Raw genomic sequence first — 144,179 nt, forward strand, 5'->3', positions numbered from 1 at the left:
TCTCTCTCATTCCCTTGTGTCTTATGATTACTATTGCTGTGATCAAATACTATGATCAGGGCAACCTTTATAAAGAAAGCATTTAATAGAGGACTTACTCACAGTTTTGGAAGGTTAGTTGGTGATCAACATGGCAGGAAGCAAGGTAGCATGCTAGCAGGTGATGATGCTGGAGAAGAAGCTGAGAGCTTTACATTCTGATCCACAGGCAGCAGGCAGAGAGAGTGACACTGGGCTTGGTGTGGAGTTTTGAAATCTCATAGAGCACTCTGGTTAACACATCTCCAACAAGGCTACATCTCCTAGTCCTTTCCAAAATGTTCATCAACTGGAGACAAAGCATGCAAATATGAGTCTAGGAGGGTCATTTCCATCTAAGCCACCATGCCTTGGAACACCTCTTTCCGTCCACTTACTCTAAGGTGATGCCTATTATTTATGGTGAGGCGTGTTTCTTGGAAACAGCAAAATGATGAAATCTGTTTTCTAAACCAGCCCGTTAGTCTGTATCTTTTTATTGGGGGAATTTAATCCAGTAATATTAATATTGAGAATTATAGTTGAGTATTATTTATTCCTGCTATTTTGTGGTTGTGGTGGTCTTTCTTAGACTTCTTTTAACTGTTCTGAGATTATATATTCCTAGGCTCTCTTGGATAAGTTTAATGTTCTCTTTAGACCTAAGGTTTCCTTTTAATATCCTCTTTGGAACTGGATATTTTAGACATTAATTCCTTAAATCTGTTTTGATTATGAGTAATTTCTCTTTCTCCTTTAATTATGACATAGTTTTATTGAGTATAGTAGTTTGAGCTGTTATCTGTGGTCTATTAGAACTTGTCAAACATCAGCCTTTTTAGCTTCCAAAATTTCCATTAAAAGTTAGGTGTTATTCTGATAAGCCTGCCTTTGTGTGTGACTTGGTCTTTCTCACTGTCAATGTCCTTTCGAAAACTAAAAATAGAACTGTCGTATGATCCAGCTATACCACTCCTCGGTACATAACAAAAGGATTCCATCTCAGCACAGAGATGTACATCCATGTTTACTGAGGTACTCAGTAACTTAGTGATTCATAATAACTAAGAAATAGAACCATCTTCATGCCCATAAAAAGATGAATGGGGAAATAAAATGCAGTACACATACACAAAGATATTTTCTTCCATCATAAAGAAAAATGAAACCATGAAATTCTTCAGGACAATAGAAGGAACTGGGATTGTTATGTTAGGTGAAATAAGTCAAACTCAGAAAAATACTGAATATTTCTTCTCATTTGTAAAATCTCTCTCTCTCTCTCTCTCTCTCTCTCTCTCTCTCTCTGTGTGTGTGTGTGTGTGTGTGTGTAGATCATGAAAGTAGAAAGGGAACCATGAGGCCATGAAGGGATTTTAAAGGAGGATGGAGGACAATAAAGATAAAGTAATGGGATTCATGTGACATGAGGGTGAGGGGATACTGCCTAGGGGAAAAAAGGAGACCAGCCAGAGGGGGAATGGAGGTGGGTGAGAGCAGTGGGTGAGAAATCAGAACAAAAATAAAATGACTCACAGGTCTGAAAATGTTGAAATGAGACTCATTACTTTGTACAGTAGCTTATTTAAAGAAATAAATGAAAATTTCCCATGACCCTGCAACCAACATCAAATACACATGGGACCTGTCCTTTTAAGATTATTCCATATTTTTACATTAGAGCAAACCATCACAGAATTTCCTAAGCGCATAAGCAAAACAATAGACCCTGAAAGGAAAGTGCTACGTGAAAGAAAGCTATGGAGAGTTATTTATTTTATATCAGAAGTTTTTCTTTTTCTTTCTTTCTTTCTTTCTTTCTTTCTTTCTTTCTTTCTTTTTTTTTAGCAATATTGTAGAACATAGTTTGGGGAGAAAGTCAGTTATCTTAATAGTAGGGAAACCTTTGACCTGTAGTAGCTATGACAGGTTTCAGTGATGACTGGTTCCAATACTATTGGCTTTGTTTCCTCTAAGAATTGCCAGTCCACAGCATAGATGATAAAATTATTGGTTATGTGTCTCAATAAGCCAAATTATTAGCTGTGTTTCTGGAAGGTGAAAGTCCAATGAATAAGAGAAAGTTTCAGATGCACGTTTTCAAGACAGAATTGTTAGCAAATCTTTAACATCTGCTAAAGAATCATGAACTGCTATTTTACTGCTGACCTGTAGAATTTACCGTGTCTGTCTCCATTGCCATTTGAATTGACGAGAAGCCCTCCACCTCACACTTTAATGTGTATTTGTGGACAAATGTTCCATGTGTGATTTTGTGTGGTGGCTGCAAAGATAAGATGCACAGAGGTAACCAACCAGAGAGCCCAAGGTAGAAAGAGCCCTCTTAGATCCCTTAATGAGGGCTTCAATTCAAAAGAAAAGGTAGCCAGGTCAGTGGGAGGTAAGACAGAGGGCAAAGAGCAAGGCAGACATGGCTAGACGCCTGTGTTTAATCACATGGCTGGTGACAGGTTTGCACTAAGTCAATTTTTCACCCTGAGTCATGCATGTTGTTAGATGCTCTCTCTCTCTCTGTGTGTGTGTGTGTGTGTGTGTGTGTGTGTGTGCATGCATGTGTGTTAAGAGAGGGAGATTAGACATGTCTATGCTGACTCCAATTTAACTGGCAATGTGTTCTTGGTGGAAGAAATTAGTCTCAAAAAGCAAAGAGGGAAATAGGAAAACCACCTTGTGTTCACCCATTTAACAACAGTTTTGGATCCATATTTGAGAACAGCACTGCTGCCATGAGACACATCAGACGTCATTACTGAAAGCACCTAAATCCCCTCCCAATTATTGAGATGCTCACACCATATGTTTTTTTTTTCCTTGAGATCAAAATGTTTCACTTCAACTTTCTTGGGATCTCTGGGGCATCTGTAGAAATTAATTGCCTCTTCTGTTTGGATCCTTTGGGTTTGTCATTGTGGTTTTGGAAGGCAGATGCAACAGTGGGTCTCAATTAAGGATATATTTGCTGCAAATGCATAGATAGCTTCAGGGTTATCTGTTTGTTCTTTGGGAAGACTAATCCAGCTAGGGTCTGGGGTTTTGCTCTGATCAACTCATTATAGATTGTAGATACTGTAAGAAAGTGCATTTACTGTAGCTACTCTGTCTATTTTAGCAATATACTGTACTCCAGAATGTCACTTATTTTGTCATCATCAAGGACTGAACTCCTGAGCACTTTGAGAGAATATTGTGTCACAGATTGCAAGTCTGGGAAAGTTAAAAGTTTTTTTTTTCTTAACTGAATTCTTATCACTTAGCATCTCTGTGAATAGCTGAATACTTGTAAAGTCATGATGCATTAGGTTGTTTTCTGTACTAGAAAATGTCTCACACAATGTTAATGGCTTACTGAGATTTGCAAAACAAGCAAATATGAGGAAGACAGTGGTGATGAAAGCCTTTAATCCCAGTTCTCAGGAGGCAGAAACAGGCAGATCTCTGAGTTTAGAGTCAGCCTAGTCTATCGAGTTGATGTGGGATTCCCCTCTGTATGCAGTGAACAGCATTGGTTAATAAAGAAGCTGCTTTGGGCCTATTGAAGCACAAAATAGGGCAAGGCAGGAATTCCAAGCAGATAGAGAAGAGAGTAGGTGGAGTCAAAGAGAAGCCATGTAGCTGCTGCAGGAGACAGATGCTGGATGTTGGATAGAACCTTACCAGTAGGCCACAACCATGTGGTAATACACAGATTAATAGAAATGTGTTGATTTAAGATATAAGAGCTAGCCAATAAGAAAGCATGAGCTAATAGGCTAAGCAGTGTTGTAATAATACAGTTTCTGTGTGATTATTTCAGATCTTGGTGGCCAGAAAAATGAACGAGCAGCCTCCATCAACATAGAGTGAGTTCTAGGATAGATAGGGCTACACCAAGGGACCTGGATTGAGATCCAAGAACTTCTGGAAATGGGCCCTAAATGTTTTCCCATTTTTACTCTGAGCCCTTATAATCTACAGAAAAATTTTAACCTGAACTATGATCTAGAGAAAAGTTACTACCTTTTTATACGGGTCTTTCTCTCTAGTCCCAAGTCAGCACTGATCATATAGTGTCTCTTATTATCCATGCATTTAATATTTTATACACCATCTATCCCACATCTTATATACATGCATCCTGTATATTGTAATGCCAAGCAAAATAAATATTTGCTTGGACATTGTAGTTCTGTCAGGGGTTAGAGAAGAAATCTGGGTAGGTTGTAATGAGCGGTTACTGCCGTGAGGTGAAGGCCAATGCAAACAGAAAGAGGACTTCTGTCCTACTAGAAGTTACAAAATCATCAATATCTCTGAACAAGGCGGACAATGAAGGCTGATGAGAAGCCAAGGACAATGGCACTAGGTTTCGATCCTAATACATGAACTGGCTTTGTGGGAGCGTAGCCTGTTTGGATGCTCACCTTCCTGGACCTAGATAGAAGTGGGAGGACCTTGGTCTTCCTGTAGAGCAGGGAATTTGGACTGCTCTTCAGTATCGAGAGGGAGGGGGAGTGGACTAGGGGGAGGAGAAGTGGAGTGGGGATAGGGGGAGGGGAGCGGGGGGAGGGGGCAATATGTGGGAGGAGGGGGAGGGAAATGGGAAACGGGGAGCAGTTGGAAATTTTAAGTAAAAAAGAATAAAAAAAAATCATCAATATTTCCCTAAATTTATTACAACTGACCTTCAGACTAAAAGATAAAGTATTGGGTGAATTTGATCCTGCGCATATATCTTAAACAGAGAAGAAATTCAAACAAGAATACAGAATATAATATCCTTCTTGACACTATACATTGTCTTTTCTAGTTGTTATTTTATATTATTCTAAATTAAAAAATAAACACTTTAAATCATGAGCATGAACTCAAACATTCACATTTGTGCTGTGCTCTGACTCACAAGCAGTCGAATTACTCACTTTGAATGTTGTGGCCCATCCCTTTCAACAAGAGCCTCCCACCAGCCAAAAAACATCATAGGATGGTTAGAAGAGACAGATACCATCTCTGTGAGCATCTAGGCATAATGACAACAGGCCGGAGAGACAGATGCAAACTCCACGTACTTATACTGAAAGTGTTTGGAGGAGAATATAGACCTTCACAGGCTGTGACCAGGCTGCCACACAGGGAGGTTCTACTTTACACCAGTAGCCGAGATGCTGAATTGTGACTATGCTGGGATCAGATCTGGGGAAATCAAACCAGGCAGGTCCCATTCCCATGGGTTCTTGTCCCATCTCAATAGACAGGAGACCAGGAATCTTTAAGCCTCTACCTTATAGGTAGAATTGATGCATGGATCAGAAATCATGCCCCCCCCCCCGAAGGTGAGCACAAATGTCCTCACACAAATAAACTGAAACTGTCTGTGCCTTTCTCTATTGTGCTTGTCTAGGTGACATGACAAGAGGAGAGAGCTTGGTGACTCTCAGATCACTTGTTGAAAATTGCAGGAAAATGGACATAGTGGTTCCTATTATCCCAGTACTTAGAGGCCAAGGAAGGAGGCTCAACAGTGGTTCAAGGTCAGCTTTGCTCATAGCTACAGTTACACAGCGAATTCAAGGCTGTCCTGCACTATGGAACAGTCTCCGTCTAACAAAACTAAACAGTTACAGGAGACTAGGGGTTCAGTTATGAGGTGTTCAAATCAATGTGTGTTTTCAGCCACCTCCTCCTTTTTCCCTTGTCATAAATTATTTTCCTAGTATGGAAAAATAGAAATGAGAACTCAAAGATTTCAAACTATGAGTTGCTCTTGTCTAGACTAAAGCTTTGGTTTGGTTTTGGTTGCTCTTTTGTGGGGGAGGAGATGGGACAGGAAGGCATAGGAGGTTTTACTTGTCCTTGGAAAAGAAATATAAGAACTTCATTCAGGTTTGTGTGTCATTCGATCCTGCTAATGAACCTGTAGGAGTGTCTTTATTACTGTCCCTCCACCCTAGGGCAGAATATTGGAGTTAAGGACACTCAGATTATACCCTGACAGAGCCAGTTTAAGTCAGGGCTGCCTGTCTGCCAAGCTTCCGGTATCCTTGAGGGAAAGGATCTTGTTTCCTGTAGCAGGCTCTAGCTTTCCTCACTGGTCTCCATACTCAACAACACCTAAAGCAGTGGCTCTCAGCTTTCCCAGTGCTGTGAATCTTTACTACAGTATCTCACACTGTGCTGACCTCGACCATAAAATTCTTTTCCTTGCCACTTCATAACTGTAACTTTGCTACTGTTATGAATCATCATGTAAATATCTGATAGGTTGACTATCTGATATGTGACCCACAAGTTGAGAACCGCTGGCCTAAAGAGATGATTTACCCAACAGCCTGGCCACACCACGTGTAGAAACATCTTCTACCAGTGAAGCAAGTATAAAAGAGAACAGAAGAGAACAAGAAATGACTGTCTTTCCTGTGGGGAAGCCAGGAAGTTAAAAGTTCCTTGGTTGGGGAAGGAACCACTGCCCTCATCTTGGCCCCTTAATTGGTACTGTGAACCCAGATGAGTGAGAAAAAAGAGGCAGAAGACAGCCCACTTGGATTTGCTCTGCCTCGGTTTCTAATGCAGTTCTGTGCACATTGGGTTGGGAAGGATGGTTCCTTAATTCTAGAATGAATCTCTTGAAACTCAAAGGCAGAAGGGACCCTGCTGTTCTGACTGCAGTCCTCTGAGAATGCTGGTGGTATCCCTGAGTAACTGCATCTAAGATCCTCTTAGATGAGAGGCGCTTCTACTGTTCACTTCTTCCTTGCCCAGGGCCCTCCCCTCACCCTCCTAGTAATGAACCCATTTCCAGGATCAACCGTGCTCTCTTGAGTCATTTTTTCTGTTCCGTGTGGTTAACTTAGTGACTCAGAAAAGCTGAAGAGCCCTCTTTTCTCTGAATGATCTCAAGCTGATTTTACGAAGGGCTTCTTCCTGCCCCTTCATTGGAGAGTCATTTTGGGTAGCCCTGGGTTTTCCCCCTCTTCTTGAATTCTGGTTATGAACGGTTGCCATGAGAGCAAGTAATTTGACGGTCTCATGTATTGAGCTAGGGGCAAGAAGTCATGGAGACATCAGCTGCTGCCCGATGCTTGGAACCAGTCACACACACACACACACACACACACACACACACACACCTCCTCCACCTCCACCCTTTTGCTTCCGTCATCTGTAGCATCATGGTGCAATTTTTCTACCTATGCTTTTCAGAGTCAGAGAAGCCCAATTAGGGCCTTATAGATGCATGTGACACACACTCGCCATCTCAAACGGTGTCACTGGAGCCTAGTTCATTTAAAAACACCCCTTTTTTTTGTTTGATTGACAGTTTCATACATTTATATAAGCAATATTCCTCTCTCTCATCCCCTTTCCTCTCCCATGGGCATCCTTCTGACCAAGTCTCCCCCCTACTTTTCACATCTTCCTTTTGTGTGGAGCACTGTGAGGAATTATTTAGTCAATTTCTTAGTGACCATACCATTAGAGAAAGTGCCACCTCCCATGAGTTCTATTTTGGGCTTCCCTTCTTCCTAAGGCCTTGTCGCTGACTCAGAACATTTTGTCAGGGGACAGAGAAATAGTGGGTAGCAAATCTTAGCTGGGTCATGCGTAGACCCTGAGCCTGACCACAGGACTGTGATGATGGGGTCCGATGAGAAGACTATGCACACAGCCACCATAGGTCACTGTAAGAATTGGACAGCTGAAGGCTGGGCTGTAGCTCAGGGGTGGAGCTCATGTGTGAGAGGTGCTGGGTGCAATCTCTAGACCGAGAAAGAAACAAAAACTAGCTGAACAGAAAACTCTTCTTCTGGGCTCTAGTGGGGCAGCCAGAGGCATCTCTCTCTAAAAAGAAAGGAAAAGAAACTCCTGACTCCCTTAATTTTTGCCAGGTTTTGAAGTCACTGGTTATTAGTTCTTTGATCTTTAGAAAGTTATTTAAATTCCATACCTTAGTTTTTTTTACGGCTATAAATTGGAGACAATAATAATAATGATTCCCCTTACTGGTAGTTAGAGAAAATTGAGAAGGTTAACACACACACAAACACTTAGATCAGTGATTATTCCACAGTAAAACCTCTATAAATGATAGTGATTCATAATGTCTTTTTTTTTTCATAATGTCTTGACTAAACCTCTAGGTGAGACATTGATGAAAGGCAGATGAACAGGTACTGTCATAGCCTACCTGGGAAATGAAAACGTAGCCCTGGGAAAGCCCCATGAACAGGTCAGCACTGGGCATCACGTAAAGAACCATCACGAATCACCCAAACGCTGCTCCACTATAATGTTCTGGAGTCATAGATGCCCCCTGAAAGGATGTTTGTAAATCTGGGATATCATCATCCTTTCTTTGGGGCCTATTTTATTCTATTACAATGTGAGTCATGGTGTAGATGCTTGATGGAGTTGGCACTGATGGTCTTCCTTTTGAATCTTTACTAAGAAAATGCCACATCAAGGGGCTGAAGAGATGGCTCAGCAGTTAAGAGCACTTACTGCTTTTCCAGAGGACCTGGGTTCAATTCCCAGCACCCACATGGCAGCTCACAACTGTCTAAACATCCAGTTGCAGGGGATTTGACACCTTCACACCAATGCACATAAAATTAAAAATAAAGTTAAATAAACCTTTAAAAAATGCCACATCAATTTTTGAGAGGGTCTTGCTTTCTAAACTGTGCTAACTTCAAATTTATGATCTTCCTGCCTCTACTCCTAGAGTGCTGAGGTAACAGGTGTGTGCCAGCACATCCGGTTCTGGAAATGATGCTTTCTTTTGGCCATGCAGGCGTGGTTTCTATGTAGCATGGTGAGAACTGATTTCAGATATCCATAGTTCTAGTATCTCCATGCTTACCATGATCCAAATGTCCTAGCATGCATGAGGATTTTCTTGTTTGAACTATTTCTTTTTACTGATGACATTTGATTATTCCTGACAAGATACAGATAAACGTGTACTCACCCCAGACAGGGTACCAATGACAGACCAAAGCAATGATTCCACCATGCCAGGGGCAGGAAAACATGCACTCTGGCACCTGGAAAGTTAAATTTTTTTTTTGTCATTAGTCTGTTGGTGTTATGTATTATCTTTGCTGACATTTTAGAGGTTGAATTATTCTTAGATTCTACAATTCAACCATGCTTAGTGAAGATGCACCACTGTTTTTATATGATGTTATATTGGTTTGCAAGACTCTTCCTAAGGAGTTTGCAACTGCGGAATGACTGTTTTGGTGTCAGGGTAATTAATGTTGAACACAGAGTGAGTTATATCTCTCATTTATTTTGAAGAATGTGAGATAAGTTGATAGCAATCCTCCAAATGTTTTGTATAACTCTTCTTTGAAGCAATCTGATCGAAGATGTTTTTACTTGGGGGAAACTTTTATACTGACTCCATCTTGCTGATCCAATCTAGATAGATTGCATGTGCCTGGAAATTTATTAGTCTTGTTGAATTTGCTGACATACATTTGTATAATAATACTTTCTTTTTTTTAAATAGACATTTTGAAGAAGACTTAGATTCACAGGAAATTTTAGTAAATGAGACTTGGGTTTCCTATGTGTGGTCTGCCCTCAGCCATGCATACACAGCTTTCCCTAGTCCTCAAATCCCTCGGCTGTTGCAGTCCTCTCATTAGGAGAACACACCCGTAATATAGTGCTGGCTTACAGCCTTGAGTTATGGACCCAGAAGTGTATGTGCTCACTCATTGGGAAGGACTTTTGCCTTGTGGGTATTTATCACTATTGTCAACACATTTTGTCCCTGTTTCCCTCCATCAATGCCTTCCTTTGTGTTTAGTAGACTTTTTTTTTTGATGAATTTTGACTCTCTTCTCATTTCCTTGTGTGTGTATTTATTTAGTTTTAGTCAATTTTTTGCATTTACCTCCTTATCTGTTTGTGTATGTGTATGTGTGTAGGTGTGTGTACCTACAGCACACTTGTAGAAGTCAGTTCTCTCCTACTATGTAGATTCCCAGGCTCAAACTCATTTTATCAGGTTTGGTGGCAAGTACCTTTCCCCACTAAGCATCTCACCACTCCATCTGTGACTACAGTTTCTTTGTTTTTGCTGTGTATGTTTCAGATAGCATAGATTCTGTTAGTCACTGTTCTATTGCTATGAAAGAGACACCGTAACTACAGCAGCTCTTATAAAAGAAGCACTTAACTGGGGCTGGCTTATAGTTTCAAAGGCTTAGTCAATTTTCATGGTGGGGAGGATGACAGCACATAGTGCTGGAGAAGTAGCTGAGAGTTCTCCATCCAGATCCAAAGCAGTAGGAGGAGAGAAAGCCATCCGGCCTGGCTTGGACTTTTGAAACCTCAGAGCTAACCTGCAGTGACACTCTTCTTTCAATAAGGCCACTCCTATGCCAATAAGGCCACACTCCTAATCTCTCTCAAGTAATGCTACTCCCTAATGATCAAGCATTCAAATATATGAGTCTATGTGTGTGTGGGGGTCATTCTTATTCAAACCATTAGAGCATCTTACAGCTACAATGATCTATTTTAGGGTGACATCAACTCCATTTCAATCACCACTCCACTCCTATGTTGTTCTGCCCCCTCCACGATGTTAGTATCACAGATTATCTGGCCGTGTATTATATACCTATTATTGTGAATTTATAATTATTATTATGCACTATTAACACATGTAAAAATTAAAAGTAAAATTACAAACTCATATTTGCAAATACCAAGGCACTTGTTCAACTATGTTCATTGCAACTGAATTTATAATAGTCAAAATCTGGAAAAAACCTAGATGCCCTGTAACTGAAGAACGGATAAAGAAAATGTGGTACCTATACACAATGGAATATTACTCAACAATGACATCAGGAAATTTGAAAGCAAATAAATGTATGGAACTAGAAAAAAAGTCATCCTGAGGGAGGTAACCCAGACCCAGAAAGGCACACATGTATGTATTCACTCATAAGCGGACATTAACTGTAAAATAAAGAATGCTACAATCCACAGCCCTAAAGAGGTTTAGTCAAGGCACACAGGGTATGTATGCTGTTTATCCATTTTAATTCATTTCTAGGAAGTCTTTAATTTTTTTTCTTATTTCTATCTTGACCTCCTTTTTCATTCAGTAGTGAGTTGTGTAGTTTCCTAGAGTTTGTAAACGTTTTATTGTTTCTGTTGCTGTTGATATCCAGCTTTAATCCATGGTAGTGAGATACAATGCAGGGATTTATTTCAATAGTCTCATATTTGCTGAGGGTTGCTTTTGTCCAAGTATGTAGTAGATTTTGAAGAATTTCTATGAGGTATAGAGAAGAAGGTATATTATTTTGTGTTTTGGTGAAATGTTGTTTCCTGTGTTTTTGTGGGTGTAGTTAGCATTCTGGTACCTTCTGTAGAATTGGACTTGTAGATAGATATTCTTCAAATTTGACTTTGTCATGAAATAATCTTATTTTTTCCATCTATGGTTATTGAAAATTTTGCTGGATATAGTAGTCTGGGCTTGCATCTGTGGTCTATTAGAGTCTGCAAGACATTTGCTCACCCCCTTCTGGCTTTTAGAGTCTCTATTGAGAAGTCTTGTATAATTCTAATAGGTCTACGTTTATATATTACTTGGGTCTTCCCCCTGCAACTTTTAATATAGTCTATTACTATCAGTGTATGAGGGTCAATATGTGACTTAAACTTTTTTTTATGAGCTTTGGTGCCTTGTGCTTGGGACACAGATGATTAGAACTACCATGTCCTCTTGGAGGATATTTCCTTTGAGTATGTAATATCCTTCCATGTTTAGTTTTTGTTTGTAATCTATTTTTGCTAAATATTAAAATGTCTACATAGGCTTTCTTCTTTGGTTAATTTGCTTGTACTATCTTTTCCCCATCCTTTTACTCTGAGGTGAGGTTTATCTTCAATTTGTTTCTTGAATGCAGCAGAAAGATGGATCCTATTTTCCCATCCATTTTGTTAGCCTATTTATTTTTATTGGGGAACTTAGACCATTGATATTGAGAGATAATCATTATCTTTCTGCTCCTAAGATTCCTCTCATTAAATTTACTAATTCCATCCTGTCGTTATGTAAATCTACTAGTGAACCCGCATAGTAAATTCAATTCAATTGTCATTTTTTTTTACTCTAGAATTTCTGTTTGGTACTTTTTTACATAATTTTATTTCATATTCTTATTTTGTTCATATATCATTGTTCTGATTTTCTTTATTTCTTTGTCCATCTTTTGCTACCCCTTTGAACAAATTTAAGATATTTGTGTTTATTGTGGTAAAATGTGTATCACATACAACATTTATCTTTGTTTTTATGGTTCCACAGAGATAAGGGGCCATCCTAGCCTAGATACATGTCAGCAGCTGGCATAGTGGCTGGAACAATAAGCTGAGAGCTCACATTCTCATTGGCAAGTATAGAGCAGAAAGAATAACTGGGAATGGCAGCTATCTTTAAATACCCAAAGCCTACCTGCAGTGACACACTTTCTCCAATAAGATCACACCTCCTAAACCTGCACAAGGAGTGCCACCAACTGAGAACCAAGTATTCAAATGCCTGAGCCCATGGGTTTATACTCACTCAAGTCACCGTAGTCTGCTGTTGGCGTAGCTGCCCAGGCCTGAAATAACCACATAGAAACTACATTATTTGCAGTACTGTTTGGCCAATAGCTTAAGCATATTTCTGGCTCACTCTTATATTTTAAATTAACCCATTTCTATTCATCTGTGTATCGCCATGTGGCTGTGGCTTACTGGGCAAAGTTCCCTCCAGCATCTGTCTCTGGTGGGGCTACATGGCTTGTTGACTCTCCCTACTCTCTCCTCCTCTGTCTGCTTGGAACTCCCACCTTTCCCTATTCTGCTAAGCCACTGGCCAAAACAGATTTATTCATTAACCAATAAAAACAACACATAAGAGAAGGACTTCCCACACCACTCTGTGGATTTGTCTATCCCTGTTGCCTTCTATAAGTGGATTCGGCTTTGGCGTGTTCTCATTCTCTCCTCCTCCTTCTCTGTCTGTGCTGCAGATTGAAGCTAAAGCCTAGTGCATGAGAGACAGGCACTCCACCACTATACTATATCAACAGTGTTTGTCTTAATCCACTTAGGATAATATAACCAAGGCTTATCTACATTGCAGTCAGCAATTCCCTCCTTTGAAGCTGAATAATATTTATTATATGCATACACAGTGGTTGGCCTATTCTTGTACATTTGGGTTATGTCCACCTATTGTGAATAAATCTGCTACACATGCTCATGCATTTTCTTTGGAGTCTTTAAAAGAATACTATCTTGGAATATGTGCCCCAAAGTAGATTCCATGGTAATTCTATGATGTTGCTTTGTTTGAAGAGCTGCCCTGCTGCTTGGCACAATAGCTATGCCAATCTGCAATCTGCATCTCTTCCAAGATGTACAGAAGATTTCGACTTCTCCATATTCTCAACAATACACCATATTTGGATTTTGTTTGTTGTTTGTTTATTTCCAATCTAATGGATAGAAAATCACATTTAATTGTAGTTTTGCATTTCCTTAATGATTAGTAATGTTGAGCACTCACATACTTCCTCTGCTCTTCTCTCTCTCTGTCTCTGTCTCTCTGTCTCTCTATCTCTCTCTCTCTCTCTTGGTATTTCGAGACAGAGTTTCTCTGTAACTTTGGAACCTGTCCTGGCACTTGCTTTGTAGCCCAGACTGACCTTGAATTCACAGATCCGCCTGCCTCCAGAGTGCTGGGATTAAAGGCTTGCGCCACTACCGCCCAGCAAGACCCATCATTCTCTCTGCTCATTTCTAATGGGCACACATAAACATGAGAGAGAGATACAGGGAAAGAGTTTGTTGAACATTTCACCTGCTCTGAAGAATCTAATCGTAGTTTCCCAGAGCCTTAACAAGGCTGTTATACATTCTCCCCATCATTTCTTGCTCCAAGTTACTGTTGGTCTTCCTTCTCTCTTTAACTGTCATCGACAGGACACTGCTGCTCACTCTAAGGTCTAAGTTAGGAAGAACTAAAAGCAAACCTTCAGGGCTCCTTACTGTCAGCTAGAATGTTGCGGTCAGTAAGGCCTCCTCTGTGAGTAGCTGGGAGATGAATTAAACATTGAAATTCCCTACCATTTTGGATGTGGATTTTTCTTGATGGTGCATTTGACTAATTGCTGTTGTCCCTTGACTGGTTTTCTAGAACAAGCATAAAGTTATTTTAGGCAGTCTGTTGTTACTATTGTTTTGTGTTTGTGTTTCCATGGGGACGTGAGGGCTTGAAGTTTTTTTCATCTTCTATTTGTTCATCTCACTCATCAGTTCAGGATTCAGTCTGGGGGACTTAATGGAAACTGATTTTTTAAAACGCTCTCTCTACTGACTTTTTTTAAAAAAAGATTTATTTTGGGATTTCTGAAGTTTTTTAAATCATGAAAATAACAGGAAACTCTCCCTAGAAAGCGAAGAGAACTTGGATAATTATATTGGGAATTAGGGGAAAAATCATTCTTCTGTCTCCTACAAGAACACTACTCAATGGATCAATGTGTGATCTATGAGATCCCATGGGAGTTGTTTTCCTGACAGAGTTGATCATCCATAAATACACTCCAAAAGGAAGGACATGTATCAGGCCCATTTGCTTCATGAGAAAATAAATCTTAATAGATAAAAGTCTAGCTAGCACTCTTCTCCCTACTGGACCAAGCCATAGCACACCTTCTGTCCTCACTGGATATGGAAGGTGCCTTTGAAACACAAAGCACGATTTCTTTCTTGTTTACCACCCAGCCCCATGCTGCTAGAGTACTTCCTAAACGTGGTGGGTGTTCAGTAATAGCCATAGAATGAATGGAGGAGGCTGCTGCCTATAACATGAGGTGAAAAATTGTGACCGAGTCCACAGAGTAGATTTGTTTTATCTTGATCAAAGGTCAGGGAGTTCAGGCCTATTCTTGCCTCTTCAAGGTTGCAACTGGAGATTTGACTCAGGTGAGGCTACCTACAGGTTGTTTGGCCTTGGGTGTGGTTGCTTCATGTCCTGCCTAAACAATAGAATATTTTACTCAGGATGTTTCAGATACTGAAGAGGCAATTGCTCTGTTTGCCCTTTGTATCTTGGTAAAGCAGTCTTATGCCTCACCCATCCCCTTTTGGAATGGGGTATATGAAACATACGGAAAATAAATTGCAGGCAAATTCAGTATTCACTGGGTTGCCCTCCCGAGTCTATTCTGTATCTCTGTCTTTTTCTTTTGTATCTCTGGTTTTTTTCTGCCTAGTATTTCTAATCCACACATTCGTTCTCTGGAATGTACAAACCCATCAAGGCTGGACGCTGGCAAAAATGAGGACTTTGTCTTTTAAAACTCCTCAGCGAACTTTATAATGAAACAATATGCAGGATTAAAGGAAAATAATCATAATTATAGGTCTGCGAGTTTTGATCAAGTAAGAGTACCTATGTAACAGGATTCTACAGGCGGATGCAAGATTTTCAGGATTCTGGAAGCAGAAGTCTCATTTCATGCTTTCTCAATCACTACTCACTACCAAACCTCATCCTTCCCTCTAAAGGGCAGCCTCTGGCATGACTTCCCAAGTCTCTGGCTTTGTCTATTTCAAATTCCCCATGAGTTAAATAATATAATTTTTACTCTTATTTGTCCTTCCTGCTCAACATTTTGTGAGAAACATTCATAAGTGGAGTTTTAAAATTAAAAAAAAAAAATTCTCCTGACTTTAATCGATGCCAGGTAAAACCCCACATTTTAGAAATACAGCCTCCAACATAAGCCTTGTGTTCAGCTCCCAGTGGCAGCCATAACCCCAAGAACACAGAAGATACTTCCTCCTTTCACTGCTTTCTCGAGGAGTAGATGCCGTTGTTTCTACTTTATTTATAAACAAAGAGGAGTACCTTGCTAATAAACAATAAGTTTGAATTGATACAAAGTTCACTGGAACCCACATCCCTCTAAATACCACTCGACTCTGCTGGTCCTTTGTTGGACTCCTTTATTCTATTCTGAGTGGCCGTGCATACAGATGGTGCAGTGAAAAGGCGGAACCCATTTAGAGATGGCTGTCCTGTGACCATCTGTACCGCAGAATGAGAAAGTTTCCCAGAGTTTCTTTGCTGTCTGAAGTGCGTGCATAAAGACATCTCTGGACCCATTGCCGGAGGCTCATTCAGGGCTTCTGATCCTAGGAAAAGAGGACTTGGGCTGGCTGCTGAATAGCAGATGTGGGTCTCAGGGTAAATTCAGGAAGGACTAGCTCCAGCCATGACCAGTTTTCTCTGTGAGCCCTGAACGTCCTAGGGCACAGACCCAGCTCGGGGTCAGCTTCGCAGCAGCTGTTCTCAATTTCTTCCCTGGAGGTGGCGACCTTGCTTTTTGAATCACCCCCAGTTGAAAATGGATTCCTCTGGCAAACTGTGAGTTCAGTCTGCGGAACTTTTCTCCAGAGGAGAAACTCCCAGCCTGGGATTTACTGTTCCTGGCTGTTCTTCACACACCATTTAGAGGGAAGAGGGATTTTTATTTATACAGCTTTCTTGGAGCAGTTTTTGGGCTCCTTCACTTTTGTAGGTTTTACATATTCAAGGCTTGCATTGATTTACTGTCTCTTCCAGTTTTTACAAGAGTTACATGTAAGGACAGAAGCAGAGACTCCACACAAGGAACCGCTGGTCTCCCATTGTTCCTCCCTACTCTGTAGTAGTTTTCTCTTCCTCTTAGGTCTCTCTTTTTTCTCTCCTATTGCTGTTCTCTGAGAATGATTTTGGCTTGTTTTGGTTCAAATTCAGCCTCTGGTACCCGGAAGAGGCAAGTTCCTTTTGTCCTGGGCTTCCTGATAGGCCCAGTTGTACATCTAGCTAGTATGATCCTCACAACTAGCCTTAGGGAGACATGCTGCAGGCAGGAGATGAAGACATGTGTCACAGTGTACATACAGTGTGGTATATAATTCCAGCTGTTCAGGAGGCTGAGTCACAAGGATTGTGAGTTTAACTTGGGCTACAGAATGAGAACAGTGCTAGCCTGAGCAACTCAGCAATTTAGCCTGTTCAATACAGTCTGTAACACGAATTCTAATTGGTCTTAATAATAGAAACCCAGAGTCAGATATTAGGGGATGAAAGCTGAAATATCAGGGGAGCAGAGCAGCCAGCCACTTACTAGTCCTTACTAGTATGAAATCCCCAGAGCGAATGTAGTGTCCTGTCCTTACCAGCACTCAGACTGAATGCCTTGAGCTCCTGTCTCCTCCCACCTTATATTCCTCTTTCTGCTCAGCCATATCCCTTCCTGTCTCCACCTCCCTAATGTTGGATTAAAGCCATGTGACTCCCAGGTACTGGGATTAAAAATGTGAGCCGCCACCACCACCTGACTCTGTTTCCCTTTGAGGCTGGGTCAATCTAGTATAACCCAGGGTGACCTTGAACTCACAGGTATCTGTCTGCCTCTGCCTCCTGAGGGTGGGAATTAAAGGTCCATGCCACCACTGCCTGGCCTCTATGGTTAACTAGTGACTTGCTCCACACTCCGATCCTCAGGCAAGCTTTATTTTTATAGCACAAACTAAATATCACCACAATAGTCCTTGAAGTTCTAACTAGAACAATAAGACAATGAAAGGGGAGCAAGGGGATACAAATTGGAAAGGCAGAAATCAAAATGTAGCTATTTGCAGATGATAAGATATTAAACATTAGTGACTCCCAAAATTCTATCAGGGAATTCCTACAGCTGATAAACACCTGTAGTCAAGCGACTAGATACACTATTAACTAAAAATATAAGCAGCCTTCTTATATACAAATGATAAAAGGACTGAGAAAGAAATCAGGGAAATAATACCCTTCATAATCATCTAAAATAATATAAAATATCTTGTTATAATTCTAACCGAGCAAGTGAAAGACCTGTATAACAAAAACTTCAATTTTTGAAAAAAGAAACTAGAGGAGGTATCAGAAGATGGAAGGGATAGAGCTCATGGAAGGATAGTTAACGAAGAACGGCTCTTCTACCTAAAGCGATCTACAGATTCAATGCAATCCCTATTAAAATCCCAACACAATTCTTTACAGACCTTGACACAACAATACTCAATTTCATGTGGAAAAACAAAATAAAACAAAACAAAAAAAACTCAGGATAGCTAAAACAATCCTGTACAATAAAAGAAATTCTGGAGGTATCAGCATCCCTGATTTCAAGCTCTACTACAGACTATAGTACGAAATAAAAACTGCATGGTATTGGCATAAGAACAGACAGGTGGATCAATGGAATCAAATCAAAGACCCAGATATAAATCCATACATGTAAGAACACCTGATTTTTAACAAAGAAGTCATAATTATACAATGGAAAAAAGAAGGCATCTTCAACAAACGGTGCTGGCATAACTAGATGTTGCCATGTAGAATGCAAATAGATCATTATCTTTCACCCTGCATAAAACTCAAATACAAGTGAACAAAATACCTCAACACAATCCAGTTTCACTGACACTAACAGAAGAGAAAGTGGGGAATAATAGCCTTGAACACATTGGCACAGGTGGCCACTCCTGAGTAAACACAAGTAGCAGAGATGCTAAGATTGACAATTAATAAACGGGACCTCATGAAACTGAAAAGCTTCTGTAAGCCAAAGGCACTGTCAGTAGGACAAAATGGCAGCCTACAGAATGGGAGGTCTTCACCAACATCTTCTCATCTGACAGAGGACTGACCTCCAAGGTTTATAAAGAACTCAAGAGGCTAGACATAAAAAAAACAACACATAATCCAATTAAAAATTGGGTGCAGATCTAAACAGAGAATTCTCAACAGAGGAATATCAAATGGCCAAGAAACACTTAAAGAAATGTCCAACATCCTTCACCATCAGAGAAATGCAAATCAAAGTGACTCTGAGATTCTATCTTACACCTGTCATAATGGCTAAGACCAAAAACACAAGCGACAGTTCATGCTGGAGAGTATGTAGGGCAAGGGGAGCACTCTTCCACTGCTGGAGGAGCACAGCCAATTTGGAAATCCATATGGCAGTTTCTCAGAAAATTAGGTATTGATCTACTTCAAGACCCAGTTATACAATCCCTGGCTATATACTAAAAGGATGCTCAATCATACCACAAGGACACTTGCTCAATTATGTTCATCGAAGTTTTATATGTAATAGCCAGAACCTGGAAACAACATAGATGCCCCTAAACCAAAGAATGGATAAAAAATGTGGTACATTTACACAATGGAGTATTACTCAGATATTAAAAACAATGACATCTTGAAATTTGAAGGTAAATGGATGGAACTAGAAAAAAATCATTCTGATTTTTAAAATTCCTTTTTAGACTTACTTATTTTTTTGCTTTTGTTTTTGAGTGTATGTGTGCCATGTGCATTCATATCTGTGGAAGGTAGAAGAGGATGATGGATCACCTTGAGCTAGAGTTATAAATTCTTGTGAGCTGATATCTGAGTATTGAGGACCAAACTTGGGTCCTCTGTAAGAGCAGCAAGCATTCCTAACCTTTAATGCATCTCTCCAGCCCCAGCTCTGATTTTTAAATTCATTTATTTCTTCATTTGTTAATTTCTTATATCAGGTGTTGGGAACTAAACTACAAGAGCAGCGAGTACATAGGATAGGGCCATCTCTCAACCCCTCCCCCTTTTAAATACTCACTCACTGATAGAAATTTTCTTTTTAGAAATGTCTTAATGTATGCCAAAGGTTTTAGTAAATAATGTTCATTTCATTTCGTTCTGATTCTGGGAGTTTCAAATTTCCCTCCCTGATTTATTCAGTGATATACTTATCATTCAAGAATTATTGTTCGGTTTCTAACCATCTGTGTAGTTTCTCCCACTATCGATGTCTAGTTTTAGTCCACTGTGAGCTCATAAGATATGAGTTTTTATTCTAACCCTTTGGTACTGAGTAAAGTTGTTTTCTGGCCTTAAATACTTCAGAAGAAGTTCCATGGGCTGCTGAGAGGCTGTGTCTCCCTAGGGTGCTGGCAGTACCACAGCATCAGTGTGATCTACAGATGGGGAACATCTGTTTCCATAGCTTCACATCCCGCTAATGCTGATAGTAAGGCTGTCCTGGTATTGCACATCTGTGGACACCAAGGTCCACAAAGGCGTGCGGGTCCTCAAACTCCATAGCAAAGAATAGCAGTTCTACGGCTGCTTCAGCTGACCCACCTGCTCACCTCAGATCACCAGACTCTTGGTTGATGAAGTTGGCTTATGGTCCCTGATTTCAGGGCTGCCTTTTTCTGTGCACTTCACTGTCTGGGCTGAGTTTCATATCTGCTGCACCACTCAGCTTGTCTGTGACGAGCTCCCTGCTCTCCACAGTTGCCTCCCAGGGTTGTGCTACACCCAGGGCTACAGCAAGCAAGCTCCCTGGTTTTCCCTGTTCTCAGACCCCCAAAGTAGCTCAGTTTTATATAGTAGGTCCTCCATCAGTGCAGGCACTAACCACTGCTCTCTGAGTCATATAGAATGATTCTGTCACTCAAGAGTCACTATCTCACAATTGGATGTGAGTGTAGGGAAGCATTATAGGTTTGTTTTTAGGGCAAAGGTGACATGTCTTTATACCAGGGCATCTGGCTTTCAACCTGGCTTCCCTTTCCTGTCCCCTGCTGGAAAGCTATGTGGCTGGAGCTGGGTTAAGCTTGCTTTGATTGATGTGTCACCTCTTCTCCCCCGGACTTTCAGCTGCCTGGCCTTTGCTACTTTGAGTTTTTAGAAGCTCTTCTTTTCCTGTTTGGAATAGTCTCTCTTATTTTCCTGTTTTCCTTCCCACAGTCACTCGGACCATGCAGTAGCTTTCAGTGTGCCATTTTACCTGGCCCCGGTTTGAACTCTATTCAAATGTAAGGCTTGTGTTGGGGTCTCAACAGTCATCTGTTTCTGAATCTTCATGTATATTTGTGCATTTCCTTTCTCAAGGGAGGGCTATCTCTGAATCTTTGTAAAACTTCCTGGTTATCATGAATTCCTTCATTTTGTTTCATGTTGTAAGTTCATTGTTTCCTCCTCATTTCTCAAGATTTACCTAGTTATAGTATTCATGGTTGTAGGTAATTTCCTACCAGGACCTAGAAAGTACCATAGCATTGTGCCCTAGCTTGTACGGCTTCCTGGATAAATCTGTAGTTGATTTATGAGAAACAATTAAATGTGATAGTGATTTTCTCTTGTATATTTTATTTTCTTTCTCTGGCTTGTGCTCAAGCCATTTGGGTATAATACACTTGCTAAGCATGTTTCCTGCTTACTTCTGTTTAGAGGAATCTAAGCCTTCCATGCACATATGTCTGTAGTTTCCCCAAACTTAGCACCTTTATGGTATTTTATTGAATACATATATACATTTTACATGTCCTTAAACATTTCTTGATTTTAGGTCTTAAAATTTTTTATATTTATTTTTCATTTATGCTTACACAAATATCTTGAATTTAATCTTTTTTCTCCTTCTTCTTTTCCTGTCTTTCATATGTGTTTCTGGTTGGGATATTTCATATGACCTGTCTTCAAATTCTGATTGCTTGATTTAGTCTGCTATCATGACTTGTTAATTCATTTGTTACTCCCCCAGGCCCTCCCCCCACCTCTGTTCATCAGGAGAGAGTTCCATGCATGCCCACCTGCCCATGTAAAAGTCAGAGGACAACCTTGGGTCGGGCTCCTTACCTTCCTGCTGTGGAATAATCCTCTTGTACACTCTAAAGATTTGCCACTCATATTGTTTAATAAAACATTGATTGTCTGTTAGTCAGGAAAGAAGTATAGATGGGAAGAGAAAGGGTGGAGTCAGGAGATGCCAGCCAGACCCAAAGAGAGTAAGACGGGCATGCTGTACTGAGTAAAGGTACTGCCACATGGCAGAGCATAAGTAAGGAGTATGGTTAACTTAAAATGGAAGAACTAGTTAATAATAAGCCTGAGATATTGGTCAAGACTTTACAAGTAATGTTAAGCCTCTGCATGCTAATTTGGGAAGCGGCTGATGGGTATTTGGGACTAAGTGGCTCCAATACAGTAAACTTCCAGCTACACCTTCAACCTGTTTTTTATACAGGGTCTTTCTTGTGAATTGCTATGAAATCCCAGCTAGCTGGCCCACTAGAGTCTCTGCTTCCCATGTCCCACAGTAGACACAAGGATTCCAGATGCTTGCAGTATTGGATATGTCCTTTACCTGGGTTTTGGTGATATGAAGTCAGGTTACTAGACTTGCATGGCAAGCAATATTACCCCCTACTTAACCAAATCCTCATTCCTCCACCTTATTATTTGACTTATTGAGCTCTTTATTACTGTTGTTTTTTCAAAATGTCCATTTCTTTGCTGAGTTTCACATTCAAATCTTTCTTTGCCTTCCTAACTTATGCAAGTGTTTATCTGTATTCTCTTAGATTGCATCGGAATGTTTTATAACATTCCTTTTAAAGAAATCATTATACTTGTGTGCATGTGTGTGTCTATACATATTATGGCTTGAATTTAAATGCTAGTTCTATTCTTTCACCACAGGTTCCAGAGATTAAACTCATGGTGTATGATAAAAATTTCTACTTGCAGGCTCTTCCTAAAAAATTTTAGCAATATTTTGTCCATTTTTTGTCATTCATTGCTAGATAGTTGCAGTCTTCTTCTTCTTCTTCTTCTTCTTCTTCTTCTTCTTCTTCTTCTTCTTCTTCTTCTTCTTCTTCTTCTTCTTCCTCTTCCTCTTCCTCCTCCTTCTTCTTCTTCCTCCTCTTCTTTTTCTTCCTCCTCCTCCTCCTCCTCCTCTTTTCCTTCTCTTCTTCTTATTCTCATTCTCCTCCTCATCCTCCTCCATCTCCTCCTCTTTTCCTTCTCCTCCTCATCCTTCTTCTTCTTGGTTTTTTGAGACAGAGTTTTTCTATGTAGGATTGGCACTCATTCTTACTTCTGCAACAGGTGCATTCAAAACATGGGTAGGGAGGGGGTAGCAGAAACTAAGAGAGGTGGTAACAGGAACCACAGTCTTTCTCACTATATTTTATTGACAATGGCCTCCTGGAAGTGGGACCATGTAGTTGCTTGTTTGTTTCCTAACTGTCCAGACTCATTTCCTGGCTACCCAGACTCCCGAAATAATCACACAGAAATTATATTATTTGCAATACTGTTTAGCCAATAGCTTAAGGGTATTATTAGCTAGCTCTTACATCTCGAATTTACCCATTTCCATTATTTTATATTTTACCTTGAGGATAGTGACCTACCAGCAAGGTTCTGGCTGGTGGCTAGCATCTATCTCCTGTGGCGACTCCATGGCTTCTCCTTGACTCTGCCTTCTTTCTCCCAACATTTAGTTTAGTTTTCCCAGGTTAGCTCTGTTCTGCCCTGCTATAGGCTCAAAGTAGTTTCTTTATTAATTAACCAATAAAAGCAACACATATACAGAAGGACTTCCCACATCAGGACCAAGGCCAGAATCATACAAAGATGCCCTTCTTTGGGCATGCAAGACTCCAAAGCCTCCCCCAAGTAGCCCCATCTATTGGAGACCAATGGGTCAAACACAAGAACCTGTGGTGGCCACTTGTCCTTGTCACTCAAAGCATCATACTCAAGAAGGGAGCTAGGATCCTGTCCACTGGGACATCTACTAGTAGAGCTCTGAAGCTCATCACTGGAAAGAATCTTCTGGCATGAGGCAAAGGAGATGTTGACATGCAGTATCTTCTTAAGACTTACAAATATTCTACTTAATGTTCATATTCCTACCCGATCCTCACCATAGTTGTGATGGGTGCAGTGTGCTGATCTTTGAGACATGGTTCAATGACACTATTGAGTTAAATTCAAAGCCAGACATTGTCTCCAGCATTACACTTAAAGCTGCAGTCAAGACGCAACTGTGGGACTGAGAAGGTGTCTCGGTGGAGAAAAGGCATTTGCTCTTCTTGCAGATAACTTCAGTTCTGTTCCACAACAGAACATCACATGACAGGCCATAGACAGCTATAAATCCAGTGCTGGGGATGACACCCTCTTCTGCCCTCTGTAGGCACCGGACACACACCTGGTCCACACACATGCATGTAGGCAAAACATTTATAAACATAAAATGTGTTTTTTAAGGAGGTTGGGCATGGTGGTATACACCTTTAATCCCAACACCTGGGAGGCAGAGGTAGGAGGATCTCTTGAGTTTGAGGCTAACCTGGTCTACATAGTGAGCTCCAAGACAGCCAGGACTACATAGAGAGATCCTGTCTCAAATAACAGCAAATGGTGACTCTGACATGGGTTAAGGCAGTGGTTCTCAAACTTCCTAATGCTTCAACCCTTTAATATGTTCCACATGTTATAGTGACCCCCAACCATAAAATTATTTTTGTTGCTGCTTCGTAACTGTAATTTTGCTGCCGTTATGAATTGTAATGTAAATATTTTTTTGGAGATAAAGGTTTGCCAGCAGGGTTGTGACCCACACATGGAGAACTACTGGATTATAACACCACATTAACACACATTTCTTCTAAGCAAGGGATAAAAGCAAGGGGTTTTGCCTATGAATCCTCAATCCTGTGAATTCAACCCATCTGGATTCGCCCAGAGAGGGGAGAGGCAGCAAAGTGCTTTTCTGTAATTAGTAATTCACTCAGTACCTAAGTAGAACTCTTATTTCAGCTTGAATGAAGAATTGATTAGAGAGTGAAGTGTCAAATTGAGTAGATTAAGCATCATTGAAGTTGCAGAAAAGAGAAGCTGCCAAGGGCATGTTCGTCGCACGTGTCTGTTAGGAACAGCGACCCCTTTAAAGAAAAAGCCTGTTGCAGACAAGCGGAGAAATCTGTGAGAAATTACTTGGTAAAGAAGGGTATTTAGACAGGTGGCCTCAAATGTATCAGAACAAAAGAACCTTTGTTCTGAAGCCCACTGCTAAAACCGGAATAATGTAAATTACAGTTAATTCCTTTCTAAGTATTCTTTGTGTTCATTTTCTCCTGGAGGGAGGGAGGGATGTAAGCCGAAAGAACATGCCCCCCCTCCCCCCCCCCGGCCCGATGAGTGATAAAGTCAAGAAGCAAATGTTTCTTGGAACAGGGTCAGCCCTCTTCTTAGTTCTGGAAAGAAATGTTCCCGCACTATCCTGTTCTGACAGAATGCTCACCTCCAGATGGCTTTTAACCCAAAGCACCAATTTAGAGCTCCCGGGGACATGAGGGGCATGCGTCTTGCTGAAGCAAGTCACTTCACCTGCAGCGTGATTCCCCTGAGCAGATTAGGCAGGACTTGAAGCTAATGTAGAATTATCCAGTGTGGGAACTGTTGTTTTAAAGCAACTCAAGGCTCAGGGAGGCAGCAGGTTATACTTTAAGGGCTGCAGTTTTGCACAGGTTTGTTCTTGGCCGTTCTGGGAGAGGGAAGGGGCCAATAAAGCTCAGTGAATGCTGCTTCATCTGTCATATCCAGCTGTCTATCCATTGAAGTCCGCTGCAAGCTCAGCTGCTGGCCTGCCTGCAGCTCCTTTTCCAGTGTGCTGACAGCATGCCCAGCTTCTGAAGGTTGGTGGGTTGAAGGTGTGAGGGTGCGAGCAGAAAAAGCCTTTGTGGTTTGGGCTGTGTGATTGCTCCGTGACCTTGCAAAGGTGGGCAGTGGGAATTTGTGGAGGCTCAGGTAGATGATGGGCCACGAAAGGACTTAAGATAGAGTGTGCCTAGCGGATTGAACTTATGAACATTGATGGGCTGTTCTTCATGGCATGCTGACTTGGGGCAGTCCTGGAGGCAGCTGTCAGTGACCTGAAAGTTACCAGGGGCCAAAGTTTGCACCATTTGCATCAAATATGTCCCTAGGCCCATAGGAAAAAAAATCTGGAAGAGGAAATTTCTTTATTTTAGGCATGATGAGAATGATTGCCCTCTAATTTGGGAAAAGGTAGGCTACAAGACCCTTATAACTGCTAACCATGACCTGTGGATCTGGGAAGCATTGCAGCCAGAGTGCAGTGGTGTTGCAAATGGGCCTGGTTCACATGCAAAGGACAGATGTGGCTGAGGGCAGTGTTGCTTCAAGCTTCCAAAGCCACATGGGACAGGCCCATCTGGTACGGATCAAACAACTTCTCCTGCAGCAGACCCTTGGAGGCCTTGATAGCCAGGAAATGAAAATTTAAGAGTGGCCATGAATAAGCTGAGATTAGACTCAGACCAGGGCTTACGCTTGGGAATATGGATCAGCTGATGCCGTGAGCTAAAATGTCAACCTAGGATCAGCTGCTGGGATCATTCCATTCCTGGCTACCTGTCTATATTTGCAGAGGAAAGAGGCTGAAAGTGAGTAGAAAAGGGGGTGATGGGCAGATAGCCTGACTAAAGAACGAGCTTTGGGGTATTCATTTCGTTTTAGTTTAACATGTACAAGAACTGTGTGAAAAGTGTGAAAAATGTCTGGAAGATGACAAAACCCAGCTCTTCCCATTTTACCTCATTTGTGGAACAAAAACTTCGGAAACAGGGTACTTTGAGTGCATTAAATAAATATAAATTTTATTAAAAACACTCACATAGCATTATCAGGAATGATATAATAATAAACAGCTTTCAAATAGCCTGCATAACATTACAATACTTACAGTATTTATAACCACCCTCAGATTTTATAAACAAACCCAACATCTCATGAAGGAAACTAAGTTAAAAAAATAAACCATAGAAAAATGCACACAGAAGATCATCATCTTAGTGTCAAACTGCAAAAGATTTTCCTAACAAGTTAACAACTACCTTGTAAAGTGAACTAGACATCACTGTGCGTCAATCAAGATGAAAAATTCATTCAAGTAATGTTGACACCACGCAGAAGCACTTTCAAGTATGGCCCTGTGGTCAACCCATTCCTATAGAAGCAAATCTCTGATCTGCTTTCCATTTGATTTAACTGAGAGGTTGGATGTCATTTAATTGCTTCTCGTCCTACATGACCCATCCCCTCACAACCACACTTCCTGCTCCTGTTGGCCAGCAGTTTGACAAATGACAGTGGGTGACATGTAAAGCAAACATTCCTTATGGAGATTGGCTCAAGATGGCCAAACGCACCTACAAGAAGCCGATGTCGTGGAATCAACATCATGGTGTGGAAAACCATTAACCTTGGGGTTTTGTGTGCAAAGCAGACGTTCTGAAAGTTTTAATGACAAAATGTGACCAGTAAATCACAAAGGTCTCCTCCACTGATCATGGAGCCCTTTATTTGAAAAGCTGGTAAGCAACACTCTTTTTAGGCCACAGTGTAACAGAGTCCTATTGCCCGGCACACCACCAGATTCCAGGACTGTTTCGAGACACTCATGGATATGAACCTGTAGTCATTACTAGATCAAAAACCTTGGAGGATTTGGCCAACAGCCATGTGATCACCTTTGACTTCACAAGTTTCCCTTTATCAGGTCAGTGCATTCTATTTTAAGCTTTTTACTTTGTTAGAAATCATCAGAACTCTCCAGACCGTTAAAAAAATGCTTTTCTTTATAATTAAAAGTTGACAAATTTACAAAATCAGTTTCAGTTATCAGTACATGTACAAGCAAAATAGGAGGGATTCAAAATAAAAGAGTTAAATCCCTGAAAAAAATATATTAACTGACAACTTTACATAAACACAGATGGCATGTTGGCATAAGGAGAACAAGTTGAAATATCCCTGAATTTTTAGAACAAAAGGTTTGAAATTCAAGTTATACTTGCTAAGAAATCAAGTATTGAAAACGGTATGTTTTAATAATAATAAAAAAAGACTTTTAAAAAATGGTGGTATACAATGCTATAAGCTTTCGCTTAGTTTAATATCCCATTGCCAAACTAGTGTTGAGGTATATGACAAGTAGGAACATCACTCAAACTTTTAATCAATTCTAGCTCACATTAGCATCTATGTGTAGCAGTCTGAGTAGCACCATCGTGATGTGAATTTTGCTTTAATCTTATATATATATATATATATAATATATATATACACATATGTATATATTTAATTTTTTACAGTACTAAAATACTAAAGCATTGCATTAAAAAAGTTTTGTTTTACAATTTAATTTACTATACAACTCTTTTGTCTTTTTATACAAATTTATGATTTAAAATCACCACAGCAAACCAGCTGCCTATTTTGTTTAGGGTTTTTGCTTTGTTTTGTAGCCAACCGTTTCACATGGACTTAACCCTGTCTGCTCATCTTACCCAGGCATCAGTCCAATCCAGCTTCCTGGTAAGGAGGACACTTAAGCAAAGAGATGACATCGCAATGCATGAGGAACACGAAGGCAGCCTGCTGTCCTGGAGCACCTACAACTCCACGAGACAGCGTGGGCTGCAGTGGACAAGCTCTGCTGGGTCTGTAGCATGCAGCTAGTTATTGCCTGCATCCAACAGAGAATCAAGCAGCACACACAGAAGCCACGAGCTCGTCACACCGTTATTATAGCCAGTAAGATGAGCACCAGAAAGCACGTGTTCTGTGGAATAACACATCCACTCAGCTTCGGTTTGGACTTCACAGGCCGTGTCAGCAACGAGTACTGCTCATCAGCAGATACATGGCTAGAAGCAAATGTTTTAAAAGCTTTCCTTTAAAAAAAATAAACTTTTAATCCTAAGTGAAAGTAAACTTTTTTTTTTAAACGTCTCAGTACCTTAGCATTGTTCAAGTTGCCAAAGCTTAGGTAGGCAAAGTGCTTCTAAAACACCACTTAAAATATTTCAATATACATGTATTTGCACATATAAAAATGTGTGTATGTACACATTATGTTTATTGTCCTACAAGGACATCACTGGATGAGCACAATCCAGAGGCCTTTAAAATGTCCACGTTTAAAAAACTAAGCTGTATAAGAATAAGTAAGTAAGACAGAAATGTAAATGAAAGGTACCCCAGTTCTTAAGGGCACCAGACTGCACTGACGACAGCATGGTGAAAAAGGCATTTACTTTTCGGCTATTAAAGACACCATTTTTGTAGCACCATTTCATGTAACACCCAAACAAATTCAGTGTTTTGCCATTATTCACGTAAGCTTCCTGTAGCTTCTTTGATAAATAAGTTAATATTAAGATTACAGTAAAAACTGCGTGTTCAAAAGCCATAGTTCCAGTATTCAGCACACCATAGATCAGCACCAGGTGATTCCTGCAACTGTACTGCTACAGTACTGTGTCCCGTGACTATGCAAACTTGGTATTAGACGTGGTCATGTGTGTGGAGTGCTGGGGAAGCAGCTCACGCACATGACCTCAGCCAATAAGAGAACCAGTGGTTTCGAAACTATGAACTGTGGCGCACTCTCTTCCCACCTTCCCTTTGCATAGGATGCTTTGGTCTTTTTCCTGAATGCCACCAGGGACCGCTTGGGAAGTCAGTAGAGATTAAGTGCAATGGTAAAAATAATCCCTGTTTTGCTGGTGAGCTGACATCCCTCCCCCCAACAAACACATACAAACACACACACACACACACTGCATTTGTCATGGATGCTATGACCTGTCCCTGTTGCCCATGCTGCGAGAGCTATACCACTGACAGGTTGTTCTTGGTGTTCCGGCGTAAGGGACAGCATCATACATATCTGCTGTAAGGCCCCGTGACCTGAGTGAAGGCATATGGAGATGTAGTCACCGTGGAGTCTGTGGTCAGGGACCCTGTCTTCTCAACAAGAGACTGGATGAAGCGCAGGTAACTGGGCTCAGAAGGTTCCTGCAGCTCCATGGGCTCACGTTTTACCCTTTTGCCATGGCTTTTCTGAGACACGTGCTCTGGTCCATACTTTTCACACTCTTCCTCTTTCTCTCGGGCCTTTTCAGCCATTTTGGCTTCCCAGAGAGCCAAGCCATGCTTTGGCTCGTTCAGGTTCTTATGCTGGTAAAATACAAGGGAGATCCTGGTAGGATTGACCCGATCGGGAGTATTTATCCGTGTTGTGGCATGAAGCTCTCGCTTCGCACACTCGATGAGAAGCGAGCCATGAGTTGGAGCCACAGCCACCCCTCCAATGTCAGGATCAAGAAAGCTGTGCTCACTGTCTGACCAGACCTCGTCATTGTCTTCCACAGAAGAAGCCACACCCTGGCCTGCTGCCCCAGGTTGCTTCTCCTGACTGCTGTCAGTTAGATTGTGTAATAGACCTGGGGCAGAAGCTGTACTCTCATGATTCAGCCCTGGAAGCACCCTTGATAGCCCATTGGCTGTGTGGGAGAGCATGTCATTCTCCTTGCTGTGGAAGGCGTGATTGGAGCTGTTCGTCATGCCCGAAGCCGCTGTGGTGTAGCTGTGGATCGTCTGAGAAGGTGGATGGCGCTCGCTGTTTCTGTAGTCTGTGTGTGGATTGCTCATACTGTACGGTAATCTGGAGGCAGCTCCCATGAAATGGCCATCTATCTCGGGGGTGGGATAAGGAGAGAAGGTTGCGAGGTGGTGTACATTTGGTTTTATGGTACAGTTGCTGAAGGCCTCTCTCTGCATATTTTGGTTTCCATAACTTAAGTACTTAGAGGGACCGTCTCCAAACCTCTGTTGGTAAAATGTGTGGATGGGTGGTAGGTTCAGCTTGGTCAGATGCTCCTGGCTTGCATATCTGTACAGATCCCTGGGCTGAGACTGGGGGGAGTAAGAACCTAAGTAAGAAGAACAGTTGTCCACGGACACATTCCCATTGCACTGATACGCTCCGTATTGGTTATTCTGATTGAAAAGCCCAGGGTAAGGGTTCATGGGGTCAGAAGGACTCAAATACGATGCTGCAGTTTGAGATGAGGTGGGGTAACAGTTCATGTGGTTGGTATCTCCATAAATATCCAAAGTGTGTGAAGAGCCTGGATAAGGGCTAAGTGGATTGGGCCGTCTCATGTATGGGTTGGTGGAGTAAGAGCCGATGGACTCAGACTGAGAGTTATTCTGTAGGATCTGTTGCTGTGGCTGAGGTGGCTGTGCCTGCGGTGGCCGCTGTGCTTGATGAAGGTGCCTCTGGAGTGGCTGGGGCTGCTGGATGACAGATCCCGAAAGTCGCAATTGTTCTAAGGAGAGAGCAGGAATGAATACACTGGCTGTTATTCTAAGAACTCTAGTGGAGATTCTTAAATATATAAAACAGCACAGACAGTCTCCATGAGCAAGGGTGAAGGAAAGCCGGGGCTCTGAACACTGTCAAGCAGAACTTTTTGTGTCTGAAGTATTAGAATAAACACGCTGAGCTTTTAATGCTACATTTTGTAAGTAAGAAAAATGTGTGTCCACCAGTCATTCAAAACGCCTCTGCTCACTCTTCCTATCTCCCAGCCCTTCCTCAAATTAGCCCATGTCCTCAGCATCTACGCAAACAGTCTGAAAGGCAGTGACTGTACTATAATAGTGCCCCCTTACCTCTATTGTTCCTGGAGGAGGAAACATGTTTTATTTTATTTCTCAATTGTCTGGCATGTGACAGGACTTGTTATATAATGAGAACGATAAGAAGAATTGCATTTATCAATACCTAGAAAGGACCTTATACACTTGGTGAATCCTACTTCATAAGAACATTTCCCAGGAAGGAAATTTACACAGCTGCAGAGAGCGCCTTGTAGAAATGTAAGCTACAAACTGTTAAATGGATCTGCCATGGCACTTTTGAGACATATACAGTTTTCCATCACAGAAACCAGTAAGAAGGGGATTTTCATCTCTCAAAGCCAAGAGGCAGTAAGCTAAATGCAAAGAACATTCTTGTCATTGGTGGTGAAGACAATATACATCCTAAAAACCGGATTTCTTTTTAGTAGCTCCAACCGTAGATAAGGCAAGGGACTCTGGGGCCATTCTCTATGAGGACGACCACAGCCAGAAGCTCTTTTGATGAGTGTGGAACTTTAGCTAAACTGGACCAAACCTGTCTATGGAAAAATAAACTCAACTCACCCTCTATCCTGTCAATTGCATTTTCAAACTCATTTCAATATAGCTAATATAGCTAATATATCTATCAAAATAGGTAATATTTAATTATCTAGGCCTAAAGGCTTGGAGCAGTCCAAAGTTTTCTCCCTTCCCATCTATTCTTTGGCCAGTGTGGTCTGTTTTATATTCTGAGAGGCTTTACTTGCAGTTTCTTACATATTTAACTCAACGTCTTGTGCTCCCCTCTTGCCCCATTTTAGGTCCTGCATGATTCACATGACTTTTGACATATAAACGACCTGTTTATAAGTTTTGTTATTTCTTACATTTAGGACAACCCCAATGTCCCTCTAGTCTGAGATGCCAACTCTAACAATGCCAGTGAAGCCAGGACTTGGTCACTTGTGGGAAGATCGTGCTATGGACTCAGACCATGACTGTTAACGCCCCCAGGTGTCACCCAGCGCCGAAGGCCACAAGGGTCATGCGGAGTTTACCTGGCAGCTGTTTCATATGGCTTGCACTTTCCACCTGCTTTGTGCGCGAGGAAGACTTCTCCTTTTCATTCTTATTTGAGCCGTTCTCCAGGGAAGACAGCTTTTCAGCTGCAGCTTTCTTGGCCTCTAGTTTTCTTTGTCGGCAACTCTTGACTGGCTCTGCCAACATCCTCACCTTCCTCCGGAAAGAGTTCAGCACCTGAATGGACCCCTTCCGAATCTTCTCCTCCTGACCTTCGGTGCTCCCAAACTCATCCACAGGAGAGATTTTGTACATAGGTAATACGTGGAGCTGCTCATCCTTAGGCTGTCCTCCAATCTCTCGATTGTCTTCTCTAGTGAGGGTGCACACCTGATGGGGAGGGGAAATGGTCCAGGCTCAGTTGCAGGTTCAAAAGAAAGTGTATACAGGCTAAAGTTTCTCCCTCCTAGTATCCACATGTGTGTTGAAACAGGGACATGCGTAGTATCAAAACCAGATCTGCCTGTTATTAATAAAGACAATGTACAAACTGAAGACAGGGAGAAAAGACAAGCTCCCCTTGATACTTTCTCAAGTCTATCAGGAATCACTACAAAGTGACTGTTGTCATGCATGTCCAGCTAGATCTCAAGGACAAAGACGTACTTCTTCCAGATGAAATGATGCCATCTCCTGCTTTCCACATATTAAACACACATGACAGATCATTTCCTTCAAGAAGCTAGAGCCTGCTTCTAACCACGTGACCATCATATGCATGGGTGGGGCAGGGGGATAGCACGACACAGCTCGGCTGCCCTCAGACCTGACTCCTAACTATCCATGTTTAAAAAGTGTGCTGGAGAGATGGCTCATTGGTAAGAGTACTGTATATTCTTCCTGAGGACCTGGGTTCAATTCCCAGCACCCACATGACAGTTCACACCTCTCTGGAACGCCAGTTCCAGGGGATCAAGCATCCTCATATAAACATACGTGCAGGCAAAGCATCAGTACACATACAAAAATAAGCAAATTGTTTCAAAAATTTTGCTATGTTCAAGAAACTTTACAGTTGGGTACTGGTGGTACACTACTTTAATCCCAGAACTCAGGAGGCAGGTGGATCTCTGTGAGTTGAGGCCAGCATAATCTTCAGAGCAAGTTCTAATACTGGAAACTCTACACAGAGAAACCCTAACTTGAAGCCCCCTCCCACCACAAAAAAGGGAAAAATTAACAAGACACCAATTAAAATAAAAATGATCTGGTCCCAGATATAACTCATATATAGTTTCACGTGTCCTCTTTGCTTTAAGAGTTTAAAGGTAATTTTCTCTCCTTAGCTACAATTGTCATTTTGATAAAAGACTTTAATATTTACTCGATAAATGGAGAAAATAATATCTAAAGGACAAGTAGATATAAAAATGTGTGGGAGATATCCCCTAAAAGGAATATGATATTTCTAAATGACTAAGGAATTGTGAAGAATGTTTTCCAAATTCATGAATCTGAATACATTTCTCTTACATATTTATCATTGATCAGCTCTCATCTAGAGTGCCTTTCCATCTTGCCCTGTAGAACCTGTGATCATTCCAAGGCAGGTACTCTCAGTTCCCACTCCATAAAGAAGCTGCTTTGGACCTCTAGCTGGGCAGAATAGAGCAAGGCAGGAGTTCCAAACAAAGGTAGAAGAGAAAGTAGACAGAGTCAGTGAGACGCCATGTAGCCACCAGCAAAGGAGACAGATGTCCGGGACCTTTACTGGTAAACCACAAGCCTCATGGTGATGTACAGATAAACAGAAATGGGTTAACTTAAGTTATAAGAGCTAGCTAGAAAGACGCTTAAGCTATTGGCCAATGATTTAATTAATAGAGTTTCTGTGTAATTATTTCGGTCTGGGCGACTGGGAACGAGTGAGCAGTCTCTGTCAACATAATCACTTTGGTAGAATGAAGAACCGACTACATGACTGAGCTACTGCGTTTCTTCCATGTTCCAGACTATAGCACAGCCACCAATGGTCAGGGCTGACAGGGTTATGAGCAGTTTCCTTTCTTTGATGTAACTTCAACTAGGGCTGATAGCTCTGAATCACAGCCTATGTTATAACCAAAGATGTGTTAAACCATTGTGTCCACTGTGATGTGTAGGCATAATGAGCTCCTTTGGACTCGATGTGCATGTGTCATGAACATGACACTGGGTGTCAATTACTTCCCACCTTAGCTTTGGGGGACAGAGTCTCAAGTACACTGATTGGCTGGGTGATTGGATACCAAGCCTTAGAGATCCTTTTGTATCCACTTCCCCTATGCTGGGATTAAAGATGCCTGCTATAGCACTGGCTTTTACATAGGTAGAGGGGACTCAATTCAGTTCTTCGAGCTGGAGGCAAGTACTTTCCTGGCTGAACCACTTCCTCAGCTGCTGAATGGTCAAATTCTGCACATTACAAACTGTGACAGTGATAACATGCTTTTCATTTCTATTTCTCTACAAAGAGAATCAGAACCTTGTCTTGGGTATGGTAGTGTGTGTATGCATGTGTTTTCTTTTCCAAGCTGTGAGGTTATAATTCACTACATACCTAAAGCTGAAGTTTGATTTTTTTTTAAGAGAAGATTTTCAATTGTATGTATGGATGTGTTGTTTATGTGCACATGAATTACCATGACTACAGAAACCAGACCAGAATAATGTACCAAATCCCTTAGACCTGGAATTACAGGGGGTTGTCATGATATGTCATTTGTATTTTAATAAATAAAGCTTGATTGAAGACCAGAATACAAAATAGTCACCATAGTCAGTCACAGAGGCCAGGCAGTGGTGGCACACACCTTTAATCTCAGCAGCAACAGTAGTTAGCCATAGAGGTTGGGCGGTGGTGGTGTATGCCTATAATCCCAGCATTAGAGAGGAATATAAGGTGGGACGAGACAGGAACTCATTCTCTTTCATTCTGAAGATTTAATAGATGTAAGAGCTCTATAGTGACTTGGTTGCTTTGATTTTTCTGATCTTCAGGTTGAACCCTAATATCTGTCTCTGGGTTTTTATTATTCATGCTACATTTGATGCCAAGCATGGGGCTTGAACCCATGACCCTGCGATTAAGAGTCTCATGCTCTACCAACTGAGGGATAAAATCTGGCAGATGGATGTGCTCTATTGTGTAGAATTTAGAAAACTAAAATATGTACACCACACCATTGATACTCATTTAGGTTTTCAATGGGAAACTGCTTTGAGTTTGGAAAAGGCTGATTCAGTAATAACACATTTGATAGAGGTTATGGCAATCATGGGTATACTTGTACAAATAAAAACACACAATGCTCCAGCATATGTCTCTAAGAAAATGAAACAGTTTTTGCTTATTTTAATATAAAGCATATTACAAGTATACCACACTATCCTACAGGCCAGGCAGTTATAAAAAGATCAAATCAAACTCTAAAGGATAAATAAACAGAAAGGGATGATAAATACCTCCAAAATTGATTGTATCATGCTTTATTGACTTTGAATTTTCTAAGTGCTAATGAGAAAGAAACAACAGCTGTGGAGAGACACTGGATAGTAAAAAAAACTACAGAATTAAATCAGCCAATACACTTTAAAGATGTACTGACCTCAGAATGGAAAGGAAGATATGTGTTACATTGGGGAAGGGGTGTTGCTTTTATTTCCATAGGAGAAGAAAAGCTATGGGTACCATCAAATTGATAAAGATTTGATTTGAACAAAAGGCAACCTCTTAATTAGAAGAGATGATAGTTCATGAAACACCATGACCATTTAATATAAACTATCCTATAAAACTATCAAATGCTTTAACTTCATCAGCTATAACTTGCCATAAGAGAATCTCCTCAAAATTCAAGTTGGGGAAGGGTTTTCCATTTCATAAAAACTATCCTATAAAACTAACAAGTGCTTTTACTTCATCAGCTATAACTTTCCATAAGAGAATTTCCCAAAAATTTGAGTTATTTTGTTTTTTCAGGAGAATGAAGACATCCAGATAAGAACTGGACCACTGGACAAATGAGACATCTGAAGAAAAAGTACAAATCATCTAGGAAAAATGTCTCAAGAAAAAGAGTAAGTTGGCCTTTTGGTATATAACATTTCTAATGTGATAAAATTTCATAAATCTTTCCAAATGTTTGTTTCTGCTGTTCTCTACAGATACATAATGCAAATGGTCTTTTTGTAGTCCCAGTCCAATTAAAAATCAAAGCTGGCTTTGGAGTTGGTGTGTGGCTCTCTCATTTTCTAAACACATGTATGTTTATTAAAGTGAAATCCAAAATTTGTCTCATGTCAGAAGAGCCACCTGATACAGGGCAGAAGAAAAACAAATATTTAAGGACTATTATATTGCTACCAATCTCATGATCCTTTGGTTTATATTGACTATTTAATAACTTTTCTTGATATATAAGATTAATATAAATATTATAAGTATATATTATACAAATATATATTAAACTTTTTGTCATGATACTAATGGTTATATAGAGTATTAACTAATTCTAGAAAAAGGTTTCATCTACCTTCCTGTACATGATTTTGGGTTTGAGTATCAGTTTTCTGCAGTGAACCCTGGGCACACCTAACAGTAATCTTTGAAGTCTTCATAAGGATCATGGGGCCCAACAATGATGATTCCTTCAGGAATATGATAATACCACCAAGTTGAAAAATACCCCTACAGATTGGCTTTGGACTACAAACTGCTCAGAACAATTTTGAGGTGGCTAGCTGAGATGATCCAGCCGCACAGACTACTCTAGCCAGGACTTGAAATAAGTCCTGCACTTTCCCATTACGCAGAGACTGGACAACAAATGATACAGCTACATCTCCCAGGACTTGACAATTAACCTAAAATTTTCTTTTCAGGATTCCCTAATGCCATCACCCCCAGAGAGCAGGAAGCAAATTTAAGAATATGACTATCACTTTCCCAAGAGGTGGGGTGGGTGGCTTTTGGTCTTTCATTGGGTTATGAATATTTGTCATTGTTTAGGGAGACTGGTTACAAGCTGTTATTGGTAATGGTCAGGAAAAAAAAAGCTAAACAAAGGAAATTAAATTCAAGGTTCTTGTTTTGAATAGAAAAAAGGGGATACAGATATGATAGAGTAAAATGGTAAATTATTAAATCTACTCTGAAAAGAAAAAAAAGAAGATATAGATATGATAATATAAAAAGGTAGCTTATTGAATCTACTTTTAAAAAGAAATTACTAGTTTTAAATGTTATACATTGGATTGGACTTTTGTATATTGTATACAAATTTTATATATTGATACAAATTTGAGATTAATTTTGTTACAACATACTGTACATACATTTCTTCTTGTTCAAGGTGTTGTACCTATACAAATCATTTAATGATGTAAAGCAAATTCCTAGTCCTTGAAAATTATTATTACCAACTGTTAAGGATAATAAGAAATTGTAGGTTAGTAATTAATTACCTATTATAACTGAACTTGTAGTCACAGTAGGTATGGTTTCAAGGTCAAACAAAGATATATTTTAGATAGACAGGTCATCTTCAAACACTTCAGAGATTTATGGCATTTAAAGTGTCCTAATAACATAGTTTTTTAAAAAAAATGACAATGAGACATGTCTGCTATTGGCAACACTAATCTACTTCAAAGAAGATAACAGGCATCTAAGAAACTCCACATGGAGTTTACTTTCTTTGTGTCAAAAGTAAGCCACTAGGCAAGAAACTGCCCTTGTCTCGACTGCTGACAGTACGCTGTTCTAATTGGACAAGCAGGACACAAAAGAAAGTGACTGTCAAACATTGTCAAGACAAGGAGGGACAGCCCTTCAGAATAACCTGCTTCACAGAAAAGCCTGTCAGATATGCTAGGTCTGTAGACCAGACCAAAGACAGATGCCCCAACTTTGCAGGGGAACTTTGGGTGACTTTCCAGGCAGCCAGCTGTTTCTGTCAGTGCTTATATTTTTTGGAAGTCATTTGCTTACACTTCCTGCTTACTCAATTAATATTATTTTCTTCTTGGGTCTCTGAGGAAGTTGAAAATTAGATAATTATAGTTTTCATTGTTTATCAGATGCAGAAAGCAAGTTAATATAGAAAGCAAATTAGGTACAAGATTTTTGACTCATCAAGATAGGATAGAAATGGAGTTTTTTCTCTGAATTTGTCAAATGCAAATGAACTAGACATTGTTGATGCATTTATTGCTTTTATATATTGTATATAGTTATTGTACTTTTTGTATATAGTTTTACTTATATGAGGTATAACCCCCTTTTTTATTTTAGACAAAAAGGGGAAATATAGTGATATTTCATTTGTATTTTAATAAATAAATCTTGCCTGAAGACCAGAACACAAAACAACCACACTAGTCAGCCATACAGGCCAGGCAGTGGTAGCACACACCTTTTAAACCCAGCAGCCATACTAGTTAGCCATAGAGGTTGGGCGGTGGTGGTGCATGCCTTTAATTGCAGCACTATAGAGGACTATTTAAGGTAGGATGGGACAGAAACTTGCTTCTCTTTCAGTCTAAAGACTTAATAGAGGTAAGAGCTCCTAGTGTTTTGGTTGCTTAGATTTTCTGATCTTCAGGTTGAATTGACATCTGTCATGGGTTTTTATTATTTGTGCTACAGGTGGTTGTGAGCCATGGGTGCTGGCAATGATTGGGATTAGTACTAAGAATGCCCAAATTCTCATGTGGTTGTCAACCTTTCTACTAATATGCCTCTCTGTTACAAGAGTGTTTGCCATGCCCAGGAAGGTTACTTTGGAACACAATTGACATCTGTTCTGAGCCAGCAGCACACACCCTTTGCTTTTCACTGGCAGATGCTGCTAGGATCACGCTTTGCCACTTACCAATGTGCTGCCATTTGGCATGTTGTGCAGGTCCCTGTGGGCATGAGCACAGAAGTCCACACATGCAGTGACCCCTGAGAATGGTCGGCCTTCCTTCAGACCCAAACGGCACTCTGGAGCTCTGTGTTCATATTCAATCTGAGAAAAATACGTGTGTGAGTGGGGAGGTACTTCAGAATAGTTTGAGACTATTTTGCACTTTATATCTATAAAATAATGGAAGGACAAAAAATAGAGCACACACTTAACATAGCAAAGTTTCATTTGATAATACTATCGACGGAAATTTCATGTGTGTGTGTGATGCCTAGGGTCCCACTCAGGGCTTCATACATTGAAGTGGCACTCTACTCCTGACTTACCATGCCAGGTCCCAGATTTCTCCTTTCCCTCCAAACCCTCCTCGCTCTTTCAAATTCATGGTCTCGTTTCCCACTAATTGTTAGTGAAATATATACATATATGCACACAAGAACTGTTATTGCAGCATATATTCCTAAATGTAACCTGCCCATGAACTTGTTAGGTGGTATTTACAGAAGGCAGTCTAACTTTGATCTATGTATACCCACGTAACCACTGCTATAAACAAAGTCAGGCCCATAATCTTCGTTCCCTGAAGTTTCTGCCAGTATCCTGGGTTTTTTCACCACACAGACAAATGAGGACTGCATCACATGTAAAGTCTTTTACATGGTCAAGGGAACAACCCATGTTAAAAAAAAAAGTGTGAGATGGAAGAAAATCTGTGCAGAAGATACTTCTGTTTATAGTTACTACCCAAAATGTCTAAGATTTAAAGAAAAAATGAAAATAAAAATTCAGTCACTTTATCCTTTCCTAGTTCCAGTTCAAACTTGGTACATGAATGGCTCCCTGTAGGCTGATACCACATCTTTATCTTGTACCAGATACTCAGGACCAAACTCTGTGTACATCTGTTTCTAGATTTTATTATGTGGCAGTTGCTTTTGAATTTACTTCTAAACACACAGAAATCACAGTGCTCTCTTCATGCTTCTGTGTGGCTATAAACAGGTCTTCATTTGAGATCATTGGATGATTTTGTTATGGGATTAAATCTGGAGGAATTTCTGAACTTATCACTAACTAAGGAGTCTAGTACTTGCAAAATAAGCAAACACAATGATTTTGTATTTGACTTTCTTCATGAAGACAAAGTCTAACAAAACATCTGGACCCATGTATAATAAATGTAATAAGCATTTTATAGATACAGAGATAATCCTGTGAAAATAGACTGCATAGTGAGGGCCACGTGATTTAAATATATTCAACAAAATCTTTACATGAAGATAAATTAGTAGACAAAATATAAGTTAAGATTAAAAATAATTGTTTTTAAGGCAGAAAAGACCAAGAATATGCCTTTTAAATGACAAAATCCATACACTTTCTTCAAATAGTTTTAACAATTAAGAGAGAAAAGGAGGCTGCAGGGGGAGCTCAGCAGTGAAGAATACTCACTGTTCTTGCAGAGACCCTGCACCCACATAGTGACTTACAACTGTCTGTCTATAACTCTGTTCCAGAGGAGTCAACGCCGTGTGTGTGTGTGTGTGTGTGCGTACATGCAGGGTACACTCATATCCATGAAGAAAAGAAAAATGAAACTTAAAAAAGAAGGTAAGAAGATACTTCAGGAGTGGATAAGTTACAAATAATGAACAAGTAGTTTGAATCATCAATAATCACTTACACTTACCTGATTATTGTATGCATCAGGTGCAAATTTCTTGTATATTGGAGCAATTAGAGTAGACAGGTTTTGCAAATGAGATTCTAGTTTCTCTTCCTGTACAAAAAATGATCCAACAAATTCTAAATTAAAGATGAATATATAAACCTGTGTATACATTTAGACATGAGGCAGTCAGTTGTATTATTCCCAAGTGTATAGAGTTTTTCTTTATATATATTCTAAAATATGACTAGTTTTAGTATGAATGCGGCACAATCAGGAAGCTAGTTACTTGGGCTTGGGTAAGATGGACCGAATCTCTCCCCTCTGCTGGGGGTGTGGTGCTAAGTAAGCCAGATGGGTCCCAGGAACACACTTTCTTTCATTATGCAAATGTTCATTAAGGAAGATGAACACCTATGTTTGTCTAAAGACTGAACAGTTTACTTGAAAGGGAAACATTGTTATATTCTTAATACCCTATGCTCACATGGAAAAGGTTTCCAGAGAGACTTCTGAAGAGGCATGTGGTAGTAATTGGCTTGTAAATTTCCGCTGGTATATTCTCAGAAGACAGGATTTCTCTATGTAGTCCTGCCTGTCCTGCCACTTACTCTGTAGACCAGGCTGGCCTTGAACTCATAGAGGTACTCTGCCTCTGGGGTGCTGGGATTAAAGGGGTATACTACCACTCTCGGCCAGCACATTCCCATTTTAAAATTATACTGTTAAGCGATTTTGAGGGCTGAAGCGATAATCTCAGCAGTTAAGACACTTGCTGCTCTTCTAGAGGACCCAAACTTGGTTCCTCTCCCTCATGTCAGGGCAGCTCATAGCCACCACTTATACCTCAGTTCTAGGTGATCACATGCCTTCTTCTAGCTTCTAGGGGCACCTTCATGTATGTGGTGCACATACAAACACTCAGGCACACGCATACACATCAATAATTATGCTGCCTGCCACACGCCACATGTGAGTGCACACACAAATGCATGACACACATATCAGGAGATGCAAATGTTTAGTAGGTAAACAGATGGCTGTGCCATATTCCTGCCTGAGAAAATATCCTTCGAGAATATTTAAATCACTGATTTTTATTTAATATTATAGTCACAGATAACAGTACCCCTTTAGAGGAATATATTTAAGTTAATAACTGTGTGTCTTTAACTACACTCAAGAATCAATAGCTGCAGTGCAGGGAGTGAGACAGTACACAAGTGCCAAGTATATTGAGGTTTTGGTCATTTGGCAAACTTCCAAGCAGACTCAAATGCCCTTATGTCCCACAATTTACAAATATGTTTTTCAAAGAATTTGTATTTTAAGAGACAAAAAATTTGATGGCTTCAGTGAGAAATCAATGCTCATTTTACTTGAATGGGACACATATACTAAAACTGACCTGTTTTCATCGCTCAACTACATTCAGTCCAGTAACTTAAATCTTGTGACTGACTAGAAATAGGGTAAGCATGACTTTCATAATTCAGACTTGGATGAGAATGACATCATAAATCCTAATTTAGTTTTCTTTAAAATAAGTCTTTTTTGTTTTAAAAATAATATTTACACATTATCTACAAATCCACAATATTTTTGTCCTTGGTCGCAACATGATTCACATTGCCACAGTAAACCCCAATATCACAGACCTTCAAGCACGACCAGCTTTAGTATGCAAATAATTTTTACCTGGTCTAAGATATTATAGACTTGTTTTTGCCCAAATACTCCATGAAAAATTAATGTTAAGTGGGACCTTGTCCTTATATATATCAATAGTGTAAAGTAACACTGAGAAATCAGAATTTCATTAACATCAAGAGTCTATTGTCTGCCAGGTGACGGTGGTGCACACCTTTAATCCCAGCACTCAGGAGGCAGAAGCAGATAGATCTCTGTGAATCTGAGGTCAGTCTGGTTTAGAGTGAGTTCAAGGACAGCCAGAGATACACAGAAAAACCTTTTGCCTGTATTACTGACTTCCCTTTACACAGCCAACTCAACTCTTTAGTCCAGGCTAGCCTAACCTAATTTAGTTTTCCCATGGGTATTCTGTAAAGGCCCATGTGCTGGCTAGCTTTTGTCAACTTGACACAACCTAGAGCCATTCTGGAAGAGGCAACTTCAATTAAGAAAACTCCCCTATGGGCAAGCCTGTGGTGCATATTCTTGATTGATGATTGACAGGCGAGGGCCCAGCTCAATGTGGGCAATGCCATCTCTGGGCTGGTGGTCCAGGGTGCTGTAAGAAACTGACCCAATCAAGTCATAGGGAGTAAGCAAACAGCACTCATCCATGGCCTCTGCAATAGCTCTGTGCCTCCAGATTCCTGCTCTGATCTCCTTAGATGATGAATTACATTACAAGCTTTAAGGTGGAATAATTCTTTTTGTCCCCAAGAAGACATTGGTCATGGTGTTTTTAATCACAGCAGTAGTAACCTTAGCTAAGACAGCCCACAGGGAGGAATCATGTATGCTGCTATACATAGTCATGTTAAACTTATAAAATACTTTGTGCTTATGATTTAGTCAGAATTTGTAGGTTCATCTGAGATGAAATTCCTTCTGTTAATGAGAGTATGACAGGTCATCCATGCTCACTAATTCTATAAGAAAAATAGGTTATATATTAGGAAACAAACCAACCTCTTTTGGATCATCTCCAAGTAGCTTAAATTTCCTTGGGATCTTGCTTCTGGCATACTTACATCCATTATAGTACATGCTCCAAGAACAACCAAAAGAAAAGGAGGCACCACAGGTTTCTGGATCCAAGCCCTGACAAGCACAGGTTCTCCTGAGATCAAAGGACAAAATGCAAGATTATAGATATTACACTGTCTCTTCAGTGGGGGCATCTCCTAGCACCTTAGTCTCTGACAAACTCCACCATCTCACCTTTTGTGTTACTGAGCCATTCTCATGTCTTAAAGAGACAGAGATTATTTCTACCTCCAAATTTGTTTGAGTATTCTTAGATTTCATGTAATTGTATAATGTGTGTCAAAAATAATTGTTTCCATATATTGTTTGTGACAACTTTGGTCACTTCAATTTTCTCATTTTTGTGTTCTAAACTTGTTTTTTTATTATTTGTCATGTTCAATTAAAATGCACTTGGTGTACTGTTTATAAATGTATTTTTATATACACAAATTTTGATAAGGAAGGGGAAGGAATATTACCAAATTCATCCTACAATTTACCCTGACACCAAAAGTCAATAAAGACTCAATAAAACTATTGACCTAATTTCCCTGATGAACATGGATGGACAAATTTTGAAAAGCATATTTAAGAACACAATAAGATCATACACCTTGGTAGAGTTGGCTTCATGGCAACAATATATTGGTTCAACATACAAATAAGTACAGACATCACATGATCTTATCAACAGACATACAAAAAACTTTTGACAAAGTTCAACGTTTCTTCATGAGAAGTACTTAAAAAACAAAACAAAACAGGGATAGCAGGAATCTATGCCAAACACAATAAACGGCACATGGTAAAGCCAGAGTCAGCATATACTATATTAGGACCATTTTCTCTGAAATCAGGAATGAGGCAAGATTATTCATTATCACTGCTCTATTTTAGTTCAATGCTCAGTCTTTTCAGGAATGTAGAGAATACAAAAAAGATATTTAAAAAATCAGTAAATTTTGAAAATAGCATGTACAGATTTAGTTCCTAGAATCTACACTTGGTAGCTCACTATTGCCTTTAACTCTAGCTCCAACATCTCTGGCCTCTGTGGGTTCTGGGATTTACATGAACACACCCCAACAGATATTCATAATAAATAAATCAATAAATAAATGGTAGGAAAGAAATTTTCCCAGCTTTTCTATATGCCAATAATGAACTTGACAAGAAAGAAAGACTCCTATTCCAAGTTTTAAATAAAGTAAAATACAAGTGAATAAAATTAACCAAAGAGATGAAACAAATCTATATTGAAAATTTCAAGACAAGCAAGAAATTGGAGATATACTCATGAATTGGCATAATCAGTATTGTAAAATGATTGTATAAATGAAAATGACTATAGAGTCAAAGCTATCACCAAATCTCCAATTACATTCTTCATACCCTTAGAAAAATGATTCCCAAATCCATAGGGAAGAATGAAGTCCCAAATAGCCAAAATAATCCTCAACAGAAGAAAGCCATGATGTAGATATCATAATACTGAATCTCAAACTATACTACAGAGCCATAGCAACAAACTAGCATGGTACTCATACAAAAAGAGACATTTAGACCAATGGAATAAGAAGAGAGGACCCAGAAAAGAACTACAGCCACCTGATTTTTTTTTTGATAAAGGTATCAAAGTTCAAATTTGAGAAATAATGCCTGAATAAATGGTGCTGGGAAATGAATATCCACACGGTGTAGAACAAAATTCCTTTCAGTCTGGATAAAAGTTGGGCAGTAGAGAAGGAAAAAATATACCTGTAGATCATTTTCTCAGTTTTAGGGTTGGGCCCCAGCCAGGAAGGGTGTTGCCCACATTAGGGTGGGTCCACCTACCTCAATTAACCTATCTACAGAAAATCCCTCAGAACCAAGCCCAGAAATGTCTCCAAGGTGATTCCAGATCCTGTCAAACTGACAATCAATAAACCACCACCTGAGGTAATCTTTATGACAGTGAGATTATGTGGCTCAAGAAAGTTGTGTGGGGCAAAAATCTTTACCAAATAAACTGATAGGGATCAAATGCAGGATATTTAAAGAGTTGCAAAAACTAACTAAAACCAAACTCTCCAGTCAATAAGCAAACTAGTGAACTGAAGAGACAGAAATATAAATAGCCAACAAATACTGGAACCTATTAAAACACCAGGGAAATGCGCACTAAAGTTGCTCTGGGATTGCGTGTCTCTCGAGGTTTTCAAGGAAACACATGAAACAAAGCTGACAATGTGGGAAGGCGAGAATGTGAGCTTTTGTCTAAAAAGAAAAAGCAGAGCTATCATGTCATGACCATGCCTCTCTTGGTATGATGTTTTAGATTGTGGCTTAGTTTGCTTAACACAATCATCTTTAGTTCCATTCATTTTCCTGAAGATGATTTTTTTCTCTACGGTTATAAATCTATTATGTGCACGCATTACATTTTTGTTTAACCCTTTATCAGTAGGTGGGTATCTGTGTTAGTTGTATTTCCTGGCTACTAGGCGGAAAGCAACAGTAAGTGTGGATACACAAGTATCCTCCCTAAGTCATTTCACCAAGTTCTTCAGCAATTTAGACTCTGAAGCCACTGTTGTGTTGTAAGAACAGTAGTTCCTCAGCAAAAGTGTGCCCAATGTGCCTTCTCTCTTATTTATGATTAAATGTATATACACATATTTTTTTTTCTAAGAATGAACAAAATAATTTGATAGACAGGCTGGAAAGTATTTTGCATCTAGAGCAGTTTGACAGAAATTTACAAGTCATGTGCTAGGAAGTGAACCTTTTGAGCAATCTCTAGCAAACTGAGGGCAGTCAAACAAAGACCATGAGATGTATTTTGATCAAACCTCTCAAAATCAACTCTGTTTCAAATGGGAGGAATAACTTTCTTAAATCAGTTATGAATCAATGGTATAATACAACCAAGACTGAGCAACCATAATAAACAATTTGATTAGCAATGGGATTGGTAAACATGGGCATGTCTTTCTGTAGTCCCAAATTATTTTGTGTTAAGATTGTGTGGATTAAAGTGTAAAATTTAAATTATTTTTCAACCAACAGTGAGAAAATGTAGCAGGAGAGCCTTTCTGTATTTTAGCATCATGCAGAAATCCACAGTAGAGAAACAGAGAAAACCTCTGAGTGAGTGCATTGGCTTCATGCAGAGTGGACAAGGCTAAACCAGCAGATACACAACAGATACACAGCAGTAACGTCTGGAGCAGCATTGGGAAGGGAAGCACATTTGTACTACAGAAGTAATGAGCTAGATTAAATGGAAAAATGATTTCAATTTCTACAGAACTTTATCTTTGCTTGCTAAAGTGGTAGTCATATTGACAAGGTGTGTCAAATTATGGCATGAGAACTAAAAGAGAAATTATGGTAGAACTGAAGCCATGTGGGTGCAAACACCTAAATATTACTAGAAACTGCTGCTGAGCAATGACTTATGGTCTAAGTGGACAGAATATTCCTTAAAAACCCCATAAATTATTTATTTAAGAAAAATTTTCCCAGTCCAAATATGAAATAAATCAAATGACCCCCACTTTATCAGTAGACAAATTCAAGTCCTGCTTGAAACGAAACTATACCCCTGGAGGGTAGAAAGGGCTGTAGTTCCACTTACTCTTCATTCAGGGCACAACGACGATTAGTGTGGGCACCGTATTTACTCAGAGTCTCTTTAAGATCCGAGTAGAGCTGGTCAGCCAGAGTCCTTGGGATTCCTTCCCAGATCATGATGAGAATCACAATCACCGCAACATCACAGCTGTGGCCAGCTCGCTCTCGGACCAAACACAGTAGTTTCTCCTCAAGGTTCTCTCTTCGAATCACCTGTGGGTATCAATAGCCCACCCAAACAGCCCCGCCCCACCCCAAACAGAACAAAGGTCAATTGGGTCCAGAAAATATCCACTTGCAAATGCATACTTTTTTATGTCTGAATCAAAATTATCACCACCTGACCAGGTATACAGCAAGAACCTAATCAACTATCACAAAAGGAAATGGTGCAAAATTACTCCTCAGTGGCTAGCCTGGCACAGTGGGGCAGTTAAATCCTACTATTTTAGTAAGAACTACAGAAAAGACATGGAAGGTCTTGGTTGAGGTTTTCATTAAGTGGCATTATAAATATTAATCCGGTGCTTAAAGGGTTAAGGACTATTTCTTCACCATCTAAGGCCTATGCTTTAGACCAGTGGTTCTCAATCTTCCTAAGGCTGTGTCCCTTTAATACAGTTCTTCATGTTACGATGATCCTCTCCCAATCCTAAAATTATTTTTGTTGCTACTTCATAACTGTAATTTTGCTCATTATGAATCATACTGTAAATATCTATGTTTCCCGTTGATCTTAGGTGACCCCTGTAAAAGGGTTGTTTGACCCCCCAGGGCTCTTGACCTATGGGCTGAGAACCTCTGCTCTAGACCTCTCCTACTAAACTATGTCAATTTAATGGTTTGTCCATGATTTCAGAACTACTCCACCTTCAGAATACAAGATGACACAGAGGATACGTTCATTCCAACTCGCAATGCTCTGTGGCTTAAGAAAACCCATTCTTGTGGTGATGAATGAATCAAAACGATCAAGCAAAGAGCAGGGGCACCAACAAGTCACACTTACCCACTTAGCAATAGGACATCCCTGAGAACTTTTGCCTTCTTTACCAGTATAGATGACTTTCTCAATCCTAATAGCTTTACCCTTCTCTCCAAACCTTAAAGAAACACACACACACACACACAATTAGTAGACTACTTCAAGAAGCAATTAAATATTTGGACATGTAAGTGAAGTTTTATTCTATAACCACATCTTAAGAAATTAAAGGTTTAATTTATTCTTTATAAATTGGTGTAAGCCAAGTATAATGGGAAAGTCTTATCTTTTCTTCAGCATCCAAATATACCAAGAGTTATAATGAATTATTCTGTAGTTATATGTTGAATGAGAAATACTAGGAAAACTATCTTTATATACAAAGTACAAAATAAGTTAGTTTGCTAAATTCATATTTTGAAACCATATACTATTTGATTATTGTCCTATACTAAATTTATCTTCCAACTTGGAGAATTGTAAGTCTTTAGAAATCCTGGGTTTCTAAAGAAATCTGGCAAAAAGTTACTATCCAGCTATTTCGAAAAAGTCAGAACTCTAGAAATAGATTGTATTCCCTGCACGCCAAATGCTGTGCACTGCGAACAAAAGAAAGTGCTTAGAGAAATTCACAGCCTCAGCCAGGGTGGGGGACAATGTGGTGAATTTCTACATACTAGATTAGAAGGTCATAGTCCACAATTAAAGCGAGAATGACACCCTGCCCATATGTATGCAAATACGTTCTTATGACATGGCATACAACAGCTCAGAGCTTTATCTATAGGGAAGGCCTTCTGAGTCTTCAACATAAGCGAACTGAGGGTAGACACCTTGGCCAGACAGTTTGGGAAAGTAAATGGAGTCTCTTAGCTAACCTTCCGCACTTGCTTTCTTCTGTAAGGGAAAGGATCCATTCGCAAGCAAAGCTAAGATCGTAAATCAATGATCTTCCCTTGCACTGCTTCGTCCTTGTTATTTCTTAACACGTCACCAAACAGGAGAGAGCCAGGCTGAGGCCCCTCGGCCGCCTGTGCTAGCTCTCGCGTGCCCAGCAGGTTGGCTGGATGATTTTCGTTTGTGCCCGGGTTTTCAAGCATCCATTTCCAAGTGGGCAGCCTGTGCCAGCTAAGCAACTATTTGTCCTGTCAAATATTGTGACTCTGTAGTGAATAGCAGTGTGCAGGGCTGGCAACCCCGGAATAGCTAAGCCTACTGATAATTACTCGATTTACAATTGTTTACTGCTCTGTGTGGGGGAACTGGAAACATTGCTGTATACAAAGGATAATGTTAATCTGCCTGTGCCTTTGAGTTAATTACCTTTCTTCCATGATTGTTCTAATAGCTGCCACATTAGGACCAGCTCCTAGATGGGTATAAAAAGGACCTTCATCTTTTTCAATAACTTGTTCTGTTGAGATAATAGAAGATTATTATTTTAGACCTCAATTATACTAAGAATTAAGGCTACATCCAAAGATTATCCCCAGCTGCACATTAATGGCCCTAAGTAACTTCCATTCTTTTTTTTCCCTTTAGAGTACATTGGTGGCCTCATCTATTAGAAAAAATGTGCCAAGTAATACACACACACAATGGCTACTGGCAAATTATCACTACATTTCAGATATAGCATAAGACATTATTTTAAATCAAGTATTATTTTAAATCAAATAAAAATGAAGGGATTAAAATGTATGTAATAAACTGCAACACAGTTTTCTAAATAGAAAAAAAAAATCCAACAAGCATCATGCTTGTCATTTGAAACTTACGAAGTTTAAAGATAAATCTTGTCCTATTCCACTCCAGATAATTCGACTTGTGGAGTCCATTTATTCTATTTTCCCCCAACATTTGGTAAGAACTATTTTCACTGCACGTTGGAGCTAACTTGTGAGAGAATGCTACAGAGTCCAGTAAAGGGCCAGTTTTAAAGTACAGGTGAGAACTTGGTGCTATCCATGATACTGGCTACACATTAGCTCTGTGCGGCATGTTAGCCACACACAGGGCAGAAGGACCTCCTCCCACCAACCTACCAAGTGGATGACACAACACAGTGAGCACCACCATGGGATGGGTGGGACATTAGACAGTATGGTACCCTGTTCTTCTAATGTCTTCTGCTACACTTGTGGGGGGCAGCTACTATTGATATCTTCCAGCTGCACATCTATTATATAACACGAGCTTAACAAAAGGCATTGATTTAAGAAATACCATTTTTATATTAAAAAAAATAGAAAACAAAAGGGAACACAAACCAATACAGAGTATCAAGTGGGAAAGGACATACTCTCTAAGTGCTCCTAAGGGAGTTTTCACGAGTACTGTAAGGGCTACGTTTGTAAGTACTCGGAACCTTGGAACTAAGTACTCAGTACCTTGGTCCTGCAATTTTCCAACTTGAGATTAAAGATAGGAACTTCCTCAGTTCCCAGAAATCTTCTGATCTTTAACCCCAAACTTTAAACCTGGTTTTATGACACTGTTTTGTTTAAAAAGCTACATGGAGTTGGAGGAAGTAGTTGTTTTTTCACGGTAACTAATTTTCCTGCCTATATGCCTCCTCTAAGAGATAAGAGTTAAAATAAATAGATCCAGGCTGGGCATGGTGATGCACGCCTTTAATCCCAGCACTTGAGAGGCAGAGGCAGGGCAGTCTGATCTACATAGTGAGGGACAAGATGGACAGGGCTGGGAGACCCTGTCTCAAAAACCAAACCAAACCAAACAAAAGATGTAGGGCTGGAGAGATGGATCAAGCAGTTAGAAATCCCAGTACTGCCAGGGTGGCTCACAACTGTAGTCCCATGGGATCCAATGCCTTCTTCTCGCGTGCAGACATATATGTAGACAAAATTCCAATATGTACAAGCAAATCATTAAAAATGATATAAAATACATTTATACTTCAAGATCTGATTAGAGGGAAAAAAGAACACATTCAGTTGGTTTGGGGGGTGGACAGATGCAAACATAGTTTTCGTTTTTCATGGCATGAGTGTCTGTAATTTAAAGACAAAAGCAAGTTTTTATGAGCCTTCATAGTGGGCTCCCAGACTCCAGCTTTAAGAAGGAAGAAACTCTCAAATACAAAAACAATGAGCTAATTCTGGAAAGCATGATGGGCTTCAGGATGTTCCTGGCACTCACCTACACATCTGCACGATGGGAAATCATATTGAGTCTTGATAGGAGTATCCAATAAATTTCTTACAGGAAGATTTAGTAATTTGGAAGGTGAGTCTAAAAAATTGTTGAGTGCAGAGCCAGCTGTTCTTTTGGTTGGTGTCTTTTCTGCAGCTGGGGTGTGGCTCTCCGACTCTGCAGCATGGGTCTTTGTAGACACAACTGTGATGGGGCCAGATGTCTCCACTCTCATTTGCTTCTGTGACTTGAGAGTCAGAGCCAGGGACTTATGGTTAAAGAATGAGTTGAGCTGAAACTGCTTCAGATGCTGCTCCATGGTCTCAATGATGCTCTTAGGTTGCCCATCTTCACAGCTTAGTGGAGGAATCTCTTGCTTTATCTTTTTGGGCATTTTTTCTTGGGGTGCCAACATGGAGCGTTTACAGGAAGAGGGTTTGGATCCAGGCTCTGTCTTGACTGGCCTGTGTGTCTGATTATGACAAGAGTCAGCCTGGGATTGCTGTGTTTGCTGCTGCTCTTGCTTTTGTAGGAGGAGCCACCTTAGGGCAGCATGCTTCTGAATGTCCCTCTGAGGAGGGGTCTGTGTTTGAGTTCCTCCTGGCTTGGGCACAGGGAGTGCCTTTGCCTGATTATGCACCAAGTACCTTTGCTGAGCTACTTCAGCTAGTTTTGCTGCCTGCTGCCCAGAAAATGCATCCTGGCTTCTGCTTGTGAATTCCTGCAGAGCAGGAGCTGGTTGAGGCTTCTGTTCATGTTCTGGAAAGCACCTACGATGAATGTCCTGATTTGGCGTCACATCATTTGGGAAATATTGCATGTTTTGCAGGTGTGGGGTCTTATTTCCTGCAAAGAGTTCAGGGTGTAGAGTTTGCTCTCGATTCTCAGGAATGGGGTGTGTATCATCTGAACAGGGAACCTGTAATTTGTTTGTGTTTGATTTTAACATCTTACTACTCACATTCTGTACTTGCTCCAACCCCCCCTGGGTATTGTGAGCTTGGAAACTGCTTGATTTTGAATACTGGTTTTCACCACTATAGCATTCTTCCACCTTAATCTGGCCAGAGCAGGACCCTTCCCTTAGCTTATCATGGCTGCCTTGGAGATGAGAGAAAGTCTCAGGCATTTGTTCTTTATTCGTCCTCTGTGATTGCTGCTGCTGGCAGTTTTGAGGGAAACTTGAGTCCTGGGATGCTCGTATTGGTGCTCCCTGCTTATGAGGCTTATGCTGTAAAAAGTTTGAAAACGGTTCGGTCTCTGTGGCCTGTTGATTCAAGTGCTTATTAGTGGGGGGATTCACTGTCTGCTGGAAATGAAAATGAGGAGCACTTGGAACGTGAGCACCAGGAGCGGTGTCTGCCTTGGAGAGGCACTCCTGGTACGAAGTTTGCTGGAACTGTAGATGTTGGTCCCTCATACCAGCAGAGTGTCCTTGATTCGTCTCCGCTTGGTACATTTGTGACTTCTGCTCCGGCTGAGCTGTTTTCTGCATGTAGGGTAGCCTTTGGAATCCTCCCGGCATGTTCGTATTTCCAGTGCACTGTGTGGAGGGCATCTGATTGGAAGGGCCACCCTGATAGCGAAGGACCGACTGAAACATCGCATCCTTACATCTGGGCTGATGCTGTGCTTCCCGGAAACGAGAGGTCTTCAGTTCAATCCATCCAGGTTTTAGATAGTGCTGGGCCGCCAGCATTGAGTCTTGTGTTTGTTCCCTGTTTTCATCCTTCATCATCTCTTGTTCCCTGCGTCCCATCAGATGCAGGCTGTGCGCTTGTAAATCTCCACCGCAGCCATGATTTGGTGGGTAATACTTGAGATATTCAGACATGGTTCTGGTTTGTTCAGAGCACACGGAGATGCAGTTATTCTGATGCCCTTCCGGAAGCATCAGCGAGGGGTTGGATGTATGAACAGATGGATTCAGACTCTGGCCAGACGATGCCGCCTTAGGTTGATGTTCTATTTTCCCTTCCCCTAAGAGAGATGTGTTACCTAAGTGCTGTTGTTCTTCCAAAGCCCCATCACCCAGAGTGCTTTTTCCTTCTGAGGAAGGCTGAAGAACAGGAGGGGGAGAAAGAAGCAATTGTGATGGTGGAGTCATGGTAGTGGCAGAAATGGAATCTTTAGTGAACACTGAGCTTTGCCTGAAGTAAGCACCATTGATTTCCTTCTGCTTTGAATACTGTTCAGAGCTGCCATGGGAACCTTGTATGTCACTGCTAGAACCGGAACAGGATTCTTTAGCAAAGAGCTTCACGTTTCCCCGCGGGTTTACGTTTTCGGCAGGAGATGGGCATATCTCCGAAACTGTATTTTGTTGGTGTTTCTGGAAAGGACAGGTACCTAGCACTCCAGCTGCTTTGCTGGCATTATCAGCATCACAGGCCTCAGGCACCATGGCAGCTAGCTCGGGAGGCAGCCGGGAGCTTGAGGTCTGTGGGGAATTGATCTGCTCTGAGGTATGCGATGGTTGAGTGATCTCACAAGACAACTCATTAGTAGCCCGACTGTTCAGGTCGTTCACATGAGATGTGGTATTCTGTACTGCCATGGGAACGTGATCTGGGCAGCACAGAGATGGTGTGTTTTCCAGGAGTTCACCATGCGTGTTTTCCACGGAAGGGGCAGAAACTGTAGCACCATTAGGCATTAGCACAGCCTTGTTTGTAAGTAGTAAAACGTTCCTGCCATTTTCCCCTTCCTGCTCCTTGAGAGCCCGAAAATCTCTGTTGTCCAATCCATTGCAGTTATGAGTCGGAAAACCATCAATGGCTGCACCTGCTCTATCCTGGGTCAGAGAGGGCACAGCCTCTCTGTTCTCGCTCCGACTGGAGACATTTGGCTGACGGCTGCTTTCACCTGGGTGTCCTTCTCGGCTTTCCCCGAAGCAATTACCTTCTCCCTCAACTTTTTGGTCTAATTTTGATTTCTTGTTCAGATGGAGCCCAGAGAGAGATGGTTCACTGACTGTACGTTTTATCCCTCCGTTTTGCAAGCACCCGGAATACCCTCTGCCTTCGTGTATAAAGTCTGGACTCTCACGACTGCTCTGGCTGCCTTTCCTGTGGGGTATTCCATAATAGCTTTCGAAAGACTGCCACTTGGTGTCTCCATTCACTTCTTCTGGATGAAGTCTCTCTGCTAATGGGCTTCCATTCTGGAGTTGAGGTTCTGTCGGGCAGATGGGAGAAGGCGGTGGTATCAGGAATGGACTCAGTGTGCTGCCCTCAGAATGGGTGGTTCTGTCCTGTTCCATCAGGCTTGCTTCGGGGCCATCCACGAGGCTGCCCTTTGAATGAATCCTAAAGAATACAACACACAAATTTTTATTGCAGCAACACCAATACCTAGGTATAACAATCAGACACTCATTTTCATCTTTGGGCCAACAGCTACTCTTGTCTTCCTAGCATGGCGAAAAGGAATGATGGAATCCCAGCTGCTTTGAGAAGTTCATACCATCGAGTAGTATCAGAGAAAAATCACATTTTCTCCAGTACTTGTTTGTCTAATCGCTTACCGAACTGCCATCGCTGCTTCCTGTGCATTCCTTAAATTGTCCCCATTACAATTCACTCCGTTCTACTTTGTCTCACAGTCCCTGTCACAGCTCTTTGACATTGGGTCCTCCCTCGAGTTCTTCAAGGCTGCCTCCAATTTGTTATCAAAGGACCCAAAAGAATGTTCTAAAATCTGATCCTGGTACCTTTCCTCCTTATCATACCTGATTAGTTCTGCCTGGTCTGTGTCAGTGGTTTTCAAACTCTTTCATCTAACAGGGACCCCACATTGTGTTTCACCGTCATGGGTACACCATGCGGTGACGTGGAAGAAGGTGAGGCTTTAAAATAGCCATTTGGCTCGGGGCTCAAGTAAGCACAAGGCAGGTGAGAGGTGTGCAGGCCTACAAATTGTCCCCTGACTTCTTCCACCTGTTCCGACACATGCATACATAGACAATACATATACACGGTCACAAGTAAATAAATACAGTTTTAAAAATCATAAAACAGGATCTCCTGAGTAAATTGGGAGTGTGGGGGTCACGGGAGAGGGTAGAAGGGGTGGGGAAAGGAGGGGAGTAAAGAAAAATGCATAACTCAATAAAAACAATAACAAAATGTAAATCCTAATAATTGGTGCTAATAGCTATCTTTCCTGTTCCTCATGGCTTATAGTCTAGCAATGACAACTTTATAAAATCCAACAGTAAGTAAGCACTTGCAACTCGAAGGGCTTTTGCTGGTGTGTGAAGTAGCCTTCTACATCCACGTCAGCATCACCTTCTTCCCCTTCAGCTCCTTCTCCATCCCGAAGTCACCACTTTAGCTACAGTTGGCCTACTGTCTCTGTCTGCCTTATGTACTGCTTAGACATAACTCTAACTCATTTTTGTGCTTAACCTAATTCATTTTTGTACTCATCCAGTAAATTTCACTGAGACGATTCACATCCTAACTTATTACCATTATCATGGATTCAAACATTTTCCAGATTTGTAAAAACATTCAAAGCCCGGAGAAGAGAAAAAGGGAAGGGGAGGTGGGAATGTAAAAACCTATCTTAAGGGATGGAGGAGAGGGCTCAGTAGTTCAGACCTGTGTTTGGTTCCCAACTCCAGTGTTGAGTGGCTAATATGGTTTTCACCTCTGAATTCAGGGACCTGCAACACATGTATGTATACACACACACACCATATATATATATATATATATAAATATATATAGTCTTTTTAAAAAATGTAAACACTTCTCTGTTCATTTAGTTATCCTTAGTACTTACTTTTCTGACAAGACAAATGGGACAGAGGAAGAAATAAGATAGAAATGTTAAATGCAACACTAAAGTTATCATTAAACCTAGAAGGACATAGCTGTTCACACCTTTAATCCTGCATGGGTAGGGGAACGAGTCTACAGGAGTTCCAGTACAGCCAAGGCTGTATACTGAGACCCTGTGTCAGAAAGATAATAACAGTGTACACTGATCAGTGAAGAGAGGCAGCTAAAATGCTGCCATCATTCTTAAAGATTTAGTAAAGTAGCCCCCAAAATGCAATTATAGCCTCAAACCATAAAAGTAATCAGAAGTTTTATGGCAATGAAATATTGCCATTGTAACCGAAGAAGTAAACTCAAAAGTTCCATGTATATGCAATGAGATTGCTACAGGGGAGAGTGGAGGAATGAAAGCCAGGTAGGGAAACACAACACTCAGGTAGTTGTTCTGAGAAAGGATGGCAGCCAGTCTGGCGGGCAGCGCTTCCATTTTAGGATTGATCCACGGTTCTCTCTACTGTTCATCTGGAACCTTCATCTGCAGACACAGGAAGATGCTGTATTTATCTCAGCAGTTATCTGGTAGGCCTCTGTGACTGGCCTGACAACTGACATATCTTTTATTGGTGAACTTTATATGGTTTCTAACCTTGTGCTGAAAAAGAAAAAAACAGAATGTCTAAGCCCACACAAAACCTGAGTCATAAACACAGAAACTGACAGAAAAGCAGCTGAAGAATAGCCATGGGAAGGGGATTCCTTTTAATTGTCTTTTTATACTTTTAAATTTGTCTTACTTATTAAAACTTAAATTGAAAAGATTCTTCTCACTGAACAAAGAAAAGTGGTGTCGTTTTTTTTTTTTTTTGTGTGTGTGTGTGTCTTAAATGGCAGGCAAGATTGGTATCACCTGACATAGACATGAATACATGGTTACATTAAACTATTGCACCCTTGCAATACGCCTACATAGGAATGAAAAGAAGCCCTGGATTTCAGGCCCGTATGAAAAGTAATGTAAATATCTCATGTTTTGAAAACATCCCTTATGGGATAGGATTTAGCTCATCTGGTAGAGTGCTTGTTTGGCATCCACGAAGTCCTGGCTGCCTTCAGTCCCCAGCACCACAGCACCCTGGCAGAGGGCACATACAAGGGAAGTTGAGGGCACAAGAATCAAGGTCAAAGTTCTTCAGCTGTATAGTGAATTTAAAACCAAAATGTCTCAAAAAAATAAAATAATATGCTGGATGATAGTAAGCAAAAACATTTAATTTTCACTTATGGGGAAATTTAAAATTCTATATCATGTATTGCCTCGTATTTCTTTTGGGTTGTTCTAGTTTTTTCTCTTAATAAAGAAACTGGGAGGGAAGAAAGGAGGGGAAGGGGAAGAAAAAGATGCACTCTGGGCAACTATACACCCAATCCACACATACAACAATCAAGGGTTATTTACAGCTACATACATGTGTACATTTCTGATGTTAAAAAATTTCAGGCTACCTAATTTTGAGCTATAACCAAAGCATTTTAAATACTCAACGCATTATGATCCATTCCAAGTAATTTGCGGTCATTCTTTAAAATGTCAAGATAAAATTATAATAGATGAAGCTCAAAAACCTTTTAAACTTAATAGCAGTAGCTCCTAAGAATTAGAGTAATGAAATAGAATTGATATGGAGGTTTAAAAACAATAGAACTAACAGAAGTATTCTGTGGCAAGATTTCACTTCCTGGATCAAGCCAGTTGCTGTGGAAAGCTAATAGACAGGGAATTTAAACACTGTCTCTCTTGAAAACAACCTCCCCTGTCAGAGGGTAAAAAAGGAAATGTTGCCTTGGGCTTTAGTATATCCTAAGCCACATTTCTTGTAGGAGTACGCAGAATATTAAAGAGTCCTGTACCCATTTGTACAGTACTTCCAATTATCCAGGTTTTGGCATTATTCACTTAGAGAGAAGGAAGAAGCTTCAGTGCTGTAGCTTTTTGTTTGTTTGTTTGCTTTAAGCTGAAAGAGTCATGATTAAGACAGAAAGAATCTTTGGGTTGTATTTGAGATGTTTACCTAATAACCAGTTAAGACATTAGGTTTTTGGTTTTTTTTTTTTTCTTCAAAGTTAAATGACTGTAAAACAAGGAACCATTTTCAAAAAGCTATAAACTTTTGCTGGAGTATTTTTGCATGGCTTTCCTCAGTCCACTTCCTATTTCTAATAGCATGGGGTTGGGCAGGCTGGAGGCTTATTTTGGCTCTTCATTCTCAAGTGGAACAGCCTTCCTGCTGTTCTTGTCTGGAGCTGGTGCAGGGTTATCATGGCCAAGGATGCTGTGTGCTGGACTCACCCTCTTCACTTTGAAGGCCCTGTCCCAAAAGACCTGGGCTGGACCCTAAAGCTCACACAGTAGGTGAGAAAACAAACCCCTGCCAATTGTCATATGACCCCCCCACTCAACATGGGACCCCACTCCATGATCCCAATATTAATCACCTCTGAATATTCTACTTCTAAATGTCCTACCTCTGAAGTTTACCCTCTCAGTTACCCAGTGAGGGTTAAATTTCAGCCATGTTTTACAGGAAAAATCATAGCATTTCCTTTCTCCATTGAAAGCAATAAGAGATACAGACTTTTTATTATCTGTTCTTATAAGTGAATGACCAGAAATAGATTTGTTTTTTAATTTATGAGATTAGATACTTCTAAATTAATGCATTTTCTGGAAATTTACAGATGATAGTCATTTATTTATATTATACTAGTTTGCTACATGAAGAAAATTTTCATTTAGACTGAGAAGCAATACCATCATAATCATCATTCCCATTATTTTGAGACAGGGTCTCACTCTAGGGCCCATGCTGGCAATCACAACCAGCCTGAGCAGCAATTTTTAAAAGAGGGATTACCCAATGTCACTTAGGAGGACTTTGGCCAATCAAAATTAGGGTGCTATTTTTCAAAAGCCATTATGAAGTTTATATAAGAGCATAGACCAAATATCCTTCAGGAAACCTACAAACCTGACTGGCTAAGCTTCCCAGGGATGCTTTACAGGATAACTCAGCTTACACACTTAAAAACACAAACCCGAATAACCAACATCCTCTGAGTTGTACCGAAGGGATTATTGCAGGCTATTGAAACCCATCACCAATTTCAGTGAGGAATTAATATCTAGGGCTTCTGAAAAATGATCAACTATATATTATGTGGAAATCAAATGCAAGTTCCTTGAGCCCAGCATAAACTTGGGTAGCCATTCTGGTTTTCAAAATTATGTTAACAGGGAGCTCAGAATTCACCTTTGAAAGAATAACAAGACTTTAAATGATATTCAAAATTCAAATAGGAGGCAGGGCGGGTGGCGTTAATACTCCAAATGATGTATGAAGTAATTCAGGGTATCAGAAAGGGCTTTATTGGTTTCCCATTTTACAGATGTAAATACTGAGAAGCTGCCTGGAAATAGTGACTCCTGGTGGGGCCATGCAGAAGTAGTCCTCCAGCTCTCTGAAGCCCTTCCCATCACAAAACACAAACGAAAATGCATGATTTAGGGAGACTTTATTTTGAACTTAAATTTGTATTTTGCTCTTATTTGAGCTTGTTTGCATGCTTGGTATTAATACTCTAAAAGGCAGTTTGCTACATGTCTATAGACATGTAGTTATTAACAGAATTATGGACATTTACTTATTTAATGAGGGCCTCATTTCCTTATATGACTTGAAATAAATAAAATGTAAACACTTAAAATATGAACTGTGAGGTTCCTGTAGCGTTTTCCTGATATTCTGTTGAACTCAAGATCACTGTCTCACTGAGTGCTAGGATTACAGGTGTATCACTGCAGTGGCTACTGATTCCTTAAAATATAATGGCTCGCGGTTAAGAGCACCAGTTGTTCTTCTAGAGGTCCTGGGTTCAATTCCAAGCACCCTCACAACACACCATAACTCAAGTTTCAGTGGGTGTGACTCCCTCACACAGACACATATGCAGGCTAAACACAATGTATAATGTGTGTGTGTGTAACATTCCTCACAATGCTTGGTTGTCCGAGGAACCAAAAATAGTGGTTATGTCAACTATAAATGCGATACATGCCTTTTTGTTGCTGAAAGTTTAAGGGTAAAATTATAATAACTTAACCTAAATAGGAATGTGCAATCATTTTATAGCCTTCCCATTCCAATTTATGACATTAGCTATTGGCACAGTCTGACCATTGCTGACTGTGTCAGAGGCACATGTTTACAAAGCCTGTTTATGCTGGGCATGGTGGCATGCCTTTAATCCTGCCACTACGTAGTGAGCTCCAGGACAGCCAGGATATGCAGAGAGACGCTTGTCTTATAAAAGCAAAACAAAACAATAACATTTCTCTCCTCTTAAAATACTGCTCTTTTGAGGAGTAGCTAGCATTTCTGTTTCTTTAAGACAAGGCAGGTTTCAGCCCTTGCAGTTTTCCTACGAGCATAGTTTTGTCCTTTCTCCTGCCTGTGACAATAATTAATTAAAAATTCAAGTCACATCGACAGCATCTGTGAAACAATTACTGCACGGAGGGCTGACTCTGCAGTCTAATCCATCATAATTATGACAGTCCTCTTTCAAGACACTATGATGCATGACTTAAAAATAGCACATTAGTGTGCAAATGGATCAGCATCTCATTTCACCAATGTGCATTTAGCGTTGTAATGTAGCTCAGCACCATTTGACTCTTTCTGAATCACTCAGAGGGTAGCCATATCTCCCACCAGAGAACACCGCAGATGATGCTCAAAATTTGGAGGGTTTTTTTGTTTTCTTTTTGGCTTTCTGGTTTTGTTGGCAATATGTATTTTCCAACTCTAAAAGTAAAAATACATTTATATAATAATGCAGTTATTTTTACCCTGCAAGTACCACTTTCACTCTTTGTCCTAATATTACAGACACATACATGCACACACACGCACACACACACATACACAATGCCATAAACTGGTGAATCGTGTGTGTGTGTGAGAGAGGATCTATTCAGATGAGTGGAGGTAAATACGTATGGCTGGTTATGAACAGGGAATGCAAGTCCATGTTCCAGCCTTAGTCTTAGGGGATCTCTGTTGGTCACCTTGTCACTTCCACTGAGAAGTTTCATTCCTTCTAAACTCATTGTTAGGAATGATTTCTAGACAAGGAAAAACCTGAGAAAGTGATACATTTGACTATATTTCCCACATACATGGGAATCATCTCCACAATGTTATATTCTGATTACCAAAGTGGAACACAATTTAGGTTAACCACAGGTTAATTTCAAGATATGTTCAGGGAGCCACTGCAGTGGTAAATGCCCATCATCCCAGAACTTAAGACTGAGAGATCCAAAGTCCAAGGACAACCTGGATTACTTACTAAGCCCATCTCAAAGTGTGCAGGACAGGACAGTGAACATCACCATGCATATCTAGTTAGTATCCTTGAGCACCCAAATGCTGCTTTGAAATCTCATCTTATAAATCTACCAATTCTTTCCATTTAATTCTCTTGCTTCCCTTTTTAAAAAGATTTTTATTTATTTGTATCTCTATTTATTTATTTACTTATTGTGTGTGTGGTGTGGTGTGGTGTATGTGTGTTGTGTTGTGTGATATGTGTAGGCCAAAGAAGGAATGTCAGGGGCCCTATTCAATTCCTCTCTACCTCATTCCCTTGAGGCAGGGAACTTACCAGAGTGAGCAGTCAGCAAGCCCCAGGCATCCTTCTCTCTCCACTTCCCCAGCACTGGGGTAAAAAGCATCCACATAAATGCTGGTATCCAGAGGCTGACAGAGGGTCCCAGAGTTGTAAGCAATCAAATACCAAATGTTGGTGCTTTTGGCAGCATGGTGAGCATACTTAACTACTAAGCCATCTCACTAGCACTAGTTTAATCTTTTTAGTTGATAGGTCAGTATAGTTCCTACTTTTTTCCAAAGAAAAATCTATGGGACATAATCAGAAGCTCCCTCTATATTCCCACGCCGGCCTTGAACTCTGTACGTCAGAGGATGACCCCTTGCCTTCCCCTTTAAGATTACAGGTGTGCTCTTTCACACTGCTCTACGCACTGCTGGGTAACCAAGTACTTCATCAACTGAGCACATTGCCCACCCTTATTTTATATTTCCAGATAGGTTCTCGCTAAGTTTTCAAAGCAGGCCTGGAACTTGCTTGGGAGCCTAGAAAGTCCTTGAACTTTGTACCCTTCTGCCTCAGCCAAGGAACTGAGATTATAAAAATAATACTAACAGGCCAGATTGTACTTTGATGTATTGATGAGTAAGGAGAACATAAGGTGAAGCTGACTTTAATATCACCCTTCTTGTAAAAAATGTTTAATGATGGGAAATTGGAATGTACTTCATCTCTTGAAAAAGGGTATGTGGGGCTGCGGAGATGGTTTAACAGTTAAGAACTGCACTTAAGTGCAGTTAAGGCCGCACTTCCAGGACACAAGTTCATTTCCCAGCACCTACAAGGCTAACAATCTTCTGTAACTCCAGTTCCAGGGGATCTGGTGCACACTTCTGCTCACTGCAGGCACTAAGCACTCAAGTGTTACAGATACATGTGCAGATGAAACATCCACACATAAAAAAATTAACTTAAAAAAGAAAAACTTCTGTATGTAAACATCTTTGGAGAAGGTTCAAGCTTTTCTAAAGCTGATTAGACAGAATTTACACACACACACACACACACACACACACACACACACCACATCACATGCTCACATGCACCCATCCTTCCTGGAGTGCCACATGTTTGAGGCTCTGTCAGTATTTTTAGAAATCCTCATTGGGACCACTGAAAGCCCATGTTTGAAATTTAGCAGTACAAATGACACATTTTAGTAGCGCTGAGATTATCTTAAAGAGGCAAATGCAGGGAGGGGATGTCACTAATAGTGAAGCAAACAGTCTCTTCACTTCAGATCACCACCTGACAGCTAAGAAGTAAACATGTTTGCAGCCTGTAAAAGCTAACCAGTTTCAAGTGTGCATGATCTTGTCAGTTCTCAATTATCCACACACCAGTTATCCAGAAATTATTTCTTGCATTTGGGTTTATGTTTGGCCTTTCCGCAGCTCTCAAACTGTTAAAAGCTGGGAGGAAATGAAATTTAGTTGGAATGTCACAAGAATATTTATAATCCATAAACTTAGAGTCATTTTTTTAATTTTCACTCCAGTTCTTACCAGAATCTGACCATAAGCAGGTTATCTTTGCACTAGGGGTACTCTTTATGTAAATGTTTGAAATTTTCAGTTTCAAAAAATGCAAGTATTATAAGTAATTAAGCTGATAGTTTATCCAGAATCTTTCCAAGGGACAAGGAGACTCCGCACAACAGAAAGAGGCTCTGAAGCAGAATTTGTAGGTAGAGATGAAATGGATACTGACATGGTGATAAACAGATACAGGGGAAAAAGTTCTCTAATATCAGGGACATCCTGTCTGAAGAATCTGTATGTGAGACAGGGACTGGATTCGAATGCCTGACAATCTCACAGAGGACATCCAATAGCTAATGAGGCCACTCGCAAGCACAGCAGCCCCCAAAGTCTTGACTCCTGGTTTCCACAAGGAGTTCTACTTGCCATTCAGTTCTCCCTCAGGCCTGCCTTGTCTGGGGGATGATGCACAAACGGGAAGGGGAGGATGCAGTCAAAGTGAGACTGTGATGTTCTAAGCGCTGGAGCTAAAACCTGCAGATACTGAGGCTGAGGCACAGACTGGAAAGGGAGTTTAAAAGATGAAATGCCAAGGAGTCAGAGTAAGAAGAGAATGGAGGGAGATCGTGGTAGCATATTTAAGGGACAGTTAGACATTTACAGTACAGGTAAACCCAATACAATGGTCTCTAGTAATACAGTATTGGAGCTCCATAGACCACTTCTAGCATTTAATTTTATAATCATTAGCATTTTTAGGCAATGACAGAATTATCACAGGTAACCAACCATCATGATAGTCATTCTTTCTTCAATGACAAATATTTATTGAACAGACCCCTTTGTCAGGCACTGTTGTAGCCACCAGTACACCACTGAAGGAAAGAGGCAAATATCCTTGCCTTGCTAATCTGATATTCAAATGGGAGACACAATAAACTCAGTGTTGAGAGAGTTCTTCATGGCGGGATGGTAGGGGATTTTATACAGATGTTATATATCAGGGAACGGTTACAGGTGGACTTATTAAATACTACGCACTTAGAAGAACTATCATTGATGGAGTGAAATTTGAAAAAAGTCTTAGAGGTAAATGAAGATAAATCTCTAATTAACCAGGATGTTAAATCAATGCACTGATTATTTTAATATAGGTCCCATCTCTTACCTTCTCCCTAAGTCAAGGATGAAATAAAACAAGGAAGGAAGGCAGGCAGGCAGAGAGGGAGGGTGGGAGGAAGGGAGTGAGAGCTGGTTTTGGAGGTATATATTTATAATTCCAGAACTTGAAGTGATGGCAGAATGGTTAAGTTCAAGACTGTGCTCAGCTACATAGCAAATTTGGGATGAGTAGGCTACCTGAAAGCCTATCTTCCACAAAAACCAAAACACCAAACACCACCACCACCAACAACAAAAATACATGAACAAAATATAGAAAGTGTTTGAGGTAACCAAATTACCATATCCAAAGTGAGATTTACTTCAAATGTGAAGTAGAGCAAAATGCTTCCTTTACTGAAAAACTTCATAGCAAACAGTTGCAACATTGGGGGAATTACATGCTGTCATACTCATAAAATCTGCTTTCTCAAAGATGCTCGGCCTGAAACTTTGTCTAAAAAGGTATGCCATTTGTGTCTCTCAGAAGTTTTGTTCAAACTTGAACAACTCCACCCTCTTACTGATTTCATCTTAATTGACTGTCTTCAGTGACAACCTAGTCGTTTTCTTCTTCCTGTCTTGGAAATCGTTACCATGCATCCATTAAGGCTTACATGTCTAAGGGCTACATAATGACTCTTGAGAATAAGAGGGGCCCTCTTAAGGATCAGCAAGAGACATCAACAAATTCACTGCCCATCATCAGCTTCAGTTTAAGATGCGTCTCTATGTGCCAGCCCTAAGGAAGCCAAGAAAAACAGGACAGGCGCGGTACGTGCCTAAAACCCTAATGTTCCACTGAGGTGGAGGCAGGAGGATGAGAAGTTCAAGGTCAGACTAGAGTAGGCAAGATGGTTCTCATGTTAGTTTATTCAGAGAATTGAGTAAAAGAAGTCCTCTAGTAAGCCCAGGGAAGTAAAGAGATCTTGGGTAATCACATATCTAGGTTTCCTACAAGCTTAAAGACAACTCTTTAACTTGAAAGGTCTGATGAACATTAAGATTACCTATTTGTGTGCTACCTTTATGTGTGGTGATGTCTATGTGTGTGGGGTGGCAATAAGACAATTTCACTGTGTAGCCCTGCCTGATGTGGAATTTTCTTTCTAGACCAGATTGGCCTCAAACTAGAGACCTGATTGCCTCAGGTCTGCTGGGATTAAAGGTTGATTTCACTGTAGCTCAGGATGGTCTGGAAATCACTATATAGCCTATGCTAGCCTTGAACTGGCAAGATTTCTGCCTTAACCTCTCTAGGACTGAGATAAACAGGAGCCGCCTTGCCTAGTTTAAATATATCACTCCTGAGGTGCTGAGAATCTATGGGCCCGAGGAACTGGTACCATGTCAAACTTAGATGGAGCGTTAATGTCAAAACATATGGTAGAAATGGATTTTGTTTATACTAGTGTTCTAATTTATTCAATTGTTTTGCCTTTAACTCAGTATTTCTATCTTGGTGGGACACAAATTGGTCACAAATTTTTACACGTAAATAACTTTTGAAATAGTAACTTCTGACATAGGGCTATGTAGAAAGAGTAGACTCTGGGAAGGCCACCACACATGAAAGTACATTTTAAGATAATTTATTTTTAGCTTTTACTTTTTCTTTAATTTTTTTGTTGTTGTTTGAGACAGGGTTTCTCTGTGTAGCCCTAGCTGTCCTTAGAAGTTCCAGTGTAGCCGAGGTTGGCCTTGACCTCAGAGATCCACCTGCCTTTGCAGATACCACCACGTGCGGCTTCAGCATTTTTTTCTTCAGTAACATTAGTATAGCAGTTATTTAGTTAAATGTTAGTGTGATTTATCAAATATGCCTATTTTAATTTTATAAATAAATGAGAATTTATCACTAACTTTATATACCCCAGGTCCACCCATCTAGGTAGTACTGCCCATAGTGGGCCCTCCTACATCAATTAATAAGTAAGAAAATACCCCCATAGACCTGCCCACATGTCAATCTGATGGTCTTAACTTTTCAAGGTGAATCTAGCTTGTGTCAATTTGATAGCACACACATATACACACCATGACTCTAACTTCAGATGACTGCCCCATAACTACTAATCTTATAAACATTTAAAAGTACCACCCAGGTAATTTAAATTGTAAGAAGTAGAAATTGCAATCCACTGAATTAAGAATTTGAGCTTTGCAGTAACAAACATGGGCCAAGTATCGCCATTTAAAAAGCTCTTCCATTAGTTTTCTAACACGGGCTGGCAAGTAGTCAGAAAACTGTAGAGAAATGGTACCCATTTGAGGAGAGTTCGACAGCACCATGTCTCAGGGCATGCAAGCATAGTATCCCATGCATCATTACACAAGGCAGATTATGGTGTATTTGACACATAGTCTCACTGGTTCAAGTTAATTTCTTACTGAACTGTTAAGTACTGTGAAAAACAGTGTGTAGCTGGGTGGTAGCGATGCATGCCTTTAATCCTAGCACTTGGGAGGCAAAGGCAGATGGATCACTGAGTTTGTTCCAGGACAGCCAGGGCTACACAGAAAAATCCTGTTTCAAAAAAAAACAAAACAAAATCCCCAAATAAAAACAAAACCAAACAAACCACACCAGTGTGGACTGCTGGGGAGCACCTTCCGAGCTTTCTCCTAGCTAGAAGTAGAGTTGTCGACCATGACAATAGACCCAAACAAAAATGGGCCCACGAAGATTCACAGTAGTTATCAAGTTTCTTGGCAAGTGTTACTAGTGAATAGACAAAGAAATCATTCCAACATCTGCAGTTAGCAAAATAAATGTAATTTCACTAGTCTATCATGTTTCAGTGAGCAGTACACTGATATAAAGATATAGTGTAAAGATAGTTCAAAGCAGACCAAGATGAGAAGATAGTTTTCATCACGCTTATTCCAAGCATCTGTCTAGACCAGTGGTTCTCATCCTTCCTAATGCTGAGACCCTTTCGTACAGTCCCTTAGGCTGTGCTGACCCTCCAAACAGGAAATTACATTGTTGCTTTAATTTCGCTACTATGATGAATCATAAATCTAATATGCAAAATATCTGTTGTAACCCCTGTGACAGGATCATTTGATCCCATGGGGTTGCAACCCACAGGCTGAGAACCACTGCATTAGGGTTTCCTCTATCACTGATTCTGTTCTGTGTTGAGAAGAACCTCCCCTGCTAGAGGCCTCAGGGTTCTGTCTTAGACCCTCACAATTATTTCACAAGATAGAACAAAAGTAGCATTATCCAATTTGTTTTTATGAAGTCATGTGTTACCTTGGCACCCAAATTACATAAAGCCCAAGGAAAGAAAGAGTTAGACAGTCTTCCTCTGTGAACATGAATATTTTATTCTGTGAATATTTTACACTTGCAGAGGAAGCAACACAGAGAGAGATGACTGATGCAAAACTTCTTAAGAAAATATTTGCAAACGGGGCTTGGTGGTGTTGGGTACACCATTAATCCCAGCACTTGAGGCAGAGGCAAGTGGATCTCTGTGAGTTCAAGGGCAGCCTGGTCAGCAGAGTGAGTTCTAGGACAGCCTGGGTAACACAGAGAAATTCTGTCTCAAAACAAAACAAACAAAAATGAACAACAAAAAAAAGAAAGAAAAGAAAAAAACTCAAGAATAAAAAAAAAACATCTACCATAATCAAGTAGCTGATTCAACATATGTACATTGATAAATGTAATCCACTGTATAAATAAACCTCATTAGATGCTGAAAAGGTCTTTGACATAAACCAACACCCCTATATGATAGAAGTCCTGGAGAGATTAGGGCTACAAGGAACACGCCTCTATATTATAAAGGTGGTTCATAGAAAGCCCATAGTCAACAACTTAAATGAAGAGAAACTCATAGCAATTCTAAAAATCAAGAGCACTCTTTTCATACCTATTCAGCATAGTACTTGAAGTCTTATCTAGAGCAATAAGACAACTCAAGAAGATCAAGGGGATACAATTTGGAAAGGAGAATTCAAAGTATCTTTATTTAAATACGGATGATGAAAATATATGTAAGTAATAAAATTTTCACCCAGGGAACTCATTCCCATTGGCAAATGGACCAAGAAAGAAATCAGGGAAATACCTTTCATAACAGCCTCAAATAAAATCTTGGGTCAACTCTAATCAAGAAACTGAAAGACTAGTATGACAAAAAAAGACTTCAACTTTTTTAAGAAATTGAAAAAGATATCAGAAGATGGAAGGATCTCTGTGCTAAAGGATCAGTAGAATATAATATAATAAAAATGGTCATCCTACCAAAAACAATCTATAGATTCCATGCAATCGCCATCAAAATTACAACATAATTCTTCACAGATACTGAAAGGACAAATCAGCTCTATATGAAAGCACGCACGCGCGCACACACACACACACACACCAAGATAGCCTAAAGAATCCTGTATAATAAAAGAACTGATGGAAATATTACAGTGAACAGAAAGACTATATTCAAAGAATAACTATGAATTACTAAAAAGCAAAAACTACAAACTACAGGGTATTTTTTATTCTGAATTTTCTTTTTTTTTAAATTTCATTTTACATTCCAACTACAGTTCTCCCTCCCACTCTTCCTCCTGCTCCACATTGCCTCCCCCCAAGCCCATCCCCCATTTATTTCTCCCAAAAGGTAAGGCCTCCCATTGGGAGTCAACAAAGCCAAGCACATTCAGTTTAGGCAGGACAAACCCTGCCCCCTCCCCGGCACTGCATCAAGGCATCCAACCATAGGGATTGGGTTCCAAAAATGCACCAGGGATAGATGCTGGTTCCACTGCCAGGGGCCCCTCAGATAGACCAAGCTATATCTACCACATGCAGAGGGCCTAGTTTGGTCCCATGCAGGCTTCACAGCTGTTTGTCTAGAGTTCATGAGTTCCCATGATCTTGGTTCAGCTTTCTATATAGATTTCCCTGTCATGATCTTGACCTTTCTTGCTCATATATACTCTCCTCCCTCCCTCTCTTCTACTGGATTTCTGGATCTTGGCCTGATGCTCGGACGTGGATCTCTGCTTCTGGTTCCAACAGTTACTAGATGACGGATCTATGGTGACAGTTGGGGTATTCATTAATCTGATTACAGGGAAAGACGGGTTTGGGCTCCCTCTTCACTATTGCTAAGAGTCTTAGTTGGAGTCATCCTTGTGGATTCCTAGCACCAGGTTTCTCCCTAACCCCTCCATCAAGGTATCTCTTTCATTGCTCTCCCACTCCATCCCTCCCCCAACTCTACCATCCCATTCCCTCATTTCTCATCTGCCATCCTTCTCCTCTACTGCTCCCAAAATCACCCCCAGTTTACCCAGAAGATCTCATCTAATTCTCCTTTTCAGGATAATTCTTGCATCCCTTTTAGGGTCTTCCTTGTTACTTAGCTTCTCTGGAGCTGTGGATTGTAGTCGGGATATACTTTACATCTAATATCCACTTATGAGTGAGTACTTACTATATTTGTTTTTCTGAGTTTGAGTTACATCAGGATGATTTTTCTAGTTCCATCTATTTGCCTGTAAATTTCATGATATCATTTTTTTTACAGCTGAGTAATAAATATATAAATGGACTACATTTTCTTTATCCATTATTCTTTGGTTGAGGGGCATCTAGGTTGCTTCCAGGTTCTGGCTGTTACAAAGAATGCTGCTATGAACATTGTTGAGCAAATGTCCTTGTGATATGATAAGAAGAGTAGTATCACTGGGTCTTGAGGTAGATTGATTTCCAATTCTCTGAGAAGTTGTCATACTGATTTACAAGTTTGCACTCCCACCAGCAGTGGAGGAGTGTTCCCCTTACTCCACATCCTCTCCAACATAAACTGTCCTCAGTATTTTTAATCTAAGCCATTCTGACAGGCTACAATGTAAGTATAAGAAGATTTGCATTTCTCTGATGATTAAGGATGCTGAGTATTTCCTTAAATGTCTGTTGATCATTTGAGATTCTTCTGTTGAAAATTCTCTGTTTAGATCTGTATTCCATTTTATAATTGGAATATTTGGTATTTTTGATGTCTAGCTTCTTGAATTCTTTGAATATTTTTATTTTTAGATCAGCTCTCTGTCAGATTTGGGGTTGGTGAATATCTTTTACCATTCTGTAGGCTGTTGTTTTGTCTTGTTTACCAGGTCCTTTACCTTATAGAAGCTTTTCAGTTTCAGGAGGTCCCATTTATTGATTCTTGTACTCAGTATCTGTAATACTGGGGTTATAGTTGGGAAATGGTTTCCTGTGCCAATGCATTCAAGGGAACTTTCCACTATCTCTTCTATGAGGTTCAGTGTACCTGGGTTTATGTTGAGGTCTTTGATCCACTTGGACTTGAGTTTTGTGCATGGCAATAGATATGAATCTATTTTCATTCTTTTACATGTTGACATCCAGCACCTTTTTTCCATTGTACAATTTTGGCTTCTTTGTCAAAAATCAGGTGTTCATAGTTGTGTAGATTAATATCAGGCTCTTCAATTCAATTCCACTGTTCCACATGTCTATTTTTATGCCAATACCAAGATGTTTTTATTACTATAGCCCTATAGTGAAGTTTGAAGTCAGGGATTGTGATGCCTCCGGAAGTTCACTGTGAGAACATTTGATGGGAGGGTTCTCTCATCAAAGGTCCTAATTTAGAACAATACATACAATTGTTGGAAATGACTCACATTAGCTGCAACCCAATTCACAGGGAGCAAGTATTTCGTTCTCTTGGTCTTACCATCTATCCAGCTGACTATTGGGTGCAAAGGACCAGAGACAGTGAGGACTCTGTACATTTACTAGAGTATCTCAGCCTGTCTAAAGCAAGAAACTTCACATTTTCTTCCTGTCCACAGAATACAGGACCCTGACATTACTCTGAAGAAATTCAAACTTCAACTATTGTTAATCCAAATAAATCCTGATCGTGTAACTCATATCTGAAATAAACAACCATGGTAAACTCAAAGACTTCAGACTTCACCCAAACAAGCACATTATATACAAACCATCTATTTTTATTTATTATGTGCAAGTTGTGACTTTTTAAAAACAAAATTCAGAGCCAGGGGTGGTGGCAAATGCCTTTAATCGCTGCATTTAGGAGGTAGCAATAGGCATCTGCTGTCTGTGTTGGTCCGAGTTGTGACCAGCAAATCTCAGGACAGCAACACAGAGAAACCTTGTTTTAAAAAAAAAGAAAAACAGAACCTTGAGTTGGCACACACTTTTTTTTTTCCCCTAGCAGATGCTAAAATTTAATGGCTTTGTCCATTATTTCCTTCTTGATTCTAAACACTTGAATTTCAGAGTGGATTTGATAACAGTTTAGTTTTCGGTAGCTTTTGTTTTAATTGGTATCAAGTGTCCTGCTGTCTTTCGTTATGGCAGGTCACCATGTCAAAAGTTCAGGGCAACACCAAAGAAGAAAACTCATGCTATTACCCTCCATCTTCAGGATTCGTTGGAAACGTTATCTGCTTGCTTGGGCTCTGGGTTCTGCCCACTGCCTCTTCACTGTTTATCTCTGCCAGGAAGAGACTGGGTTTGCTCACACACTAAGACTACAAGATTCATACAACAAGGTGGCCAAATAAAAACACCTTAGCTTTTTTTTGTGTGTGTGTGGGGGGTGTAAATGCTGTATTCATCCCAGAGAGAAACTTGGAAGCACTCAGAATATTTGGGCTTCTGCAGTTTCATGGTAAAACAAACAAATAAACAAAATCACACTCGGGCAGTCAGGGTTGGAAGGTAAGCACTTTTAGCCGCGGAGCTATCGCTCCAGCGCCCACACTCACTTTTTAACATTTATATACGTTCATACATTTAGACAAAAGGCATATTCTAGCTCTATTATACAAGAATATGTTTAAATTCCATTGCAAAAAAATACCACTTTCTAAGATTTACAGTTGTGTTTAGCAAATTGAATGTAAGAGCCAGGTATGATGGCTCCTCCCTGTGATCCCAGGTAGAGGCAAGAAGGTCAGCATTCAAGGCCAGCCTGGGCTATGGATTAACTTTAAGGTCACCTGAACTGCATGAGATTGTCTTGCAAACAAAAAGCATATACAAATAAAAACTGTAAATGAACACCTTAGCTTTTAAAAACTTATTTCATGGTAAAAATCAGCCTAGTCTTTGTACCCTTTATGACTAAAGGCAGGAAAAATAACTAGAAAATTAAAAATAAGCGTGAGGGGAATCCTAGACACTCCCAATGAGTTGTTATGGAGAATTCTAACTAATGCTGTTTGCTTGAACGTCTGCTAAGGATGTTTTCTGCCATTTCCCCACATTTTCTACCATTCCTATCACAGTAATAATAATGATGCCTTTAAGAACACTACATTGAGCCTATAGTTCATGATCCTAAAGAAGCTAAGTAATAAGGTGAACCCAACAAAAAACATATGTAGACCTACCTGGAAATTGGAAACAGACAAGATCACCTGACAAAATTGGGAGTATGGGGATGGGAGGTAGAAGGAAGGGGAGAAGGGGAGGGTTGAGGAGAACATGAGGGAATGGGATAGTTGAGATGGAGGAAGGACAGATTTGAGAGCAAGGAAAGAGATATCTTGTTTGAGGGAGCCATTACGGGGTTAGCAAGAAACCTGGCTCTAGAAAAATCCCCACGATTCCACAAGGATGACCCCAGCTAAGACCCTAAGCAATAGAGGAGAGGAGGCCCAAAATGGCCCTGCCCTGTAGTCAGACTGATGATTATGTTAAATAGCACCACAGAACCTTTGTCCAACAACAGATGGAAACAGAGGCAGAGAACCACATTGGAGTTCTAGACCAAGCTCCCAAGGTCCAGTTGAAGAGTGGAAGGAATGAGAGAATATTAGCAAAGAGGTCAAGACCATGAAGGGTTCATCCGCTGAAACAGTCTACCTGAGCTGATGGGAGCTCTCCAACTCCAGCTGGACTGGGAAGGAACAAGCATAGGACCAAACTAGTCCCTCTGAATGTGGTTGACAGTTGTATGGCTGGGGCAGACTGAGGGGCCACTGGCAGTGGCACTGGGATTAATCTCTACTGCATGTACTGACTTTTGGGGACCCTATTCTCTTTGAAAGTATACCTTGCACAGCCTAGATATAGTAGGGAGGACCTTGGACTTTTCACAAAGCAAAGTGCCTGACCCTCTCTGAGGACTGGAGGGGGTGGAGTGGGAGAACATGTGGAAAGAATGGGAGGAGGGGAGGAAGTAGGAATTTGGATTCTTATTTTCTTTAATCAAATAAATAAATAAATAAGAATACTACAAAGTCAAGACAGCCAGAGTGACTTCCCCAGAAGAAAGAAAACAGCTGGACTCTTCCAGCTGCGGAGGCACACCAGGCCTGAAGGATAAAACCACCACCAAGGACAATCATTTCAGTTTCTTTGACCCCCACCCATAAAACTATTTTCACTGCTACTTTATAAGTGTAATTTTGCTGCTGTTACGAATTACAAATACCTGATATGCAGGATAAGATCCACGAGCCCTGGGAAAAGGCCACTCGACACAAAGAGGCCAAGACCTATAGTTTGAAAACCGTCGTATTAATGCCTAAAACCCCTTCTGGTTTAGTTTTCAAGTCTGCAACTCTACCTTATGAACTCAAATTGAAGCCAGGTGTGGTGGCGCGTGACTTTAACCCCTTGCTGGCCTAGAACTCATTATGTAGACCAGGCTGTCTCTAAACTCAAATCTGCCTGCCTTTATCCTACTTAAGCAGCTGAGATTAAAGGCCAGGAGTGCTGAGATTAAGGTGCGCACCTTCCACCCCCTTAGTCCCTTACCTTGAAAGTCTGCTTTCTATTTTAAGTTTCTTTGAAGCCAGTATCCAACAGTAGAAGTCTTTCATGAGCTCGTTTCTACACTCATGGATAAAATTAAAGCACAGAGAAGTAGAAATATTATAAGCAGACTCCTTAAAATGATTGAAGAAAAACAAAAATTCATAAATGTATTAGTATTAATATATTCAATACTAGGTGACAGTAGGAGTTCAGATTCAAAGTTTTGAGAATTTTTAGAAAAATGTAGATGAATCTACACTGTTCAGAGTCTAGCCATAAGCTCTCTCCTAAACCTCTATAGGGAAAGCTACAGAAAACAAAGCTGTGCTGTTTACTCCTTACTTGGAAAACTTTTCAGTTGGAGTTTAAAAAAAAAAAATGCCCGCAGACTGTGCAGTGAAAAGCCTCCTCAGTCCCTGCACAGCAGCTGAGCGGAGCACGCAGATGCCATGTGCTATCCCTGCGTCACAGTCACATGCGGAATGCTAACCCAGAGAGAGAGCGACGCTCTTTTCCCAACAAGAGGCTCAGCAGTCTACAGCAAGCTATAAAGTAAGGGATGGGGCAAGCTGGAGAAACCAATGCCTTCAAGTCCAAGTAGCCAAAGGTAGCAAGTATCCCATCTGTCCACAACACGGCTGAAGCTACTCTGACCGCAATGAAAGGACTCACAGTCACACGAGTGTGCATTGTTTATACTGCTCAGGCTCACAGAAAGGAGGACCAGTGTGATGGGTCTTCCTCAACTTGGTGGGCTGAAGGGCCAAGGGAATACCATACATAACCTGGACTAGAAACCAGGACAAGCGAAGAGGACCCAAAGTAAAGTGCGGACAGGCAGGAAACAACTCCCAAAGCGTTTTGATGAAGATTTCTGGGAGGAGCTTGAGGGATTGGGATGGTTAGGATATAGGAAGGATGGATATTGGAGCAGCGAAGTATATATCCTAACTAAGGGAGCCATCTTAGGGTTGGCAAGAGACTTGACTCTAGAGGGGCTTGCAGGTGTCCAGGGAGATGTCCCCAGCTGGTACCTTGGGCAACTGAGGAGAGGGAACCTGAAATGATCCTATCCTATACTGATGAATATCTTACATATCACCTTAGAACCTGCATCTGGCGATGGATCGAGATAGAAACAGAGACTCAATTTGGAGCAACGGTCTGAGCTCTTAAGGTCCAAATGAGGAGCAGAAGGAGGGAGAACATGAGCAAGGAAGTCAGGACCACGAGGGGTGCACCCACCCACTGTGACATTGGAACTGATTTATTGGGAGCCCACCAAGGCCAGCTGGACTGGGACTGAATAAGCATGGGTTGAAACTGGTCTCTCTGAACATGGCAGACAATGAAGGCTGATGAGAAGCCAAGGACAATGGCACTAGGTTTCGATCCTAATACATGAACTGGCTTTGTGGGAGCTTAACCTGTTTGGACGATCACCTTCCTGGACCTAGATAGAAGTGGGAGGACCTTGGTCTTCCCGCAGGGCAGGGAATTTGGACTGCTCTTCAGTATTGAGAGGGAGGGGGAATGGAGTGGGGGGAGGAGAAGAGGAGTGGGGATAGGGAAAGGGGAGTGGGGGGGCAATATTTGGGAGGAAGGGGAGGGAAATGGGGAACGGGGACAGGTGGAAATTTTAATTTAAAAAGAATAAAAATAATTAAAAAAAAAGATTTCTAAATGTCCCCCTTAGGTGACTTTCTCAGCTACCTAGAGTCTACTACATACAGGACAGGTAAATCCTTCTTCCTTTAGAATAAATGAACAGGGAGAAGAAAATCCAAAATACCCGTGCTGCAAAAATGGAGTCCAACCGCCTGCTTCTCCCTTGCTCTCATATTACAGCCGACACAGAAAATTTATGTGAGCCACACGGTGCGTGAGCATCTCTCCCGAGTAACAAGCAACTCGGGAGGGTAGCAACTACAAAAGGGTAGTGCAACATGCCCTTTTATTTTCTTTTTGTATAGATAACTTTCTATGTAGATCTCACTGGCCCAGAATTCTCTGTAGTGAAAATTAACCTCTTTAAGCCTTCCAAGTGCCATCCATGATTACGGGAATATGCCACCATGCCATCCTTTGTTGAGAATCTGGACAGAACATCAGGTCTCAGGACAGGAGTTCTGGCACAAGACAGTCCCCCTGTAGTGATACTTTGTTTGTGTTTTAACAAATGAAGCTTGCCTGAGGATAAGAGTGCAGAGCCAGGGAGTGGTGGCCCACACCTTTAAGCCCAGAACTCTGGAGACAGAAGCAGAGGGATCTCTGTTAGTTCAAGGCCACCCTGGGCTACGTCAGATTGAATCTGTCTAAAAGAGAAAAAAAGCTCACACACAGGTCATCCCAGCACTTGGGATCCCATGCCTTTAATCCCACACCTTTAAGCCCAGGAGACAGGAGTGATGTGGCTGGGCAGAGAGAGGGTTATATGGCAGGAGCAGACAAGAGCTCATGGCAGACTGAGGTTTGGTGAAGACAGATGCAGTCTGCAGATGCAGTCTGAGGACAAGATGGCTCCTTCAGTCTGAGCACTGGCAGAGGTAAAAGAATTCTCTAGTGACGGCTGCTCTGTTTCTCTGATCTTCAACATTAACTCCCATATCTGACTCTAGGTTTTTATTATTAATACCAATTAGAATTTGTGCTACAGTCTCCTCTATCAGGTTCCCCAATATAGATGCTAGTTGAAAGTCTTGGTCATTTTAACTGTTTCAGTGGGCTATAATCAAAACTTTCACAACCTTTTCCTTGGGTTTTCATTTGCAGGAGTTTGAGGCTTGGGCTCAAAAGCAGACAGTGCTGGGAGTGTTAACAGGCAGGCAGAAAAAGGCAGAGGGGTATGAATGAATGAATGAATGAATGAACAAATGACTCACCCCAGTGCTGGGATTATATATATATGCAACTACACAGCCAGCTATGCAATTTCTATTTCAAAAGAATGTGTAATGTGTCAGGTGGGCATGGTGCTGCATGAATTTAATCTGGGAGGCGAAAAAGTAGGCAAATCTCTGAGTTTGAAGCCAGCCAGTGTTACATAGTAAGACCTTGTCACAAAGAAAGAGAGAGAGAGAGAGAGAGAGAGAGAGAGAGAGAGAGAGAGAGAGAGAACAAACCAGTAAACTAGCTTCATTTCTATCAGCACTAATAATTTCTGACTGGCCAATTGGCATAACTACACTCCTGTCCCTACTTGAGATTCAGAGCTACAGACATGGCTGGCATTCTCTAGAACTTGGACATGTTTTCAAAGGCTTGAATCTGTATTCCCAGATCCTGTTTAGTCCCAAGCAACTTTAATCTTCGGGTTTTTTTTTTTTTTCCTAAATTGACTTTATTCTAGGTCAACATCGTTAAAGAGATTTCTGTTTCCTTTTCTGAGCAACTCTTTAGTCAAAGAAGAAAGTAAAATGTTGAAATAAATACCAGAAAATGGTAATGAGCATAGCACATCTCAAAATACATAAAATGGATGGGCTGTAGTGAGTTATAACTTGAGTCTTAAAATCCTTTGTTTCCGGAGGAACAAAAAGAAAATGTTGGTATCCAATTCAATGGTTTAAGAGAGAACTTGATGTGGTAACAAAGAACCCTGTGATCTTATCGCATGGGAGGTACAGGCCAGGGAATCAGGAGTTGAGATATATCTTCAGAAAGAAAGGAAAGGAAATTGTGAAATTTGTGTGGACCTAGAGAAGATCACATTGAGTGAGATAAACCAGACCTGTGAGCAGAAAGACAACTGTCACATGCTGTCTCTCTTAGTTCCAAATCTTCAGAGTTGAGTACATGGCCTGGAACAACTGCAGAAACCAGGAAAGCAGAAAGAGACCAGCGCTGGAGTAGGGGAGCAATGGCAGGATACATGTGATCTAATCAGTGGCTCTAATTAGGGGAAAGAGACAGATACAGAAGGAGAGGGGAAGACAAAATAACAGCAAGGATGTCTTACCATCAACTATCTATTGTAGATAAACCTGCTATAAACTGAGGCTGGAGAGATGGCTAAACGTGTAAGAACACTTTCTGCTTTTGCAGAGGACCTGGTCCAGTTTAGAGCACCCATGTGGCAGCTCACAACAGTCTGTCACTCCCGTTTTAGGGGACCCAGTACTCTCTCTGCCCTCTGTGGGCATCAGGGATACTTAAGCTCCACTTATACATGCAGGCCAAATGTTCACACATAAAAAAGTGCCATAAACGTTTGTGCAGGTTTTTATGTGGATACAAAAATCTTTAGTTCACTTGGGTAAATACTCAAGATAAATACCAAGTTGTTGTTGTGTTTAAATCTAAACCCTCACCAAGATTTAAGGACAGTGCATTCTTTGGTCAAAAGTTACAAAAGTCTTAAACAAATAAAACATTCACTACAGGATCAGAAATTCTACAAGTAGAATATTATTGGCCTGATGTTAATATTAAAAAAACTAAGATGACATGCAGCATCTTCATATTTTGATAAAGAATCTAGTAAGTTAATACCTGAAATGATGATAAACATTTCTAGAACCTCACTGTCCACTGTGACTTTCTTTTAGACTACGAAGTGCTTTCACCAAGACTCTCATTTCTGCTTAAAATATCTCATGAGATCAATAGAAGTAACTGATACTTCACTGGAAGAGGAAACTGAGACACAAGAGTGGTGAAAATGACTTTCTCGGGGCCGCTCTATTTTAGTACGGTCTACTTGTTCTAAATGCAAAGGACACGTCACATGTGGATACGTAGTTATGCAAAACTGCTGCCCAGCTATTTATGAATTTAAGGATTGCCAAAGTCCTCAGCTGAATCCTATGGCAATGTTCGTGTTCTCTCACTCAGTTCCCTACGTTTTAGTCGATCTACAACAGGGTTTTGCTTTCACATAATTCAGCCAGGGCTCAGATCATTCTACGACAGAGTAGAGAGAAGAAAGAAATGATATAGAGCTCTTGAAAACAGACAATCAAGCCTTCCAAATATACTTCTGCTGTTCATTTACTGAACAATTATATTCTATTTTTTAATAAACTAACTAAAAACACAGGGTCAGCAAGACAACCCAGCAGGTAAAGAAAAGCAGTTGAATTTGATAGTTCCATCCTCACCACACACCTGGTAGAGGGAGAGGCCCCACTTCCAAGGGTAGTGTACCATGGCACACTCATTCACACACACACACACACACAAATAAGTGCAATAAAACTTTCAAAAACTGTACATATGGTTAAAAATCATTTGTAGACTAGAGACGACTGTATGAGATGATCTTTTGTGTCCATTTTTTTTTTTTTAAATCCTACAGTAGCCAAGTAAAAAAAATTCTACGGTAGCCAGGTATAGTAGTGACCTATAGTCAGGCTACCTGGGAAGTGAGGCAGGAGGATTACTTAAGTCAGACCAGGCAACTTAGTATGACCTCATATCAGTAACAGACACATAACAAACTATCCCAAGATTCAAAGGACAAACGCATCAAGTTTGTTAGACAAATGCCTACAGACTTCAGTTCACAGGGCTGAACTGGTTTGTAAGGAAGAAACCCTGAAATCTTCATTTGAACTGTAGGTGAAGATTGAAAACTGTGGAGTAGCAATAACTGTGTCGAGAATATCAGATAGAGTTGTCTGTTTCTAGAGGGACAATGAGAAATAGGTCATTAAGAAACCCATGCACTACCCTAAAAGATAAACAGAAAATGAACACATCATCAAAAACTACCATTTCAGGTGGCGGTGGTGGCACACGCCTTTAATCCCAACACTCAGGGAGGCAGAGGCAGGCGGGTCTCTTGAGTTTGAGGCCAGCCTGGACTACAAAGAGAGCTAGGGTAACATAGAGAAACCCTGTCTTGAAAATCAAATCAAAACCAACCAAAGACTCAATCATTTCTTTCAAACTACTGAAGCAGGAAAGATGACTTATTTAAACAAGGAACCTTTGGTAAGTGTAGATAGAGGGGAAAAAACCTAGAACTTGGGTATATATTCTTGCACACAACTTTTGTACTATGCTAGCATTTACCTAAATTTTAATTTATGGTTAAGAGACTTTTAGAAACTTATTTGGCTCATTTCAAATCTTATATGAACTTTGGCTTCAAATATGTCCCAATTTGTCCTTTGAAAACAATAGGGGGAAATTTTAAACTAGTCTCCTTCATCTCCTGTGTGCAACTAGTATCTGAATCCTCTTGATTATTCTCTAAATATATCAGGTCTCTTTTTCCATTTCATTCCTATCTCTTGGCATAATTCAGGTCTTTACGGTCACCCTGAATCCCATATCTCCCCAAAATTGCATTACTGGGGATGAGCTCACTTTGCTATCCACTGTGACATTTAAAACCAGTATTTGCAGGACAGGGTGCAGTAGCCTTTAGGTTGATCTGATCCATTCTCTCACCATCTGCCCACAGGAGCTCTACAGGGAGTGGCATCCTCATCCAACCTCAGGGTCCATGTCATCAATATACTACACCATAGATTTCGCCCTCCACTTCTCCACTAGGACGCCACTCCTGTTACCTCCCATCCTACAAGATCCAGAGCCTGCCCCCTGACTTTCCCAGGTCCTCATCCATTACCACTTACCTGAGGATATGGACAAATATTTACTGATGGAACTCCCGTAAGCTGCAGCACTCTGGTTCTCCTTGGCTTCTTCTGAAACTTTTTCTTAATCTTTGTGACTTTTTTCTATTACTTAGAACATTTTGCCCTAATTAAATGCCTTTATCTAATATTCTCAACATGTCTTCTCTGACTGCTGGCTCTCCAATTAACTATCTCATAAGCATTCCCCATTTCCTCTTTCTTGTGCATATATCTATGTGTTTGTTTAAAACATCAGGTCTTGCAAGAGTGCCCAGTCTCTGAACCCTGGGCCCAAACAGTCCCTCCTGCCTCAGCCTCCCAAGAAACCAAAAAGCAGGCATATAACATCATGTCCAACTTTGTTCTTTACTTTATGCTTAATAGTCTTGCTATACAGCATACTGCCTTCTTAAAACTACCATGGTTTTCCTTTGTCTCCTTCAGACTCCTAAGGTCACCAAAGACAGAGATTTCTGTCTGCTTCCTAGTATTTGATAGGCATCCAAGAAAAACTTCACAAAAGAAGAAAAGAAAAGAAAACTTCACAATAAATTCCTATCTTAAAAGGTTCAAGGGGAGATAAGTGTATATAGCTTTGGTGCAAAGCACATGCCTAGCATGATCAAGACTCTGGGTTCCATCCCCAGGACTGCATATAGTTAGAAACACTCAAGTGTGGGGCTGGAGAGATGGCTCTGCAGTCAAGCGCACACACTGCTCTTCCAGAGGACTCAGTTCCTTTCCCAGCACTCACAGCTGCTCACAGCTGTCTGTAGCTCCATCACCCTCTTTTAGTCTCAGAGGGCACCAGGCGTACATGTGGTGCACAGACATGCATGCAAAACACTCATTCGCATCGAGAATTAATTAAAGAAATACTGGAATGAAACAAAATAGAAATCGAAGGAGCCATTAGGATTGGTGATAAATAATAAAACCGTTAACAGTGATAACAATGAAGGACATGGTAGCATAAAACTAGGAACTCGCATTGTGCCTGACCCAACACATAGTACCTTCAAATCAATCCCATTGTCGTTGTCTGTTCTAGCCTAACCGCCAAGTAAAGCAGGCTTTAAACAGACCCTTAATAAATGAACTCCAATGAGCCCTAGACTTATTTAGCACTGAAAGTTAAGTCCTAGGCTGAGTTGATCCAACGGTGAGTATGAGTGTGAACTAAGGTTGGAGGGTGTGGTTAAGGGAAAGTGCTCTGCAGCCAGTCACTTCTCAAACCGTGAACATTTTCATTTCTAACCCTCTTTTGTTATTTCTCTCACACTTTCCCATAAACTTGCACACTCCCTTCCTCACCCACCCCCCACCTCCAAGAAGAGAATCTCTGAGTAATGCTGTGATCTCACTAAAGAGATAAAAATTCCATCTTAAAATATATGTTCTCAGTTCTCATGTAAAGGACGAGAGCAGAATGAGTGGCCACAGTTGGCATCCACGGGGTGAAGTGAGCAACCATTCAGTGAGCAGAAAAAAAAATACGTAAAGAATGCTTTGTTCATAATGACCCAAGATTTTCCAACATGAGCAGAGAAAGAGGAAGTCTAAGAATATTAAGAACCAAGAGGAAAATCTTCATTCTGAGAGTTCCCTTTCAGTGACCTGAAACCCCCTGGGTAAAGAGGTAATCTAGGCAGAGATGCTAGCCTCCGAAGCCACAGGGCTTTAACTGAGGACACCGAGAAGGATTTCTCAGCATCAGATCAGCATCTCAGAAGTACCAAGTGGCAGCGTGGATGCCTACATCCTCAGGCCCAGAGAATGGGTGTGGAGATTATAGCTACCCAGCTTTCTGGGGTACTCATCACGCTGAATATATAACGACACACTGAGGCTGAACTACTGCTAAGAGTTACAGGGGAAACTGCCTAGATCTTCTTCTCACTCTGACCTTCAGGGCTCGCCCACGACAGTCACCCCTAAAACTCAGCTGCCTTCTAGTACAGGCAAGCCCGTATGCAGAATGCATTCTTGTTTTCTGTTGGGGGGAAAATCCATTTGTTTCCTACTTCTATACATGCATATAAGTAAATGAACTGGTTTTATAAAGAATTCTTACTTAAGGACAAGAGAGATGGCTGACTCAATAGGTCAATGTTGCTTCTGGCAACCCTGATAACCTGAATTCCATCTCCAAGACCCACATGGTAGAAGCAGAGAACACACACACACAGTAAATAAATTAAAATTAAAAACAAAAACAAAAGAGTAAAACTAAACTTAGTTTAGGGTTAACAAGATAGGTAAGGGTGTTGACTGCCAGGGGTCACAACCTGGGTTCTGTCCTCAGAACACACATGTAGAAGGACAGAACCCTCAACTTCAAGTTGTCCTCTGAACTACACACACACATTAACACACACATTAACACACACATGCACACATACACTCATACACTCGCACACACATTCATTCACACACAATATGGAATGTCTCCTTTTGAGTAAATAAATGTAACAAAATTTTACCTTTTTTTAAGAACCTTTAGTTTGGGAAACTTACTAAGAGTTTGGTGCATTAAAAGCAAATTGGTCTTTATCAAGATCAGCTTTAAAGACACAAGAAATTATTTGGGTTTTCCTCCACCCACAGCCTGTGTTTTTGTACTTTCAAAGCTGTATGGGTGCCCTCTCTGATCTGCTGTGCACACCTTAGTTCTCTGCTTGTGCTCAGATGTCAACTGCTAAAGCTACCTGCTTCCCCCTGGGAGTGTTCACTTGACAGACCAATAACCAAATACAAATATCACTGACTTAGTCTTCACAAGACAGGAATGTAGCCACAAGTGAGCAGCAAACAGAGGAGAGGGATACTGTGTCAATAATAATAATAACAAGTATTTCTCTATGCTTAGTTATATGCGAAGGCTAATTCTTTTTTAGAAGAATCAGACATTAAGAATCTGGTAGGAATTCTATAAAAATAACAACAATCCCCCCAAATACAGATAGGCATAAAAATCATACAATGTTAGAGATTGATTTTAAAATCTAATCCTTGTGTCTTAGGGAGTTAATCATCCTAATTCCCAGTGTGACTTGGAGATGCTTGGCATGCGAGTCAAACATCCACTGTGCCCCATGCCTTACCAGCAGCGCTGTCCCTCACTGCTCCTCCTGGATCATGTCCTGTTGACCGTGTGTGAGCCCATCTCCTGCTTCCAAGCACCGCAGCGGAACAGGAACAAGGGACATGGAGAGTCTTGGGAGGGTAAGCTGCTGAATGTTTACCAGCCTAGAGAAGACAAAGTTCATTTATTCTTCGTTTGCCAATACCACAAGGCATCTACGCCTATTACTAAGGTGTGATATGGTTTTTTTTAAAAGGTCTCAGATGCCTAGGACTGTTGTCTCAATTATATTGATTACTTAAAAAAATTAGGATTAAAAGATTTTTACCAAAGCAGTGATACTTTTAAATATCCCAACAAAATGCCCATCTAGGTGGAGCTTTGAAACTCCCAAGCATTCTGGTCCTCAATCCTTGCAATGGTCAACTAGGTTTCCTAACCATTGACTTACATTACTTCATCTGTCAGGCTCAGTGCCCCTCAGCCTGGCTGTAAAAACAGCATCTCAGTGTAAGGCTGAGCCTTCCACCTGAGAGTCTGACCTACTGGATTATGGAAGAACTTTGTCCCCAGGTAATTCTATGGAAGCCAGCTTCAGGGATCATCCATCAAAGCCCCAGCACTTACTGAGATGAAGCACTAACTCAACTTGTAGTATATATTCTGTATACATCGTGTGAAAGAAGTTCACGCTGGGTGCTGCGGAAAGGGGAAGGCATTACAACAGGTGGTCTCTATATTCTGGAACTTTCATTTCCTGATACTCATTTTAAAAAATGTTACCTGAGAAGAAAAATGCTTTGAAAACATAACCTAATCCACCAGTCAAAGATACAGTAAAAGTCTTGAGTGCTACAGAACACAGAAAACTTAGTGTCCTAAGGGTAGGGTGGAGTTAACTGAGTGAAAAATGGAGAGGGGGAAGAGGAGGAGCAAGACTATATGAAACTGGCTGGGGATGGAGGTTACCCAAACTGAGAACTGGAAGAATGAAAGAAAAAATGCAAAGCAGAATCTAAGAGTTTCAACAAAACAGTTAATGTACCACTATCCTGCACACTGGAAACGGCCCTGGAACATCTCCAGACAGTACCTAGAGTAGCACCAGCTGCTGACACCATGTTCCAGGGGTGACAGTGGTGTCACTGTGCACTTAGGAACTCTTGGGTTAATAGACAGTATCACTGCTTTGAGCAAGATTGTTCAATCATTTCTGTTGTTCTTTAAACAGGAAGTACTAAACTAACTTGCCACTGGCTGCCACCTTTTAGAGTCTCAAAAACATGTCTGGGTGGTTCCCACTTTCCTACGACCTTAGCAACACTTTTTGTTGTATGTCCTTTTATTTATATTTATCTCCACGAGCAGTAAGTGGGAGAAGGTTTAGGTGCTATAAATAACCACAGGTAAGATATTTAGTTCTTTATCTATACATGAAGTGACTGAGTCTGAAAGAAGAGAGTGACAGAGGAAATGACCAGCCGGGAAGATACTATAAGGAAATAAACACGAAATTCAGTAACAGTCTAGATATGCAGAGGAAAAAGAACGGTGCAGTTACAGTCACAAAGCTCTGGGTTTGATTGACTGTATCAGTGATGATATCAACCAGATAAATGTTTCATTCCTGGAAGGAACGCTGAGATGAAACATAAATTCTTCGCCTTAAAGCACATGAGGAAATCTAGGCATTTCAAATAAAGAAAGATGGAATTTAGGGATTCTCTCTCCTTCCCTTTTCTCTCTACTTCCACCCCACCCTCCCTCCATCTCTCCACGAGGAACTACTGGTTGGGTTACAAGAAGGTTGTGGCCACTGCCTGGCACACATACTTGAGGGTCCTTCAGCTGAGTTCAGCCGCATAGAGACAGAACACTAAAGAAGGCAAAGGGGGTTTCTGCCTTCCTGTTTCCTGTTTAAAATTTAAATTAGTAAAACAATACTAAATAGTATCTGGATCTCAGCTGTTAGCCTCTGCGATGGAATACTTTGTCTCCTCCACTCTCAGATGGGCATGAGTGTGCTCAGAGAGACTTCCCTCCACAGCCTGGCGTAGGTTCGGGACTCCTAGAGGACTAGAGTTGTGTTACAACAGAGAGTTATCTGGGATTCCAGCTGGCAGACTGTCAAAGAGAACCACAAGATGCCAGTTTCCTAGGCCCCAAACAACCTCTCAGCACAAACTCTACTACTAACAAATGCAATGGAATGATACAGACTCTATAAAAGGGTAATCTTTCTGAAATTATGTAGCTCCTAGATGTATTTTGCCCTTAAGTCAAAATCTACTCTAATTTTATCCTTATTAGTTATTCAGTGTTTTAAAATAGATTTTCTGCTATATTTTTTAGAAGGTAAAACTTAAAACAATAAGTAAAAAAGCTATGATCTATTAAAGGCATTTGGATTCTTTTAGTTTTTAACATAGTGTCTACTGCATGTAGATGACAGATTCCCAGAGTCTGGACTCAATCAACCAGGCTTCAGAGTCTCAGTGGACTCAGAGAAGGCTCAATGTAAAGGCAGCTCATTTCGATAAAAGCCAACAATTCCTTGTTTAAATCATAGAAGCACACTTCCTTTCCTTCTTTCCTTTCTTTTCTTTTCCATGTATGGGAGGTATGTGTTTGTGTGTGTGTGCACATACGTACGTGCATGTGTGCATATAGCGCATGTGTGCACACGTGTGTACATACATATGTGCATGCATGCTTCTGTGTGTGAATGTACAAACGTGCATGCATGTGTGTGTGTGCACATACATATGTGCATGCGTGCGTGTGTGTGGTGTACGTGTGTGAACATCAACCTCCATTGCTCTCCATTTAGTGGGGCAGGCAGGCGTGTCTCACTGAACCAGGAGCTCTTCTCTAGCCAGTCTGACTAGCTTGCCTCTGATGCTGGGATTCCAGCCAGTTTCCAGGCATGCTTTTCTGTGGATTTTGGAATTCTCACACGTGTGCAGTAAGCATTTCATCCACTAAGTCACATCCCTAGTCAAAGCAGTCCTTTAACCGAAGAAAAAGAAATCTCTAACTCAAACCACAAATGTGCACATACATACATACAAGCTACATAAACTGCGAAGAAGCTTTCTCTTGTCTCTTTCTTTCTTTCTTTCTTTCTTTCTTTCTTTCTTTCTTTCTTTCTTTCTTTCTTTCTTTCCTTCCTTCCTTCCTTTCCTCCCTCCCTCCCTCCCTCCCCCCCCCTCATTCTCTCTCTCCTTTTCTTTCCTCTCTTTGGTTTTTGTTTCTTTTTTCTTTCTCTCTCTCCCTATCTCTCTCTCTTTCCTTTCTTCATTTCTTTCCGTTCTATGGTTATTTTTTTTGTTTCTTTTCTTTTTTTTTTAAGGCATTCTCTCATTCTATATCTCAGGCTGGACCAGAATTTACTATGTATATCAGGTTTGCCTTGATTCTCCTGCCTTAGCCTCCTGAGTTCTAGGATACCTGTCATGAGCCACCATACCTGTAGCTCAAACGTCATTCTTTTTCAATAGTTGGGGCTTTCATTGACCAAATGTCACCAAATGCTCCATGTTTATTATATTGGGTCTGGCCCTTCTTTTCCCTTTTGTGCCCCTAGTGCCCTTGATGCCTGGTCTTTGTAACCTGGCAATATCTGCTTCCTTCTTGTGGAAATGCTGTCTTTGCCTGTGGTCCTCCAGGCACTAAGTGGGGTTAGAGTAGATTGCACTGCACAGCAGGTTACTGACCTCAGCAGGGTGTGTCCAGAAATGGAACTCCCCTTACACACACACTCAGAGCTAGGGTATGACCTCAGCTCTACAGTCCTCAAAGGAAAAGATTATTCAGAATCTCAGCAACTTGGCAGCAATGGCCCTTTCCTTATTCATGCTTTAAAAAGTATTATACTGGAAACAATTGCTTTAAAGAAAAGCTATGAGAAGAAAATTAGAGATGACCTCATGGCCCTGCTCTTGTCCCTCCCAACTTATACAAAGTGTGACTCTGAAGGAAGAATTCTGCAGGAATCCGCAGGACAAACTCCAGCAAAATGAAGACAAACATGCTCCACATCAGCTGTTTCTACACAAGGCTTTAGAGACCAGAAACCTCAGACAAACCTGGACTCTTAGCTAAAAGTTAGGAGCTCTTAATGGTAGTGCTTGCACCACGCCACGAGATTATCCATGAGCCAAGCAGAATATAAGAGCTACACATAAATTCCACACGATGAGTATACTGGAGTGGTCGATTCACATGCTTGACAGGATCAGAAGAATGCTGTGAGGAAAGAGCTACAGTGGGCGTGTTTAAAAGTGTAGACGGGACACCCACATTAGAAGAAAAGGAGCAAAAAATACAGCAGAAAAGCCAGGTACGGTGGTGCAAGATCGTCATCTCAGCATAGGCAAAGCTGAAGCAAGAATGGTGTTTACCCCTTTCAAAAAAGTCAACCAGACAAAACAAAAGCATCCTGACTTTGAGTATAAACATTTCTGACACTCTGACACTTGCTGATACTTCACCTCTTTGATGGGAGTCTGGGCCAATGGCAGGTGTGTCTCAAACCTTAACTCTTTCAATCCACTAAAAATATCTTGAGGATTCTCTCTAGAATCCCATGTAAAGAGAAGGGGATGAGAAGGAAAAGGACACACAGTTTGCATTGGGTTTAATGGTTCACCTGTCATATTCTTTTTCTTCATGCAAAGAGCTCTAGGCACGATGGCTGTGGTTGTTTACATGAGAAACTCCCCCCCCACCCTTAGACACTCAGCCACCCCCCCCCCCCCAGTTTGTGGTACTATTTGGAGGATGTTTAGGAGATGCAGCCTTACTGGAGGAAGTGCGTCCCTGTGGGCTTTGAGAATTGAAAACCATTTCTGGTTCACTTTGCTCTGTGAAATGTCAGCTTCCCAATCCACCAAGCTGCTGCTTGCTTCCACGCTTCCCCCGATGGTGGACTCTCATCCTTCTGGAACCACAAGACAAAATAAACTCTTCCATACATTGCTGTTGGTCACTGCATTTGATCACAGCAACAAAAACCAACTAATACAGTGAATGTGTTAATACACTTGAACATAGGGCAATAACTCTACTGGGAAGTAATTTTCTTCAGGGGGTAGGGGCTATCAGGATAAGATTTCTCTGTGTAGCCCTGGCTAAACTCTGGAACTCACTAGGTAGACTAGGCTGGCCCCAAACTCAGAGAGCTGTCTGACATTGCCTCCCAGGCACTGGGATTAAAAGCATGTGCCAATTTTGAGCTGAAGCTCAGCTCAGGACAGCTGTACAACTCTAAGCTCAGAAGCAAACTAAGGAGAAAGGGTCCAGAAGAGCTGTTATAGGGGAAGCCTACTCACTTCCTAACTCCAGCTCTGCTTCTCTATAACCTTATGACATCCAGCTGAGCTTTTAAAGAAACAGAGGACTAGAGACGCCTATCAGTCATTCCACTGTACTATCATGGCTCTAGCCCAGCTCTAACGCAGTGTGAGCTTATGGCTTAGAGCAGTGGTCCTCAACTTCCCTAATGCTATGATGCTTTAATACACTTCCTCGTGTTGTGGTGGCCCCCAACCATAACATAATTTTTGTTGTTACTTCATAACTATAGCTTTGCGGTTGTTATGAATCAGAATGTACATATCTGTGTTCTGGATGGTCTTCGGTGACCCTGTGAAAGGGTCATTCAACTCCCAAATTGGTCATGACCCACAAGTTGAGACCCCTGGCTTAGATGCTATCCAATTTGATCCTGGTGGAACAAATACATATATCAAATAAACAGTCAGGTGTGGGGGTATATACCTGTAACCCCAGAACTCAAGAAACAGATGCAGGAGTATAGCCATATGTTCAAATCCTAGCTGAGCTAAAGGGCAAGTTATAGGCAACCCAGTATTATATAATGAGACCATGTCTCAAAGTTGAAGCAAGAGCAGGTAATATAGGAATATGATATACATTATAAGGATAGAAATATCTCAATTTAACCCCAATTACATCACACTAAAAGAAAATGATTGTTGAGACAGAGTCTTGCACATCCCAAGCGGGCCTCACACTTGCTACAGAGCCAAGGCTGATCTTAAACTCTTGACCCTCCCGTCCCTGCTTCTTGAGTGCTGGAATTACAGGTATTTCCCTCCAAGCCTAGCTTATGTAGTACAGATGCACCAAACCCAGGGTTTTTTGTTTGTTTGTTTGCACGTTGGGCACCAGGACTCCACTAGTGGAGCTACATCTCTAGCCTCTAATGACACTGGTTTTTTGTTTTTTTTTTTTTTTTTTTTTTAAACAAAGACTATTCCCTGAGCCCAAACGTGTAACCCCAGCTCACAGTCACAATGCTCATCACTAGGGACAAAGACATTTCATAACATATGCTCTATTCCTTTAGATTTGGCAATTTCAAGTCATAAAGTGCATAAAGTGCTGTAGGGGATTCCTGGGAGAAAACGAATCTATTACCAAGGTTCAACGAGACTGAATTACTGACTGCAGCATCCATAGTGGCCACACATTAAGGGTTAATAAGTAGACCACAAGTGCTTTTGATAGCTGCTTTGAATCTGTAACACAACCCTAGCTATTAAAAATAGTTGACTTTTCCAATACTTTGAGGAAAGTTTGAGGTTTGTATTAGTCCTCCCTTCGAGTTTCTTCAAGACAGATGAGAAGATGAATGTTAAACTACTAGTTGTCATAAACGGCTCATAGTCCAGCCTTCAAGTGAAGACACTCTGAGTCTTCTGCTCACTGAGGGAAGAGTTAAAGTCACCGCAGAAACAGCCCCAGCATCAAGCATCAATTATTCGAACTCTAACAAGTGGTGAGATGCGGGATTACATACGAAGGGGAATTTCCCACTCTACTACCATCCTGGAAAGCTTTGACCTGTCACCGTTTCCTTTAAAATAGCATTCCAAGGCTGGAGAGGTGGCTTGGCAATTCAGACCACGTGCTGCTCCTTGCAAAACAAGCTCATTCAGTTCCTAGCACATAAGTCGGGCAGCTGTCAACCACCTGTCATTCCAGCTCTGGTGAATCCAGTGCCTGGGGGGCTCCCTGAGCACCTGACGCGCATACTACACATCCCTGTGCTGCACGTAATTAAAAACAAAAATTAAAAAAAAAATTAAATAGTATCACTTCAAGAAACAACATTGTTGAATTTCAAGCAAGCAGGTCTTCTCAGTTCTTTCTGGTTGTTTTGAGACAGGCCCTGGCTCTGCATCCCAGGCCGCCCTCAGGCTTTCTGTAGCCCAACCTGGTTTCAAACCCTTGCCCCTCCTCAGCATCCCTACAATTCAGATCACAACCCTGCAATACACACCCAGGAAGATGTCATCAAACCTCATTTCTAACAGAAGAGCAAATGAAAGGGAGTGATAAAGACACCAAATCACACAAGAAAACTCCAGAGTTATATTTATCTGTGTTGCAAAAACAAATTTATGCATTTTGCAAACTAGAAATTTCATTTAAGATGAAATAAGAATAATTTTATCACAGTCCTGACATGGTGGTTCACACCTGTCAGCCCAGAACTTAGGAAGTGGAGGCAGAAGGAACAGGGTGTAGAAATTCAAGATTAACCCTTTGTATGTGTATGCACATACTTGGCACTCACTCACGTAAGATACAGCTCCCAAACAAAAAACAATGAAACACTTTGATTAAAATGTATTACTACTATTACTATCATTATCATTGTTTAGACAGGGTGTCACTACATAGCCCTGGCTGGCCTGGAACTTACTATATACACCAGACTGGCTTCAAACTCACACAGATCCATCTATGCCTGTATCCAAAGTGCTGGGACTAAAGGTGTATGCCGCCACACCTAACACAAGATTTTATAAAAAGCACTGAAGGCTCGGGGGTTTTAGGCCAGCATGGGTGGGCTATATACAAGATTCTGTCTCAAAGAAAAAAAGAAAAGGGGTGGTGGTGGTAAAGCACTCATGAACTTAAATAAACAATGTCTCTCTTGCCAGACACCAGTGATAAGCAAAATGTTTGACATCTGGCATGCCAAAGCATGGGTCAAAAGATGGAGGAGGGTCCCAGCGGCCATCAACAACCCCCCTATAGGCCAGGTGTTATTTTAGTTTCAGGGCAGCAGAGAGGCTCAGAAGTGGCAAGGATGAAGACACAGTGGCTGAGGCAGAGCACCGGCAGCCCCCTTGGAAGCACTTCAATGACCAGTGCACAGCCGTTCTCATGCACCTGCTGCACACGGGATCTGCTTCTTCACACGGATCTTAAGGGATAAAAAAAGACCGACGGTCGTTAAGTCTCTTTGAATCTAACATTTGCCGGGGGGGAATATGCCGCTTTTCATTTCAGTGAGAGCCAGAGAGCAAGATGAAGGGGAGGAAACCTTAGAAGAATAACCAAATATTTAAATCTAGCAAACGTTAAAAGTACTTTCAAAATTATACAGAAGGTTATATTGTCACGCTTCAATGAAAATGGAAGTGTAAGGCTAAATTTTCACATTGTGGTCAACTTGAGTGAATTTAAATGTATTTCTTTCTAAGTGAAGATGGCACATAGTACGTAGAGGAATAAACTTAGGCTGTCATAATGGTCCATACCCGTAATCTCAACACATAATTACAAATTTGAGCACAGGCTGGATACATAGTGAGACCTTGTCTGAAAAGCAAGCAAAATAAAACAAAAAGTCAAGAATTTAAGCTCATGTCTTATTTAGGGTTTGATAATCATACAAATGGATGGGAAATTCAAATGTCTAACAAACTTATGATCTTTTTAATGAAAGTAATTATTATTGTGCTATACAAAGGTGGTGTAACTATTACTACATACAAATTAAATTGTTACAAACATTTAAGAAACAGTATGAAAAAAACAAATAAAAAAATTTAAAAAAAATTGGAGTGTAATGCAGATCATAGTACATGGTCTCATTGAACTGCACTGTGAACTGAAAAAGTGGATTTATTTTATGTGTATGGTATGTGTTCCCCATGTGTGCCTGTGGAGGTCAGGAAAATGGTGTTGGATCCCTGGAATTCGTGTAGAGGTGGAGGGAGAAAGCAATTGCACAGAGCTTTCCTCTGATCTTCATGATATACACATATTCCCAACAATTATTTTTAAATGTTCTAAATCAATTTTTATTTGCTAAATCTTCCAAGTCAGATATTGAAAACTGAAGAGATGAAGAATTTCTGGTCATTGATTGTCCTTTGTTAAAAAAGTTGAAGTCACCTGGTAACTTGTGTGGTGTAAAAACCATTGTAAGAGTTGTTGTCTGCAACCATGCTACAGTGAAGGGCAGAGCAGGGCAGAGAAGCGGGGTGGATGCTCAACAATTACAGCCAACTTCATCCCAGGGCAAAGTGAGATCCACCAGGACATTCTCAGGAGGGGAGAATCCTCTTGAAGAATATTAATTTGATCAAGTGGAGCATTTGTAAACCTCATAAAGACTGATAGGCACACACATAGTTTCTCCTAAAGGAAATAACAAAAATGTGGGCAAAGGCTAAAGATTCATGGGGCTTCTGGGCGTTTGGCTATGATCAAGTGCTGAGACCATCTTAAGAAAGTGTTGCTGAGAAGCTGGGCACGGGCTGGCCTCTAATACCAACACTTGAGAAGCTGAGGCAGGAGGATTTGTACTAGTTCAATGTCAATGAAGGACACAAATCAAAACAACAAAAATGAGAAAGCAAATGGAAGAAAACTCTCCTTACTCATAGGTAAGAGTCCAGCAAACTGACTTATTCTCACTGGGAAGACTCCTGATTTTCAGGCCTCACGGCAGGCAGCCTTGCAGCAGGAGGTCAATCTTCTAGCAGCAAGCACCGATGAAGTTAGTGAGGCACTAGGTGTGTGCCAGGTCAGGGTGCACAAGTCACCTCCTCTCATTGCCATGGATGAAGTCATGTGTTATAGGGAATGCAGGTCAGAGGTGGCGTAAATCACCCACGAGTCACAGCTGTCGACAGATAACTTTCTATTACAAGAACTCACTTTCAAATGAAGAGGAGGAATGAGGCAAGGAGAAAAGTAAAGGCCAAAGAGGGTGTTTTCATCTTAACTACGAACTGTGCAATTAGCAGCTATGCTAATTTGCTTTGTAGCCATTGTACCGGGGGCACTGAAGAAGGTAACTGAAGAAAGTCCATGATCTTTGGTAGACCCTTGCTATCACTGCTTTTAATAAAATATCAGTACTAATTATTCATCATGAACAATACCATGACTCAATTAAGAAGGCCATTAGGTTACTTGCATTAGCCACAGTTGGGGATGAGGGTCTAGTGAGGTTAGGGAGAGATGTTACCCATTTTTGTGTTTGGGAGGTGCCTGGATTCATAATCATGTATTTGACATTAATTTGAGACTTCCCAGGTACTTCTACATTTTTCTTTCTTGGATTCCCATTTTCCATTATGAGCTTTGGAGCTGTTCTGCAGCTCTCCCATGGTCTGTTCCCACTTGCTATCCCCAGTCCTTTTTCTTTTTCTGTTTTAGTTTTTGAATTTTCCATTCTCATATCTTTAAGATCAGATGTGTCCAGCTTCCTAATAAGACCATGGAAGGCATTTTTTCATCGCTCCTGTTGCAGCATGCTTGCCCTCTGACAGGTCTCTGGTTCTCCCTGAAAATGTCTATCTGTATGTTGACAATACCCACCTGGTGTTCTCACATCTGTCCACTGTTTGTCATATTAATCATCATTAGAAAAAAACATTCTGGGGCCAGTGAGATGATTCAGCTGGTACAAGGCACTTCCCATTGAAACTGACACCAGGGTTTACCCCTAGACTTGTGGTGAAAGGAGAACTGACTCACACAGCCTGACACATGACCTCCAGGGCATGTGCGTGCACACTCACACACAATGATTAAACACAAACGTAATAAAAGTCTTCATCCTCACATCAGTACTGTATTTGATTCTGTTTTGAATACTGGCTTCTTCAAGTTTTATGATATACCCTGTATTTTGTGTTGAATCACACACACACACACACACACACACAAATATTCTCCGTAAAAAGAACTGCTCTCAACAGGACTTTGATAATGCTCAACACAGACATTTTCAGAAATGTCTGCTGCAACAGGGGAGCGAGGTTCTGCCCTCCTCTGAGTTAGTCCTTTCGTGGACCTGTACCTTGCACTGTGAACCTCGCCGGTGTTGTTCACGGTTACCTCCTCTGCTGGGTGAGATTGGTTGTCTTGAGTGATCTGCAGTTGGGTAGCTCTTTTCTCCAGGTTAAGGTTACATTAGAATCTGATAAAATTATAGATTTTATATATATTAAAGGTGGTGACACCTTTAATCCCAGCACTGGGCAGGGTGGAAGGGCTGCATCATTGTGAGTTCAAGCCCAGTCCAGGACTACACAGTGGCACCTAGCCTCAAAAAGAAAAAAAAAAATCCAGATATTTAGGCTTTGTTAAATAGTTTCTTGAAGTCAGGCCTTGAAAGTCTAGTGAAATTCTCTGGCATATTTCAAAATGACCTTTTACCTCTCCCGTAGTGATGTACCACACTATTCACTTGGAGAGGCCGGGAGAGCTGGTGGTACAGGAGGCACGAAGGGGGTCTCCCACCAACTGGATGATCTAAGAGTCTGCATTCCTTAGCAACACTAAGCCTCCAGCAAGTCAATAACTGCCCAATTCTGACAATAGTTCCAGACAAGCTCCACTTCTCTGTATCTGCCTGCCTCTCCTGAGTACTGGGGCTATGGTGTCCTCTGATCTCCTTTCCACAGAACTAAGAACTGTTGGTTTTCATCTTACTCAATGTTTTACTTGTCATTGGGGTGGAGTAGTGACTTCTCCATTTCCTACACGACAGACTGCAAGCAGGCAGTCTTAGTCATTTTTAAAAACTATAAAACCAAAACACCAACCCCTCCCCTTATTATATGTAACTACAAATTATTATATGTAACTACAAATAATCATAGGTATATATAAAGTCAAGTTTTTACTGATTTTAGATTATTTTTATCTTTTTAAAATTATTTTCTCTTCCTCTCCCTAAAACTATAGTCTCATGAAATTGCCCTGGTTGACTAGAATTTTCTGTATAGACCAGGCTGGCCTGGAACTCACAGAGATCTACCCGCTCTGCCTTTGTAGTACTGATATTATCACACATGGCAAAAAAAGTATTTTGAATGGTGTTAAAAAATGGCACACACCTTTAGTCTCACCACTTGGGAGGCAGAAGCAGGTGGATCTCTCTGTGTTTGAGCCCAGACTGGTCTACACAGTGAGTTCCAGGACAGCCAGGGCCATGTAGACAAAAATATGTCACACAAAATCAAACAAAACAGTATTCTGTGGCACTTTAAGGGATGTTTCAGCAATTATGAGCACTGGTTCTTATTCCTGAGTTTAATTCCCAGCACCTATATGACTACTTACAACTGTCTGTAACTCCATTTCTAAGAGATCCAATCTCTCTTCTGGCCTCTGCTAGCCCCAGGCAGACATGTGTTGCACCCATATACATGCAGGAAAATACTCATACACGTGAGATAAAGTAATAATAAATAAGAAGAAAATATCTAAAACAAAATAAAAGGATTTTTAGATTTATTAATTTTATTTAATACATATGAGTGTTTTATCTGCATTTATGTCTATGAACCATGTGTGTGCCTACTACCCTTGGAGGCCAGAAAAATATATCTGACCGACTGGAACTGGTGTTATAGATGGTTGTAAGCTTCCATGTGCCATGTGGGTTCTGGGAACTGAACCCAGGTCCGACGGAAAAGCAAATGTGTGTTTAACAGTCTCCAGAACCAGTGACTCAATGACTGCCTCACTGGAGACAGGGGTCACACTATGTATTTCTGGCTATCCTGCAACTCACTATGTAGATCAGGCTGACCTAAAACTCAGATATACACCTGTCTCTGCCTCCCAAGTGCTAGGATTAAAGGTGTGCACCACCACATCCAGTAAGGACTGCTTGCTAATGACAAGGACAAGCTAGCTGAAAGATACATATCTTGTCTATGAGTGGATGCCAAGAGATACCAGAGACTGCCATCTCTCCTAGCCCCAAAATTAGCAGCCACAGCCTTGGAAGGCAGGAATCAACTGGGGATCTCAGCAGTGTTTATTTTGCAAGAGACCTGACCTCCCCTCTGCTTACGTAAAACTCAAGTGTGATGTTGTGAATCAGATGTATATTTTGAAGCCATTGCTAAGACCTTTTAAACATATGATGTAATATTGTAACATTCTAAGGACATCTTAAAAGAATACAATTGCCATTGTGAAGAGTACTTAGATACAAATGTTTTCTTTGCTCCAGCCCCTCCTGGGAAATTGTGTTGTACTGCATCTATCTGTAAACCCAATCTCACGTGCATGAGCTGCATGGATACTTTTGAAATCAGTGTACAGTGTGAAGACTTTAACAAACAGGATGATTCAACTCGGGGGTAGGGGGTGGGGTGTTAATGCACAATTAGTAGAAATTACAGGAAGATAAGAAAAATAGGTAGGTAAAGAAAGTGATAACAGAAGAAAAATTTCTTGAAATGAGTGAAAGTTCCTGTTTTAAGATTATATAGAGCCGGGGTAATCCCAACATTTGTGGAGAGGCACAGGAAGGCAAATCTCTGTAAACTACATAGTGAGACCCTGCCTGGAAAAGCAACAAGAAGACTGTACATGATCAAAGCGTAAAGAATATTTTAAGTTAGACCTAAATACATTGTAGTGAGATTCTGGAGTTAAAGAGTTAAGTTTCGTAAGATGCAGTTGGATGTTTAAAATGTTGACATCAGAGATTGCATAAGCAATACCAGATGGTTAGTAGTCTACCCGTGTCTCCTAAATTTGCAGTGAAAATGGTTCCAAACTTCCAGGTGTGGTAGTGCATGTCTGCAGTCCCTATTTGGCAGTCTAAGGCAGGAGGATCTCAAATTTGAGAGCAGCCTGCACTACACAGTAAGACTCTGTCTCTAAAAAATAAAATTTTAACTTACTCCAAATGAGTTTTTTTTTTGCAGGGAAATGCAAAGCACTGTCAACAGCCTATGCATTCCCAGGATCTCTTGAGCTCCAACAAGACTTAGAGGTATAGACTAGTGTAAAAAAGTGAATACGAGAGTTAGCTGTGAGTGAACCCAAGGAGGACAATGCTGAACAGAAACTGCGTGTGTTACGAGAGAGGATGAGACCTATGAAAATGCACTTCATATCCAAAGCTTCTGACCCCGTGAGTGCCAGCACTCCAATGCGTAGACCCCCACACAGATACACACTCATGAATAGAGACAATTATTTCAAAAAGAACAAAAAAGGCAACTAGAATTTCCAAGAAAAGAAATGAACGTTAATAGGAAAATCTGAGAAGTTTAAGGAATTTAAAGAACATAAGAAAACAAAATTTACTTAAATTGAGCTTAACACATTACACCCGAAGCAAGCCGAATTCTGTGTCAGGATTTCTCTTTCCTGCTGTGCGCATTTACCACACTGTGCCCTGAGTTCTGGACATCACAACCATGGCACTAAGTGATGTACTATTTTCAGATCGTAATGAGAAACAAAACACAAGAAAACTAGCTATAAATGCATACTACAATATCAGTTTTCCTTTTGTGTTTCTTGGGTCAAACTGAAACAAGTCTTGCTTACGCTTGCAGGTGTATGAGATATATCCTCTGCCCTGAAAATATAGAAGTTATAAATTTACAATAAGGAAAAATAGCTTAGAAAACAGAAAATTGGGGGCTGGTGACATACTTTCCCTTACACGTTATGTAAACAAATATAGAAACTTTTATGGAAGAAGGCAGGGAAGAAAAAAAAACGGATATGAGAAATACTGAGTTTCACATCTTACGTACTGGGGCGGGGTCAGGGAGGTCAATATGGCATTGTTTAATTTTAAAAATTAAATGTTCTATGACAAGGAAGAAGAATAAAAGTCACACTTTTTTTTCCAAGATGGCTTTTTCTGCTTAATTCTGGCTGTCCTGGAACTTGCTCTGTAGACCAGGCTGACCTCGAATTCACAGAGATCCTCCTGCCTTTGCCTCTCCAAGTGGCTAGGATTAAAGGCATGTGCTACTACCATCCGGCAAAAACATACTTCTACACTTGAAATTGAGAGAGTATCAGAGGTTCAAAGTCCCACTCCAATCTCCAGCAAGTTTTAGGGTAGCCTGGGCCACATAACAAACAACAACAATAACAAACCCGGATGCTTGGTGTGTTGGTACATACCCTTAATCCTAGCACCCGAAGGACAGAGGACAGAGGCTGGCCTCAAATCCTCCATCAAATGACCTTGACTTCCTTGTAAATCTTCCTGACTACCTACCAAGTGCTGGAAAACAGGTGTGAGTCACCACCCACCCCACACACTCCTTAGTGATACTGGTTTTCACGCTATGCATGCTATCATTTAATATTTCTAAAGACAAGCTTATTTCCATGTAACCAATAAGCATAGTAGATGTCACTCACAAACAGGTAACAGCAGGAGCTAGTGTATCTGATTGCAACAGTCCAAGGGTGGAAATGGTTCTTCATCTCTTCAGATGCCACTGTGTGCCACACTGTGCATTCTTTGTCAGGTTGAATACTGAGAACGTTATGTCAAGTTCAGTTCTAAGGACCACTCAGGCAATAGAGGAATCACCCTTCTAGGTAATGATTGGAAAACAGCCCAGGAAAGCCCATGGATGCCTCGTCTATGAATCTCAATTGCTATCCAGTAACTAAGCAAGGATTCAAACACAGATTCTTGCCCACTCCACAGAAGCAAAGAGGAAGGTCATTTTCTTCCTGATACAGATGAATGTTTCACACACACTTGAAGAGTAAAACAACATCCATTTGACCACTGAAACTTTACAAAGTAAAGTGTGGGCCGGTTCACTTGTTATCCCATCAGCTCCTGTCAGCAGCATTATTAGAATGTTAAGCTGTTCCCATCCCGCAGATGGTGAAGCAGGTCTAGAAAGCATGAAGCAGCCCGACAAAGGGATATGTGCCTGGGGACAAGGGAAGCTAGGACTTGAGATTTTTCCTATGGCATGAGATAACTTAAATGTGAAATCTGAGAAAATAGAAATCACCAGAATAGAAAACGGTTAACATGGCTTGCATTTGAATTAAATATTGCCTCTGATGCAACTTCAGGGAAGAGACATTCTTCCCCTTTCTCAGATCAATGCGACCAACAGCTTAGTGTCTCTAAAGCCTTCCCTATCTGATCACAGTGCGCAGTGCTGTATATGATATGAACTATATTGTTCCGAATCTAATACATGATTTAAAATTGGACTGAGGTGGTTAAAGTCCTAGAGGCAATTATATAAGTGCTTGGAAAGACATTGAATGCACACAGTTGCACATGAACTATGAAGCTGTATTTAGAACATAGGATGGGGCTCAGAGGTAAAGTGCTAGCCCTACACCTACAAAACAGTCACATCAAAGGCAAGGAAAAGCAAATCCCAAACAAACCCATGGAATTAAACCTTTAGTTTAGAAGAATTATTAAAAGTGCAAAGAAAGGAAGAAAGAGTTTTTGACAATTTTTTACAAGCAGGAATCAGTTTACAGACAATCTTGAGTTCTCATAGCGTGTGACTGTGTTTATTATTCAATGAAAACTATTAGTGTCGTTATTTCTGCATGTTTGCCTCTCACCCGGCTAAGCGCTTTCCTGTGTTCAACACTTGCTGGCATCCAGTTGAATACACACAAGCACTTCGTTATTAAACTGCATGCAAAATTATCTCTCACTTTGCTCTCTCTCCTGTCATGAATGTAGCAGATGATTTAGGCTGGTACGGTGGCCCATGCCTGTTATTCCAGCATGATGGAAGGTGAGGCAGGGGAACTGCCACAAGTTTGAGGCCAGCCTAATGTGTCAGATAAGAAGGGGTTTTCTCATTGTATTCATCCCACTGCTAAGCAATGCTTCCCTGTACAAATGCATTCAGTACTTCTGGGAAATATCCAGGCATACACTAGGAGCTGCTTATGTCAAACAGCAAGCAAAAAGAATGGGTGAGAAATACTTTTCAAACAAGAGAAAATGCAACCCTAACTCCACTACTGCAGACAATAGTGAACTTTGCCAACTTACCTATTAAAGAGTTAACTGGCTCTAGGACTACCTCCCCTCCAGTGTTTGCATGCAAAAATCCTTGTCAGAGACAAAAGTTCCCACTATTTTTCAAGTTTTTCCAAAGATTTCCTTTCATGTGGTAAATCTATTCTAAAAGGAACAAAAAGGTGAGGCTCCTTCAGGAATCTACCTTATTTCTCTTCCAGCCAAGTTTACTACACACGCAGGGCTTTCTTATTCTGTCCCAGTATTCCAAAAGATTGTTAAATAAATGTTTGTGAGGTGCAGCCATACCCCCATCATTAATGCTAGTCTTCAGAATTCTGGAACAGTCTATGAACATTAAATCCATGTGTGTTTGACCACATGGGATGGAGTGAGAAAAACCCAGAGCTGTCTGGATCCAGGCATCACTCTTAACACCACAGGCCTTCGCGCGCGCGCGTGTGTGTGTGTGTGTGTGTGTTCCCACATAGTGAGTTCTAGGACAACCTGAGCTACATTGTGAAATGGTGTCTCAAAAAGCAAGCAGTCATTCAAACCAGCTCATTTTCTACCTGCTGCATCTAAGCTGTTAACACAACTTCCACTTTCAGAGGATGTGACAGCAGGGAAACCAGGGATGGATAAAATATAAACACAACTGGCAACTTGCTCCTAATTTACATAGCAGAACCAGCCTGCCTACAACTATAACAACCAAACACACACAAGAGCAGACATTTAGATTCACGGTGTTTTGTTTAACTCGAGACTCTATGGATATTACAAATGTACATCCGCAGAAATCAACTAGGGAAAGGAGGAACTAAGTACTCAGTGAAAGCTTAATTCCTGTTGTGTTAACCCCTGGGCAAGGAGGATGCTGGGATGTGGCAGTCATAAGGGTGGATTTCAGATCCGGGTGCCGGGGTGGGAAATATCAACTTTCTCTGGCCATACTTCCTACTTTGAGGAGTTAGATCACGGATTCACTTCTCAAGATCTCAAGTTGAATATAAACTTTTTCTAAATGAATTTTTTCTTTTCTTTTTTTTTTAAAACTGAAAATAATTTTTTTCCATACAATATATTCTGATTACGATTTCCCTCTCCTCAGCTCCTCTCAGAAACTTATTTGTTTTTTATCATTGTTGATTATCATTTTAGAGGTATTTGGAAGAGTGGATCAAACTTTCATGCACTGGGAACTGTAAATGACAGAACCAAAGCATTGTCTAGCAAAACAAACAAACAAAAAGGCTAGCATGACCTGCTCACTCTGGCAAGCGACCAGAGACAAAAAAATGATTAACCTAACCCTGTTCACAGGCTGGGCCTGGCTCTGCTTAAGTAGACTTTGCATTGGGCAGGCCTTAGGGAAACAACTTGATCTAGGGGTTATGACCAGGTCAGATCTAGACAGGGAATTTGTGATTATTAATTAATTATTATTAATTAAGGGAGTGGGTACCTGGCTCCAGATCCAGGGTTGCCAAAGTGTTTGCAAATAGAGCTACCCAGAGCGCCAGGCAGCCGGGTTGCTGTGGGAAAGAACACTTGAATGTTTCAGTTGCGCACAGAAACTTTGTCAGCCCTAAAAACATGCATGTGAATGACAAGGAATCTCTCTAACAAGGATTTGGTTTATCTTTACTCTTTCCTGTATGTTTAAATTCACTTCCAAATGAAATATAGTGGGGTCGAAGAGATGGCTCAGCGGTGAAGAGGATTGGGGTTCAACCCTGCATCCACATGTCACCTCACGATTATCTGTAATTCAAGTTCTAGCAGGTCTGACACCCTCTTTGGCACCAGGCTTGCACATGGTGCACATATATTCATGCAGGATAAACCCTTAAAACATAAAATAAAAACAAATCTTAAATTTTAATTTTGGTTGTGAGCCTAACTTAATGGCCATTTCTCTAGTTCAAGTCTTAAATTTTAAAAATGGTATGTCCTATATCTCTTAACACTAGAAATGTATGCCCTTGGTAGGATGATCTGAAATTTTATGTGGGAAAAAATCTAATGCACATATTATTTTCACTTGAAAAAAGAATGGTTTAAAAAGAGAAAGAGATGACTTTGAGTTGCAGAAAGTTTAGTTCCCAAAGCTAAGGATCAGTTTTCAGTAGTAATCAAACCCAAGCCACTGATTGATAAGGGTCATCACCTATCACACCATTGGTAAGGGGAGTCATACACAGAAATGTTTACTGGCTTTGTTTTCTGCAAGTGTTTCCCCATGAATTAGAGATTTCTAAATTAAATAGTCTTCCTTGAATGTCAACCTAAACATAATGTAATGTCACAAGACAAAACTAACCATTTAGGGGACGAGCAGAATTTGGGCTGGAAGCTGTCTCAGTGGTTAAGGGTCTTTCTTGTTGCTGTCAAAGATCTGGGTTTGATTCCCAGCAACCACATGGAGGCTTACTGTCTCCTCGGTGCACAGATGTGGACACATAAAATAATAAAAAGAAATCTTTAGAAAATAAACTTAAAAGACAAGCAGAACCTTTTTCCTAGGATAGATATCTGTCTAAGCTTTTACTAAAAGAAAAAATTATGTGTTAAGTATTTTTTAAGTTGAGGGATGTTTTCTTCCCTCATATCTGAAAGGCGTTTTTTCCCTCATGATGTTTTTTCCTTTCATCAATTTTTTTTTAAATAAATGAGTCGTGTGCATGTTTTTTAATAGTTTATTTTATTTGCACTGGTGTTTTGCATGCATGTATGTGCGAGGGTGTCATATCATGGAGTTACAGCCAGTTGTAAACAGTCATGTGGGTGCTGGGAATTGAGCCTAGGTCCTCTGGAAGAGCAATCAGTGCTCTTAACTTTTGAGCCATCTCTCCAACCATCCTTTCATGAATTTTAAAATAGGAATATAAGTGACTTAACATTCACTTTAAGAACATTGCCTGAACATGACAGTGGATTGGCCACTTTATTTGCAGAAATGGTTTCTCGTTCTAACGTATGCAATAAAGCAAACAAAAGGCCAACATCCTGTACTAGTTACAGGTCAGTGAAAAGGGAGCCTTTTTAATGCAAAAGTCATGAAAGGCACAAGGAATTTGAGGTCATGCTCCAGCCAATATGAAGATTCTGAAACTTCAGGGACTTTGTGCAACACTGGAGACATGCAGAAAGAACAGACGGATGAAAAGCAAATGGGCAGGAGCAGGCCAGTGTGCAGAAGACAGAGTGCATCTGTGGTGGGAATGGGCCGGAGCAGGCCAGTGTGCTGAGGACAGAACCCAGCTGTGGCTGGCATCACTGTCTACCTTAGAGGACTAAGGTCTTGTTCTAACGGATGACCTAATTACAGACAGGGAAGAAAGAAAGAAGAGTAACTCAGATATCATTTCAAACCCCCTGCTTTTCATTATCATTAGTTAAGTCACCGTTTTTGCTTTGTTTTGTTTTTTAAGACAAAACACAAATTTCTGGAGAAAAATACTAAAATTAAAAAAAACTATTTGAGAGTTCCATGGATGGTTTCCATCAAAGTGTAGTATTTTGCAATGAAAGCAGGTGCTTTGATAAAGCATATTTTAGCAATGCCCAGGAAGTCATGACAATGAGAATTCCTGTGGCTGAGGTACCCACAGAACAAACTGTGGTACCCCAGGACAGTCAACAGTAGCACAATCCAATGCACTGCCTGGATGTACCGTCACCTGCGCTTGGCCACAGCAGTGTTCTCTGGAAAGACTAGTACATCAGCAAAAAATCAGGGTGCATTGTTTTCTTTTGAATAGGTATTTTTTTTCACAGAAATGATTTATAAAAGTTTAAAATATCAACAACAGGGACTGAAGAAATGGCTCATCAGTTAAGAACCTTTGCTTCTCTTGTAGAAGACCTAGGTTCAGTACACAGCACCCACATGGTGCCTCCCAATTGTCTGGTACTCTAGTTCTAGGAGATCTGATACCCTCTTCTGACCTCCACAGACATCAGACACACATGGTCCTCAGACATACATGCAGGCAAAACACTCATACACATAAAATTTATCTTTTTGAAAAATCAACAACAGATGTAGTCAATCTGACAATCAGAGTTCAAGGTGAAATAGGGCATATTGGTACATGCTTATGATCCTAACACTTGGGCAGCTGAGGCAGGAACTTTTCTTTCAAGGCTAACATAATTAGACACTGTCTCAAGGTGGGGGAAGAGAGAGGAATGCCAAGGCCATCTTGTGCTACATCAAGTTTTAGGTCAACCTGGGCTACACAGTAAGATAAAAAACAACAAATCAAAAATATTCCTACTTTGCATTGGAGAAAAATAAATTTTTGGAAGTTCATAAAAGTAAAAATAGAGTACTAAAAAGTGGTGAATAGCTAAAAACTAAAATGATTGAACTATAAATATCTACTGTCAGTAAATTGATTCTCAAAGTCCTAAGAGAAACCGGGAGCTGGGTGCAGTGGCAATGCCTTGATTGTGCTCTAGCATCTGAGAGGCAGAGGCAGGTGGATCTCTCTGAGTCTGAAGCCAGCATGGTCTACATGGTGAGATCCTGTCTTGAAAAAAAAAATCAGTCTTTAAAAACTGACTATGGTCTCTAATGTCCTTCTGTTTTCAGATAGATAAGACACAAAAATTGTTGAGTAATTTGTTACTAAAATATTCAATATAGAAATTTCATTTGGCATCTCACTATACATTCAGCATCCATCTGTTTAAACACTGATGGCCATGTTTACAGACAGTCCTTTCACTATTTCTTAGGTTCCATCTCCTTAACTAACTACAAAAGGCTATATAACTGGATGTATTTTGCTAAACTATAGCAGTACAACACATGCACAATGCAGCAGCATGCTTAGCTTCTCTGGACTCAGGATTATGTGATAAAATGACATAGAACTAAGTATACACAGGGATGAATGAGGTAAACCAAACTGGAGAAAGCCAAGTAAGACAGGCAGACAAGCAGACATGCATTGCAGCTCACATCTGTAACCAAATCACACAGAAGGTTGACGTAGAAGAGAACCAAGTTCTAGACCATCCTGAACTACTTAGTAGGACCCTGTCTCAAAAACAAACAAACAAACAAAAGACAGACTTGGATGTGATAGATTATGCCTGCAATCACAGCACTGCATAGGCTAAGGCAGGGGGATCGCCATGAGTTTGATGCCAGGTTGGGGTACGGCCCATGGCTCGATCTGGAAATCACAACAAAGCCCAAACAAGCAAACCACTATCTCTCAGTGGGAAAACGGTTACTTTGCTTGTTTGAGACCCTGAGTTTGACCCTCAAGACACATACACACACACACCCCACAATACAAGCTAGAGCTGAATCAAAACTGGCTTCCTATACAAAAGTTGTGCAAAATGTTACCACCAGAGGAGACCAGGGGGTGTGCACAGGCTCTGTCTACATTATTTCATACAACTACATAGATTGATTCCACAACTATTTCAATAAAAGTTTCAATTAAAATATGTAATTCCAGTATAAATGTAATAAAAGCCACTAGATCCCATGCTGAAGATGGGTGACTTTGGCAGGAGCCATTACCATTTCCTGTAGAAATGACACTGAGGAACAATAGCATCACTAGCAACCACCATGCCCATCACCAAGGCCTCTTACATTATTTTTTTATTGTGCTTTGACTACAGGTGACACATGTTCTAGTTTTTTTAAAAAAATGTTTTTACTAGCTTCTCCTAGTGAATAAAAATACAGAAGTCAGCAAGTTCTCAACAGACAAAAAGAAATCTAATTTAAAAGAAACATTTGCAGTATTTTTGGTACAACAACAAATTTATGCCCTAAATTATCCCTCAAAAATGCTTCAGCCCAGTTTATTTATCTCTAATTTTAATTCTCAGACTATTTAGAGTGTGATTTCACATCAGTTTTGAGCAACAATCTTTAGTGAGCACAAAGCGCCATGTTCTATGTTTTTAGGCATGATACGGCACGGTGTAACCTCAGCAATCAGAGACAGAGTCAAGAGTACTGCAGCAAGTCTGGGCCAGCCTGGAGTTACACAGTAATCACCAGGCCATTCAAGGCTCCATAGCAAGACCTGTCTCAAAGCAGAGCCTAAGGGATGGTCCAGAAGTTAAGAGCACTGTTCTTCCAGGACCTGGACACAGTTCCCAGCATTGACTTAGTGGATTAAGGACCTTCTGTAACTCCAGTTCCAAGGGATTTGCTGATGCCCTCTTCTGGCCCCCTTCTGGCACTGCAGGGACATAGTGCAATATATGTAGACAAATACATATAAAAAATAAACAAAATAAAGTTGTGCACCACCATGTCCAGCTTAAGATTTACTTATTTTTATATGTGTGTGTCCAAGTGTCTGCAGAGGTTGAAGTAGGGTGTTGGAATCCTTGGATCTGTAGTTAAAGGCGTTTGTAAGCCACCCAACATGGGGAGTAAGATTCAAACTCCAGTCTTCATGATTGAGCAAAGAGTTCTCAACTGCTGAGCTATCTTTCCAACCCCTTAAATACCTTTTACAGGAAAAAGGAGAAAGTCAGAAGTGAGAATTCACTACATTGGAAAGGACAATTTAGACTGAATTTTTTTTTTCTTTTCTTAAGCCTGGAATTTTCTGGAATGTCCATTCTATAGTCAGGATATGGTTGGGAATGAGCAAGTGTCCAGTGCACACATTTCTTCCTGCTTGTGGTCATCGTGATACACATGCTCTGATTGTACTTCCTCCCCTGCTAGCTCCCTACATATGCCAACAGATGTACTGCATAGCCTCATTCAACAATGTCACCACATTCACTGGGTTTTGGCAGTAAAGTGTAATAGAAACCAGAGCACTAGACCCATGGAAATACTGTGTGTTTGGCAACAGACACTGTGGTTGTGTTCTTTAGCACAGTTTCCAGGATAACCACCAGCTCTGCTTGGCAACTGGACTCTCCCACAACGAAGGCTCCAACTGTAAAGTTGGCTTAGGAAACATTTCCTGCTGCTGAGTTTGGTACTGTTGCTGCCCTCAGGAATCACTAGTCAGTGGTGGCATAATCCTCAAAAAAGTATGTTTTTAATGAATCAATTCTATCCCATTCAAGAAAACAATTATATCGTGTCTTCTAGCACTAAGCTATATAAGATTATGAAATTTGGGGATGGAGAGATGGCTCAGTAGTCAAGAACACTCACTGTTCTTGGCAGAGGATCTGGGTTCCAAACAGCACCCACATAGCAGCTCATAACTACCTAACCCCAGAAGCAGGGAATTCGATATCCTTTTCTGGTGCCCAAAAGAACCAATCCTGCACACAGGGCACATGCATACATGCAAGCAAACACTCATAACCCCAAAACAGCAATTGCTAAAATTGAAAAGTTAGAAGCAATTATAGCATAGATATCAGATCTAATATAAAACACCAGATATCCTAAAATACCAACATTTCATATCAAATATTATCATCTCTTTTTTGAGATGTTTCATTCTATACCCTAAACTGGTTCAAGATTTTTAGCTATCTTCCTGTTTCAGCCTGCCAAGTGCTAAGATTACAGACTTGACACACCATACTCAGCTCAAACATTTTCTAAGACACTTTATTTGATGATTTCATAAAAGTTGACTAATTTGCTTAGGTAATGATGGAAAATAGACTTTCTTTCAGATGTGTCTATGATTCATGAGAAGGGTTTCCAAATGAAGCCGGCAAACAAGAAAATAGAGGCACTTGGCTTACAGCAGGGTCTGGATGGAGCTCAGAGTAATTGATAGGGAATTTCTAGCTTCAACAAGTGAAACCAAGATGAAACACACATACAGCAGCCAATCAGGGCGTAGAAGTCATCATAAGAAGCCCAAAGCAGGTGTGTACACTTGCTCTGGAAGTGATGGCGGTGCCAGTATGCAGGGCCATATGTTGCCACCTGGAAACCATACCATCCCCCGGTTCCTGGCACAGACCGAAACAACAATAAATCTATTGAAAGCCTTAAAACTATTTGACAAAGAAGTGAATTTAAACACAGCGAAGTCTCATTCCAAGTTATTCATTAGTTCTATACACAAATAGACAAAACAATGTATTTTGTAAAAGCTACCAATCTTCTTGTTGTTTAATTTTTTTTTCTAAAGTGAAATCAACTAAGACAACTGGCTCTTAAGACCTTTTAGAATACCTAGGTGGTACCACACATAATGTATGAAAGGTTATTGGAGACTCTTCATCCTGTGTTTGCTTGAATAGTTTCTCTAGGAAATGAGAAAGTGTTATTTTTATACAGTGTTCAATAATATACAGATTTTCACTTTTAAAATAATAATTAAGCAACTCTTTTCAGATGAAACCAAGATGCACAAAATAACAAGATTCTAAATTTCATGACAGGAAAGAGTAAGCCTCTATGATAACAACAAAAAAGTAAGCCAACTAAAATATTTTTTATTTATTAGGATGGCAAATACTCTTAAGTAGTTTGAGGACACAAAAGATCACAAATCTGAAAACTTGCCCCCAAAGAACTCACAACACACTAGTCTACTAGTCAAACAAATTACTCTTTTGGAATTCTAGATTGCTGGCATAATTAATTAACCATAGTTTTCTCAACCAACAATAAGACAAAAAACAAAAAAACAAAAAACCCTGTGTTTTCTTTATTACTTTAGGGCAAATCAGAACCAATAAAGTGTTTCTGTTCGGAGATGAGTAATATCTCTTCCTTCTGGTCATGTGGATAAGCCCCTAGGAGCAAGCTTAAAGCAAGCTTAACCATGTTACTGAAAACCAAAACAGAAAGACTTGTGAAGTGAATTACTCGGGGTGAGCAGGTTTGGAGATTTGATTGGTGCAGAGAAATGCCTTTCCCTCTCCCTTGCAGTTAAATCTACCCCCCCATCTTAAGTTTAACCCCCATCCTTTAGAAACACTCTACTGTCTAATAACATTTTTAAAAATTAATATTTGTGTTGTAATTTGTACTGTATTCAAAATGCATTATGACACACACAGAGAAACAGATGAATTTAACTCCCCTTCAGTATTTCAACTTACCATTAAAATGCAAATGCAATGATTTCATTAGCCAGGCAACAATACCCACAGACTTAAATCAAACCAATATATTTTCCCTGTGAATCCCAACTTTCCCTAACATACAATCTTATTCTTATGTGTATTTCTGTGTATGAATTTTGTCATTATAATCCTTAATTAGAGCAAAAGTACTATGTGTGAGTTGTGATTGTTTTGTAAGTCCACGGAAGTATTCTGCTCCCCCTGATAGGCAAACACCAACCAAAACATTTCCCTAAATTTTAAGCAAACAACTTGGGAAAAACCAAACCAAACCCCAAACCAACCGATTTCAATTCCAAATAATTAAACGAGAGAAAGAAAAATCTCTCAAAGCACTCAAAAGTCTATCATGAAGGCATTAACCCCCGAGTAGCACGTCTTTTTAACTCGACCTTCCCAGGAGTCTGCCCAGGCCACACTTGGTCTGGCCATAGTAGAAAACTCTCCATAGAAACCCCATTAGCTTTCTAACCGTAAGCAAGCAGTTCTGGTGGAGAGAATCAGGATGTGAGTGAGGCGTGTGGGGAGGGGAGGTGGTGAAAGACCGAGAGAAAAGAGCGAGGGCCAGAGTTAAGAAAATTTGGGATGGACTGTTAGAGATCCTCGCAGGGATTGGGTTTCATTTCTTTGGGCGCCCCTGACCTTGCCTTCTCCAACTCGGAAAGCTTCTCCCGCCCCCTCCCTCGGCCTGCGCCTGCCTTTGTGTGTGCCTGTCACTTACGGGGAACAGAACGAAGCTGATTCGGGGGCAGCACAAAGCCAACACACAGATTTGCACAGATTCTCTTACACACATTTCCTAAACTGGGAGGTACAGCCCACGCAGGGTTTGTGAACCTTGAGAAAAGTGGGTTCTGGTCTTCTTTGGGGGCGCGGAGAAACTATTCTTTCCTCTCTCACTCAGCGCCACTAACAAAACGCGCGGACTCAAGAGGGGGAAAAAAAGAAAGGAAAAGAAAAAGAAAAAGAAAAAGAAAAAAGAACAAAACACGTAGTGGATCCCGAATCCACTCATGGTGACATTTGTCTAGTGTAGTCGTCCACGAGGGGACAAACGTGCTGGAAACCGGAGACACAAACCCAGAAGAGGACCCAAACACTACCGGAGAGAAAAGAGTCAAAAACACCGGGTCAGTGTTCTTTCCGTGGTGTCTGAGGGTAAACGAGGGACTCGACTGGCTTATACTAAGGTCAGGGGGGACGAGGATCAAAAAGAAAAGTGGTGATCCCCAAAGAGGAGTTCTTTCAAAAAGGTAGCCCCAAGAAAATACTCACTTTCCTGAGACTCAAAGGCCGGCGGCTGGTGGGAGGTTCAAAGGTAAGTTTTCTGGGTAAGGAGTGGGGCACACATTAGTAGGAAGAAGGGACCCCAGAAGTGCAGGTTGCAGGAGGGAGGGGGGGTGCTAAATTAAAACTATATTTGTCAGCCATGTTGAAGAAGCTCCAGTAATTTGTGAGGCTTCCCTCTTCCCTCTTGGTATTTGTGGGTGACATGACAGTCCCCGCAAGGCCGAGAGAAAGCGAGGAAGGTTGGAAAGGGACAGTTCCGCGGCCGAAAAGAGCAAGGAGAGAAAGAGAGCGAGAGAGAGACAGGCGCGGCCAGCAGCGCTCTGACCTGGTTCTGGTCCCTCAGCCTCGCAGTCCGCCGCCGTCGCAGCCGGGTCTCCTTTCTAACAAATCCTACAGGGCAGCCATCTTGCTTCCTTCTGCTCCTCTACGAAAGCAGCCTCGCCTCCGCATCAATATTCATAAGGCAGTTTGACGTCTGTTCTCCCGGCTCGCCGGGGCCGGCTCTCGGGCAGCCGCCGAGGGGGCGGACGTGACTGGCATGCGAGCGGCGCGGGCGCGGGCTGTGCGCTCGCTCGCTCGTTCGCGGGGGCGGGCGCGGCGGGGTCCCGGCTGTGCGCTCGCTCGTTCGCGGGGACGCGGCACCGGGGCTAGACGCTCGCTACCTCCCGGGGGCTCGGGGCCTCCTCTTTTCCGCTCCGCCCCCGGGCTCCCCGCCGCCCCCAGCCCGCTGGCTGCACACCCGCGCCTCTGTCCCCGGCGCCCCTGTCCCCCGCAGGGCCCGGAGCGCACTTGGAAACTCTTGCTCCCTCCTGCGCGCTCCGGGGAGGCCCCTGACCCCGGGCTCTCTCTCCCAGCACGGCACCGGACTGCTCTCCACTCTCCCCCACGCCCTGCCACCCTCCCTTCCCTGTCGCCCAGCCAAGCCGCTCCCCATTTCTCCAAGACCATGCCCAGAAAGCTCGAGGGGCCCGTGCTTTAAAGACTCCAAAGACTGCAAATCGGCGGCGCCGGGGTTCTCCCCGCCCAGGCCCACCTTCTGTTTACTTTGGCCACGTGGGCCGTGCAGAGGGGGCAGTCTCGCCGAGCCAAGAGGAGTTGTGTCTCTGAGCCCCTACTTGTCACTCGAAAGAAATTAGCCTGCAGATTCTCATTTCCAAGTCGCCCCCGTAAGTTCCTCTATTTTGCACAAATTTCCACAGTTAAGTCATGAAGAAACCGCCTGTGGGAAGCTGAATTCTGAACACGCAGCGCTCAGTTTTCCCTGAAGTTCAAGGCTTGTGCACCCCAGCTTGTCTCTGGACAGTTTTCTCTTCTCTTGTTGAGTCCTTTTACTTACCGTTTAAATACTCCTTTGGGTAACCATTAACTTTTGAAGGTGAGCGCAAGACAAATTCATAGAAGTCATGAGACAGTAGTTTAGAGAACACAAACACACACACACACACACACACACACACCACCCTCCCATCTATTAAGTTTTCACATCACTGAAATTAAAGTTTTAAGTAGGTAATTTGGGAACATTTTCTATAGGAACAGTTGTGATCACAACAATCTTAAGTCAACCTTAACATCAATATATGGCCCATAGTGTGTGTGTGTGTGTGTGTGTGTGTGTGTGATTTCTTCAGAAAAGAGCCTACCTGTAGTCACAGTTACTCCTGAGGTTGATGAGAATAGAATCATTTGAACCAGGGAGTCCTGGGTCAGCCTTGGCACACAGTCAGTCAACTCAAAAGGAAGAGTAATGGGAACTTACCTATAGGGCAAAGGCACTTGCATTGCAAGCCTATACACATTAGCTGGATTCCCACGACCTGTGTAAAGGTAACAGAAATTACAAAGTGTAGTCCTCTGACCTACCAAAACACAGGTGCTGTGGTGGTGTGCACCCATAAATACACAACTCTCTCTCTCTCACACACATACACACATTTTGAAAAGAAAATGATCAGACCTGTACTCACAGCCCTTGGAAACCTGGGGCAATAAGATGGTTGGGACTTTGAATCCAGTTAGGCCTTGTAGTGAGGCTGTCTCAAAAAATAGGAAAAAGCTGTGACTCCTTCCCTTAACTTTATTGAACTAGAAACACTTCCTCTTTGTAAAATGGCCTCACGTATGTGTACACACACACACACAGTCAAAGCCGGGAACTCCATGCGTCACATTGTTACCTAGAAGAATGCTAAAGTAAGTTCTAAGGAAACAATGTTTCTGCCATTTAGAAACAATCTCCAAGTCATGATCTCACACGTCAGTAATCAGCATTTAGCTGGGTTCCATCTTATTTCTAAATTTATTAATATTACTATTCATTATTATTGCTATTTATTATTGTGATTATTGTTATTATTATTATTGTCTGGGCCTCATTGTGTAGCTCTGTCTCATTTGGAGCTATGTAAACCAGGCTGGCTTAGAACTCATAGATATCAGATGCTTGCCTCTGTCTCCCAACTGCTAGGGTTAAAGGTATGTGCCAGTCATGCCCCACCCCCCAAACAGGGTTTCTCTGTGTAGTTCTGGCTCTCCTGGAACTTCCTATGCAGACCAGGTTGGCCTCGAACTCGGAGATCCTCCTGCTTCTGCCTCCAGAGTAAGTTTTATTTATTTGTATGAGTGTTTTGCTGGCATGTATGTCTCTGCAACATGTATGTGCCTGGTGCCCCAAGAAATCAAGAAGAGGGGGGACAGATCCCAAGGAATTGGAGTTACAGATGGTTATGAGCTGCCATGTCACTGCTGGGAACTGAGCCTAGGTTCTCTATAAGAACTGCTCTTCAACACTGAGCCATCTCTCCAGACCCCTTTCTTGTTTATTTGTTTACCAGACATAACCAAGAGTTTGTTGAATCAATGTGGAAATCCAAAACATCCTACTAGTAACCGGCACTAAAATAGCCTAGCTATTCCCATAGACACTCCCTCCAAACCAGAGTCTTTCTCAGATCTAAGGTTTGGCCTCAGAAACCTCGGTGGGTGTCTACAGTGCCCTTGGGAGCCAGTTTTGGAACCTGCTGTTCTGTCTGGACCTTTCCTGTATTCTGCCTTCTCTGCTCAGAGAAGTTCAAGCCTGGGTGTGAGGACACTCCTGTGATGTAGCATCCAGGAGCTGGGGACCAAAAAATGATTTGCCCAAGTCACACTTTCCTGGCCAGTATGGGATACATGAGACACTATCTCAAAACAAAACCCCAAGTCAGAAACCTGAAATTCCCATTGTAGTTCAAGGGGGTCTTGTCCAGCATTTAATGTCTATTGCTCTGACAGTAGGAGCACACTCAGGACTACCCCAGGCGCAGGATGGAATAGCATCTCCCTAGGGCCACAGTCTGGCCCATATAGGAGAGGGCAGTAGATACCGTAACTCACATTTCTGGCCTTCACCTTGAATTATTTTCAAGGCCGGGCTCTCCAGGAGTTTTTGGAAGGCTGGCAGGAGGTGTTAGAAATCATGTAAAGGTACTTGTCACATAAGTAGTACAACCTGGGTTCGATTTCCGGAGCCCTTATTGAGGTAGACGGAGAGAACTGATTTACTAAGTTTTCATATGACCTCTTCAGTGGTGCTGTGATACACACACACACACACACACACACACACAAATAAGAAACCTTATTTTAAAAATACTGCATGTAGGTGTCTGAGTGTAGAGGTCACATACACATGTACCAGAAAGCATGTGACGAACACAGGACTTCCTTACCCCCACTTCCTATTCATGTTCCTGTACCTCATCTTTTTTTTTTTTTTTTTTTTTTTTTTACAGGGTTTCTCTGTGTAACAGCTCTGGCTGTCCTGGAACTAGGTCTCATACACCAGGCTGGCCTCGAACTCACAGAGATCTGCCTGTCTCTGCCTCCCTGAGTGCTGGGATTAAAGGCATGCGCCACCACTGCCTGGGTTAGGGCCCAGTAGTAAATGGAGTCCCCCATGAATTCCATTTCACAGACAGTCCATTTCTCAGTGGGAACCTGGCTTTTAGCAGGACAAGCTGCACACTGGCATTGTATTTTAAGGGGCAGAAAACTATGAATGGTGCCCATAACAATTGTTTAATTTAATCAGAAGAAAGGAAAGAAGAGAAAAAAAATCATGTTTCTGACTTTGTATTGACCAAGCAAAATTGTTTGTGTTCCCTTAGGCATGTCGTGTAGATTAAATTTCTATCTTTTCTGTCTGTCCACAAGTGTGTCCTTGGAATCTTTACAATTATCAATGAATTTTAAAACCCAGGACGATTCCCTGTAATTTGTTTTTGTCTTGTTGTGGAGGTGAAGTTCTACACTGACCGTGTCATACATTTATGTAGTGCCCAGTATTACAGAGCGGATGGGAGTGTGGGCTTCGGAGTTGGGCAGACTTGAGGCAGTTCTGCCTGAATCTCTTGTCATATGAACCCGGACATGTTCCATAACACTGTGAATTAGATTTTTTTTTAGCCCTTAGGCAGCGTAAAGCAGAGCACTGTTATAGAGATTAACTAAGACTCCAAGTATGTGTGTGGGTACTTGTTACTCTTATCAGGAGTAAGCTATCTACTTCCACAGGTGTTTCTTGACTAACTGTAGGAATATATACATAATTATATATCTTTCTATGCTTAATAATAGAAGGGAAATCTAATGCTGGCATGTCCTTTTTTATGTGTATGTGTTTGGGCCCAAGTGTATGTGTGTACCTATGTACATGCAGGTACCTGCAGAGTCCAGAAGTGGCATCAGATCCCCTGAAACTGGAGTTACCGGTTGTTGAGGGCTGGTCACTGTGGGTGCTAGCTAGGAGAAGAACTCAGGTCCTCTGCAAGAGGAGGAACAGCAAATGTTCTTAACTTCCTGGCCATCTCTTCAGCACCCCCCACAAGATATTCAAATACCCCAACCCCCCTTTTCCTAGACTCCAGGGTCTCACTGTATAAACTTGGATAGGCTGGAACTCACCATGTAGACCTGGCTGGCCTCAAACTCACAAAGATGGGCTTGCTCTGCTTCTAAAGTGCTGGGATTAAAAACAAGGTATCTATTGGATATGTCTGTAAGTTCCTTTATTTATACTAAAATTGATAGAAACAACTTTCAGTCCATCTCCTTGGTTCATCTTTTAGACCCTCTCTGTTAAGCAGGTGGTTCTTGTCTATCTGGAAGTATGTTTGGGTTGCAGTTGCTTTTGCAAGAGGCTCTGCACATTTTCGTGCCAAGTTCTTTCTCTGCGTCCGCACCCACCCTTAACCGCCATGACATTTGTTAATTTCAAAGAAAATATATTATTCCTATTGGCTACTGTGACATTTCACCAGCGAAATAAAGGAAAACTATGAAAGTCTGTAGGTCTGCAGTTTTGCTTTTTCAGTTTTTGTTTTTTGATTTAAAGAAGGCCTCCTTCCTTAGCTATTTCTGGGAGAGGAAGGCTCTAGTGTGCATAATCCCTTGTTTATAGGCATCAGGGTCCATCTTCAGGAGTAATTCAGAGCCAGCTTTTATGAATACAATGCATTCTTGAGATTCCCCCCCCATAGGTGTGGCTAATTTGGTTTTTAGACGATAATTTACTATTTTAACAACAGCTGATTGTAATCAAATCCTTTGCTGTTTCTCTAAAACTAGAAACCAAGACTGCTTGCTTCTACCACACCACCAACTCCTTGCTTCCTGATGGGAGAAGGGGTGGAGACTCCCAATAGAACACGCTCCATGCCATGCTGTTCCGTGTCAGAGAATTGACTTGATTGGCCTGAATATCCGCTGTCTCAGTCAGTTTTGCCATCTCTAAGCCTCCTGGAGATGAGGCCATTTCCTGTCTGCTTCTGTCCAATGAAGAACTGTCTCAGAGTGCAGTGGGTTTTCATATTGTGCTGATAACAAGGACAACACATCCACCAAAACCAGGTTTCCTCTTGGCGTTCTCCCTGCTTGAAGTATAGGACATTTTTTTAAAAACAGACTTGATTTTTTTTTCTCTTTAAAGATTGTGCTTGCTACAGCTTTGAAAGAATTACAGAGATGTCACGGTAACATTAAATCTTCCCGTCATTTCCTATCTCTGAAACATTTTCTAAAGGATAACATGGTAGAGGTTTTCTGCATTCTTAAAAGACAATTGACCTTCAGAGGGCACAGCACTGTTGGTAGGAAGAAGCTTTGCCCTCTTTCCCATCATAAGGGGCACCTAATCAAATCAGCATAGATAGAATGCTAACTAGAAGATATTGCCAATAGATAAAATATTAGTACATTGCCCCTTAGCACAGAAATATGAATTATCCACAATGATAAAACTGTTGTTTTCTAAAGCCAGAGATCATAATGTTATAGGGCCTAGATAGTTTATTTTCTTACTGTGACCAGGACTTGTTTTTTCCCAACCTTGTTTGACATGGTTTATGTCTGCAACAGTGAGCTATTCCCCTACCCCAATTCTATTAAAATATCACCAGGTGTATTATGAAGAGACTATTAAGGTTATTATTGAGATAAATATCATGGGAATTCTTCAGAAATATTGTAAATGTGTTGCTAATATCAATCTCTCATAATTTTCAGAACTTAAAAAAAATGATTCCATATAACCCAAATGGCTTTGGAATTTCCATGTAGCCCTGGCTGGCTTCAAACTTCTGAGTCCTTCTTCTTCCTCCCAAGTGCTGAGATTACAGTCACGTGTTTTTGTTTGTTTTTGTTTTTGAGACAGGGTTTCTCTATGTAGCTCTGGCTGTCCTGAAACTCTCTCTATAGGTCTATAGGCCGTCCTCAAACTCCTCAAACTTACAGAGATCACCTGTTTCTGCCTCCCAGGTTTTGGGATCAAGGGCATGTGTCACTACACCCAGCTTTGCTTTCTTTTGGGATAAGGTGCCACCATGCAGCCCAGGTTGACTTTGAACTTACTATGTAGACCAGGCTGGGGTTAACTTTGTGAATTTGTGGCTATTCTTCTGCCTGTGCCTCTTGAGTAGTGGGCTATGCATCCCCCACATTTGGAAGCACAAGTAAAATCTAAGACATGCTTTCAGTGTCGCTGGTAATAGAATTACAGCTTACCCTCCTTCATGTTAGAAATTTTTAATGCAGTGTTGTATATAAGATCACTCCTTCATCTTCTTGATTGTATCTTCTATGTATTTGTTCGTTTCCAGTTATACTTCACAGAATTTGGGCTTTATTGGTCAAGTATCTTCATAGAATCTTTGTCCATTTCCATCCTAGTGAAAAACACCTTGCAGAGGGGAATGCCCGTGAACCACCAGTCTTTTCCTGCAGTTTCCATGGCGTGTAAGCCTGGATCACTTGCTGCTTTTTCAGAATCCCCCACCCCATACACTGTAAGCCTCTGCAGCCTAATTATCTATCTATCTATCTATCTATCTATCTATCTATCTATCTATCTATCTATCTATCTATCTATCTATCTATCTATTCGTTCATTCATTCATTTTGCTTTATCTTGTCTTTTTTTCTCTGCATTGTTTTGCTTGGTTTGAGGGAGGGTCCCAGATAGGAGTTCCCTCGGGTACCCGAGCTTCTCTTGAACTTGTGATCTTCTTGTTTCAGTCTGCCACATGCTAGAGTAACTGACATATACCATCATGTCCGGCTTCTCACCTCTTCTCATGAGCATAGACCACAGATCACAGAGTGCTGTACTTTGGTCTTGGTTCTTTGGGAAGAGGGGAACACATTGGAATACCTTTTGTGGGGCCAGAGAGATGGCTGCATGTTTAGAGTCTTCCCGGTCTTTTAGAGGACCAGAGTTCAATTCTCAGGCAATCCACACACTCTGCTCCCAACCCCTGAACCTCCCCTCCACCCTACTTCCCGCCACACAGTATACACACGGAAATGAAAAATAAAGTCTTAATTAAAACAAGAGTAATATCTTTTATGAGTTTTGCTTTGGTTAGAGTTACAAAAGGATTGGCTTCATTGAGGACCAAAAACGGCAGAATTGCACCTTTGACACGCTCCTGGTGCTCCAGAGTTACCCCCTAGCCATTCCGTGAAGCAAGGTGGAAAGAGCGCCCTCTGCTGAACTTGCTAGCGCAGCGTGGGTCCTTGGAGATACTACACTCAGAACGACGTCAGTTGGAAAAACAATCAGAACCACCCTGGAGCTTGGGGAAGAAATGTGAGCGACCAGGTTCCACTCCTCCAGTTCTGGAGGTCCCGAGGAGAAGATTATGGAGGCTCCGGGGTGAAGGCTGGCGTAACCAGACCTTTCAACATTTTTACAGGAGTCACACACATAATCACTTGAAAACCACAGGGATCACCCATCTGTGAAACTATAATAAATAAAGGAATTGAAAAGCTAGCCGCGATGGCTTCCCTCTCTAGTTTCAGAATATAGGAGACTGAAGGAAGAGGATTTTGAATTCGAGCACAGGTCAGTCTGGAGGATCAGTCTCTAAAAGGAAACCAAACAACAGCTAAACAAGACTAATTTTAGGCCCCTCCTAGTGAAATTATTTCCTTTGCTACAGATACTCCGAATGGAAGAGAAATAAAAATCAAAAGGCAGGATATCATTATTTGATGTCCAGTTTTCTTCATATCTTCTACGCTGTCTGTATGGTTTCTAGAAGAGGGTGCAGAAAAGCTAAGAGGGCTGACTCACTGCCAACTCAGAGCCCATGGGTGTTTGAGTTTCCTCTAAGGCTGTGCACTACTGATCTCAGCTAAGTTTGTTCCCTCATTGTGTGTGTGTGTGTGTGTGTGTGTTTTGAGATAGGGTTTCCAAACAATGGTGGTGCACACCCTTAATCTTAGTATTCAGGAGACAGAAGCAGGCAGATCTCTTCGAGTTTGAATCTGGCCTACAGAATGAGACAGGGCCTCTTTATGTACCCCTGGCTCTCCTGGAACTCACTATGTATATAAACCAGGCTGACCTCGAACTCAGAGATCTGCCTTCTGCCTTCTAAGTGCTGGAATTAAAGGTTGTGCCACCATCATGTCTCGTTTCTTATTTTATACCTTATGTCATAATAGTCTTACTATTTTGTAGGAACCATTTTGATCTATCATTAAGTAAGCATGCCTCTTTATTGATCATGATAGTCTGTTGTCTTGCTTTTTACAATAGTTGATATCACCCAAAGAATGAATTAATTTCCAACCATTGGTCACCAGCCAGAGGCCCCTAACAGAAAGGACTGTGGAAGGTGTGAAGAAACACACTCCTCTGTTACAGTAGAGTGTCCCAAATCACACTGAGAGTGTTCTGTGTCCCTAAGTTTCACTTCTCCTGAAGGTGTCAGTCTGTGGTCTGACTTAGACTGGGCAGGGAGATGTAAGGAAGGAACCGATACAGAAGACTGCTTCCATGGGTTGACGTCACCAGGTACACACAGATCTCTTGGTGCTGATGTATTGAGTTTGCTTGAGTTGACATGCTTCTGTGGTTCTGAGTTAGGTCAGTGCTATAATCCCAGCCAGGACATACATACTTTAGATGCTGTCATAGTTTCTATTCTTGTCTATGTGATATCTCTATGCAGATGGTGAAGGTAATTGCTAACACATGTGTGGAGGTCAGAGGACAACTTCTGGAGTCAGTTCTTTCTCTCTGCATTCTGGGCTCAAACTCAGGTCAATGAGGTTTGCTTGGCAGGCACTTCACCAATGGAACAGTCTGACCAGGCCTACATGGTGTATTTTAACAGACAGTAGATTTTAATGAAGAAAACTTTCCAGAACCACTTATGTCAGAGAATACCGGAAGCCACTGTGCTCTGGAAAGCAAGAACTAGAAGAATCTATCTAGACTGAAAGTCTGAAAAAATGTAAAGTTAGAAATTTTTTTTCGGGGGGGGGGGTGAGGTTGACTATTAAAGGTAGAAGCAAAATGAACTTTTAAAAACTAGATATTTAAGAGTCATATGAAGTAGTACATACCTGTAGTGCCAGAATTCGGGAGGTTGAGGGCAGAGCACTGTGAGTTTAAGGCCAGATTGGGCTGCATAGTAAGTTCCAGGCCAGCCTAAGTTGTTAATACCCGGCCTTAAAAAAAATGTCAGAAAATGGTATTGCACACCTGCCATCCAAACATGTAGGAGACTGTGCAAGGAGAATTGCTGCAAGCTCAGGGCTGGGTGAACGAGCTTATGTTTGAGGGCAACCTGACCTACAGAGTGAGAGACCCTGTTGCTTAAAGCCAGCAGGACCAGCAAGATGGCTCTGGATAAAAGCACAGAAGGAGAAAGGAAGAGAGGGAGGGAGGGTGGGAGGGAGGGAGGAAAAACAAGAAAGGAAAGGATCCCACACATTGTCCCTGACTCCACTCACGCATCATAGCATGTATAGCACTCCCTTCACTACGAAATAAATAAAATGTAATAAATAATAAAACCTAACAACAAAAACAGTGTTTTTATTGGCCACTCATTTACTAAAATCAGAATATTGAAGAGATGATGACTTTTGTGCAGGGATCAACTATAAACTTCCAAAGCTTTCCTGGTTTTACTAAAATACTGTGTGTGTATATGACATGGATATGAGCTTGCAGGTACAGAGGTCAGAAGACAACTTTGTGGAGTTGGTCCCCTCCTTCCTCCTTTATGTTGGACAGAGAGATACAATTCAGATTAAGCAGACTTGGGTGGGAAGCACCTTTGCCTGCTAAGACATCTTGTTGCCCTGCATTTTATTTTATTTTGTAAAGATACTGGAAAAAAAATGTAAAGAGCAACTGAGGGCTGGTGAGATGGCTCTGCAGGCAAAAGTGCCTGCTGCCAAGCCTAATGACAAGAGTTTCATCCTTGAGACCCAAGTAGAAGAAAGAAGAGGATCAACTCCCACAAGTTACCCTCAGACCTCCACAAGTATGCCATGGAATGCCCTAGGGTGTACACACACACACACACACACACATACACACACATAACTATTTTCAAAAAGAGAGAACTGGTAAAAGCACAATTTTTTGAAGAGTCAAGTTCAGTCTGCTGCAGATCAGTGACAAGATGCAGGACTGTAGTCATTGACTCGGCTACTGACAAAGTGCCTTACCGGTGTCGCTTAGCCGTTTCTCTTTCAGTGGGCTGGCCAAGTGCCCAAGTGCTCTACTACTGAGCTATGCTCCTTATTTCTGCAGTAACCTTTGAAGTAAGACCCCATTCATCCCTTCTTCAGCACGAGGAGGCATGTATTTAATGCAAACAGGGATGTATCAGGAAGATTAAGGAACTCGTTTCAGGTTAAAGAGCAGGCAATGTCGTGTTCGAATTCGGTCATCAGTATTCTTTCATGTATGTTATGGTGAAGAAGAGGTGTTCCTCTGGCTGAAGAGATTTTAGCAGAGTTAAGAAAACAGGCAGGCAGAGGGGTTAATACAAAGCAATGTGAGCTGTGTGAGAGATGGCGTGCCAGTGTGCCACAGCTCAGATGCCTCAGCCTCACAGAAAACTCCCTGTGGCAGAGATGTCTAAACAGCCCTCAGGGACAAGGAAAGAGGCCAAACGTGATGTGAGAGAAGACTTCATGAAGAGAAGGACTGAGGATAATTCGGTCATGAGAGAGTGGGATGTTTTTGGAAAATGAATTCCAAAGGGAAATTCCCTGAAAGCAGGGAAAGGGATGGGGATAAGGTTGGGATGAAGCTGGTCTGGACTATAAAGTGAGTACAAAACCCTGTGTGAAAAATAAAAAAGATAGGCCCAGCATGGTGGTGCACACCCTTAATCCTGGTACCCAAGAGGCAGATGCAGGTGGATCTCTGAGTTTGAGGTCAGTGTGCTCTACATAATGAGTTCTAGGCCATCCCGTGCTACAAAGTGAGACCTTATCTGCCCTCCACCCTCCCGAGTCCAAAAGGAGGCCAGACATGGTGAGTCAGGTCTTCAGTCCCAACATGAAAGAGGCAGAGGTACGTAGTTCTCTATGAGCTCAAGGTTAGCCTAGTCTATACAGTGAATTCTGGACTAGACGGGGCTAAACAGTGAAATCGTAAGAAAAAAGTTTTGGCAAATGTTAAAGAGATGGCTCAGAGATGAAAACAATTGGCTCCCATGTGAGCAAGAAGACTAGAGTTCAGATTTCCAGAACCCACATAGGTACCAGATAAGCTAACAGCTCAACTGTGATTCCAGCTCCAGAAGGTGGGGACAAGATATCCCCACAGCAAGCTGGCTAGAGATTAAGGTAGAAGAACAACTGAGGACCATCAAATGCTGGCCTCCATATGAATGCTGTGTGCATATGCGTGTATGCCCCATACTCATAAACATATACACACATAGGAAAATAAAACAGAGGGAGGGGCAAAACAATAATAACAAGAATAGATTTTAGAGAAGATGCAAATGATCAGATTGGTAGATCTGAAATATGGAAATACCTCTGCAGTTCCAGTGAGATGTGATAAGAATTTTTGAAAATCCCTGCTGGCAGGGCAGGAGTGGGGCGGGGGTTCTCAGCCAATGCAATAAGCTGAATCTAGTCGAATTAATAAGACCAGATTTTAATAGACAGAGCAAAGCAACTCCTGGGTGTCTCTCAGAAAGGCAGGAGAGAAATCACACAGCAGGTCTAATATCCAGGTCTTAAAAACCCTGTAGGTGTGTAGGTATAATCTTGAACATCTTAGGGGGAGGGTCACCTCTTGGGCCGCTTTCGGAAGCATGCACTTTGGAGAGGGAGAAGCAGGGCTGAGGCGGAGCTTCCACCTAAACATAGTGGTGTGAAGAATAGATTGAGAAGATGAAAGAGCAGGGAGGAAGGTTCAGTGGGTAGAACTGTCAGCTGTGCCAACTGTGCCACCTAAGTTTCCATGTAAATAGCAAATGCAGCCACGCCCATCTGCAGTCCTAGTATTCCCTGGAGACAGGAGAATTGCCTGAAGTTCATGGCCAGCTAACCTGGAGTAACAGGTGCTACGATGGAAACAAGAAAGACACTGTTTCAACAAGGTTACAAGTGTACACCATCAAGATACTTAATATTGGCCCTCAACTGGAAGGATCTAGAGTCATCCAGGAGGCAAACCTCTGGCGGGGCCTGGGAAAGAGTTTCTAAATTGGGTTAACTTAAGTGGGAAGATTTACTCCAAATATGGCAAGTCACATCCCCTGTGCTAGGGTCCTGGACTGAGTAAATAGGAGGAAGAGTGTTGAGTACCAGCTTCCATCTTTCTCTTCTTCCTGACTTCTGATGCACTAGGAACCAGTTCCCTTGGTTTCAGGCTGCCAAGCCTTCCCCACCATGCTGGATGGGACCCTTGCGCTATGAGACAGAGAGGATACCTTCCTTTCTTAAGCTGCCCTTGCCAGGTGTTTAGCACTGAGAAAAGTGACTCATCACTTACATAAAACTCAGAGTGGTCTGGATTAGATATTAGGCCACTGGGAGGAGAAGAATGGGTCAAGTCAGGGGTGTTCCAGAAATAGAAGATGTGGACAGGAAGTCAAGGGGGCGTGAGGAGAGCAGGATGTAGCACTTTGCTCTGAGGGTTGATGTGAGCCACAGCGAAGGGCTGTCAGCAGTGTGTGACTCGGCACAGGCTAGCCTCCCACTCGCAGCTCCCACTTGGACCATGGGATGTTTGGTGATTGTCTCTAGAGCTAAACACACTGAGTGGGGGTGTTCTTGAGAGTGGTCACTTGACTGTGTGAGGGAGGAAAATCTCAGCAGGGAACAAGTTATTCTGAGGCACCTGGGAGGCATCCATGTGGACAAGCCCAGGGGTGGTTGTCTATCTGAGCCAGGCACTCAGAAGGAAGACTCGGAATAGAGGTTTGCATATGTGAACCACCTGGATAAAGACAGCCCTTAATGAAGCTGTAGCCCTGAGGAGGGGGTGAGAAGGAAATATGAGGAAAAATCCATCCTTATAAGGAGCCCTGGGGTGGGATGGAAGGGTCCTCGGTGCCAAGGGAGCCGGGTTAAGGAGTATCTTAAAGCTTCCTGAGGGAATGTATGACCTAGTCTGCGGGGCCACCAATCATCAAGCTGTCACAAGACACAGGTGACGAGAACTGTCCTCGGATGCACAGTGGGACAGTCCTGTGATCTTTAGCCAAGTGAATTTCAGAAGACGAGCCTTGATCCCAGAAGCCAGATTGCCTGAGGTTGAAGGCTGAACAGGAAGTAAGGCTGTGGAGACAACTATTTAAAGAAGGGTTACTGTGGCAGGGAGGAAGGAGACAGAGTAGCTAAGAGGGATGTGGGGTGAAAGGGGGATTTTTTTTTTAAGATAAGAAAGAGTTGAACATGGCTTAATGCCCATAGGAGAGAAAGCAAACTAAGGGTGGCTGAAGGGAAGAAAAGATAATTTATTGACATTATCCCCTTTGGAAAGGTGCAGCCTGTGGGTGCAGGTGAAGGGCAGAAAACTTGTGAAGCACAGTACAGGCCCTCAGTTCTGTTCCTCAGTACAGCTGGGGGAAACCCACTCTGCTGACAGGTAGCATGGAGAGCAAAGAAGATGGGCCACTTGGTTCACCGTGAAGGTTTCTTTACAGCTTTAAGGCTCAGGTAATTTTGTGGAGTTAATTCAAAGAGCACAGGGTCCCTGGCTAGTGTAGACCATGTGGTTTCTGACACAGTCCCTCCACCTCATGTCCCTCCATTCCACCTGCTTCTTTCATTGTGTCAAAGGTAGGCTGTCCAGGGGATGTGCAGGGTGACTGTGATTTCTTCCAGGCTTTCCACAGTGGTAACAATTTTGTGATATAAGAATAATCATCAGAATATTGCTTGCCTGATTTGTGTTGGGAGCAAAGCACTTATTATTTTTATGCCATCACAAGGCTCCTATTGGATTTTCATTATTATCTTCAGTGGCGAGGTAAGTGAAGACTCGGAGAGAATAAACAAACTCTTGCAATCATAGAGCCTGGGGATGCTGAACCAGCACGGCATCTAGGTTTGTGCGCCATATGAGCACTTTGCACTGAATACCTTGATAGCGCCTTCAGAGATAGAAAGCTGAAGGCAAGGATGGTAGCTCTGTCCTGTAATCCCAAAGCTTTGAGGTCTAGACAAGGGGATGAGGCCCTGTCTCAAAAACCCAAACAAAAGTAGCTAATTGAGAGATTGTACTCTCTCAAAATATCCTTACAGGGCGTTTTGTTTCAGAACTAAAATATTCTCTTTGTTGACTTTATCGAAGAACCGACATAGGGAAAATCTGGTATTGATGTGTAAGGGAGGAAGCTGAAAGGAAGCTAGAACAAGTGGGCAGGAAGCAGGGGGGAGCATGATAGTGTAAGCTGTTAATGCTATGTTTCGTTGATATTCCTGGGAGGCCTCCTTTTTTTTAAGGAAACAAAGGAGGAATGTATCTAGAAGAGAGGGAAGATGGGAATAAGGACTGGGAGGAGTGGAGGTAAGGGAAACTGTGGTCAAGATGTAATGTATGAGAGAATGTATTAGAAAAAAATCTACTGGCAATCAGATGGGGGACACTCTGCCTCTGTTCCTGTGTATCTAATACAGAGGAATATAGCAAAAGGTGGGGAAGAGTGTCCAAAGTGCAGACCTGGCCAGTTCTTCATCTTTTTAGTTTTGAGATCCACTAAATTTCTCTGATGATGAGACAGCAAGATGAATATTGTTATCTTCTCAGTTAAGGCCTTCAATAGGAGGAAGGTTCAGGCTTGCCTCACATGTAGCTGAGACTGGTCTTGAACTCCTAACCCCAAGCTCTGAGATCACAGAAAGGAACCACTATGTCCAGCTGAAATTGGCTTTAAATGTCTTTCATGAAAAAGAGGATCCAGTGTGGCTATCACACAATGGCATTCAAGAACGAAGAAGTGAAACTAGTCATTCATGATCTATGCGTCAATGCTCCGCCACTTGCTTTAATCAGCAGTCAGAAATGTTCTCTTTTCTTTTAGTATATTCATCCCAGAGGAAGGGAGTGATTTTACATCGTGGTACTGACACTATTCTATCATACATGAACATCTGCTTTGCTGAACACCTGCAGGCATCTGAGTGTCATGTGCAAAGAGGAAGCACAGTGCCCCCACACCCCTCTCCCATCCTGCAGGCTGTGCCTCTTCATCCACATCCTTAGCCACTCCTTCTGTAATAAACAGGCCCATCTGCATCACTGCTTCCCGGAGTTCTGAGAGACACTCTGGTAGGGTAATCAGACCAGAGGAAGGGGTTGTGGAATCTCTCCTTTCGGCCAGTAGTTCAGAAGCCCAGGTAACACACACCCTGGGGCTTGTGACTGGCAGCTGAAGCTGTGCAGCTGTGGGACTGAATTTTCAACCTGTGGCTTCCTGGATTGACTGAGAGGACATCAAGCTGTTCTCCGCTGCTACAGCATTACAGAATTACTCATTTGCTAGGAAGTGTGTGTGTGTGTGTGTGTGTTATTCTTAAATGGGTTATGGGTTTTGTTGCTGTTACTTTTTGCTTGTTTGTTTGTTTTTGTTTTTTGAGATTAGGGTTTCTCTGTATAGCCCTGGATGTACTGGAACTCAATCTGTATGTAGACCAGGCTGGCCTCGAATTCAAAGATGCTCCTGCCTCTGCCTCCCGAGTGCTGGAATTAAAGGTGTGTGCTACCACTGCCCCGCTAGTATCCTTATATCTCTTGAGGCTCCCCAAAGCATCTGTTAATTGTGAGAAAGTAGATGGGGAAGCAGTTACTTTTTTCTGAAGGATTTGATATCCATTAAGTGGAATTTTTTGTAAGAGTCCTGGCTCATGCATGGAAATGTGGTTTAGGAAGCAAGAGAATGAAAGGGTTGGAGGAGGACCATTGATTACTTGGTGATTACATGGCTGCCATGTTAGATGGAATAGTCACTGAACTGCAACCAATTATGAAAGGCCAACAGGCCCATAGAATTTCTAGATGGTTCCAATTACAGGAAGTAGGGTGGGTAGGTGGGTACGTTTAGTGGATACTTAAGGAACTTTGAGCTAATAAGAAAAAAATTAAATCTATACCTCCTTGATTACTGTTGTCTTTTAGAACAATATTTACGAATTTATTTGTGTATGTGCACACGTGCGTGTGGTACCCATGTGATGGCATAGACATAGAGGTCAGAAGATAAATTGAGGAGTCAGTTTCTCATTTTACTATGAATCTTCTATTAGGGGTAAAACTCAGGTCATTAGGTGATGTGGGATTCCCCTCTGTATGCTGTGAATACCATTGGTTAATAAAGGACTGATTTGGACCTATAGCAGGGCAGAACTTAGCTAGGTGTGGAAAACTAAACTGAATGCTGGGAGAAATAAGGACAGAGTCAGGGAGAAACCATGTAGCCGCAAAGACAGACACCAGACCTTTACCTGGTAAGCCACAATCTGGTGATAAACAGATTAATAGAAATGGGTTAAATTAAGATGTAAGAGTTAGCCAATAAGAAGCTAGAGCTAATGGGCCAAGCAGTGATAAACAATATAGTTTCTGTATGATTATTTTGGGGCTGAGCAGCTGGGAACCAACAAGAGGTCTCCCACAACAATTAGGCTTGGCAGCAAGGACCTTTACCAGCTCTTATCAGATACCTTAAAAATCATTTTAAAAATGAACATTTATTTGTTTGTTCGTATATGCGCACCACCACGTATGCACTCAAAATTGTGTCATTGTGTGTGTAGAGGTTAGAGGGCAACTTTCTGGAGTACTTCTCTCCTTTTATCATATGGGTTCCATGCCTTGCACTCAGGTTGTCAGGCCTGGCAGCAAATGAACCAAACTGAACCATTTGGTCCCCTACATCTGCCTTTAACAAGTACAATGAAATAAAAGAATGGTAGATTGGGCCTTAAGGTTGAACTTAGTTCCCACAGCAGCCTGTCCAAGCTCAGGCCACTAGCCTTGAAGCTACTCACAAAGGGGAAAGTTATGTCAGAACAACGCAGCTGCTGCTGATCTCTGCTTGCCAAGAAGGTTGTCAATGTGAGGGGAAGGGCACAGGGTAAGGGGCATGTTGAGTTTGTCTGCTCTGGAACAATCACAGGTAACTGTATGTGATGAAGACAATCCCTAGGGAATAACCACCCCAGAAGACTGAACAAAGCCATTGTGAGGGACAAGGCCTACCCCCTCCTGTAACTGCCTGGTGGGGCACTGTCTGGGGAAAGCAGCTGGTATGTGTTGTGTGTGCAGGCCATGGGGGATGGGCTCTCTGATGTGGCTAAGTCATGGTAACCCTGTGGTTAAGGGGGCTCCTCTCACACTTCTCTAGTCTTCTCATTGGTGCAAGATAGGCTTCAGTCAGCGAAGCATGGCAAATTAGTTCAATCAGCTTCCCTTCAAGGGTCTTGTAGATGCCAAGGAAAGCTTTTGGCTAATTGGTAGGAGCATGGGGGAAGATGAAGGTGGTGGTGTCATGATTCTTCCCAGGAAGGTGGATATTTTAAAAAGAAAATATTGATAAAGGCAGTAGATCAGCTCTGAGCTGAATTGCTTGCTGAAGACTCTGCATTGTAAAAATGCATTTTTCTTATATTATTTTTTTATTGATTTTATTGAGCTATACATATTTCTCTGCTCCCCTCCCTTCATCTCCCCTCTCCTTCTATCCTCTCCCATGGTCCCTACACTCCCAATTTACTCAGGAGATCTTGTCTTTTTCTACTCCCCATGTAGATTAGATTTATGTATGTCTCTCTTAGGGTCCTCATTGTTGTCTAGGTTCTCTGGGATTGTGAATTGTAGGCTGGTTTTCTTTGCTTTATGTCTAAAAGTCACTTATGAGTGAGTACATATGATATTTGTCTTTCTGGGTCTGGGTTACCTCACTCAATATGTTTTCTAGATTCATCCATTTGCCTGCAAAATTCAAGATGCCATTATTTTTTTCTCCTGTGTAGTACTCCGTTGTGTAAATGTACCACATTTTTCTTATCCATTCTTCAGTCTAGGGGCATTTAGATTTTTTCCAGGTTCTGGCTATGACAAACAATGCTGCTATGAACATAGTTAACCATAGTCTGGTGGTTCTAAGGTCCATAAGAAAGCAGGCTGAAGTGAGGGAGAGGTGGAACATGCCTTTAATCCCAGTACTTGAGAGGCAGAGGAAGGTAAATCTCTGAGTTTGAGGCCAGCCTGGTTTACAGAGAGAGTTCTGGGACAGCCGGGGCTACACATAGAAACCTAGTCTTGAAAAGCCAAATCATCATGAACATCATCAAATATAAATAAGTAAGTAAGTAAATAAATAAATAAAAAAGAAGAAAGCAGACTTAACAAGACAGGAGGATCTATGGCCTCTGTATAAGGTCCTGCTTGTTGCTGCCTTCTTTGAGCCCTTGTCCTGACTTCCTTTGATGAATAGCAACTGTGAAAGGGTAAACTGAATGAACCCTTTCCTCCCCGACATGTTTGGTCATTGTGTTTTGTCACAGCCGTGGAAAGCTGAACTAAGACAAATTCTGATAATTTTTTACTTTTAAAATAGGTAGCATTTTTGTTTGAAACTCAGTGTTATCCACACCCTGCCACCTTCTAGATAATCTTTCAAAATTTTGGGAAAAAAAATCACCAAGCTATATACTATAGCCATATGTATAGCACTCAAATTCACCCTTCTATAGAATCATTAGGAAAAACTCATCTCAATTTATAATTTAGGAAACAAAGGAATACATTTCTATTGACTATTCCTGTTGAGGTGCATATAATATTTAGTGATCCCATGGCTGCCAATATAAAATAAATACATATGTTTCTTTTACCTTTCAGTCTTAGAAACTTCTGAGTCATGATTTCCTTCTTAAACAAAATGATCCTTTCCCTTCTTCATGTCTGATATGTGTTATTTAAGGAAACTGACCTGAAAGTCTTAGATATCATATTTTGTAGGTGAAATTTTGCTTAATGTTTGACTAAGAGATATTTACAAAATCAACTCAGAGCATTGGGGGGGGGGGTCATTCCCGATGCTCATTCTGGAAAAACAAAGTGAATTGTAGAAGCACTGGAAGTACATTTCTTTGGGAAGTGTGCAACAATGTAGCTTTGGAGCCTGTCCTGGAACTTGCTTTGCAGACCAGGTTGACCTCAAACTCACAGAGATCCACCTGCCTCTGCCTACCAAGTGCTGGGATTAAAAGCGTGCATCACCACCACTGCCCAGCAAACTAGTACTTTCTGTTGAGCAGAAACTGGGTGATAAGCATGAAGCCTAATTAATGCACAGTTTGCCAGAATCTGTTGCTTAGAAAAGGACTTTCTCCACCAATCTTACCTGGCTGAGGTTTGGTATAATCCTTTTGTAGTTTTCTCACTGATTGTCCTTGAATCTGAATTTCCCTATGGGAGATCAGCAGGAGCATCACAAAACAAAACAACAACAAAAAAAACCCTACAGTTTAAAAGGTAACTTCCCCATCTTATTTTAACCACCATCTAAGTGAGAGTTTATTCAATTGGCATTGGCTGCATCCATAATGTCATGGTGCTTGGGACAACTGCCAATGATTTCAAAACATAGAGGGCCCAAGACGAATGGAGTTTAGACTTGAAAACTGATTTTGTAAGTGATCTTGTTTCTATTGTGTTTCCTGGAATCTTGCAAACACATTTCACAATCGGGGTTGACTGCCAGATTGATCCCAAAGGAAGAAAATCATTTTCACTCTTTAGAAGAGTGAAGTCCTCAACACATGAAGTCAAGGTTAGTTTGCAACCCTCTGCTGCTGCTCAATTCACCACTGATTTTCACGTCTCTCCTTGCAGGTGATGGGATTGTAGGAATACACTACCATATAGCAAACACCTGATTCTCTGTAGTTTTTAAAACCATCTGTTTACTGTTACTATTATTATTATTTGTTGTTGTTGTTTTATGGTATTGGGATTGAACCTATGCACATGCTGGGCAAACACACTATTACTGAATCCTACCCCAGTTCTTGTTTAACTCTTCAGTTGAGACCAAATGTCACTAGATTGTCCTGACCGACTTCAAACTTGATCTGCTTCCACCTCTTGCCTCAGCCTCCTCAGTGTCTAGGATTACAGCCATGAGCCAGAAGGCCTAGCTGTCTATCTAATTGTTTGCTTTTGTTTTGAGACAGTGTCACAAAGTCTAGGGTGGCTTTGAACTCACTATTTATTTGAAGATGCCTCTGAACCCTTTGTTCTCAGCCTCCATTTCCTAACTGCTGAATTGGTAGGGATTGACTTCTTTTTCTGATTTTTCAAGTGTGACTAGTCAAGTCAGATGTGTGGCAGTGCACAGCTATAGTCCCAGTACTTAGGAGGCAGAGGTAGGAAGATTGTTATTGAATTTGAGACCAGCCTGGGCTATGTAGTCAATCCCAAACCAGCTGTGGGCCTCAGAGTGAAACCCTGTCAAAAACATTCCTCAATAAATAGCTAAATAAAGTTAAATGGAATTAAGTCAGGGGTGGTGGTTCAAGATCTTAATCTCAGTGCTCAGAAGAATTACTAGTCCCAAACCAGCCTGGGTTACGTGTTATATGAAAAGTAGTAGCCTACAATTCCTGAAGCTTGAGAGGCTAAGGTAAGAGGATTGAAAATTCAAACTTGCCTGAACTACAGAGAGAGTTTGTGTCCAGCCTGGGCAATTTAGTGGGGCATTACCTTAAAATAAAAAGTAAAATGGGGCCTCGGACTATAACTCAGTGTTGAAGCCTCCCCCCACCCAGTGTCTCTTTCTCTCTGTGGTCCTCCAGCCTCTGCCTCCTGAATATCTCAGATGTGCACTGTCACCTGTATCCCTGCCTGTGTTGTTTTGAGGGCTGTGATAGATTGCTGATTATGAATCTGCAAAGTACATAAAATATCACTTATTATAAGAGAAGACATTTAAACAGCATTTAGCTGCTTGATTATATAATCAAGGTAAGTGAAGAGGTTCTTTCCAATTAATGGAAGAGTGATTGTCCTTGGGAAATGTGAGAGAACAGGCAAGTTGGGTGTGTACGCCCATAATTCCAGTACCAGGAAGCTGAGGCAGGAATTCCATGAGGTTGGGGTCAGCCTAGGCTACATTATGAGACCCGATGGGTGTTTTCTCTTGCCAGATTTTTGAAATCCATTGATGTAATGTTCTGTATTCTGTCCTCTTTCCCAATTCCTCAATGATCTGCCTTACCTCCCTACTCACTCAAATTTGTGTCTTCTCTTACTCAAGAGGAAAACAGAAAAATAAAACAGAAAATGAAAACCAAAGCAAACTAAAACTAAAATCAAGAAGACAAATAAAATACAATCCAAAGCAAAAAAACCAAAAAGCGCACACACACACACACACACAGAGAGAGAGAGAGAGAGAGAGAGAGAACATGGAAGGAATATCAGCTTTCCATGAATTAGAATTCAATAGTAGCCATGCTTGGATGCTGTGTCAGGCCTGTGCTTTGCCCATAAACCTTGCTGCTGACCACACTGCCACTTGGTTTGCGATATCTTATTATCTTTTGCAAAATCCTTCAGGTGAGTCCACACATCTGAAAAATGAAGTCAGAACAGACAACAAGTTAATCCAATTAGTCTTTCCCTTCCAGGATTTTGGCAGGAAATTTCTGGGAGAATTTCCCAATAAGGGCAAGATCAGGATGAGCAGCTACTAAAGAAAGACAGATCTCACAGAAGAGAGACTACATGGGCAATAGAAGAGAAAGTGACTGGCTCACAGGTCATCTGCTTAGCTAATGCTGCAAAAAAAAAAAAAAAAAAAAAAAAAAAAAAACAACAACAAAAAAAAAAAAAACCACCCTAAAATGTGGTGCTTTAGGACCACCATTCCACTTGCTCACGAGTCTGTGCATCAGGCATCAGGCACAGTTTAGCTGATGCTTCAGCTTGCCTTGGCCTTGGCTGGGGCATCCACTCAGTGGCACACGTAGAATTGTCAAGAACTCTTTCCTCACATGCTGCATCTCTGTGCTCTCCCATGTGGAGGTTCGACATGATAGACCTGGTTTCCTCTGTGCATTCTGGGTGTACTTCTTACTGGTAGTACACCTCTCAGAAACAACATTCTGGTGAAAACAACAACAACAAATATAAACAAACAAAAAAATTCACAGACCTCTGAGGTTCGACCTTAGTTGTTACAGGTCACTTTTGCCACAATCTACAGTCTCTGATGTGGCCAGTCTGCTCATCTCTTGATAAAACATGATATGATTTTGATGACACCTCAATGTTACCATGCGGTCTTCTAACTTTCCCCACAGAAGGTCCTAATGTTTGGGAGGAGAGGAGGTGCTTTTCTGTGTCCTCTAGATTGTAGTTGTACGATAGTTATTATTTACCTTGGCAATGGTCATCTTAAATCATGATGAAAATACAAAAGATATTTCTTAGATAAAAATGGCAAGAGACCTTTGCTTTGGACTAAGTTTCTGGAAACCAAATTGGTATCATTCGAGCTAAAATTCTCTGCCCCAAAGCTGAAGTTGTACTGCTCATCTGACCTGAGAAACCAGGATTAGAGAGATGCAGCCATATCCCAAGGAAGTCAGCTTCAGTTGGCATAGAACTAAAGTTCCTCTTACTTAAAAAACAAACAAACAAACAAACAACAAACAAACAAGCGAACAAGCCAAAGAACAACCACCAAACCAAAAAAAGACTGATGCAAACTAACCTATTATTTTTTTAGTTATTGCATTTGTTGGTTCCTTTAGAAGGAAAGTGACTTCGAAATGATGCTTAATTTTTTATATTATCTATTGAAATAACTAATTTACTTAAAATTTTTATATTATCTATCATTTTGTATCTATCTACCATCTATCTATCTATCTATCTATCTATCTATCTATCTATCTATCTATCTATCTATCTATCTATCCATCCATCCATCCATCCATCCATCCATCCATCCATCCATCTATCTATCTATCTATCTATCTATCTATCTATCTATCTACCTATCTTTCATTCATCTAAATTGGTCTTCTTGGTATTTATGTGTGTCTGGGCCTCTGTACACATTCTGACATTCATCTATTGAAAGCAGAGGACAGTTAGCATCAGATGGCTTTCTCCTTCCGCCATGCAAATTTTAGAACTTGAACTCAGGTTGCCCGGGTTGGTGGCAAGAACCCTTGTCTACTGAGCCATCTTCTCAACCTACTTTTTGTCCATTTGTTTCTTCTTTATTCAGCTTTTGTGGCTGTAAAAAACAATCTCATTACTTATCCCACAGAACATTCTATTTCTGAAAAAAAAGTGATCAGAGATTTATAAATAGATTAAATTGTGATTCAATTCTTCAACAGAGATAAATAGAACTTCAACTTTCTTTAAGGTTTTACTAGTGAGATGGCTCAGCTTGCTGTGCAAGCCTCACAACCCAAATTCAATCCTGGAACCATGATGGAAGAGAAAACTGAATCCTGAAAGTTACCCTCTGACCTTCTCATAAACACTGTGGCATGCATGTGCCTGCTCTCGTGAACATGAATGTACACACATGCATGCACATACATCGCAGATATATCACACATACCCCCCACACGCATACAATACACAGAGTGAATTGTGAAATTCACTATAATTGGGAAAGTTTTTTTAGAAGGACAGCCAGTATTCTTAACCACTGAGGTATCTCTCGAGCGCTAGGGAAAATTTTTTTAAATGTATGTATTTGTTTCACCTACATGGGTTTTTTTACCTGCAGGTATGTGTGTGTACCACATGTACTCTTGGTACCTGCAGGTGAAAGAAGAGGTCGTTAGATCCTCAGGGATAGGAGTTGCAGATGGTTGTGAACTATCATGTGGGTGCTGGGTTCTCTTGAAGAGCAGCCAGTGCTCTTAACCTCTGAGCCATCTCTCCAGCCCCTGTGAAAAAACTTTTAAAGAAGTTGGTTATGAGCTGGAGATGTGGCTTCTGGGTAAAGAACTTTACTAGTTTACCTCAGGACAGAGTTCTATCCTTAGTACCAACGAGTAAATAATAAAATAAAATCTAGAATTTTACAGCAGAGCAAGTAAAGGGCATTTGGGTCTGTTCCTCCACCAATAATATTGAGTATAATAGAAGGGATATGTATTCAAGAATGTGTACTGAAGGACACTTTACTGAGTCCAATTAATCAATTCAGACCTCTCAGATATAAAAGCATTCTTTTTCTTTTTAAAGGGAGCTTTTTTTTTTTTTTACATTTTACAAACTAGAACTCTCCACAGATTACCCATAACACATGTCCTGGGTACTTGGTAGAGAGGGATGGAGGTGGGAGAGGTTAGGGGTGGGAAGGCTCATGCAATGATGGGAGAGGGGTGACCTGGGAAAAGAAAGATCGTTGGTAAATGGTGAGAAGTAAGACCCAGGACCCAGGGAAGGCTGGGATGTAGCAAGTGGGAGAGAGTTGCTAAGCGTGCAGAGAAACCTGGGTTTTATCCCGAGCATCACACACACACACACACACACACACACACACACACACACACACACAGTAAGTGTGTCGAGAGTTCAAGACCTTTACCATTATTGGAAGAGCCAATGAAAACCAAGCTAATACTCCACAGAATGAAGCTTTTAAAGACTTGGAGCTTATTAATAACTGTGCTTTGCTATGACCCAATTTTGTAGTATTAATTGCACATGGGTGTAAGCTACCTGAAAATAAAAATGGGGCTTCCTGGGTCTATACTGCATCTGGCCATAGACTTGTTTATTACAAATGCTCATGGTCCCTTGGTGAATAAAACTGGAGTGCCGTGTTTATATTAAAAATTTCCTGCTTATTGCAAAGAGATTTTCTCACCCTAACTTCCTGAATGTGTTCAACTCCTTTGTTCATTTTCCTGGTCATTCCTACATTAGAAAATTAAACCAACACTCCTGAAAAATTGGATTAATATTAAGGATCATGCAATTAGCTTCTCTATAAAAGCAAAAAAAAATATTACTTGGGATGTCTGAAAGTCTCTTGGGGAAGCCCAGATTTGAATTTTGGAACTTGGGTGAGAGATGGCTGTGAACTACCATATGGGTGCTGGGGATCGAAGAACCAACTCTCTTAACCACAAAGTGATTTCTCCAACCCCCAGATATGGGACTGTGGGTAAGAGGTGCTAAGGAAGTGGTGTCTTTCCAGTTTTTTATTTTGTTTTATTTTTTACGTGTCTAAGTGCTTGCCTGCAAGTGTGTATGTGTACCACATTCATGCCTGGTCAGAGGTTCCCTAAACCTGGAGTTATAGATAGTTGCAAGCTGCCACGTGGGTGCTGGGGGTGAAATCCTGATCCTCTGCAAGAGCAATGAGTGCTTTTATCTGCTGAGAGATCTCTGAAAGGCCCCACGATTAATCTTCAACTTTACTTCAATCCTGTGTGATTTATAGGATGCACAATGTGACATATTTGGTTGTAAATTTGTACTTTTTTTTCTGAAAAAATCCCACAACCTTATTATTTAATATTAATGCATATAATTTATTGTCTTTAATTGAGTTATACATTTTTCCATTCCCCTTCCATCCTCTCTTCTCCCCTTCTGCCCTCTCCCTCTGTCCCCACTCTTCCAATTTACTCAGGAGAACTTGTCTTTTCCTCCTTCCTAGGTGGATCCATGTATGTCTCTTTGTTGTCTAGGTTCTCTGGAGTCGTGGACTGTAAGTTAGTTATTCTTTGATTTATGTCTAAAAGTCACTTATGAGCGAGTACATATTATATTTGTCCTTCTGGGTCTGGGTTACCTCACTTAGGATGCTTTCTTCAATTTCTGTTCATTTGCCTGCAAATTTCAAGATGGTTATTCCTCTTGGTGTTGGCAGGGCTGAGGCTCCACTGGTCAGATGATTTCTGGAGGTCACTGTTGTCGTTTTGACCCCCTGTTGTTGCTCAAGCTTCTCTTCCCGGCTGCCTGGCCCAGCACACCACGCTGCTGCTCACACTTCTCCTTCTGGTGTCCTGGCCTTACGTTTTCATAATATTTTATACAGTGATCTCACCAGGCATTGAAGGTGTTGCCAAGGCATGTTTCTCATTGGATCCTCTGGCTATTACAGAAATAAATCTTAATATAAAGTCAGGTTCTACAATATAAAAAAGATGTGTCTTAAGTTAACTACCTGTACAAAAGTGGCAGATTAAAGAGAACTGGGATGGGGGTGGAGTTCAGTGTCTGTAGACATTACTCACAGTATCTATAGAGCATGCCCACATGGGTACCATCCTCAATACTGAAAAATGAAAAACAGTAAAGGAAGCAGCTATGATTCCTGATGGTCACCTATGTGACTGAACAAACCTCACATACATTGACATCTAATCTTCATGGTATCCTGAAGAGTAGACATGCTTTTTGCATTCACTTTGCACATGGGAGTCAGAGGTACAGAGATTTATTAAGAAATTTGACACAGGACTCCCACAACTAGAAGATGCAAGAGATCTTACTTCAAACTTACATAATGATCAAATCCTCATTTTAATTCCCAATATAAAATGTGACTCTTCCAAAGTCAATCTCTTTAAAGGAAAAAACATACACAAATAGAAGCATCATAAAGATACAAACTAAAAGTAACTGCTTCTACCAAATTGTCATAGGCAGTTTTTCTAATCTCAAATCTATAATTATCATTCCTTGAAAAGATATCTCTATAGCAGACTAAACTGAGGACTAATTAATTTTAATATAGTTTGAAGCTACATTTAGTTTGGTAGACTTTGCTGCACCCTGTTCTGTGCTACTTACCAACAACTCTACTGACTGTGAGAGCAACTGAGTCACAAGCCAGCACTTTGTCTTCTCCTGGGCTTAGCCTTCTTGTAGTAGAGTCAAAGTATAGCTGTGGTTCCCATGACTCTGTGTTAGCATTTTCTCTTTCGACACAGTGCTGGGGTTTGAAAAGGATTGCGTGTGCTTAGCATTGGTTTGCAGACAGGGAAAATTTCCTTACTACTGAGCATTTCCTTTCTGTTGCAATAAATACCCAGGAGGACTATGTCTTCACATATAGCTTGTCCTGTTTCATTTTCTTTTCTTGACTCTTGCTTCTTTCTTGTGTGTTTTGCCAGACCCTGAAATCACTTTCTAAATTGTCTACCCAAAGTACATTACCAGTTTTCACTGACTCTAGTAAGGGCTCTCGGCCTTACTATTTCTTTTTGTCATTGTTAACAGTCATTCATTATAATTTTAAACTTAGTGAAATAGCAAATGATTTCTCATTAATAGAAATCCTTTCTTTTGGGGAAGGTTCGTTTTTAAGGTTTCCATCTAAAAATATGTATGTGATTTGAAAGTTGCAGGGGGACTGTGTGGGTGGACACAGAGAGAGGGAGGAGGGAACAAGAGGGTGATGGAAGGGTGTTCCAGATATGTTCTCTCATGGGAAACTACATTTAATAAAGCACACACACATGCATATGAAAGACATGAGGGCAGAAAGAGGGCTATTTGGGGTGAGGAAGAAAATAAGGGAGGGAAAGAGGGGGCAGAAGCAGGGAAGGGGTGAACGGAAGCATAAATACTGTGTTAGGCATATATGAATATGTCACAATGAAGCTTGTTATCTTATGTGCTAACGGTCATAATAAAAAAGAAACAATGGTTTTACAGCATTTTTCTAAGGGCCAATAGGAGAAGTATACATGGCGACCTTTCTTCTCTTTTTAGACAAGACTACCCATCAGTTTACTCTCCAACATATCTGCCTAAGGTCATGATGCAAATTGCTGTACCTGTCACATAATCTCCTGTTTGCTTTCCCCTCAAGAAATCTCACAGCTGACTCAATGGAAGAAAAGAAATTTCCCTGAGCTAGCTTACTTCAAAAAACTTTTTTAAAGTTTCTTTCTTTTTTTTCTTTTTTAACCACAAGCTTAATTTGCATCTGGAGGTTCCTATTTTTGACTCTCAATGTTACCCAATAGATACCACAATGTAACTGCTCCTGTCCACACTCACAGGCGAGAACCCCTGTGGTCCTGACTAGAAGAATGCACTCTTATTTGCAGAATCAATCAATTATTATTGTAGTTCCCCCATGCATCCTCCTTGCTGAAGGAGGATGGACGAAAGTGGAGCATTTCTGAAAATTTGTATGTTACATGGTTGAGGGTTTTTAAATTTTTGCTATTATACAACTTGCTTATTGTTTGTTCGTTTGAAACAGGCTCATTCTTTAGCCCCCGTTTGCCTGAACTCACTATGTAAAACAGGCTGGCCTTGAACTCACAGAAATGTGCCTGCTTCTGCCTCCTTTGTGCTAGGATTAAAGGTGTGTGCTAGTATGCCCATCATAACTTACTTATTGAACAGTTATATGAGTTTATATTTTTTTTCTTGTGAGGCAGTCTCTCTTTGTAGCTCACACTACCTGGGAACTCCTGATTCTCCAGTCTCACTATTCCGACTGCTGGGACTTCAGGCCCATGCTCATTGTTTGTGAGATTTTTTACTTTGGGAAACATTTTATTTGGTTAGTTTTCAAAATGTTTTTATTTTCACTTGTGTGTATGTGTATATGTGAATGCATGCCGCATGTGTCTTTGTTCCTGAAGAGGCCAAAAGAGGGCATTGGATCCTCTAGAGCTGGAATTACAGGCGGTCACAACATCTGACATAGTTGCTGGCACCTGGACTCGGGTCCCCTGGAAGAGTAGAATTGCTCTTCACTGCTGAGCCATTTCTCCAGCCTTAGACACTTCAGCTTTAAAGCTTCACACCACATCCAAAGGGCAATGCTCTACAATGACTGCTTAAGAATGTTTCATTTATGTCAATTGTCAACGTTTGGATTGACCAGTTTTGTCTTTCATTACAGTGTTTTCTTTCTCAATTAGTTGACAGTAATCTCAAGTATCCTAGGACTTTAATAGTCTTTAAACACCACATATACCATGAAATAATAATGCCTACTATATATGTATTTTATATATATATCATAGGTATTTAATATGCATAACTACAATATGTTGTTTTTAGAAATTGTAGCAATACAGTATCTATAAACCACAATGGAAATTTCCAAATTCCTCCCAAATTACCAAATTATTACAGTCCAGCCTTCCAGTAAGGCTCATGCATTATTTTTAATTTTCTTTTTGATCGACAGTTTTCTCATTTTTGCTTTGTCATTCATAATACATTTGTTGAAGTCTCTAGGCTCTAGCTTATTTCTCTTCGTTGTTTCAGAGGGAAGATGTGGCAGTGGGATCTGGACCAGGGCTGCTTTCCCCACAATGATCTCCTGCCTCGTTGGAGCCTTTATTTCCGTGCCTTTCTACCCCCCCCCCCGCCCCCGTGTTTCCACACTATACCTTTATTTCCCTGAATAGCCTCTTCATCTTTTATTTTCGGTCAACTTTTGGAGCACTTTTGATTTCATATTTAATTTTTCTCTTCCTTTTCCCACTCAACATTCCCCCGGCCCCAGAGATGCTCGCCTCTTTCCCTGAGATAATTAACTGTCTTACAAACAGCTGGAGGGAAGGCTCAGCAAGTAAGGGCCCTAGTTACTCTGGCAGAGGATGAAAGGCCAGTTCTGGGTACCCTCGTGGATGGCCACAAATTCCTGCTACTGCTGTCCCAGGAGGTCGGACGCCCTCTTCTGGCCGCGGCAGTCACTTTACTCATGATGGACGTGCAGACAGAACACTCATGCATTTCAAATGAAGATCTTCAAAAGAAAGTGTTTAAAAATTACGGTTGGCTTGTTTCTTGTAGTCATCTTTCTGAGTCTAGCACTTTGCTTCGCTGTGATAGGTTTCTCTCATTAACTCTGCTTTCATAAGCACGTTCCAAGTTGACACTCCAGTCTCCCTCAATGGTAAGACCTGTCTCGCGTCTCTGCAAGAGTCTTTAGTTTAGGTGGGCTTTAACGGAAGTTCTCATTTCTCTAGTGCGCTGGACTACTGCATTTTTTTTTTAAAAAGATGATTTTTAAGTGATTTTATGTACTTGGGTGTTTTGCCTCCATATATGTGTGCTTCTTGTCTGAAAAGGCCAGAAGAGGATGTGAGATCCTGTGGGAAGTGGGATTATAGCTGGCTGAGAGCTGTCATGTGGGTGCTGGGAATTTACCTGGCTCCATAGCAAGAGCAACAAGTGGTCTTAACCACTGAGCAATCTCTCCAGAAAAACAGTGTATTTTTTTTTAAAGTCAATTATGTGTCCTTGAATCTGTGATAGAAAATGTATTTTTCTATATCCTTGATTCATTATCCATGGGATCTGATTAGCTTAGTTGACATAAACCTTGGATTTGAGCTAAAAGAAGTAAAAAAATGGGACTAAGGATATGGTTTCTTAGTTAAGAGCACTGACTACTCTTGCCGAGGACCCAGGTTTGGTTCATGGTACCCACATGACAGCTCAAGTCATCTGCAATTCCAGGTTAGGGGGATCTGATGCCTTCTTCTGGCTTCTGTGGGCACCAGGCATATACGCTGCACATACAGATACATAAAATAAAATAAATCTTTTGAAAAATTTTATAAAGAAGTAAAAAGAGTACAACATATTTAAGTCAATACACAAGTTGAAAATTTCTCTTATCGAATACCATCACAGTTATACTTCAGAATAATCGAGTCAAGGACTGTCTCATTGGATAGAAAGTTCGAGCTGGGAGGGGCTGAGAGATATTAAACTTACTCCCTTAGTTTTCAGATGTAGAGCCTGAGAGCACAAATCACTTCAGGCCACAACTAGTTGGTGATAGCAAAAATTTAAGGGACTCTGCATCCTGAATCTTAGCTCAGCTTGAGTCTTTTGCTTTCTTTGAACTTCAATGTAATCTTTTCCTCCAAGAAATATTCAGACATGTAAGAAAAAGCATGATGAAGGTCTTGAAAATTGTGATAGCAAAGAGGTAAAAACACCAGTTACAGCCTCAGGGACAGCAATAGCCTCTGGCTGATGTAAAGGGAGAGTCATAGATAAGTAGATGGTGCATTTTTGTGCTCCCAGTGCTGAGGATGCTGAGGGACAAACTGCTCTAGTTCAAGGCCATAGTGCGGTACATAACAAGACTGCACAGCTTAGCCTCTCCTACAAAGGGTAGACTTGCCACAGATCTGGTGTTTATTGAGTGGATGCTTTTTGACTGGCATGGGTCTAGTTAGCTCACATAATACACCAAGTCGTCTTTGCAGCACCACTAAATGTGTTAGATAACCACTGTTCTCATTTTACAAATGAGAACAAGGAAGTACAGGCATGCAACAACTTTTCTGCTCCTTTATTTGATTAATTATTTTTGTGATGCTAATGTTCAAACTCAAGTCTTCACAATCTGCCAGTGAGCCATACCCTAGCCTCTATTTTTCTTCAAAGTGTCAGAGTGGGGTGAAAACTCAGGTGATATGTTTTCAGGGTTACAGACCAATCTTTTACAGATTTATTTATCTGTTTTTATGTGTGTGGGTGTTTTGCCTGCATGTGTGTAAACAGGTACATATATGGCATGTATATACACATGCAGGCAAAACACTCCCACACATAAAATAAGTACCCTGTGTTCATAGAGGTAAGAAGAGGGTATCACAGTCCCTGGAAATGGATTTACAGACAGTTGAGAATTGCTATGTGGGTGATGCATTTTTAACCCAAGTCATATGGAAGAGCAGGAAGTGTTCTTAACCTTTGAGCCATCTTTGCAGTCTTTGCCCGTCTCTTGTTCTAAGACCATCAAACACAAATGCCAGTCTTTCACAAAAATGGAAGATGAGGCAGGGATAGGG

General features: G+C 41.1%; 1 protein-coding gene across 2 annotated transcripts; it reads right to left on the reverse strand.

Moving 5' to 3' along the window:
* Positions 1-26,630: 26,630 nt before the first annotated feature.
* Positions 26,631-112,014, reverse strand: Tet2 (tet methylcytosine dioxygenase 2). Of its 2 annotated transcripts, XM_057793240.1 has the most exons (11): positions 111,904-112,014; positions 84,180-84,324; positions 51,549-54,850; positions 49,710-49,800; positions 48,411-48,504; positions 47,406-47,614; positions 43,724-43,874; positions 41,087-41,176; positions 39,361-39,498; positions 32,485-32,836; positions 26,631-31,128 (listed from the first exon to the last, which is right to left on the reverse strand). In XM_057793240.1, the coding sequence occupies exons 3-11, from the start codon at positions 54,802-54,804 to the stop codon at positions 29,675-29,677; spliced, it is 5,835 nt and encodes a 1,944-aa protein (XP_057649223.1). In that variant the 5' UTR covers positions 54,805-54,850; positions 84,180-84,324; positions 111,904-112,014; the 3' UTR covers positions 26,631-29,674. The 2 variants fall into 2 exon arrangements, with proteins under 2 accessions (XP_057649223.1, XP_057649224.1); XM_057793241.1 differs by lacking the exons at positions 26,631-31,128; positions 32,485-32,836; positions 39,361-39,498 and having other exon boundaries at positions 41,116-41,176; positions 43,786-43,874.
* Positions 112,015-144,179: the final 32,165 nt, after the last annotated feature.

This window comes from Chionomys nivalis, chromosome 18 (assembly GCF_950005125.1).
Source record: "Chionomys nivalis chromosome 18, mChiNiv1.1, whole genome shotgun sequence".
Taxonomy (NCBI): domain Eukaryota; kingdom Metazoa; phylum Chordata; class Mammalia; order Rodentia; family Cricetidae; genus Chionomys; species Chionomys nivalis.

Coding starts and splice junctions, on each gene's coding strand:
- Tet2 (XM_057793240.1), bottom strand. CDS start 54,804: ATGGAACAGGACAGAACCACCCATTCTGAGGGCAGCACACTGAGTCCA. Junction 47,615..48,410: donor GATGTCCTATTGCTAAGTGG/GTAAGTGTGACT, acceptor TGATACCCACAG/GTGATTCGAAGAGAGAACCT. Junction 31,129..32,484: donor CCATATGAAACAGCTGCCAG/GTAAACTCCGCA, acceptor CTCTCTCCTTAG/AACAATTGCGACTTTCGGGA.